This window comes from Telmatherina bonti (genome assembly GCF_933228915.1).
Source record: "Telmatherina bonti genome assembly, chromosome: 9".
In the NCBI taxonomy this organism is placed as follows: Eukaryota; Metazoa; Chordata; class Actinopteri; order Atheriniformes; family Telmatherinidae; genus Telmatherina; species Telmatherina bonti.
Genome location: NC_136627.1, coordinates 33,773,760 through 33,889,561, shown reverse-complemented (window position 1 = coordinate 33,889,561; position 115,802 = coordinate 33,773,760). Strand labels below are relative to the sequence as shown.

The window sequence follows — 115,802 nt, the reverse complement described above, 5'->3', positions numbered from 1 at the left end:
TTAATAAACTTTCATTTTCATGCTGGCTGTCACTCAGGATGGCAGCATCATCTGTTAACGCCTCTGTCAGAGAGTGATAAGCCTTGAAAACACACACACACACACACACACACACACACACACACACTGCCTGAACGACAATAAAATTTGAAAACATTTAGTCTTTAAAAAGGGCTCAGACGATACTAAAGTCTATTTTTATTTGAAGTTTTATTTGTTTCTGAAGACAATCATAGCTGCTGAACTTAGTTTCTCAAGGAGATTCATGATTTTATACGACAGTAAATCTCTTATTGGAGAGATTTAATCTATAAATTCCCCAGATTCCTGAGAGAATGATCCAGTCTAGTAAAACAATTGGTTCATTATCAGTTCCCCATGAAGTTATTCTGGTAAACGCTGACACACAGATGCCATTAAGGGGCTTTCTGTGTCGTATTTGAGCAAAAAATGTTTAAAGGCTGCGTATCATTTCAGTCTTCTCACATAAAGATGGAAAGTTCATTGTAAAAACAAATCTGGACTAAATTTTAGAAGTGGTAGGAGCTGCTAGTATCTGAAAGGTAATAAAGAAAGCACAATATTGTCTTGATATAAATGAATCAGACATGTTGGCAGGTACTTTGCCTTTTAGTGCTGTTCAGAAAACATCTCAGTTGTGACATTATGCATTCCCAAACTACGTGTCACGTGTCCCTTCTAGACTGATGCACATAGTTACTTCTGATGTTAGTTCAACAGATGTGTAGATGCCAGTAAAAAACAGATTATAATGGGATGGTTCAGCTGATCTGCTGCCAGTTTCTTCCTCCCAGGAGTCCCAAGCACCACTGTCTATCAGCCTTCAGCCTGCCTCTCTCTCTCTGGACGCCTGCCTACAGCAACCTGATACTGTACAAATATGTTTGCTCAGAAGTATTTTCTGTAAAACAAAGAAAAAAAGAAATAAAAGAATGAAGTAAAATGAAAAGAGAGAGAGAGAAAATGAGTATATTCACAGTGATGCTGGGAAAACTGCCCCTTGTCTTTGCTGTGTTTGACTTTTCGGAGTCTGTGTTGAAGTGTGATTGTTGTTGAAGCCACAAAACCGATCGGTCCAGATCTCCATACAAACATGTCAGGACAAGGAGGTTGCATGAAAGACATAGTCTCTATTACGGTACTGCTGTGCATGTCTTGAAGTCCCATCTCTCCACTTTACAATCACTGTAACATACTGGGGCAACACAAACTACCAACATGGGTAAAGGTGAATGAATGATTCAATAATGTATAAAATGATCAGAACCAACTGCAAATCATTGGCTCTGTACAGTCGTTTCTTTGAATTGATCAATACAGATTGTGATAATGAAATTTTGTGTGTACATGTCTTTTTGTAAAACATTTAAACAGGGTCTAAATGATCACAGGCATAGTATTTTATATGTTTTCCTGTTAGGGCCACAAAGAAGGGACCAGTTTGTTTTCACTTGGATTTTACTCAGACTGTTTCTACTCTAAAAAACATGATTGATTAAGACAGGACAAATGTCCTGGGCCCGCATTTGTTAGTTTCTTTTCTATGAAAAGCAAAGTGCAGTGTTTCTTCAGCAGTCTGAACCCTCTGAGATGATCTTTTGAGACATTCTTCAGTCTTTGGGAATAGTTCACCAGGTTTCTTGATAGACATTCCTAATGTCTTCAACAATGTTGTGTGCAGGACCAACACAAGATTATGAAAGCAGCCAATGTCTGAAGAAAGACCTTGACAGAGAAATATTGCCCGAATCGACTTTTGAAGACTGCCAAGCTGCTTGGTAGCCAAGTGAAAGGAAATGAGGGCGTGCACAACACTGTTGTCACATGACTACCTAGTCATACTAGCACAAAAGATAAAGACTTGATTCTAATAAGCAACTGAGAGCAGATGGAAGTAAAACCCACAGACTTGTGGTCTGAATTATATTATCAAACCACCAAGCTGGTTGATAGTTTCCCAAGTCCAGATTCAACTCTGTTTGGCTGTTAGTTTGTGTGAGGCCTTTCAGATTTCAGCTCATGACAGATATGAGCTGGTAAAGACAATAAATAAGTCAATGTTGATTATATAATTTCATGTAAATATTCCAGAGCAGTCAAATTATGCTTGGTTCATTTTTGCTTTAGTTTGTGACACTTGGTCATTTTAAATCTGACTTTTACTTTCCTGGAAGGAGACGTCGTTTCCAGAAGTTAAACCTATGTAATGTTTTCTTTTAGCTTTTATGTATTTATTTACTAATTTATTTGAACAGTTTGAAACATACAAATAGGCATAAATAATCAGGGGAAAAGTTCCTGATGAATTGCAATTGTTTTTGAAAGACTCAAGGCATTTCTTTTTCTGAGATCTGAACAGACTAATACAATTTTTCTAAATAATTTTAAAATGCCTCACAATTTGGGAAAATCTTAATAAAACATTTACTTGCATACATAAATGTTGCAATAACCAAAATATTATTACTGATGCCTCATGTTAATCTAACTTTGATATTATAAAATGCAGGCACTAAATTCTTTGAAGAGAAATAGTCGTAAATATTGTCCTAAAACTATTGAACAATACAGCAGCTGTAGAAATGATAATCCTGATTTTTCTTTTTATTTCTTTCATTTTATACATGCAATACTGTCCAACATAAACTTTAATCTTAAAAAAAAAAAATAGCACGAAGATAAATATAATCAATCATAAACATTTTAGGTAACAAAGGAGAAAATTGTCGTCCTACTTGTGATGAAATCCTTCTCTGAGAATGTTACTCTTTTTTTTTTTCAATTTTTATTACACAGTCGAACAAAAAATACAGAACATAAACTGATAAGTCAGGGGGACAAGAATGAAATGAAAATGATACAAAGAGAACATGGAGGCCATGAAAAATTCACATAAAATTGAGTGTCTTCACCTGTGCATACGCCCACTCACACACACATCAGACAAAGCATCAGCGAGAACTATATCAGTGAAATAGGAATTTATCCAAAATACCCGTAGTTTTTCAGGCCTTTGGATTTTCAAGATCTCCAATGATGGTGCTGTATTGAGAGTTCTTGTAAAAACATTTTAAAGCTCGGCTTGCTGTCAGCTCATTTCCTTTTATGAATGTGAAACTTTCCCAGGAGTTTAAAAAGTCAAGTCCTTCTCCACTTTTTTATCTTCAAACTAAAGAAAAATCTCCTTCTCTTTCAGATGTACAGAATGTTCTGTTTTCCTCCGAGTCTGCACATAAAACAGAACAATTTAGTGAACAAACAGTGATAAAAATAAATGATCAATAGTTTCTATATCCAGGCTGCAAAAGGTGCAAGAGTAATCCATCTCAAAATTAAATCTTCTTAAAGTGTTTTGCTGGATAAACTTTGTGTATTTTTTTGTAGGACAATGGTTCTCCACCTTTTTGCAACACAGTACTCCTTGTAAAACATTTTTTCAGCCAAGTACCCCCTAACCACTGCAAAGTATTTTTTGTTAAGAAAACACATAAAATACATCACTGTCATTCGTGTTTGGTTTATTAAACTTTTATTTGTGTTGTCAAGGCGACAGTGACTGACGGATATGATTTGGCTCATTACAGGTGGGGTTCAATTCAAGTCGGAATGTCGGATTTTAGGAGGAAAGAAATTGTGTAAATCTAAATGTAAATTCAGTTCATGAATGCACACTTAAATTTATTGAAATATATTAAATATTTATATAATATTATATTTATATCATTTATTTAAGGATGTTTTAAAGAAAACAAAAATCTGTTTTCAAAAAATTTCAAGTACCGCCTGGAATGCCTTGAAGTACCTCCAGGGGTACACGTACCCCCATTTGAGAAACAGTGTTGTAGGAAACCTCTTTAATTTTATTGTTAAGGGAAAAAAATCTGAGAATGTTAAAAAGCTTTTACAGTTGTGCTCATATTTATTCATACCCTTTCATTAGAGATGGAAAAAAAACAGCTGCCTGTGAAATAAGCTGAAATTGACTTGAAGTAATAATAAATAAAAAATGTATGAAAATCACTACATTGTTTTCTAATTCTAGTTCAATAGAATTTTTTTTTCAAAAGCAAACAAATAAGATCATTTATTACATATTACATCACTCATAAAGTAATATTTTGTTGAACAATCTTTTAATGTTTCCGCTACAGTCACGTGTTTTCTGTTCCTCTCAGTCAGACTTCTGCACCTGTTGACAGGTATTTTGTCCCACTGTTCAACAGAAAAGTGTTGTAATTTGTCCAGGACACATTTGTTTGTTTGTTTTTTTCTTTCTTCAACTCAATTAAATTAAAAAAAAAACAGTGTCTTATATCACTAAAATTTATTTTTGCAAATTTTTAGTTATTGTTCCTTTTGAAGTCATTTGAGTGACTGTTGTAAATTCAGCCTTTTCTTTAATGAAAGGGGATGAATACGTATGAGCACAACTGTATTCCTCATCGCCGACATGACGCCGGAAGCGGATGTACCACACGGACTCTTTCAACCGACGCACATTGGACTGTGCAAGACAAGGAACCGAACTGCGGATGTTATTGTATTTTAAGCTGTGTCCAGTTTAAGTGTTCAGTTTTTTGGGTCAGATGTGGACTTTTACGTGTCTGGGACAGCTGACTGAGTTATAAGTAAAAGAAAAAATGGAGGCGCGCTTCGGGAGTGAAGTGGCGTCTCTTGTAGAAGTCGCCATCCAGTCGACAGTTTCTGTTTTCAGGGATGTCTGGGTAAAAGAAGCGCCAAACTGGAAAGAGGAGAAGCTCGGAGAAATCCAAGACATAGAAAAGTGTCTGGTGGCTCAGATCCACAAAGTGTTCACAGAGATCTGCTCGGAGCTGTGTGAGGAGAACGAGGCTCTGCGGGCGAAGGTGGAGCAACTGGAGGATGTGCTGCAGAGGAAAGCCGGGCAGCTGGAGCAGGAGCTGGAGGCCAGGGTGGGTCAGCTGGGCAGAGACATGGAGCAGCTGGAGAAGGAGCTGAAGAACATCAGTGAAGGCGGCAGCAAGACGCAGGGAGGTCCAACACAAACCACAATGCAAGACGTCTCAATGCCAGGTAGGAGGGAGATGACTTACTGTAGTTTCTGAGGAGGATTCAATTCAATTCAACTTTATTTGTATAGCGCCAAATCACGGCAATGCCATCTCAAGACGCTTTACAGACAGGGAAAAAAAACATAATGAAAGCCAAATTATAATAGCCTATATAAGGAAACCAACAGATTGAGTTGAGTCCAACTCAATCTCCCATCCTGAGCAAGCACACTGGCGACAGTGGGAAGGAAAAAACTCCCTTTTAACAGGAAGGAAACCTCCGGCAGAACCCGGCTCAAGGACAGGCAGCCTCTTTGAGACTCTAGGAACCAGAGTACGCCTGCAGTCTGGGAACCAAGTACTCTGCTTTGGAATATAAGGAACTATGAGGTCTTTAATATATAGTGGTGCTTGGCTGTGGAGAGCTTTATATATAAGGAGAAGGATTTTAAATTCTATTCTAGATTCAATCAATCAATCGATAGATCAGAGGTCAGCTGTCATCTAGGTTGAGTCCCATTTCAGGTGTCAGTCTTTTTGAGTGTGTTGTAGTTGATATGAATAGTTGCTACAAATCTGAACACTGGATGTGATTAAAACTTTACTTTGAAATGAGGATGAGGTAGGGTTTATTAGATTAATTCTTTCCTGCAGGTTTTAGTGTGTCCCTGCTACAACTAGGGCTGGGTATCATTCAAAATTTTTCGATACTGGTACCGGTACTGATACCTTCACTTCAATACCGGTTCATCAACGATACTTTTTTCGATACTTAACAAAAATAAAATTACACATTATCAATAAATTCTGAGTTTTATTTTTCAGCTTTGGCTTTCTCACACTCAAAAATCAGTTTTCCAACATCAATTTAAATGCAAATTTTTTGTGCAAAAGAACAGTTGCAAACAAGTTACAAAGCAGCATCTGGTGCTCATTGCTGCAGACTAAACACCCTCAAATTTTAGTGAGGCTTTACTTAGCAATTCTTTTTCAGGAAAATTAACATGTCTGCTTTCTCAGGTAGGAGACATGCACGCTCCAGGCTGATGGTGTCCCCAGCAGTAGAGAATGTACGCTCTGAGGGTGTGGATGATGCTTCCACACAAAGATACCTAGTTGCCAAGTTTGATAATATTGGCAAAGTATCCCTCACATTCCACCACCAGGTTACTGGATTCACTGAGGTTAGGGTGGATGGCAGATCCCTGTAATGCTGTATTTCTCTCTGAATTGTCTGTGCAGTGGTTAGAGTATCCTCTTGTCTCCTTTCAACTGCCATGTCCTCGTCAGCAAATAGCTCCTCAAGGGCAGAGAGCTTTGGCTTCTTCTGGAAACAAAAAAAAAAAAGGAAAAAAAAAAGAGAAGCAAAAGACAATCAGCCTTGGTGTCAGTCAATTTCCTTAAAATAATAAATGGGGGAATTATATATATAACATTATGTATATATATATATATATATATATATATATATATATATATATATATATATATATATATATATATATATATATATATATATATATACATATACATACACATACATACACACATTCATGCTATATTACCACTGTTGCTACTGCAGCTGTACAGTCTTCATCAGAGGAGTCATCATTAACATGGTCACCAGCAATGGTGTCTTCAAGGTTCTGTTTCAAGTTCTGGGCCTGGACCCTGGTCTTTACACCCTCATTCTGTATTCAATAGATTATATGAGTCATATACACTGATATACTACAATGGAAGAGGAAAGGAATACGACCAACAACAATAAACACCTGTTGTGAGGTTCTGCTCATGAGCTCCTCCTCCAATCTGGTCCACACTCCATCGGCCACTTTAGACTTGAATCTCGGGTCTAAGGCTGTGCCCTCCTCTAAGAACTGCTTGATGCTCTCATCCTGCACAGCAAAAACATGCTATAGTAGTTATGTCTGTTTGAGTATATTTAATGAAAACAACAGAGAAATCAGAATTTTGTTACACACTTGGTATCGTTTTGAGAGGTCTTCCCAGATCTTCTCCTTTATGGACTGTGTAAAGGAAGAGTCCTCATCAGTGACTGTAAAGTGCTGCTGGAGCTTCCCCAAGATGGGTAGAATCTGGCCCAGAGTTGGACTCCTTTCAGCAGAGATGCAGATGGTTGACGTATAGAGGACCTTCATAACTTTGACAAACTGTTCTGCTTTTCTGTAATCGTCATCAGAAAGTCTCTCCAGTCTGAAAAAAGTACACATTGTTTTTTGTAGCTACAGCCTTTTGAGCACTTTAGCTTACATTGAAAATGGAATAAGGTAATATCAATGTACTTCCTTATCTACAATACCTGTCCTTCTCCATTGGTTTTTTTAAACGATGGTCCATGGAAGCTGCCTGGATAGCAGGGAACTGCTCCAGAAATCGCTCCACCATCAGAAACAAGCTGTTCCACCTGTTCTTCACATCCAGAATGACAGCATGTTGTGGAAGACCTAGAGAGAGCATGTGTTTGGTTGTCAAATAGGTTGTCTTTGTGTAGTAGTAGTAGTAGTTCAATAACTGATTTAGCCATGGAATTTTGCTCCAACTTTAGTCTGTTTCCATTTCCAGACTTACCGAGAAGATGCTGCTTCTCTTTTAGGACAGGTTTAGCCAAGCTACACCTCTTTAACCACACCACCATAGCTCTGATCCTTCCTGCCCACCTGGAGACTGCTGGTATAGTGTACAACTTTTGAGCAGCAATGTTTAGAGTATGAGCAAAGCAGCCAATTTTTCGAATGCTCATTTTTTTTACTGCTACATCCATATTAGCTGCATTGTCTACAGTAATGGCAACAACTTTTTCCTTGATATTAAATTCATCAAGAATATCCCCTATTTCCTCAGCTATTACAGCCCCTGTCTGTGATGTGTAGACTGCCCTGGTATGCAGGATTTTCTCCTTCATGGCACCCTCTCTCACGTAGTGGACTGAAACAGTCAGGTAGTGGTCCTGTGCCACACTGGTCCAGCCATCTGCAGTCACAGCTACATCCCTGACGTCTTGCAATTCTGTCTTGACATTTCCCTTCTCTACTGCATACCATGCAGGTATGAGTGTATTTGACAGAGTGTCTCTGCTGGGGGACTGATATCTGGGGTTTAGGGCCCTTATCATCTCCCTAAATTGAAATTGGAACACAAAACATCAATGATCGTATGGTTGTATTATTATTACTGCTTACTATAAAAGTAAAAAAAAAAAAAAAACAAAAAAAAAAACCATTATCTAAGCTGTAGCTGAGAGATAACTAATCAACAATAGCTTTTGAGGCTTACTTACCTCCACCATGGAGCCTCCACTGTGGAAAAAGGCAGCAAACCTTTAACAATAAAGTTTGTAACTGCCCTGTGGCACTCATCTTGTTTTTCTTTGGACAGTTTTCCTTTTTCAGCCAGTGTGAAAGGATTCAAATTGGCTGGCCTTGTCTTCCTCCCACCATGGTGAACTGGATCAGCAGTTTCTGTGAGGAGAAAATAAACAACACACCTAAAATAAGATGTACTCTTCAACCAATCGACCGACCTAACAGATAACCTCTTATAAAGATGCTAATATCAGTCACTGTCGTTCATTTGTTAGCTTTCTAGCTCAATAGCCATAAAATAAAGCTACACAACAATATATCCAGAACGTGATAAAGTAACATTTTAGTCATCTCGGTGCATCTTTTTAGTTGCAGTAACGTTAACGTAAGTAAACAAACATAACGTTGGCCCAATTTTGCTAAACGTTAACTTACCTGTTGAAATCCCAGACACAGCGCCGTCGTCGGTCCGCTCGGGTAAAACGGGGTCCGGTGGTGCAAGTTTTGGAGGCCCCCCAGTCTCTTCAACGTCCTCAGGCGGACTTGAATGATGTGAGGACGATGCATGCGGTCCACTCTTCTTGCAGTCAAACACGGAGCAACTTTCTGCCCTTAAATTGATTCCATGCACATTCAAATGCTTCATCAAATTCGTCGTGTTACCAGCCTTAGCAACTATTTGTTTTTGGCAAATATTGCACCGCGCACTGTTGGCATCAATCTTGCTAAAATGGAGCCACACTTTTGACCTGGGAGGCATTTTTTCCCTGCTTTGATAACACGCGCTGTAGTTAGCAACACAAATACACGTGAACCTTGTTGTGGGCGTAACCACACGGTATTGTCTCTATGTGCCCGAACCACATGTGGCATTACAGCCAATCATCGGCAGCATTGTCAGCTCTCGTTCCTGTTATTAACCCTTAAAGGCACCGAAACTTGGCACCGACAGACACATCATATTTTGATACTGTTTAGTATCGAAGTTTTTCGGTCGGTGTAATAAAAGAACCAAAGTTCGGTACCCAGCCCTAGCTACAACACATTTGATTCAAATGCAAAGGTTCTCCAACAACATGTTTTCATCTGCTGCACTTGCCTGTTAATGAGCTGTTGAATTGGATCAGATGTGTTGCAGCAGGGAAACACTACAACCTGCAGAATGGTAGCCCATGAGGACTGGTGTTGGAGACCCCTGCTCTATGCCACTTAGTAAGATTACTGTAAAGTTTGGCTGCATTGAGACAAAGAAGAGGGATGCATCAGCACTTTTGTGTTGTACTTATGTGTGACAAGCATATTCTGTAATTCATCTAAAGGAAATGAGGTTGTGTGCCATCACTTGTTTGTTTTTGCATTCAGTTTCCACCAATCAGGCAAATGCAAAGTCGGACAAGAAGAGCTCCACCCAAAACCCTCCTCTAGTATCAGCAGAAAACACAGAGGTCATCCCTAATTCTCCAGCTCTCTGTGCGACCGTCTCTACACCTACAGCAGCCCAGACGATGCCTGTTAGCACAGTTCCTTCTGCTTCCATAGACACGTTGGTGGGTGACAGTCAAGTTGTCACCATATCCCCCACATCCTCATCAAGGGTCTCTGAAACAGCAGCACTCATCATCGAACCAGCAGCCTCCCCTGGGTCCACGCCTCAAGATGCCCCCAGTCCAGATTTGATCACTGCCGTTGTTCTTGACTTGGCAGAAGAAGAGGTTTGCTGCCTCCACTTTTCAGATTGATGGTTTTCTGAGCAGCAGCAATAGTGTGTTGAAAGTTTTGAATTATGTAATGCAAATGTTGCTTTATAGGATTTAAAGTGAAATGATTTATTTTACAGGCATTAAAGAAATCCTTGGTAGGGAGACCCTCAAAGAAAAAAAAGCAAGCAATGGGTGCAACTGATGAAACTGAGAAAGGTAAAGTTGCAGCTGCCACAACAGGAACCATTATGCAAATATAAAGTGCTAATCTGTACATTGTGTTTTCATTTCCAGTTTCTCCCAGTGATGGCTCCGAAGATAAACAAATTAAAGTGGACGAAGGGCAGGGGAGGTGTCTAAGAAAGAAAGACTCACAGATCGGGAAGCGGTTCTTTTGTGAGCACTGTGACATTGGCTTCCACTGGAAAGGTGACCTGAAGAAACACTTGCAGATCCACAAAAAGCCTTTTCCTTGTGAGCATTGTGGAAGAAGTTTCCTTGAAAAGAAGTCTCTTGAAAATCATCTTTTGCGCCATGAGTCAGCTAAAGCCCCGCTCCCGTTCCCTTGTAGCCACTGCAAGAGATCCTACAGAAAAGAGCAGTCACTTCAGAATCACCTCAAATGTCACCAGCGGTCGAAACCTCCAAAGCCGTTTGCTTGTGATCAGTGCGGGAAAACATTCAGAATCAAGCAGTCTCTAGAAAACCACCTCCTGCGCCATGAGAAATGGAAGCAAATGTTCAAGTGTCAGCTTTGTGAGAAGACCTGCAAGACCTCGGTCCAGCTGAGGTGTCACATGGCCGTTCACTCAGAAGAACGGCCGTTCAGCTGTGCCACCTGTGGGAAGGAGTTTAAGAGCAAAGACACCCTTCGCTTCCACCAGAAGGTTCACACCACTGCCAGAAAATACAAATGTACGATGTGTGAGGAGTCTTTCAAGTATGCGCACTCCCTGACAGTGCACAAGAGGAAGCACACGGGTGACAGTCCGTTTGTATGCGATGTGTGCAACAGGTCTTACAGAACTGGCACTTCTCTGAAAAGACACAGGGTGATCCACACGGGCGAGAAGCCTTTCACATGTCACATATGTGGAGCAAGGTTCAATCTGAACAACAACCTAAAGAGGCATCTCCGTATTCATACAGGAGAGAAGCCGTTCACCTGCAAAGACTGTGGCAAGACCTTCTCAGACAACAACAAGCTTAAATCTCACATGCTCATCCACGGAGCCAGAAAGCCGTTCATGTGTGATCTGTGTGGGAAGACCTTCCTCTTCAACTGCAGGCTGCAGATACATCAGAAGTACGTGCATGCTGACAAGAATCAGGAATTAGACGGTACCCTAAGTTTTTTCCAGACCAGGCGACAAAACAAGTCCCTGGTGAAGCCATTCAGCTGCAAAATATGTCTGAAGGGTTTCAGCGCCGCGAGCTCCCTCAAGCTCCACGAAAGAGGCCACAGTGAGCACAAAGAGTTCAACTGTAGCATATGCGGGAAGGCTTTCCACAACAAATACTCTTTCAGCTATCATCAGCGTAGCCACTCAGGGGAAAAGCCATTTGTTTGTGATGTTTGTGGGAAGAGGTTTTTCCACACTGCTAGTCTGAAGCAACATGAGCGTATTCACACTGGTGAAAAACCGTACAAGTGCGATCAGTGTGGCAAAGCATTCAGGACAGATGGAAACTTCTACAGACACATGCGGATCCACTCCGGAGAGAAACCGTTTGAATGTGTGTACTGTCAAAAGAAGTTTCACCAGTCAAATCAGCTCAAATCCCACCTGCAGATCCACACAGGGCAGAAGCTGTACTCGTGTCAACAGTGTGGCCGTGGCTTTTCCGATTCAAGGCAGCTCAAGAAACACAGCTGTGACGGGTCATAAGTGACATTATACGTTGATGTGTTGTCCACTGTAATACATTCATCAACACTTTGGAGTCTCCATTTAATAAGAGGCATTACTTACATTTGGTTCAGTGTTTTTTGTGCTTAAAATACAATTTAAGAAAATGTGACACAAAAATTAAAAAAGGGTTTTCAGTAGATGGTAGTTTCCTCACTTTCTGTACCAGATTATTGACTGGAAGTCAATGTGTCAGATTTGATAACAGCTGTTGTGGTCATAAATGTAAACCATAAACTTTTGTCTTTAATAGTTTGGTAGGAAAGGGATATTTGTCAGATGTTATGTTGATTTAACATTTCATAGCTCTTAAACATGTCATTACTCATGATATGCAAGGGGTGGCTCTGGAGTCATCACTAAGAGGAAACTTGGCCAGTTTCACTCTGAATGAGTTAGCAGCTTTGTCTGTGGCATTTGTTTTTCCCTTATTTTCTTTTCAGAACATTAAAAACAGTGGAACAGCACTGTGTACTTCAATAAGAATTTGTGGCTATTGACAATAATTGAAATTATTCTAGTGAATTCAGAACAGCTGGGTTACATCTAATGGTATTTGAAGTTGCTGTAGGATGTAGAAGTTGTTTCATAGCGCTGAAACTTTTTTCTTTGCTTTTAGTTTGTTTCATAATGATTTAATGCTGAAGTTTAGTTTTGGGTTTTAATGGCTTTTATGTTTAAAAATTAATAATCTAAGAAAATGTAAAAATTTATGTATTTTTCCAAACAGAATTTGAAGCTGTAAAATGACAGTCCTGTATAAATATGGCAGTTAATATATTTTTCCTTCTTGTTTCGCCATTAAAGACAAGAATTAAAGAAAAACGCTTTTGTGTTTTATTTTTAAAATCTTTGACCTGGTTTCTTTCACTTCCGGTGAAGATGACGCATGCGCTGTTGCTACTTCGTTTTAATTTAATGTTTGGATAAAAACTTACAATGTCAGAAAGTGTGTTTTATTTGGAAACTATGTCCATCATAGAGACGCTCATAAAGACCACCCTGGATGTTTTCGGATGTTTTAGTGGAGAAGGAGATAAAAATGAGCCAAATGTTAAATGTAAGGTGAGTTAGCGACGCTGCTAATGCTAACAGGAGAACTGTGGGAACCAGTAGCTGGGAGAAACTGATGCTACTTGGAGAACTGGAGGCAGGACGTCAACATCAACACACATGACGGACTGTCAGGGATAAAAGTTGATTTTCAATAACAGAAAAATGTTAATAAAACTGAATGAGAGCTGCTAAGTGTAACTTTTGTGTGTATGGAGGGTAAACTCGTTCATTTGTGTTAAACTAAATCCTGTAAATATAATTTATATTTAATGCTACTTTATTTGTTTTTATTAACACAAATTACAGTGGTTTTAAAATCAAACCTTAATTTTTATTTTCTCCCAAGAATACAATGTTCCTTTTCAGCATTAATAATTTATAATGAACTTGATTATGTTTAAGAGTCTGAAATGCCAGTTTTCTTTTATCATGGCATTTAATTGAACAGCTTAATGAGATTTAAAGAACCTTTCAGGTTATAAACTGAACATATTTTTATATATTGTTGAGTTTAAGCATTCACTGGAAATGCTAAATTCAGGTGTGAAATTTAAGCAATCTTCAGACTGATGTCTACAGCGGTCCATCTTTTAATAGTAAAGTATTGATATTGACTATTTAAAGCCATTTTCTGTCTTTTATATTGATTTCCACTTTGTTCATGGGATCATATCCAATCTATTTATACTAAATAGCAATACTTGTCATTTCCGTCATTTTTGTATCATCTGCTCCCCTGCTTTCATATTTTTTAATCAAATAAAGGTTTTTTGTTGTTGTTGTTGTTTTATACAGAGAGGTTATTATGTATCTTCAGTATCATTCGTTTTATTTATTGACCTTTGTATTCATGTATGGCAGAAGAAATGTTTCATTTCAGTTCTATTTAGATGATTATTGGACTTTTATTTATTTCTTTATTTTTGTCAGTGACAGATACCCACTAATAACCCTTTTCTACTTCATATTAACATTTGCAGGCAGATTTCGACAACATGGTGGAAATGTTGGCGCAGGAGGCAACCAGGAAGATCGGCAGTGTTTTCTCTCAGCTGTCCTCGCTGCTGCTCGCTGAAAAGTCCAACCTGAAGGTCCGAGTGGGACAGCTGGAGGGTGAGCTGAAGACAGTGACTGAAAGTTATGAAAATGCCAGAACGTGGAGGGAAAACGTTCTTAATGGCTGTCCAGTGCTGTTCGAGCAGAGCGGACTGGTGTTCACTCTGAAACCATTTGGGAAGTTGATGAGAAAGACGGATAATCCCTCACAGGAAGTCCCTGAACCGTCATCCACTGCTGCTGTCCAGGTGGAGGGTGCACATCATGCAGGTAAATAAAAAGAAAAAAACCTGCCTTATCGTGTCTGGGGTCAAAGGACACGCTATTCACAACCAGTCTCGATGAAACCGCTTCTTAAAATCATCTGCTGAGTATGTGCACACATGCAATGAATCATTTTTGTCTCTTTTGTTCTACAATATCTGCAATAACTGAAGTATACCAATAAAATTTACAATGCACGCAATACTAATAAAAATATACTATATAAACTCAGGATGCACTGATCCACTTTATGGGAGTTCTGATCAGATACCAATATGTGAAATGTGAAGATCTGCCGATACCAGATGTGTTTATGTGAACATTATTGTAACTATGGTTATTACTGCTGTTATAACTGTGTAAGATTTCATCAGGTTGTAATAAATGACCCATCCTTTCTGAAGTTACCTCACCAATACAAATATTATAACGATACAGATCTAACAATTTCTACCAGTTTTATTTGGATTTGTCACATTATACCTAAATACAACTATAAATGTGTGGTTTTGAAACAAAGATCTGGCTTTTAGTGGAACAAAAAATAGTCACATTTTAACATTCAAGGCATTTATTTCTTTTAAAACACGTCTGAAGCATGTCATCACACACATCTGCGCTGACTGGACTAGTGTAGTATCAGGTACACTTTTATTAATACCAATGATATCTGTATCAGTGATTTTAATATAAATACAAATATAAATGGCCTGTGGGTTGTATTTGGTCAGTGAAGTGCAATAAAAAAGGAAAAATAAGTTAGCATAATGCATTTTCATTATTAAACAAGAAATGCTGGATACTACATAACATGTAACTGTATGAATATATTTTATTTACAGCAGAAAAAAGTACAAACTATGAGAATTAATACAATGCCAACGAGGAAAAACATTAACGAGGATCTTAGAGAAGCAACTGCTGGAAGGATTACACCACAGTATGATTACTGATAATAATAAAAATAATAAAAGGTTTCATCTACAATGATTATTTACAAGGAAAAAAATGCATAAAAGAAAAAAGAAAAAAAAAAGAGTGGACGTCAACAAGCTGCAAACCTCCGTGAAGTGAAGCGCCAATATTCCTCCACAACCATGTGACAGAATGAAACGTCATACAGATTTTATTTACTGCTGCTGCGGCTTCTCTAAGCTGAACCGAAGTTTTTTAGAGACTTTTAGTTTGTCTGCGATGAATTAGAACGTTGTGTCTGAGGCTGTTTTCACTTCATTACCCCCACCAAGGAGGTCGTGTTTTTACCGCCGTTTATCTGTTTGTGTTCAAGATAAGTTAAAAAGTTCTGGACGGATTATCATGAAATTTTCAGGAGTTGATGGAAATGTGAAAAGGAAGAAGTGCTTTAACTTTGGTGGTGATCCAGATCACCGTTTGGACAATATGGGGAGAACTGAGGCCCTTGCGAAGGTTTGCGCTTTCCGAGTGCTTTTCTAGCTGTTAGAACTTACTGAGGACCAGATTCTCTTTTAAATGTCATGATACACCAAACCTAAATTTAAACAAGGTTTGCTTTACTTTTCATGTGACTTTTTAACACTATAAAGAGATGCTTTTGGAGTTTCATGTATGTTTTTCCATTAATGGTATTTCTTTGTATTTCTTCCTGCTGGTTTTTCTTCCAGACGGTGCAGAGATGATGCAGGAGGTGATCTTATCACTATCAGCTGGACAAGGTAAGACTTCAAATGGTACATTTGTGTTTATACCCAGTAGATTTTATTGGTTTGATATTGTTTTTTTTAACCATGAAAGGTTTTAGTTGTACATTATAGTTGTGTTTCTTGAGATCACGTGTTCTTAATTTAACTTTTCTGCTCCTTTGTAGACACAGCGGAGGATTTTAGCACCACAACCACTGAAAAAGTAGAAATCTCTGACTGCCAAATCACACAGGAAGCAGGGTTCCAGCGTGAAGGGAAGGTGTTTGCATGTGAAGTCTGTAACAAGAGCTTTAAAAGGCAGTTTCACCTGATGAAGCACATGAACACTCACAAAGAACAGCAGCCTTTTGTCTGCAGTCAGTGCCCCAGAAAATTCAGGGATATAGCAGCTTTGGAGGACCATCTGCTGCGCCACGAAGAGAAGAAGTACGCCACTTTCAAATGTCCTCTCTGTGAGAAGGTGTTCAAAACAAAAATGTGCCTGAAGACTCATCAGCTTGTGCACACAGACACGAGGCCGTTCATCTGCTCCACCTGCGGGAAAGGCTTCAAAACCAAACACAGCCTGCAGGCTCACCAGGTCGTGCACACAGTCGAAAAGCCACACAAATGCTTGGAGTGTGGAGAGAGTTTCAGGTATGCCATCACCCTGCAGTGCCATTGGAGCGTTCACACCGGGGAGCATCCCTATAAATGCATGGTGTGTGGGAAAGCCTTTACAAGCAGGCGATCGCTCAGGACGCACCAGGCGGTGCACAGAGGCAAAGTGTTTACATGTGAAACGTGTGGAGCCGGCTTCACGCTCCAGCAGAACCTGAGGAGACACATTCGTATTCACACAGGTGAGAAGCCGTTCATCTGTAAAGTCTGTGGGAAGAGTTTCGTTCAGGACAACAAGCTGAAAGCGCACATGCTTCATCACGGAGCTACCAAGGCGTTCATGTGTGACCTGTGTGGGAAGACGTTTCTGTACAACTGCCAGCTGAAGAAACACCAGGAAGTAAGTCACAGAGAAAACCAAGAGCAGGTTGTTAGAAGGCGAAGTCAAGAGCCAAATAATCGCAGAGTTATCTATCGACGAGACAAAACAATCGTAAACATGACCCCGTTCAGTTGTAGGACCTGTCACAAGGCCTTCGACACTGTGGGTTCGCTCAAGAGACACGAGCTCATCCACTCAGGAAACATGCAACACAGCTGCGACAAATGTGGCAAGTCTTTTTTCTACAAAGCCACCTACGAATACCACCAGCGCATCCATTCGGGAGAAAGGCCTTTCGGTTGCGATGTGTGTGGGAAGACATTCATCATTCGCCAGGCTCTCAAGTCCCACAAACTGCAGCACTCTGGAGAGAAACCACATAGGTGTGAGCACTGCAGCAAAACCTTCAGGATCTACACAAACTACCTGAGACACCTCCGCATCCACACGGGGGAGAAGCCCTACGAGTGTGAGGTTTGTGGCATGCGGTTCCGGCAGCTTGGACACGTCAAGTTTCACATGCAGATCCACACAGGAGAGAGGCCATATTCATGTAGCACATGTGGACTTGGATTCTCGGACTCCAGGCTACTCAAGAGACATAACTGCAGTGAAAAATATGATAAAATGTCAGGGATCACACTTACAATGTCTAAAAATCATGACTCCACTTTACTGAAGTAACAGTCCCTCCACTAAGAGCAGGAAGTCACGAAAAGTGAAGGTTATGTTAAATGGCCTGCTGTAAATTACTGCAATCTCACCTGGAGATTGTAAAAACATTTTCCTTTGAATTTTTGTAACGTCTTTAAAACATGAAAAATAAAGTCTGAATAAATTAAAATGCTCCCCAATATTATGGCATTTAATTAGCATTATTAAATGAAAACAGGTCACTGTCATATACATATTACCATTTGCTTCAGTTTATTTACATATACCCCATTTATGTTATTAACAACAAACAAAGTTCATATATGTGCAGATTCTTGAAACCACTCATTTCTAAAGTTGATGTCTTAGAAAAGGAAAATAGGCGCATCCTTGGAAATATATGCTATTTCAAGTATTTTTCTTGTTTTACTCATAATTACAACACTAATGAAAACTCAATTTCTTTAGCAGTGTACATATATATATATACATATATGTACACACACACACACATATATATATATATATATGTAACAGAGTTAAAATGATTTAGGATAAAATCCTGCTAAATGGGGCAATGGCGCCACCTCTTGGTCTGTGGACGTGCCTGCGTTGCTGTTAAGTATGGCAAAGGATTGTGGGTAATCCTCACTGCAACGGAGGATTCACCACGAGGTAACAGCTATGTGGACAAACGTGTGAAATTATGTTTAAACACGGTAAAAGTAAAGTTGGTCTGGTTAGATTATTTACATGTTAGTAAACTTTGTAATATTTTTATAAGTTATTTTCTGTTTGATATGTTCTGTTACTGTTGTAGAACTGTGTAGCTTAGCCAGCTAACAGAAACATGTAACCATCTCTAGACAGAAACTACTGTGTCCACATTAGATGAAGATCATCACTGTTGCCTCTCATGTCCTCGCATGTCATAAATGCAGGTATGTTCTGAAATGCAGTATGTTGATGTGGTGGTCATCTTTGTTAAAATGTTGTACCTATTTTAATAAATCTTAGTGTTCTCTCTAAAGAAAAAAAACTTAAAAGGTAACAGTCTATTTCAGACAAGGTTTTACATAAGTATTTTATATATTCAGCTCTTAACCCTGTGATTTAAGCTGAAAATTATATTTTTATTTTTGTTTATTTGTAATAGCTTAATTGTAATCCACTATACGATCACAACAAAATTTGACATGTTTATCCAATTATTAAATATTGTAAAGGATTGTGGGTAATCCTCACTGCAACGGAGGATTCACCACGAGACAGAAACTACTGTGTCCACATTAGATGAAGATCATCACTGTTGCCTCTCATGTCCTCGCATGTCATAAATGCAGGTCCAGATGCTACCTACGTGCTGGAAATAAAGGACTGTTAATACCATCCAGAACAGCTTCGGGTGTTTGTCAGCGAGAGAAACACATCAACAGTTACATTGGTGCCGTGACCCGTTGATGACAGCGCTGGATCGGGTCGGTGTCATCTCGCCGCCGCATTGTTCTGGATCTGCGTCCTCTTCATGGACTGTCTGATCTTATTGGTTTTGCTTGGACTTTCAACAATACTGCCAGGTGACCACCTTTGAGACCTGAGACCTGTTGTAACTGTGGGAATTATGAGCTTTAGACGGTTTGATGATTCCAACATGACTCCTCTGTACCTTGGTCGGGGTAGAGGTTTACACAGCACACCTGTCCCATTCTCCCTCAGTGGCCATCAGGTGGGGAGTGGGAGGGCTCTCAGTGGGGAAGCTATGCAAGCTCCCCTGGATTCAGGGATCGGAGGGCCAACTCATGACCCTGTGGGTGACTTAGATCTCCCATGTGACACAAACACTGAAATTCCAGATGCATCACATGATGTAAGACTGGCTGACCAGATGAGCAATATTGTGCAGCAGATAGGGCAACAACTAGCTGATAGTATTATGTCCCACCTAAATGCATCTTGTCCTGACACTAATGTATTCCCAAGTCCTAATGTGACTAAAGGAAAACCAGACTCTTCACCCAGCTACGCAGTGGATCTCTCCCAGCTGCACCTGGTCACTCATAGGCAAGTCAAAGAGCCACCTGTGTTTAGAGGGGAACATTCTGACACGCTGTCTCTTGATGAATGGGAGGAATTGATGACAGATTATATCAAGAAAAGTGGAGTTGAACTGGAACACCAGTCTGAGGAAATTCTCATACACCTGAGGGGGAGAGCAAAGGATGTTGTAAAATTTGGAATACGGAATGGTGGACTTAATGTTAAACAAAGTCCACAATCAATCTTTGGACTTTTACGTAAACATTTTAGTGCTAGCCATTGTTCCTCAGTCCCCTTAGCTGATTTCTACTCCACCTTGCCAAAAGAACGTGAAGATCCATATGAATACTGGCTCAGACTGAACAGGGCTGCTGATGTTGCTGCTCAGTGTCTTGAAGAACAGGGGAAGTGTTTTGACAACCCAAGTGTTGAAATCACGCGCATGTTTATACGTCACTGTCCCAGTAGAGATCTAGCCCTCACATTTAGGTCCAAAACAGCTGACAAATGGTCAGCTCGAGAAGTTCAGGAAGTTTTGGATGAGTACCAATATGAAAAAGGTTCAAAATCAGAGATGAATCGAGTCAGCATGAACAAGGCCAGTGTTGGCTCTTCCTTTCCTTTAGTCCCTGATAAGTGTGAACTGGGGCAGACGGTAGGTCAGGACTCCTCCACATTAGAGAAGCTGATAGGGATGCTAGAGAAGGTTCTACTTCAGAACACGGGACCTGCTCAAGCCAACAGAAAGCAGTCCACCAAGTATCGGCCACCAAAAACTGCAGGCCTGGACGTGATGCCATGCTCCCTGTGTGGGGCTGACTCACATTCGGCCCTCACACACTGCAAGGAGAACAAACTTTGCTTCCTGTGTTACTCTCCTGGCCACAGGAGACAAAACTGCCCGGGGGGTAGCCGCTTACCCACCAATAGTCAGCAGGGAAACTGACTGATCTGCGTGTAGGGGAGGACAACGCAGATCATTCTAGTGAACCTCCCACCCTTGATCTGACGGATACTGTTGATTTAGAGGCGGTCTTTCACAATTGCAAGGACATTGTGCCACCTGACAGGACATTGATTGTTCAAAGACTCCAAAAGTTGCCTAAGACTGACAGCTTGTTCTACACTGACGTGACCATTGAAGGTGGACACATTCTCAGGGCTCTTGTGGACAGTGGTTCAATGGCATGTACCATAAGTGAAACAGCTGATGCACAGGTGTCTTTATGCAATCCCACTATTGAAAAGAAATCAGCTGAGGGTTTTGTGATTGTTGGTTGTGGTGGCCACCTTGTTACACCTTCTGCCATGTATGACTTAACTGTGTTGGTTTACGGCTTTAAGGTTATTGTTCCTGTCTTAGTGGTACCTGGCCAAACTGATGAGATGATTCTGGGCAGCAATGTCATAAACTGGTTAATTTCACAGACAAAGGCTTCTTTTAGTGGGGAGTCCAGTAAGCCTGAACTTAACCATGTTAACAGTGACGACCTGTCTCCAGTAATGTCCCTGCTGTGTGCTTCAGATAAGAGAGGAGTTAATGCAGAAACTACCAAAATTGGCACAGCTAAGCTCAAGAGATGTGTCACGCTGCAACCCTTGACTGAACATTTAGTATGGGCTAAATTGCCTGCCCCTGTTATGACTGCGGTGGGAAGTACAGTTGTGGTGGAACCCACACAGTCAAGAGCAAGACCTGGACAGATTCTGGTTGGGAGAGTTGTTACTTCATTATGGGGAGATGGCTGTGTTCCAGTTAAGATAGTGAATCCCAATAGTAAGCCACTTACCATCAGGAAGAATGCAAAGATCGCTGATGTGTCCCCCTGCCTTTCTGTCCAGGACTTACCTGAATATGTTCATGTGAAATCCAATATGCAGCACGTCCAGACCTCTTCATCTACTGTGAGAACGGAGGAGGAGATGTCGAGCATCCTGACCAGCATGGGTCTGGAGGAATTGGACCTCACAGCTTGCGAAGTGTCACTGGAGTGCAAAGAAAGATTGCTGCATCTGATTGAACAGTATGAATCCATATTTTCCAGACATAAAATGGACTGTGGTGAGGCTAAAGATTTTGTGCACAGAATCCGCTTGATAGATGACAGGCCCTTCAGACTGCCATTCCGGCGAGTCCCGCCATGTCACTATGACAAGCTCAGAACTGCCCTGAATGAAATGGAGGAATTGGGAATCATTCGCAAGTCTCAAAGTGAGTATTCCTCTCCCCTTGTCCTTGTCGTTAAGCCGAATGGTGACCTTCGGATCTGCAATGACTTCAGATGGTTGAATGCTAGGACAGTGAAAGACGCACATCCCTTGCCTCACCAAACTGATGCCCTTGCTGCGCTTGGCGGGAATGTGTTCTTCTCCACCATGGATCTTACATCTGGGTTTTATAATGTTCGACTCCATGAAGATGATCGGAAATACACAGCATTCTCCTCCCCATTTGGTCTCCACGAATACAACAGGATGCCTCAAGGTCTGACAAACAGTCCTGCAACTTTCATGCGGATGATGACATCCATCTTTGGTGATGAAAACTACACAAGCCTGCTGTGTTATTTGGATGACCTGATGGTCTTTGCCCCTTCTGAGGACGTAGCCCTTGAGAGACTTCAGATGGTTTTTTCACGCCTGGCTGCAAATAATCTTAAACTCTCACCTAAGAAATGCCACTTTCTGCGCCGATCTGTGAAGTTCTTGGGGCACATCATTTGTGAGGATGGCGTGCAGACAGACCCTAGTAAAGTGGCGGCTATACGGAATGTGCAAGAGACCGACTTGATGGAGTCTGATGGAGTAACACCATCTGCCAAGAAAATCAGGTCTTTCTTAGGCATGGTCCTGTATTACCATCATTTTATTGAGCGATGTTCTGTTAAAGCTAAGCCACTGTTTGATCTTGTGGCTGAGCCTGCTACACTGCGGAAGAGAGGGAAAGGCCACAGATCAAAGATCAGGAGAGGTCATGTGAAATTGTCCTCCACTGACTGGACGAGTGAGTGTATGGAAGCGTTCAGGATTCTAAAGGATGAACTTGTGAACAGCGTCACATTGGCCCACCCAGATTTTAATTCACCTTTTATCCTAGCAGTTGATGCTTCCTTTGATGGTCTTGGTGCTGTTCTCTCCCAGTTACCTCCAGATGGAAAAATTGCGAGACCAGTGGCGTATGCCAGCAAAACATTGTCTCATTCCCAGCTGAATTATCCTGCACACCGTTTGGAGTTTCTTGCTCTTAAATGGGCGGTCTGTGACAAGTTTAACCACTGGCTAAAAGGACACCATTTTACAGTCTGGACGGACAACAATCCACTGACATACATCCTAACCAAACCCAGGTTGGATGCATGTGAACAACGATGGGTTTCGAGACTTGCGGCATATAGTTTTGATCTGAAATACGTCCCTGGCACGAAGAATGTTGTTGCTGATGCATTGAGCAGAGAACCATTCGTACGGTCATGCATAAGTAGCCGTCTCATGTCTGAACCTTATGTGTCATTACTGCACCAAGTGAATGGTGTCATTGACAAAACTGTGCATGACACATTTAAGTGCACCACAAACTGTCAGTTAGTGACTGATGATGCTGAGGAGTTGGCTGTTGCTCCCCTAACCCCTGAGCAGCCATTTCTATCTTCACAAGACATCTCAGCCGTGTTGGAGGCACACAGTTCTGGGGGTGTTGGTCGGGTGAGTGGCATAGATCCAGTCATTCCTCAGTTCTCTGGTGAGGACCACCCTGACCCTTTATCAGTCAGTGAGCTTGCTAACCTCCAAGAACAGGATGCTGTTTTGAACAGAGCTCTGGTCTACATTCGGCGTCACAGAAAACCTACTAGACGTGAGAGCGCTAGTGAGCCTCGTGCAGTGATGAAGTTGCTCAGACACTGGCCTAAGCTCACACTCAGCGATGGTGTGTTATATAGGACAAAGAAGGACAAAAACAGGAACATGAAACTTCATCAGTTTGTTGTTCCTGATTCCTTGAAGACTAAGGTCCTTTGTGGTCTTCATGATGCAGCTGGTCATCAGGGGCAGGCTCGTACACTGTCTCTCGCCAGGCAGAGATTCTTTTGGACTGGAATGGAACGGGACATCACTAACCATGTTAAAAACTGCCTTCGCTGTGTGGTTGGAAAGACTCCCGAGCCTAATGGTCGGGCTCCTCTTGAAAGCATCTGCACCTCTGAGCCAATGGAGTTGGTCTGTATTGACTTTTGGACGGCAGAGCAGACTGATAAGAGGTGTGTTGATGTTTTAGTAGTCACAAACCACTTTACCAAGATGGCACATGCCTTCCCCTGCAAAAATCAGTCAGCAAAGCAGGTTGCTCGGCGCCTATGGAATGACTTCTTTTGTGTGTATGGATTTCCCAAACGTATCCATTCTGACCAGGAAGCCAACTTTGAGAGTCAACTCATTAGAGAGCTACTGGAACTGGCTGGTGTCCAAAAATCCCACACTACTCCGTACCACCCAATGGGGAATGGGATTGCCGAACGATTTAATAGGACTCTTGGGAACATGATAAGAGCGCTGCCTCCCAGCTCCAAAGCCAAATGGCCTCAGATGCTCCAACTGCTAACATTTTGTTACAACTGCACAGAGCATGAGACAACAGGGTTTGCCCCATTTTTCCTCATGTTTGGCAGAATACCACGCCTGCCCGTCGATGTAGTCTTCCAGCATGTTCTCAGCAGCAATGCTGTTGTTAATCACAATGACTTTGTGTCGCAGCTGAGACGTGACTTGTCCGAGGCTTCTCGCATTGCCTGTGAGAACAGCCGGACAGAACAGGCACGTCAGGCGCAGAACTACAACCGCAAAGCAAAGGGGTCACCACTTGTTGTTGGTAGCAGAGTTCTAGTCGCAAATCGTGGGGAAAAAGGGAAGAGGAAGGTTGCAGACAGGTGGGACTCCACGGTTTATGAAGTCGTGTCTATTAAGCATGGAATCAATGTGTATCGCATCAAAGATCCAGTGACATTGAAGGAAAAAGTCATTCACAGAAACCTCCTCCCTGTGAGTTTTCTCCCTGCAGCAGGAGTCTGCGACTTGGAGTCAAGTTGTTCATCACTTGATGGAGATGGACAGTGTGAACCAGACATTTCTGTCGATGTCCAAGACAGCGAGACAAAGACAGGTGACTGGCTGGCACGACTGGATGAGGTAGTTGACAAGGACTCTGAAGCCGGCCTAGTTGAATACTCTCCTAGTGCAGCACTGGATTTCCCTCCTCCAGGAAGTGTGGTGCATTATGACTCTGAGGAGGATGGACGCCCGAGTACCCCTGGTCTTCCAGTCTTGCCTTCCCCCGAACTCTCCCTTGACTGCCGTGTGTCACAGGATGCTCAGTGCCCCTCCTCCACAGACAAAGCTATTGATGTCACTTTACCCAGCCTTGCCATTAGCACTAGCTTGGACACACTTGCTCAGACTGATGTTGTTTGTGTACAGCCTCCTCCTGTGTGTACAAGGTTTGGGAGACCTGTGAAACCCCCAGACTCATATGCGAAATGAATGATCAAAAACTGGATCCTGAGTCAGTGGCTGACTCCCTGTTTTCTTTTGTGGGGAAAATATTTTCTGCTTAAAACATTAACTGTGTTGAAATTTTTTTTTTAATCACGACTGTTAAGAGTCGTATTCTGGCTTTGCCTGCGGGTCCATGATTTATGAATGGGAGGTGTATAGGGCATCTTCTGAGTCTGAGTTAGTGAGAGCATTGGCCACGCTCTTTCTAGTCTTATTCCAATAGGAAGGTTTCTTAACTGACTTAATCCGGGTTACGCCATGCATTCCTTGATTTTGTCTTTTGGTGTTCTATTGTTCTTGTTCAATTACCCCAGTGGAGCAGGATTTTAGAGGGGTGTATGTAACAGAGTTAAAATGATTTAGGATAAAATCCTGCTAAATGGGGCAATGGCGCCACCTCTTGGTCTGTGGACGTGCCTGCGTTGCTGTTAAGTATGGCAAAGGATTGTGGGTAATCCTCACTGCAACGGAGGATTCACCACGAGGTAACAGCTATGTGGACAAACGTGTGAAATTATGTTTAAACACGGTAAAAGTAAAGTTGGTCTGGTTAGATTATTTACATGTTAGTAAACTTTGTAATATTTTTATAAGTTATTTTCTGTTTGATATGTTCTGTTACTGTTGTAGAACTATGTAGCTTAGCCAGCTAACAGAAACATGTAACCATCTCTAGACAGAAACTACTGTGTCCACATTAGATGAAGATCATCACTGTTGCCTCTCATGTCCTCGCATGTCATAAATGCAGGTATGTTCTGAAATGCAGTATGTTGATGTGGTGGTCATCTTTGTTAAAATGTTGTACCTATTTTAATAAATCTTAGTGTTCTCTCTAAAGAAAAAAAACTTAAAAGGTAACAGTCTATTTCAGACAAGGTTTTACATAAGTATTTTATATATTCAGCTCTTAACCCTGTGATTTAAGCTGAAAATTATATTTTTATTTTTGTTTATTTGTAATAGCTTAATTGTAATCCACTATACGATCACAACAAAATTTGACATGTTTATCCAATTATTAAATATTGTAAAGGATTGTGGGTAATCCTCACTGCAACGGAGGATTCACCACGAGACAGAAACTACTGTGTCCACATTAGATGAAGATCATCACTGTTGCCTCTCATGTCCTCGCATGTCATAAATGCAGGTCCAGATGCTACCTACGTGCTGGAAATAAAGGACTGTTAATACCATCCAGAACAGCTTCGGGTGTTTGTCAGCGAGAGAAACACATCAACAGTTACACACACACATATATATATATATATATATATATATATATATATATATATATATATATATATATGTTTTTTTTTTTCTTTTTTCCAACTTTGTATTTTTATGTTGTGCCCACACTTGATTGATGTAGTTCCTCAATGTGACCACAAGAGGGCAGAAAACGTGCCGAGATGGCCCAGATTGTGGACTTGTCACGAATCACCATAAAGGAAAAAAAATCTAGAACGTAATATGCATTTGTGTAAAATTGTTATTTTTAGTCATACAATTGTTTTGATGTCATCAATATTTCTCGTATTTTATAGTTTGCTTATGTGTTGGTTGTGTTAATTTTTGTAACTGTAGTTTGAAAGGGCCTGGCGGAAAAAACCTGATATTTTAGCTAACTTAACAGTTCTTATTAGTGTAGTTTCTCATTGTGTCCACAAGGGGCAGCACAAAACCGCACTTTCACTAGCCCTTAAACTTCCACATAATATTAAAACAAAAAAAAAAGAAAAGAAAAGACATTTAATCATTTCTGATAACTCTTATATATGTATCAACTCTATTTATACTGTTCATAATTCTCGCCTTATAGTATTAGCAATAGTAACAACAAAAACAACTGGACATCAAGATAAATGAAAAACTATAATGGTGGTTCCGCTATAAAAAAAAAAAAATAAATAATTTTGTTGTCATCCATATTTTTCACCACACATTTAGACTTTTTTGCTTGCTTTTCTGTTTGAGAAAAATGTAACTTTATTAAACTGTACTTTGAAAAAGCTTAGCTAACTGGTCGCTAACTTTATCATTGTCCTTGTTGCAGTTTTTGACTGTAACCACAAGAGGGCAGTAAACAACCATAAATTTATTATTACATTGACGTCTAGTGATTTAAACAATAAGAATCGCAAACTTATTTAAGGCTAAAATCGTGTTCTGATGACGTTTATAATTATTCCCATTACTTATCCTAACGTTGTTTGTATTATTCGCATATATCTATGTTGATCATACTTTTAGTTGCGCTTTGCTCTTCGTCCGTTTGTTTGTAACTTTACTTTGAAAGGGCCTTGCGGATGTTAGCTAACTTCCCGCCACTGTTGCTGTAGTTCCTCATATGACCACAAGGTGGCAGCAGACAATCGTGATTTCAAGTTTCATTGTCGTTCAAGCGAGTTTCTTTTAGTTTGCCTGTTTCTTTTTTTAAAGAAAAAAGTTTTCTGTCATTTTTTTAAAGTCTGATTACTCCTGATATTTTCTTATTATTTGAAGTTCTTGTGGCAATACCCGCCAACAGTGTTAACAATTATTACAGTATAAAAGACCAATGATAAAGACAGATGCAGTACCTTGGTAGTGCTTCCGTTTTTTATTTTCGAAATAAAACAACTCGTTTTGAGTATCCCAAATTCAGGACATAAATGGATGTGTAATGCCTCTCTGATTGTCTATTTGTGCTGTAACAATATCATTAGTGAATAAAGTAATAAGTCATTGAGAACATATGTTGTTAAAAACATTAGTAACTTAATAAGATGACCTTTGCGTGATTAGGGTTCTCTTATTTTGAAGAACATGAACTGGAAGAATATCGCGCTGCTTTTTTGTTTTTTTTAATGTACAATTTTGTAAATCGAAGCGAAATTATTCTGTTGAATTAGAGTCCGAAAAAAGGAATAACCCACACCTACATAATAACTAGCATCATGTCGGATGTGCAGACGCAAGTTTGCACCATTTTGGACACGATGGTCAATCTGACTGTTTCAGAAATGAGCAAAGTTATTGGTGTTTCTGATTCATGTCCAGAAGTTTCTCCAGGTGCTACAGAAGACACATCTGGATCCTGGGAGGATAAGGTAGGCCCTATTAATCTGTTGTTTGACTCGTATATATCTATATTAATCACGCTTTTAGTTGCTTCTGGCGTCCTCTCAGCCGCTGATGCCGTCTCCTCTCGTGGCGTCCCGACAACCAGCTAATCATAGAAATAAACTAACAGGCTGGTTCACTTCACGTTTACTTGGAAGCGCCTTTGGAAGGTGATGCTGAATCGTACCATTTCTTTGAGCTAAATAAATTTCAAGTGGTCCAGAAGATTAAAGGGGGAGTATATTCCAGAAAAATCCAACTTTGGTCGCCATTTTGAGACGTTTCTGAGGCTTGGGCCTATCTATCTGCTGTATGTCTACAAAGGTGTCTGCTTCCACCTGAACCAGGATCAATAACCACCTGATAGTAGATAGATGTTCATATTAAACAATAACACGATATATTTGGTCAAAATAGTTTCTTTAAAGTATGTTTCAAGATTTTTATTCATTTCAGGAGAACCGTTTTATTTCTTGCTGAAATCTGAAGTAAAATGCAGATAAATTAAAGCAATGTTAAAGTTTACAAGTTGTTTAAAGTCTTACCCTGATGGCCAAAAGAAATAAGACAGCCTCAGTTTGTTGTTTATTCTTCCATTTAGTCCCAGTAAAGTCCAGGATCTGAAACTGCAGCACATCAGTCTCGTCTCCAATAACTGATGGGAAAATCATATGTAGTATTTTTACATTTACTGAATACTTGTTCTGTTTGCTCATTGCACAGACAGCAGCGCTTTGATGCTGAAAGTTTAACATTCATTTGAGTTAGTTTTACCTCTTTTGCATCTTTTCACATGAACAGGTCATATTCCCTACCAGAACCTGGTTATCACTATTTCTCCTCATTTAACTAGTTGCATAACTAGTTGATGCCATGCTTAACAACTGTATCGGTCAATAAAAAACTTACAAATATTTCATTTGTGATCACAGAAAAAGAAAAAGTTATTTTTCGGTGAGATAAAGCGGGACAAGCAGCTGTGTCAGACAGACTTAATGTCATATTTAAACTTCTTCTGCCACGTTAATGGACAGATACGCTGCTTTAATCCAGCTTCTTCTACATATTGAAGAAGAATATTTATTAAGAATATTTAAGAATAAGAATATTAGAATATCAGAATAAGAATTAGAATAAAAATATGTATTTATCTACAGGTAAATAAAACACGTCTGTTCAGACTTTTTTCCTTCATGATTTTATTTACAATATTTACTAAGTTGTTGGGTATTTTCCACATCTGAGCCAAATGAACAACAGAAAACTGGTCCCTGAATATACTTGTATATTGGACTGCAGTCAGCCATCACTAACATCTGGATTGTTCCCTTCAGGTGATCCAGTTCCAGGTATTCATGGTGACTCTTGCTCAAGAAGCTGCAGAGAAGATCTGCCAGCTGTTCCATGAAAGTTCCTCTGGGTTGCAGCTAGAAGTACGCAACTAACATCAACATCTTCTCCAGAGGCTTGAAGCAAATCCTCTTAGTTTGATTCCTATCTAAAAGCTTTGTGTTTGTCCTGAAGGTGTCCCATGGCGTGGCTGAGATGGAGACCCTGAGGAGCAGACTGGAAGGGGTGGAGATGGAGCTCAAGCTGGTGCTGGAAGGCAGCGGAGGCCATGAGGGAGCAGAGGAGGTGATAGAGGAGAGCAGAGCAGAAGAAGAAGCCATCCAGTGCAGCCAGCAGTCAGGAAGGAAGAGTCGCAGAGGTGAGGAGCTGCTCATCCTCTCACCATCAAACATTACAAATTACTTTTGATTTATTTATCACTACTAAAATATATCCGGTTTATGTTATCTTTTGCTAAACAAACACTAAGCAAAGAGAATTCACAGATATCTTTACAAGTTTTCCTCGTTTAAGACGTTAAATCTTGCTTATTTGATCATTGTTCTCTTTCTTGTCTTTCTGTGTCTGGTATACTAGATGAAGAACAAACTGATACCTGCAAACATTTATTCATTTATTTTTTTCTCTTTATTTTTATCAGTGGTGTCTACTGGTGTGAAGAGGTCTCCGATAATTTATCTGTGGAAAGGCAGAACTTATGAGGTAAAGACTTAGATTGTCTCTTGTTTATGTCTGTTCTCCTCTCTGCACACCTTTTCTCTAAGTCAGGTTGATTTAGGCGTCACAAGTCTGCTCAGACTAAAGTGCACAGAACTGGTTTGCAGAGATGTCGTCTCCATCAGCGAGGGCTGGTGAAGCTGTGCCATGAGTTCTGACTCACGTGGCTCTTGGAGCTGATAGAAGAAAGACTGCACAGCTTATTTTTACAGCGATATGTAGTTTGTACCGCTCCGCCTCATCCTCCTGCCCAATGAAGGGATGTTCTACATCCCAGGGGGAATGGATAAACCCAGCTCTGCACCAGTATGAATACACTAACCTGCGATTGCTGACAAAGTTAAGAAGGTATCAGATTAAACCCGTCTGCATCTTTTTGTTCCTCGCAGGAAAACAACCAAGTAGTTCTGGTAAAAGCTGAGGGGTTGGAGGGCTTCGCTGACCAGGCATCCTCTGACCCTGGTCAGTACAGAGAGGAGCCCACTCAGGATGACGATAATGACCCAGACTACCAGGTTGGTTTCCATATTCATTTAATTATTGTGACGATGTGAATAACTGAGTATTTCTACATGTTCAGATCTCAGATGATTCTAAGTAGACCGCCGGTTTTCACTCAGACTTTCAGGCTGACATGCTTCTGTTAATGTGCACATATTGTTTGATGAAAGATTAGATCATTTAGTGCAAGATTCAAACTCAAACAGCTGCCTGCCATGGCTCCTGGAATCAAACCAAACTTTATTTGTTAAAGAACATTTCATACAACCAGCAACACAAAGAGTTTTTCATAAAACAATTTCTGTATATTAAGATGAATCAAGGCTTCACACACCAAAGTATATCACATAGCAGCTTAATAACACACATAATAATCTCCTTCACACAGATGCATCTGTGTGTTAATGTGTGTGTGAAGGCCAGTCTGCCATGTGATGAGTTAAACATGCAAATAAAGGTTTTTGTCACGTGTGCAAACATCATCTATCATGACTGAAAACAAGACAGATTTAGAAAAAAAAGCATTAATGGTACAATTCTTCTTCCAGTTGGAACCAGAAGAGCCAGATGATGGTGACCCAGTTTACACCAGCAGATCTAAACGTGTCTTAAAACCCAAACCGCATCTCGTTCGAGCCAAGAAGGAGAAGTCAAGTCGAAAAGATCATCTGAGCTGCAAACACTGCAGGAAAACCTTCACCAACCTGCTGCAGCTCAAAGCGCACCAGGCCGTGCACGGGGCAAACGCAGAGAAACCCTTTCAGTGCTCCCAGTGCGGCCGAGGCTTTTCCTTCCAGCGAAGCCTCAATGCTCACCTGCTGCTTCACACAGGCAGGTGTCCCTGTTCATTCTCTATAACTTGTGAATAAAACTGGCAGTGAGGTGGGAGGAGTCTGAACGTGTAACGTGTGCAAACCAGTTCTGCATTTCCAAGAAAAACTCCAGTTTTAAGAAGCTGTGCTTTCAGGTTTTAGGTTGAAACAAGTCCTCTTTGTTTTCATGTGCAGGTGAAAGACCGCACATGTGTGATGTCTGTGGAAAGGGTTTCACCCTGAAACAGCTCCTAAGGAACCACCAGCGTCTCCACGGCGATGTGCGTCCTTTTTGCTGTGAACAGTGCGGGAAGAGTTTTTACCGAGCGCACGGCCTGAAAATGCACCAGAAGGTCCACACAGGCGAGCGGGCCTATTCCTGCCAGTACTGCAACAAAAGCTTCACCATACGAGGTAACCTGCAGCGCCACATGCGCATACACACAGGGGAAAAGCCGTTCAGGTGCGAGACTTGCGGTAAGAGCTTCAACCAGGCGGATACGCTGAAAGGTCACCAGCGGATCCACACCGGCGAGCGGCCCTTCAGCTGCGAGACCTGCGGCAAGGGCTTCATCCAGAAAAGTGTCTTGAAGATGCACCAGAAGAAATCTCACTTGGATGAAAAGGCGCTGGCGTGCATTGCGTGTGAAACCAACATCGCTTGTGTCGACTCGCTACGCAAACACCTCCAGACGCATGCTGCCACTATCCCGAGCACATGCGTGCAATGCGGCCGTCAGCTCTGCTCCATCACAGAGCTGCGCTCGCACCAGCAGGAGCACACGATGGACCGACCGCACAGCTGCAGCATCTGCGGGAAGAGTTTCAAGTCGTCCGGCTACCTGAAGATTCACCTGAAGACGCACAGCGGGGAGAAGCCGTTCGCCTGCGACATCTGCGGGCGCATGTTCACGCAGCACTGCAGCCTGAAGGCACATCAGGTGGTTTTACAATCAAATTGGATTTAATCATCCCCAAAAAAGAATAAAAATAATCTGAAAATAGGAAGCAGAAGTAATTTTATAGCAGCATGAAATGAACTTCTTTTCTTCCTGTCTTCCGAAGGTGATCCACACCGGCGAGAAACCGTTTAGCTGCGACACATGTGGGAAAAGTTTTAACAACACGGGCAACCTGACCAGACACCAGCGGATCCACACGGGCGAGAAGCCCTTCACCTGCGGCACGTGTGGACGCAGCTTCAACCAGAGCAACAGCCTCAAGGCCCACATGCAGATCCACACCGGGGAGAAGCAGTTCATGTGCGACAGGTGCGGGAAGAGTTTCTCCTACCTGAGGAACCTGAAAGACCACAAATGTTTCTACATCTGAAGATAATCTGAAACGTTCTGTCTTCCCTGGTAGCAGAACAGGAGTAGCCTGAACGCTTGTTCACTTGTTCAGGATCAGCTGGAGGCTCGATTGACCCTCTCTGTGTTGCCGACTGTGTCAGACCTGAAGAGCAGATTCTTCATTTTGAAAATGACTCAACAATTTGGCAAAAGGATTTTAATCTTTACAAGGTTACTTATTTGCTGCAAGATGGAGAGTTTCAGCAGCAGTGTCCTGCATGTTAAAGTCTGTCTTCAGTTTATGCTGTTAAACATAAAGCTGTTTCCATTCATGAGCAATAAATGGTCTGAGAGGAACCAGGTGTACATTTGTTTGTGCCACAGAGCTGGAGGATCTCTTTCTAGATGTGTTTTTATAGAGGTAGTACTACAAGGTGTCTGGGTGTAGTACACAGTTGAGTGAAAATGTCTCCACTGCCCCGATTTTATAGGATAATAATTCATGAAGTGTGTGAGGACTTTCCTCATGACTCGACACTCTTTCTGAGACTTTCTGCATTGCCAGTGGTTTAATGAAAGGTCCCAAATTTTATTTTAAAAAAGTATCCGAGCAAGAATGAGTTTCCTCCGCAGGGTGGCCGGGCTCTCCCTTAGAGATAGGGTGAGGAGCTCGGTCATCCGGGAGGAGATCAGAGTAGAGCCGCTGCTCCTCGGCATCGAGAGGAGCCAGTTGAGATGGCTAGGGCATCTGGTCAGGATGCCTCCTGGACCTCCCTGGTGAGGTGTTCCAGGCACGTCCCTCTGGGAGGAGACCCCAGGGAAGACCCAGGACACACTGGAGGGATTATATTTCTCAGCTGGCCTGGGAACGCCCCTCTCTGGTTTGGCTTCTTGTGTGATCCAAGACTTTTTTTCTTACCTCCGCCAAGTAGGTTTTGTTTTTACTGTCGTTCAACTGTTTGTGTTCAAAATCTTTTGATGTTTGTTAACTAAAATTTTATGGACGGATTTTATTGAAATTTTCAGGAGTTGTTGGAAATGTGGGAAAAGAAGAACTGGTTTAATTTTGATTCAGATCCCCGTTTGGATCCAGGAGCTTTTTAAAGGCCATGGTGGGGGTTTGCGTTCTCCGAGTGTTCATCTACTTCGCAGCTTTTTCCACCAACGATTTTCTCTTTCTCGGCCGTTTAGCAGGAGGAGGCAAATAAACCGAGCCGGGTCGGGAAATCCTTCCTGCATTTTCTCAGCCATGTTTGCCTTCAGAGTTTCTTCTTCACTACTTTGTATTTTCATCCTAACACGGTGTTTATATACAGGATGTGGCTATCAGGTATGCAGGAGGGGGAGGAGGGGAGCCGGGAGAAGAAGCTGCGAAATATAAGAAATGAACATCGGCCCGAACATTTTGATTGGTCAGAGTTTTTATAGATTTACTGTAAACTGAGGGGTCTAACTGTGTTTCTTATTGTTCATGATTAAAGAATGTACAGACTACTATCAGGATGAGGAACCACCTCACCCAGAGTAAATATACAATGTCTCTGAACAAGATTACCTACCCCAGCTTTAAGCATCGTTTAGTTCAGCTTCTAGATCTCTGGGATTACCTTAGAAGAGACAACCCATCTCTGACAGCGGGCTCCAGGTGGGAGCAGAGGGTGAGAAACTTTGGTTTTCTTTATTGTGAACCCACCAGAGAAGAGGTTTGCTTCATAAAGTCAGTTGCCATGGTAACAGACTCAAGGCAAGTAAGACTAACCTCTCTTCCTGCAACAGAAAAGCCAGAGTAGCCTTTAACGTAATGTTTCAACATAACCTGCTTTCTGTAACAGGCTCCAGAAAATTTCCTAAAACCTTCAGAGCTGAAACTCGTGTGTGTAAACAGCTGAAACATTTAAAAGCACGACTAACTTTTATTTCACGTTGCCTTTTTGACAATGATAACCATCAAGGTCTACCTTCAGATAAAGATGACTGATGAATCTGATGACAGAACAACAGACTTTCTAAAAAACATTTGAACTTCTCTTGTGAGGAATAGATTCTCATCCTTCTGAGAATCAAGACAATACACTTAAAATGTTCGTGTTTGTTTCTTTTATTGTCTGATATAATGCAAACAAAGCAGAATAAAGAGCTTCACGCTATCAAATGTTGTGACACATACTTTTAAAAGTTCACAAACACTTTCACATCATTTCTGCACACATGATAAACTTTCACAGCCTTAAAAAAAAACTTTTTCAAACATGTGAAGGCTTTACATGAGTTCTCACTCAGAAATGCACTAAATTGTTCTTAAATTTGCAAAAAAAAATTTGCTTGCATGTTTTCAAATGAGCTGAGAATGAATCTTTAAAATGAAGTGCAAGCTCAAAAGCAAAGAAAGCGCAAGTAAAAAGGTTTAAGGGAAGACAACCCCTTCAAAGGAAGTCACTGTGTGCTAACAGCTGGGACAATATGTTCAGAAAGAGCATTTTTAGAGGAAATGAAGACAAACAACCTGCTGCACCTGTAATGCAGTAATCTAGTAAGAACTGGGGCGACCGGGATGACTGATGCAGTGATGCGCTTTCAGTCTGGGCTGAGTTTTTACAGACAGACTTTGATGATGAGGATGTGAAGCAGGTTGGCTGATCTGCTAGTTTATTTCTGTGCCTCGTAACCCAGTTACAGATGTAGTCCATATTCACGCAGCTGCAATCCCAGAGATTATCTGACAGATAAACGCTGGTACAGTTTCCCAGCGGCTCCAAAGTCACGCTTTCCAGCATTCTGAGCTGGTTGGACTTCAGGCTCAGTTTCCGGAGATCTGTAAGTCCTTGAAAGACACCTGGCTCCAGGTCAGTCAGCTTGTTTTCATCCAGATTTAGTTCTCTTAGTTTTGACAGCTGAGAAAAGAGCTGATGGGGAAAAGTGCCCAGGCTGTTGTTCTGCAGCAGAAGTCTGCGGAGGTTTTGGAGGGGATGAAAGGTGTCGGGAGGGATTTTCTGAAGGTGATTGGAGCTCAACCTGAGTTCTTTAAGGTGGCTCAACCCTACAAAGCTGGAAACGGAGAGTTCAGACAGATTATTGTGGTCCAGATCCAGTGTTGAAAGTTTTCTGAGATTCATGAAGAGGTTCGAAGGAAGTGTAACTATATGGTTCCCATCCAGTTTCAGTTCTTTCAATTCGTTCAGGTCTCTGAACTGGTCTGGATGTAGAGAAGAGAGGTGGTTACTGGAGAGTCCCACTGACTGTACTCTCACTAAATCATGGAAGACCGAGGGATTTAGGGACTTGATGCGGTTGCTGCTGAGATCAATCTCTTTGAGGGCGTCTAACGTGTGGAAAATTCCCTTTGGGGGGCGTTCCAGAGCATTTCGCTCCAAGCCCAGCTTCTGTAGTGACTTGAGCTTGCTAAAAGCCGTATGATGAAGCTGCCGGATGTGGTTGTGCGACAGCTGTAATTCTCTTAGCTTGTGCAAGGCATCAAACGACCCGGCTGGTACATCAGAGATGTGATTGCTGTCCAGCTGCAGCTCCTGCAGATTGGTCAAGTTACTGAAAACATCTGCTGGAAGCAACGTCAGCCTGTTCCTGTACAAATCTAGAAGCCTGAGGCTGATCAGACCCTTGAAGACATTGGAGGGAAGCAAGGTTAAGACGTTTTGACTGAGATCCAGGTCAGTCATCCTGGACAGACCCCTCAGAGACCCCTCTGACAGGGTGCTCAGGTTGTTGCTGCTCAGGTTGAGTTGGAGCAACAGGCCCAGTGAGGAGAAGGAATCCTCTAGAAGGCTGATGAGTTTGTTCATGGCTAAATTCAGAAGCTCAAGCTTTTTTAAATCACTTAGAGCCTCTACTGGAACTTCCTCCAACTGGTTACCACTAAGGTCAAGGTGTTTGAGGCCTGATGCTCCTCTGAAACCAGCCTTTCCCACGTTTCTGATTCTGTTGTTGGAGAGATTAAGTTTCTGTAACACAGCAGAGCTCCTGAAAACACCGGCGTCTATCTGGGTTATACAGTTGAAGCTGAGATAGAGTTCAGTGAGGTTGGGGGCTCCCTGCAGGACTCCTGCCTGTAGAGTTTCAATCTGGTTATACGTCAGAAACAGCGTCTTCAGGTTGGCCAGTTCATGAAGGAACCCGACTGGTAGATGTTTGATCTGGTTCTTACTCAGATCCAACAAGCTGAGAGCTGGGCAGTTCAGGAACTGACCAGGATGTAAATTCCTCAGTTTGTTGTCACGCAGGAGGAGCTTCGAGAGCTTCATCATTTTGGGCCAAACTGGCGAAAAGAAGGCACTCAGCTGGTTCTGTGTAAGGTCCAAGACCTGCAGTGTGTACAAGTAGAGTAGACATGTTTAATCCCTACAGCCCAATCTGCATTAACTAGTATATATATAAATAGTTAAATTCATTTGTGTGTCGCCCTGTTTCACAGTATAATGCTGCATCCAGATAGCAGCAGCTTCTAACCAGACTGTATGTTTTTTATAACCACCACACAGAAAGCGGTTTCCAGTCTGCTGTTTCCTACCTGCAGCATATTCAGCCCATTCTCAGGTACTTCCTGTATCTTATTGTCTGAGATGTAGAGCTTCTCCGTGGTCGCTGGCAGCTCGGGGATCTGCTGCAGTCCTTTTCCTTGACATGTAACAGTGGTCAGGTTGTGGTGACACTCACAGACAGGCGGACAGAGGTCACACGGCAACACCAAGAGGCTCAGAGAGGCCAGCGTTAGAGCTGCCTGCATGGTCGGCTGCAGCAGAACGTGTAAGAATGAAAGATTCACACAATATTAAACCCTTCCTCCCAAAATGTTTTATAGATAGTGAGATGATTGTTAATTTACATTACAAATAATTACAGTTTCACTGATGTGTGGTCCGACTTTTCCCTCATGTTAAACATCACAGCTAAAACTGACTGTGAAATCCTCTGATAATTGTTTTACATTTGACATTTTTAAGGATAATTGATTACAATTTGTTATTATATTAGTTATTATCTATGCACTATAAATTACAATTTAAGCAGCTTTATGATTAAAGCTTTGCTGCATTTAAATGAGCTCAACAGGTTGGAATAAAACAGTAAGTTAAACTTACCTGGAATTAGACGTCGACGCTCAATGTGGTTCTGTAAGACTGAGAAGAAACGTGCTGCAGACTGCCTTCATGCTGTGGAAACTGCTTGTGGTTAGAAATTATTCAGCTTCTAGATTACCATTGTGGCTGTAAACAGAGCAGCTTCTGTCACACAGACAGGATTTAAGAAATCCCCCTTCACTGCAACATCAGACATCTTCCTAAAGACGAAATGTCTGATTAGTTTGTGTTTGTAGCAACACATTAGCTCCTTATTTACAGGAAATCTAGGAGCTTAGGTGTGCAAATTTTTGCATGGAGATTTTTTTCAGCTTAAAATTACTTTCTGACTTTGAGATAAAATGAATTAACCATTAAAAAGTTGTGAATCTCAATTTAGCAAAGGCTCTGCTGCAGATTAGCTCATGACAAGAACTGAGCAACATCTTCTGTAAATTAAACCTCAGAGGTGTTTACCTCAGACTTTCCATCTGTAAACCTGTTTTAAAGAAAAGTCTGCATTTGGAAAACAACATTACATTGATTTATGTCAGTCATACAGCCTTAAAGCGAGGCTGCTGCCTGCGTGCATCATAATGTTTCTTCCTCGGCTGAAACAGCTGCTAACTTTATTTATGTTACATCAAAGTTCAAAAGGTGATTTAATAACATGAAAATGTTGTCTTGTCTGACTTATCAAAGTCCTGTGACGATTAGATGACTGATGTTTGGCTTTAAATCTGCAGGAATGTAAAACACTGCAGCGGATGTTTCTGTAGGTTTGTCTCCCATCTGCATCGTGTTGCTTCTGCATTACTGTCAGCTCATCACCAGCAGATGGTGCTTTTCTATCACATTTCATCTTCATTTCTATCTTCTTTCCTTTTATAGGGAGAAACTCATGGTCCCTGTAAACAAAACAAGCTCATATTCTAATAATTTATTTCAATATGCAGCTTTTTGAGGTGAATTTCTTCCTTTCTTTCTGCATTTGACTCTACAAGAAAAAACTCACAAACATGTTGATTACATGGGGTGATGGAAGAAATTATAAAGGTTTTTTTTTTATTTTTTTTTTATTTTACTTTTTGTTGTCTTACATTTTCAATTGTTTAACACATTTTACTCAAAACTTGCCATTTTTATTTTATTTTATTTTATTTTATTTTATTTTATTTTATTTTATTTTATTTTATTTTATTTTATTTTATTTTATTTTATTTTATTTTATTTGTGAGTCCATCTTTTTAAATCTCCATGAATGACATCAGCGTTCAGGCTGCACGGCTGGCTCATCAGACAGGGGTCTGTGCAGTAGGTCAGGCTGGCTCTAATCCCTTCCAGATTACAGTTCAGGGCACCGTTGGAGGAAGTGTGGGGGATTGGCAGAAGCAGTCGTCATTACAACCAGTGGAAGAGGAGATGAAGAGTATCTATGTTGTAGATATTTTTATACAGCTTCTGGAAACTCTTGAATCTTTTGTTTTTTTTTATAATTTTATTTCTTTTCTTATTTCTTTCCAAAGTAATATTGAGTTCTTATTGGTAAAAATTTCTGCAAATGTGCTTTAATAAAGGAAAATATGAATCGAAGGAAATATTTTCCTAAAGGGTGAATTTAAAAACATTTCTTGAACAGGAATTACAAAATAAAGCCGTGGCAGAACATGATGGAAACTATTTGTTCAGAGAGAGGATGTAACATGATTCCTGCCATTCACAAATAATAAATTCTAATTAAAAATGTTGCTTTTACCTCTTTTTTTATAAAGCTGGTTTGAATTAGAATAAAATAAAAGTGTAGAATTAAAACTGGGTTTATGATGGCAGTGACAGACGTTTCGGTCACTATACTGTTGATACTGCTGTTCCTTGCAGTGAGCAGTGTGAAGGATCTGTTCCTGGTTCGGGTTGAGTTGGGTTTAGTAAGGATGCTGTCAGGACTGCAGTTGTGGTGGTTAAAATCAATAACCAGATAACATGTAATCAAAATAAAAATCCTGACAACAATTTATGAGACTGTTGATGTGTTGATTCTTTCTGGGTGAACGTGGTTGTGTTTGGATTGATTCCTGCTGACATGCCGGGAGCTGCACAAATCACACACACACACACACACACACACACACACACACACGTAGAGAACATTAGAGACAGGTTCTCCTATTACCACTCTTCTTTTCCATAGGCCATTAGGTATATTGATAATTCCACATCCACTATTTTTTTTGCTCTAATTGCTTTAGACACAGCTGACCAGGCGGTGATGCTAATGATGCTGATGTAATCTTTGTTCACCGTGTTAAGTACAGGCTATGCAGTCTGTGGAAATATGGACTGCTGTGCAGGGTGACGTTGACAGCATCGATCCTCTCGCTCTGCCAGCAGCGGAACTCTGCTCTGCTGGCAGATGCTTTTCTCTGCTGGATGACAGCGAACCTGCCCCGGTGTTGCTGACTGCCAGTCCCTCAGTTAGCAGGGGATCAGACCACTGAGGGTCCCACTCATCACCAGGAAGTAAGACTGGAAGGGAAGGATGAGGCCCTGGGTTCGCTCCAACAGGTCCAGATCAGTCCAGGTAAAACTTATGTTTACTTTGTTATTTTTTCAAAGTAAAAGTTCACAGAACTTTAAAAACATCAAAAATTTGCTTGAATTTACAAACTTCACCATTTTTTATTTAGATTTGGTTTATAAGGAGATAAAGCATGATCCTAAGTTTAGTAGATGAAAGCATCATTTCCTGAATCACAGTTCATCATTGCATAAAGGTAAATATATACTGTATATTATTATATTCAGCTTCTGAAGTCTGGAAAGAGTTGACTCAGCTTGCTCATACCTCTACTTCCAAATCATTATTTATACTCTGGAAATACATGAATTCAAACACAGATACACAACTCGGATTTCACTTTTGAAAAAACCTAACACTAGATATGAAATACAGAGAAATAAATATGTGTCTAAACATTCAGAAGACTTCAGAGCAAAGAAGCAGAAGTTGGGATCAATAACCTCAATGAAGGTCAGCCAGGCTGATGAGCGTTCCAGCTCTTTTCTGCTGTCGGGATTGGTGCACATGAAAGGAGTCAGCTCATACGCTGCAGTGTTTGGTTTTAGATGTTCTGCTTTATGAATTTTTCAGAGCTGTAGGCACCATTGTGCCCATTACTGCGTCTTCATAGACATCCAGTTCACTACAGTGTGATGTTCAAATTTAGATTTATTTTTTGCCATTCGTACTTGCTTTTTACTTGTGCTTGGATTTTTGTTGTCTTAGTCAGAAACAATATATACAGCTAATAAAAACACAATATAAAGATGTCCTTTACTGTGATCCAAAGTCACCATATAAGATTAAAAATGCCTTTTAAACTGGTAAAACATCAACTTGATGTGGGAACAACCAATTATCAGCTGGATGGATTGTGTTATAAGCACAATGAAGTTGTGAGTTCTCATTTTACTTCACTGTACATCTTCATAACATTTAAACTGAAAATCATTAAAACAAAGGGGAAAAAAAGACAATCTTTAGGGTCCCTTGTAATCTTACAAATTAGGTCCAGAAAGCTTGTTTTGTTGAAAAAATGCAGATTGAAGCTCATCCTCTGCCAGTTGGGCTGTAAAAGAATTAATAAACTGAAGCAAGGCTGCTAAGACATGCAGAAGGCTTGAAGTACCCCTCACTTCTTTTTATTTTCCTTCCAAGTAGTCAGATTTATTCTGTCTTTTAAAGTTGTCTTGAACCATAGTTATCCAGCAGTTTTTCTATCTGACTGAAATAAATGGTCATAGTTATTATGTTAAACCACTTAATAAATAATTAATCAAACATAAAAGGCAACTAACTCTACAACAGATGAACAGGAACTGAAAGTGAAGTCCACGATAGGAAAAAATCATCCAAGACCCGACTCAGGATCTGCGAGATGCATCTCGATCTGCAGTTGATCCATCTGTCGTTGACCAAAGCCTGAGCAGAAAACGTCTCTATGGAAGAGATGCTGTCAAGAAGCATTCTTAAGGAAGGGAATCAGTAAGAAAAAGCTGAGGTATGCAACATGATCGAAGAACTGAGCTGGTAATCAGATCCCATGGAAGGATGAATCCTCCCTAGACCCAGATCTCAACATTCCTGAAGCAACGCGGTATCACCTTCATGGAGAATTAAACAAAAGGCAGCTAACATACGAAGAGCTCTGAAAAGGTCCTCAAGTCTTCTTTAGAACTATTTGAGACCAATTGAGACAGAAAGCTTGACCAAATTGAAACTGTTCAAACTTTATTTTCCATGTAATACATAAATAAATGAGGGGTGTCTTCAGACTTTTGTACAGTACAAAATGTTGCTTGGTGTTGGAATTTGAACCTTTTCATCACAGATTACAGGCATGTAACACACTCCTGCTTTTAGTGTGCCATTGTTTTAAAATCACACACAGTATTTAGCTCTTAAACTGTTACTTTAAGTGTTTTTAGCTGTGATCACGAGCAAATAGCTGAAGAGCAGGCAGTGCATCTTTCATTAAGACACCTCCTCAAACCTGTAACATGAATGTTTATCTCACGTAGCGGTGTGTATCTGTGTGAAAAGAGTAATTGTGTTTTTAAGGACATGAGAAAAGGGTTTGTTCACAATAGTATGTTCTGACACTTTTGGAAAGCTTCTATTTAACATGATACATTGCTATTTAAGTAGTAAACTGGTGTGGGTTGATGACCAAGGCATACAAGTAATTTTTTAAATTTTCATCAATAAAAATAATAAAAGAAAATATATAATTATAAAAACCTGAACATGCTGAATTTAGGAAATATATTGTATTATCTTATCTATTTGTGGCAACTAAAAGTGGACAACAGTTACATGTTACATTACCATTTATATGAGCTTTCTCATTCTTTCAAATGAAATGACCAAAGCTTTGAAGAGAGTAATGAAAGACATCCAAAATTTTCATCCAAAATTTCCTATAATCAGTTTGCGCTTGTGATTGTGAAGGTTACTGCGTATAATTTGCATAATTTTGATCCTAATCAAACCATTCAGTGACTATTCGTGTCCTATGGATGGAGATTTTTTTTGTCCAGCATTTAGGCAAACAGAATGACTATCTGGATGCTGTGTTCTGCTGAGCAAATTTACTTTGCCAAGAGGAGCTTTATAGATACAGTGATCCCCTTGATATTCTGGATTCTGATTTTATTTTTCTATTTATTTTGCATAATTGTTGGTTTTACAGCGTTTGTATAGTACTGCTGGACCAGACTGGAGAGGATAGAAAAAGGGTAGAAAGAGAACTGAAAAAGAAGAAAAAACATAGAAAACACCTCATAGAGAGAGAGCGCATATACATATACATATACATATACATATACAAGCCAAGCACAGATTCATAGTCCTCCAGTGGGAGGACAAAGTCAACAACTGTCAGGAGCACCAGAAACTAACAAGTTAAATATAAATCAGAAACACAGAAAGAAAACTACCTGCTGTTAGAAAATAAACCTGCAGGACGATTCAGCGACTTTGTCACATGCAGAATATACAGAGTGAAACGTACTCAGAGACGAGTAATCGTGTCAATGTGATCCCGCCCACACAAAGTCAAGAGGCAGGCCAGGAGGACCCCGAGACCCAGGCAACCAGCAGCCATACCCAAGCACAGACCCCAACCGACCCCTACCGGAGCCAACCATAGTGTGTTATTAAAGTTTTTTTTTTTTTTTATCACATCCTGATACTAACTAAAACTATGTATTATTTTGAGGTGACCTTGCAGTCTAAGAGGGCAATAAGTCCAAACTGTGCCTGAATAATCCTCGTACCCCTGAGCAGAACCATCAGATCCCTTCAGTCGTTAAAGCAGTAAGGTTTTTCCCCTTGCCATGTTTTCTGTAAATGAGTATTAGATCTGGTAGCTGTGCAGGTGATGGATTTGACACATATCCACATAACCTTTGCAATATTTTTCAGGGAAATAATTTGTAGTCATGTCTACTTACAACCACCAGGAGGCGAGCATTTCTTATTTGAGGACTTGGAAAGAAAGAACTTCTTTTCTAGGACAAAAATTTCGACTGTTAAAAGGTGAAATTAAACCATTTTTTTGTTAATCTATGCGATAGACTGTAAACAGTTTTCCATTCGTTGATGTAAATGTGACTTCTATTACGAGCCCTAGTCAGTGCACTGAGATGACTGATTTTGTGTGGAGTACCTGAAGGCAGCAAAGGCGAACGGAGCGGCGCGTGTGCGCATGTGCGTGTTCTCTGGCTGTTCTCACGTCCCTCCCTCTTTTCTTGTCACTGTTCCTACTGAGGTGGAAGGGAGGTACATACCGTTTCTGTCGTCTAAATTATTATAATTTTTTTTAGAAAGCTAATGACATGAAGATGAGAACTCATTGGAGGTTTGATGCGGGTCATTTCACGGCGGAACTGCCGGCTACTAAAGCCGGGAAGAGGAGCTGAGAGCGGGCTGGAGTGAGGGAAAAGAACCGGAGTCTGACTGGGAGGGAGGTTGCACATCCACCGCTTTCTTCATTGATTTATTTCCCAAGTCTGTATCTCGGCTGTCAGAACTGCTGCCTCAGTTTGTTTCTGCTCCTATTTCAGTGACTGTTCCTTCGTGGGAGCCATCGTTTGGACCTCTATCATCCGAAAAGGTCCCATTAGCTAACAGGGAAACTCGCCTTTCTTCTGAACTCGACCAGCAGTGGTCGCAGGGACAGAGCCCACCGTGTTTCCATCTCAAGCTTTTACCATTTACACCAATATTCATGCTTTTTGGCTTTTTTCAGTTGAGGATGACACAGCTTTTTGTTCCCCGGTGATCGCCGGGATTTTTTCTTTTTCTCCTGCTCCATCCAGTGTCAACCCAAATGATACGGTAGTGTTGTGGAGGGATTGGGGGGGGGAAGTGAAAAGATAAGTGGGGGGTTCAGTCTGGGGTGTTATTCTTGTGTCCTCAGAAGAGACAGGCTTGGATCGAGGAAAACAGACAGACATGAGGTGGTTTTAGCGAACCAGGTTTGTTTTTACGCATCAATCTAAACTGGATCACCGTGTCGGTGATCTGTGCTGCTTTCACGGGCTGTAACAATGGGGATTGTGTGAGAAGGGAAGCAGTTTTTACCTTCACACACAGAGAGAGCCTGGAGGGGCTGACAGCCAGGTTTAACTGAGTTTGTTTTTGTTTTTAATCAACCGAACACAAACCTATTTTATTTCCTGGACGGCGACTTTCTCTCGGGGACGAACATGTCTTTACGCGCAGCGCTGCCTGGGAACGAGCGGAACCCGGACCATGTAAGTAAATTATCACACACAAACAGCTCTGTTTGTCACCTTTAGCTGCAAGTTAAGGTTACCATTAGCGTTTTCCTTAAGAAACTGATGATAATAACACCCTCAGCCATCAGGCCTTGAGATTAGGCTGCCATGTGCACACAACAGCTGCAATCAAGCAAGGCGACACAGACACACTAATCTCCTCCAGCTCATTTGGGACTGCTTGCAATTGAAAAGACTGGAGAGGAGAGGATGGAGGGTGAAATGGGAGGTTTTGGAGAGAGATGATTGGGTGTTGAAACCCGTTTTACAATGATAGTTCTTAAAAGCTAAATGCACCATGTTGATCAGTGACTTTCTCCCCTAAAGATAAAAAAAAGTCTCCTATACTCTCTCACCTTCAATCCATCAGTGTCTTCGCTGTGCATGTTTTTCTTCCCCCAGCTGATCAATAATTAATGTTTCTGATGGAAGGCCACCCAGCCCTCTCCACACCCAAACCACTGTGCACCCATACCTCACCTCCATCCCTCCTTCATCACCGTGTTTTCAGCATATTCTGTACTGTCTGATTTGTTCTTGTTCCTATCTAATGAACCTGTAACAGACAGCTCAGCGACCGGCAGCACAATATCACAAAATCTGCTGTGTCAGGCTAGCCAGGTTTCCCCTGCTGCTGTTTTAATGTGGCAGCATCTAGGCTTTAGGTACACTGGACTTTGCATTGAACAGCTACTTGACAATATCTGCTTGATAGAATATAAACATCTGTATAATCACATCTGCACATACTGACATCAGAAGTGCAGCTGTAGAAAGTCCCCCACCTTTATTCAAGGGCACCTAGCCTGCGCCAACCAAAGCATCCTAAAATATCCTTCAGTCCACTTGGATTTGAAGCTCTAACAAAGAACTCCTTCCGTTTGAATCACCAGCCAGCAGCTAACAAAATACACAAGACTTCCCTCCTATTTGTAAAAGTTATTTTAAGGGTATGTCATCACCTCTGTCGTTGCATGTCTCCTGTTTAGATGCTGTGAACATTTCCCAGAGAACCGGTCCTTTAGTAACTGGTTTCCTTTGGGTTTGCAATGTTCTGTTATTGCAACAATGGTTATAAACTTATTTGGTGGACAAGATATGACCTCAGAGGCAGATCTGAATGAAACTTAGTTTATATTGAAGGTTTAATGTAAAATTGTGAATATCATCCACGTGAAAAAGATGGCAGTAGAATGACCCACACCCCTGCTTCCAACTTGCATTTTGCAACGTTGTTCTGCAGTCCACTCTTTGGATTTTTATAGTTAGGTGTTTATTGACAGCACCTTTTTACTGGGAACCAGTAGTACTTTCAGGGGAAACAGAATCTGGAAAGTATTTTTATATTTATATGTACTTATTGAACATTTTTTGTTAGGCCACACCCAGGTGTATAGCCAACAAAATGAACTAAATTTAGCTTAAAGTCTACTGTATTGTATTAAAGCACCTCTTGGTGTGTTTCCATCACACCTATAATTGTGCAAAACCTAAATATTGCAATAAAAAAAAAACGCTAATGGAAACACCCACATTGTGAAAAAAGTCTCAAATATCTTTAAAAAAGTTTTACCCTCTCATGAGGTGGTTTTTCAGTCGTTTCGATAGAGAAATATATCACAAAACTGTAAAGTAAACACTTTTTTCGCATTTACGTATCCTCGGATGTGACGGGGGGGGGGGGGTGTCATGACCAGTTCATTTCCAGTAAAGATGGCGCGGTGTGGAACAAGCAGCAGTGAATTTTTTTAAGAAAAGAGCTAAAAAAAAAACCCAACAAAAACAGAAAGAAAATGAGTGAAAAGCAAATTTTCTGCAGGAAGTAGAAAACCCCTAATTAATTCTAATAACGTGGCAACCTTAGATACGCTGCAATTTTAGCGAAATCTCATCCCCATAATGAGATTTTACAAGAACTGCGGCTTAATCTCTAAACACCGTTCAATGGAAACACCCCCAAATTGCAATCATTGTTTGTCAAAACTAAGAAATATCACTTTTACTTTGCTAAAAAAAAAAAAAAAAAGCAGCCTCTGTTATAAGAATAATAAATTTCCTAATTTGGCAGTTTCTGCTTGTTTCTGAACATAATAATATATTAAAAAAAAGTAATAATTTTAGAGAGATTCCAGATGAAAACAAGAACCATTCTTGGAGTATCTCCCACATTTGATAACTATAAGAACAACAAATAATTTGTACTGATTCAGAATACTTAATGGAAGGTATTTTTTTTAAGGTATTTGATACTATTTAATCTTTATTGTAGTTTTTCTAATGATTGAGAGCAGATAGTCATTTTTCTGATTGTGAACGTCATTATTTGGGAAACTAAAAGGATATTAGCAACTTTCACTTCAGCAAAGCAGCAAGTTTTCTTCCTTAGCAAAAAAATGTTGTGAAGTCAAAGCTGTAATTTATCTGTAAGCTGCACAGTAAAGCAGGCGATTTCCTCAGTCAAGCACAAGCCACTCATGTCCGTAACTTCACCATGGCAACAGAGGGGGTCCTCCGTATCCCCATCTTTCCATTATTTCCACTGTTCCTCCCACCCCCACCCTGTCTCACCCATGTTTATCCATTGTAACAAACATTTGCAGCTGGCTGCTGCTTTCAGTTATTAAGCCATCTCATACGTTCATTTAGCTTCAGAGTTATTGACGATATGACATTGAAAAAGTTTGTGCTAATTTTAGTACCTTAAGATATATAGATATACTGATAAATGTAAAAATACACTTTAGAAAAACCTTTATTCACATGTTAATCAAAGTTAATCTTAGTTTTGGTTCATTTTATTGCAGAATATTAAAAATATAGGTCACACAAAAGCAATCAAATGATCATGCATTTTGCTTCTGTACATAGTTATGTTTACATGTTGGTGCATATTTCTAATTCCACACAGGACATGAATGTATTTCTTAGCTGCTCTGTTTCATAAGCTTCTGTGTCACTGAGACCATATCAAGTACAGTGTTGCACAACTCGGCCTGTGAAACGCATCTTCCTGTTGCTTTGTCATGTTCTGAGATAATTATCACCACATTAAGTTATTATTCAGTCACAGCTCTCATGATATGACAGCCAGTATGTTCACAGCCAGGTCCACAATTTACATGTTTGTACTCTTTGTTCCTTCCTTCGCACCCATTCTATTGTTCAATCCTGCATGCCACAGATTATCCTTTTAAAACTTTTTGTACTTTAAAAGTAAAGCTTTTTCGTTTTATTCACTGTTTGATTTAAGATCTAGAAATTGTTCTAATTTTATCCTGTTGTCCAAGTGTTTCTGTTTTTAAATCAGAAGATCCCTAGCAGTTAAATGCATCAAATATGAACGTCATCATCGTTATCACAAGTGACCCAGTTTTAGAGACTATATGTTCATGTTTTACACAAAATGGGAGGATTACATGTTTTCTTTAGTAGTTGGGAAACTGTTGCATCTGTCCAGTTAGAAAATTGGGATATTGATATTATATTTCTGGACTGCTGTTTGTAGCTCGTTCTAGTATTTAGTCTACATAATTTGGCACAAGAAACATTACTTCTTCTCTTTTGGGCTTCCTGTTTTTTCCCATTTCATGTTTTCATCTATTGATTTCTTGTGAAGTGAGGTAATAAATCAACTTGTGCTTTGCTTCAGGGGGGTTATGTCTGTATCTGCGCTCATCTCTCTCTAGCTTCCAAACATAGATGGCTTTATCCAACCTGCTAAACCTGCATCTGTACTAAGACTGCTGTTATTTGCATTTTAAATTTTCCTTTTGGTTTGTTTGTCTTTCTTTTAATTCACCCTGGCAAATATTATAAACACGTGTGCTGTATATATGCTGATTTAAAAAAAAGTTCTAGCTTCTGATGTAAACAACTTTTACATGAATACATTACGTTTAGGAGCTTTGAACTAATTTTTCTCTGAGGAATCAGTTAACCCCACTTGTGTGATAAACAGGTATGCATGTACATCTGTGCTTTCTGTTGTTGAGCTGTGGGATTGGACAAACTATTTTGCTTGGGGCTAGTCATGAGGTTTTGGTGTGTGTGAGAGAGAAAAGGAAGTCCTATAGCAAGTGTGGGTGAGAGCTTGTGCTCACATGTACAGCTGTGTGTTCTTACAGAAAGGCCAACATGTCTGTCTTTCTGTCTGCAACTGCAGGGCAGAGCAGAGCTTTTGTATATCCTGGACAACCGAGAGATTCATGAAGTTGTTGTCCTGACATGCTTCCCAAAAGCTGGCACGAGGTCCCATGCCCTTGCTGGCATTTGTTTCACCCATAAAACCAGCAAATACGGGTATAAACAACTCCAGGCTTTAATCATCTGGCCTGTTGAGGCCAGCTGAACCTTCCATGATGTGTATAAAATCAGACAGGCTGCAATTAGATAACCTATATTTGTCACAACAGCGTGCTGATGCACACTGGTCTGTACTCGTCACCACCATAACCAAGTGAAATGTGTGTTAAGTGTGCAGCAGTAGCTGAAAGGTCAGAGAAGTGGGGCACTTAACAGGGAAATGTCTGGTTTAGTTCTCTGAAGAGTTCCCATCGGTTTGACCAAATCAATTCACAGCCCATGAGCAAGGCATTGGCTCTCCAGTCAAACTGCTTAGTTGCTTATTGCGGTAGACTGTTGTGGCTCTGATCTGACTCAGCTGGAAAGTATGAAAGTGTGGATGCAGAGCTAGGCAACGTTGAGAAGAAAGCTTAAAAGCTTACCAGGCCTTCCTGTACATGAGCTGCTCATGAGCATGTCAATGGCAAGTTTTTAAGGAACACTTCAGGGTTTACTTTCCCCTCTTTGATTAGCATTGTTTGTTTAAGTACCACCGTGTTACCTTCTGCTGTTCTGAGTCACATTTTGTTAATGGCCTTTTCCATTACTTAATGTGTCACTTTGGCGTCTTTTCTGTGTAGATGAGTTAGAGAAACTGCTGATGGTGCTCTTTTTCTTCTTATGTGCAGACTTGGCAGTTCTGAGACATGCTAAGCGCACTGGACGATACTGTGAGGTTACTTACATTCAGTTTTCTTCTACACTGTGCTTTAGAAAAATCAGACAACTGTATTTATTAAAGTGTTCCTTTTTTAGCACCATTTAGTCTCTACAGAAGCACATATGATTTAAGTTCAACTCCAGGGCCGTCAACAGCTAGTAAAAACGTGGGATTGTCGACAGCAGGGATCGTTAGTCCTGGTCCTCGAGGTCCGGTGTCCTGCAGGCTTTCCAAGTGTTCCCACTGCAACACATCTCATTCAAAGCAATGGAGGCATGTGCAGAGCTTGTCTGAGTCAGTCAGGTGTATTCCAGTAGGTATACTTGGAAAACCGTCAGGACACCTGTCCTCGAGGACCAGGATTGAGGATGGTCTACAGCATAATAAGATTCTTAGCTGTGAAATTTGCCATAAATTTCCAAATCATTTTAACCTTGATGTCCTTTTTTATTTTCTCTGTTCTTAAAACCAAAAGCAGCTTTTAAAAGAGGTATTTTAGAAGCATGTGCATGTAGTTACTTCATGCAAAATAGATGCAAGATGTTTTACAGCTGTAACGGCTTTATTATTCAGTTATGCCTGGAGATTTACTACTTAAGGATCTTAAACTTGAGGTTTTGAAATCTTTCTTATGTCCTGTCAGAGCATCCATGCAGAGTTTTGAAAGTTCACATTGTAGTGCATCTGTAAGTCTAATGATCTTCATGAAATTAAACATTTAAAAAAAACTGGAATAAAATAAAGCCTTGTAAATGGCTTTTTTTCTATTTTTTATTTCCAGATAGCTAAACATAAAAATGATGGTGAAGAAAAGCAAGGAGGTATAAGTTCTAGGATAAATAGGTGGTAAATCAGATGATTGGTGCACCAGATTAATAAAACTCCAGTTGAAGCTGTCATGGTTCTTTGTCAACGCAAACTGTTTTCCTGCCTGTCGTCATGTAATTCTAGCTAAGAGGTTCGTCAACGACTGCTGAACAGGTGGCAGTTTTTGGGAGATCAGGCTACCATGTGAGAAAGACACCATTTATAGAGATTCTGTTGTTCACTGGCAAACACACGAGTCACCTGCAGACAAACGTATTGTCAGATACGCACAATTACAAAAATGAACCAGCAGACAAACATAAAAGACACTCAGAGGCTCCTGGTCAGAGCAAACAGTTGGTCTGTTGTATTTGGTGTATAATGGGCTGCCCCTTGTATCAAGCACTCAGGTGTCAACTTACCCAACTCAGAGCTGCTCCTCAGGCTTGAACTGCTGCTCTTTAACCGTTACAGGTACAATATCTGCTTCTTGTTGCCATAAGTGGATTTTTATCTACGTGAATATATTGTCAGAACCTGACCTGTGGCTGTTTGAAGCTCATCTCTGTCTATGGACACACTGTTTGGGGCTTCATTGAATAACGTTTTTTTTAAAACAAAAGTTTCACATCTTTATATTTTATGTAGCAAAGTATTGTATGTGTTTAGTAAAATATGTACAGGAAATGTTGCAACTCTTCATCCATTTCCTGGTGCAGATGGAAAGTCCTGTCTGGGTTTGGTAGCTTAAATAGCTGTGCTGTTGTCATGACTTGTCATATTTTTGACTTAGACAGTAAAGAAATACATAATCAAACTGGTCAACAAGCTTTAACATTTTCAGTTTCAAAATACTCTTTATTTATTTGGTTTCAAACCCTCATTTTAAACTACAGTATCTTACAAAGAAGTCTATTGTTTCAACCACTTAGTCTGAGGATCTGCGCTAATCCTCTGTGGACAACCAACAATTATACACTGGCTCGCCAAAAAAGCAGCCGCCACCTGCATTTAACTAAACGAATAGGTACAAACCTCCTATTGCATGGGCAATATATGTCAGCCAGCAGCAACTTATTTGACCTTAACTGGTGCATTGAGCAGTTTCTCATTTCTTAAACCACCATGTGGAAAAACACATCCTGTGGTTTGGAAAATATGTTAGTCTGTTTAAGAATTATCAAATAATTGGCATACATCAAACAGAGAAAACATCTAAGAAGATTGCATAAACTACTAAACTTTGGGTTTTCAGCATTACTGAGAGGATAGTTTACAACAATCATCTTTCCTGAAGAAATGTGGTTGGAAAAACTTCTTGTAGGATAGTGATTAGTGATCACTTAAATGTTTGGTGAAATTAAATGGTTTAAAAAAAAAAAAACACCAGTAGAAATCAGGACTGTGTTTAATAGTAGAACTAAGGACATTTCCACATGAACAATATGAAGAAAACTCTATGGATTAAGACTGGGCATCTGTGTAACCATTAGAAAACCACTAATTAGTGAGGGTAACCAGAAAAAAAGCATGAAGATTGAACTCTGGAGCCATGGAAGAGGGTTGTGAGGTCTGATGAGTCCAGATCTACCCTGATACAGAGTGATGGATGCATCAGGATAAGAGCTGCCAACGGGATGAGCCTGTGGGGCAGTCTGGCATCTGGGGTTGCTGCAGTTGGTCAGCTCTAGGTTCTGTGACATATGTTCAAAGACTGAGGTCAGCAACCTGAATATACAGAATGAGCAGGTTATTCCATATTCCAAGATGACTGCCTGGATTCAGATTGTGCAAGAGTGGTTTAGGGAGCTGGACACTTGTCTTTGGCCACAACAGACCCTAAACCTGAAACCTAATGAGAATGTATGGGATATACTGGAGAAAGCTTTGCGTAGTGGTTGGACTCTTCCATTATCGACACAAGAAGAGCTTGGTGAAAAATGAGTGCAACACTGGGTGGTAATAAATCTTGGGATATTGCAGAAATTTATCGAAACAATGAGACGTTGAATGCTGCTGTAATCAAAGGTAAAGGCAGTACAAAGAATTATTAGACCTTTTCTTTTGGCCGTGACTGTAATTTTTTTTTGGCCAGGTACAGGTATTTCCTGTAGCAGATATAACCAAACAGATCTTAAAGTGAGGTCTGTATGCACCTTAGCTTTCCAGAAAATATGACATTACACAATGTTGCTCCCAGTTGCATCTTACTGAACAGTTTTTCTGACGTTATTATGTGAATATTGTACATAACAATGGATTTTTAAACAAGACTAAAGTTTGCTGTACAAGTGCAAACTAACTATTCATAGTTATGGATCAGACAGCTCAGATTGTGGTGAACAGGAACTGTAAGGTTTAATGAGGAAATTTCATGGACATAAATGTTTGAAGCTGAAAGTGGCTTTTGGCACAGAAAAATGAGTCTTGATTTAAAATGAAGACAGAAACTGATATTTAGCCAAAGGATGACTCAGCTCCTTAATCCACTGCTGTTAATCCAAACAGAATAAATCTGACCCTTACTCAGCCGAGTCGGATCATCACAGCCATGTGGTGAATGATACGCTGAGTAATGTGGCAGAACTCCAGCAGCGAGCAGAGCGCCAGCCTGCATGTTTCTGTGTTTGCTGCCGTGCAGTGTCCAGACGGAGGAATCCAGTTACATTTTGCATACTGGAGCCAGTTAATGCCAGACTGGATGAGGGAGGCTGCTTTTAACCCACGCTGTTGGGAAGTTATCCTTTTCTAATTTGTGCTGTCTGGCTCATGTTGGCAGCAAATCTTCGATATTACTCACCCTCTCAGTTCACAGAAGTATTGAAAACCCAGATGGTTTATCTTTTCTTGAATCCAGTCTGAGATATTTCAACATGACAGGCTAAGTTGAACTTAGTTTTGATTTTTCATTTGGAGGAAAGGGCAAACTTAAAAACTGAGCCAGTCCTGCATCTGGACAGAGATTCAGCAGGTCAGGGTAATTGATATTCTCTATATTTACTAAAGTCAAGCCAGTTTATGAACTAATTAATTATTAATAAGGGTATTTAACATGGTGAATGGAGAAAACCCCTTTTGATGCTGCTAATGTTTTATTTCAATAGAAGCAAGATTTCAGATCAATGGGCCCAAGAAGCTCATTTTAAAACTACAAATAAATGACAGAAATTTGCAAGTTTTGATTTTAGCTGCTTACGGTGTTGCAGTATTTGGCTAATAGGATAAAGTTATGCTTGAACTTCTAGTAAAAACAAAATTCTGCCTGCCCTGGGGACAAATATTGTACATACAGTACACTTAAGACGAGCTTTTCAGCCAAACTGGTCTGACTCGGATGAAGACTAATGGTTATTGCTTGGAATTCCAATGAGTGACCGAAGGCAAAGAATGTCAGCTGATGAGTCGCTTTAGTTTTTCCCAAATGTTCTCTCATAAAAAGTAGAAGTAGGTTTAGTAGATACAGGAAAAGACATTTTGCTGCTTTCATTTATATTGTTTAAGATTTGAAGTTGGAAACAAAACCTCTGAAAGGCCAACTCTTTTAAAATCTCATCTTAAAAAAAAAGATCTAGAAAAAAATCTAATCATAGTGAGATATTAAAAAAAAACAAAAAAAAAAACGAACATGACTTTCACGTATTCCTCATGATTTTCCTCAAGCACTCCCGGCCTCTTTCACTCCTGTTTTTTCTTTTTGTACAGCAGAATATACCAGAAATTTTTTTTATTTTTATTTTTATTATTATTATTATTATTATTATTATTATTATTATTATTATTATTATTAATAATAATAATAATAACTTGTACATAGTGTTGTTTATACTGCTGTCAGAGGTCTTTATTATGTTATATCTGAAGCATTGTATGATTTCATTTTTTCACTTTTATATTTTACTTTTAATATATTACCAGAAATCAACATAAGAGATAACCTGCAGCAGAATAATTGTGATCACATACAGTACACTTCAGACGAGCTTTTCAGCCAAACTGGTCTGACTCGGATGAAGACTAATGGTTATTGCTTGGAATTCCAATGAGTGACCGAAGGCAAAGAATGTCAGCTGATGAGTCGCTTTAGTTTTTCCCAAATGTTCTCTCATAAAAAGTAGAAGTAGGTTTAATAAATACAGGAAAAGACATTCAGCTTTTTTCTGATCAGTAGGGATTAAGACTAAAATTTCTATCACTTGTCTGACAGATAACGATATGTACACACAGTTAATTTGCAGAAAACATCAAGCATCTTGCAATTAATCTCTTCAGCGGATGGAGGAGGAGATATGTGTTTGACATGCTTCAAAGGATGTTCAAGAATCAGTTTGACTTCTGAATAATGTTATATTTCTTCAGAAATTCAGTTATATAATTTAATAGATTAGCCAAACCTCAAGTGTAATGATAATACCTGGATGATAAAAAGATTTTAAAGTTAAAATAACCTGCTGCACTAAACGTGAGATCACTCAGCCACCCGATGTTTAAACATCACTTATCTCAAACATGGCGCTGGTTATGGCGACAGCAGCAGCAGCAGAGTGTGTGGAGCTGAGTGGTTGTGGCGTCTAAGTTTTTATGGACTTTTTACGAACTTTTAGCCTCTGTAAACACGGTATAGGAGATCATCAACACAGTACAGCGCATACGCCAAGATGTTTCTACTTGGATATTGTGTTGTTCTTACCTTTCTGCTTCATCTGGCGTGGTCCACGTGTGTTGGAGAAGGAATCCAATACAGTCGGGATTTTCTTCTCTTATTACAGAACTCCAATGTGGGGTCACTTGATCCATCGGCAGTATTTCCAACGGAGATTGTCCGTGAGAAGCCAGTTTTGGGGAAGAATGCTGCATATAAACCCGTCCGCTGGAGGAAGAGGGGACGCCGAGGTGGAGTCCGTCAGAGGCTGAAGAGGGAAGGCCATCGCCGTATCCCCCTTCCCACCGTCATGCTGTCCAATATCCAGTCATTGCGAGGAAAAATCGACGAGCTCAGAGCTAATGTCCAGTTCCTCGAGGAATACAAAAGCTCTTGCCTTATTGCCCTTACGGAAACGTGGCTTAAGGCTCACGATGCCGACGATGAGTTGGAGCTTGCTGGGTTTGGAGCGCCGCTTAGATTAGACCGAGACCCCGGGGTGACCGGTAAGTCACTCGGAGGGGGCGTCTGTCTGTACGTCAATAAAAGTTGGTGCAAGACTATAGTGGTGCGGGAGTCGTTGTGCACTCCAGATGTTGAACTTTTATCCATCTCTTTGCGCCCATATTACCTGCCACGTGAGTTTCCCCAGCTGTTTGTGACTCTTGTTTACATCCACCCGAGGGCCGACGCTGACGTAGCCACTCGGACGATTTCAAACATTGTGCGGAGGTTCCAGAGGATCTCCCCTGAAGCGCCCAATCTTGTAATGGGTGATTTTAATCATTGTAACCCAGCAAAATCACTTTGTGGCTTTGAGCAATATGTAACTTGCCCTACACGACGCATGAAATGTCTTGACCTATGTTTCGGCTCGATTAAAGGGGCATATAGATCCCTCCGCCGAGCGCCACTTGGTACGTCCGATCATAACGTCATCTACTTGATGCCTTACTATAGGCCAATTCTTAAAAGGAGCAAACCTGAGTGCCGCCTTGTTCCTATATGGTCTGATGACTCCACCCAGTGTCTCCAGGAGTGCCTCAGCTGTACCGACTGGGACATTTTCAAAGATGCTTGTGAAGATTTAGATGAATTAACTGAAACTGTGTCTGACTACATAAGGTTTTGTGAGGATTTGACCATTCCCCACAAATATTGTTTCAATTTCCCAATAATAAGCAGTGGTTCTCTAAAGAAGTCAGAGATTCAATAATAGAGAGGAATAGGAGTTTTGATGCTGGGAACCTGATTTTGTACAATGAACTTAAGAAGCAGGTGAAAAGGAATATAAAGATTGCCAAAATTAATTATAAAAATAAAGTGCAAAGCCTGTTTACTTCAGGACATTCTCGCTCTGCTTGGGACGGTGTGAAAACCATGATGGGGAGGGGTTCTAATAAGAATCCTATCAGCACTGGAGTAAATAATGGATCTGACTTTAGCTTTGCTAACAAACTTAATTCATTTTACAATTGGTTTGATATTCATGATTTCAGTGATGAATTGACAGTTTTGAAGAACAGTGTAACTGAGCCAAAAAGCACTGTCCATGTCGATCGAGTTATGGTTGTAAAACTCTTTAAAGGAGTAAAGGAGAGGAAGAGCCCTGGCCCTGACGGTATTGGGGGACGGGTCCTAAAAAACTGTGCGGAGCAAGTGGCAGACATCTTTTGTTATATCTTTTCAAAATCTCTTGAGCTCTGTCAGATACCTGCCCTGTGGAAAAAATCCGTCATCGTTCCTGTTTCAAAAGTCAAGTCACCTAAAGAACTTAATGATTTCAGGCCCATCGCGCTTACATCTCTGGTCATGAAAGCCCTTGAAAAAGTAGTTCAGTCTGAATTGCTGAGTTGTGTCAATCCAATCCTTGACCCATTCCAATTTGCTTATCGGTCAGGTAGAGGAGTAGATGATGCAATCGCTACCCTCCTAAATTTGACACTCAGTCATCTCGAAGGTGCAAGGACGTTAGTGCGGCTGCTCTTCATTGACTTTTCCTCAGCCTTCAACTCAATTCAGCCACATCTACTGGCAGAGAGACTTAAATATATGAATGTGGATGGAACTTTGATTCTATGGCTAATTGACTTTCTAACATGCAGGACTCAGCAAGTTAGAGTCAACAGCATTCTGTCTGACTCTCTGGTTTCCTCCACTGGTGCACCCCAGGGTTGCATTTTGTATCCCTTGTTGTTTGTATTGTACACAAATATGTGCCAAAGCCTCCATGAGAACCGCCATGTCATTAAGTTTGCTGATGATTCTGTCATAGTTTCTCTGGTCTCTGGTGATGTTCTTGATCATGGCCCTGTCTTGACTGACTTTCTTGAGTGGTGTCAGTCTTCTTTCCTGCACATAAATGTGTCAAAGACAAAAGAATTGTTGATAGATTTTAGGAAATCCACTCCTGCCCTCCCTCCTGCCCTGATAAATGGACAGGTAGTTGAGGTGGTGCATCAGTACAAGTACTTGGGAACAGTACTGGACAGTAAATTAACATTCGACACCCAGGTTGATGCTGTCTGTAGTAAAGCTCACCAGAAAATGCACTTCCTTCGTAAATTGAGATTTTTTAACGTCGACAATGTTTTTATGAAAATGTTTTATTCCTGTTTTGTGGAGTCAACTCTTACCTTTGCTTTTCTTTGCTGGTTTGGCATGTTAAATCTTAAAAATCGAAACTGCTTACAAAGCATAGTTAAAGAGTGCAGTAAAATTACTGGCTGTCATTTAAGTGATTTGTGGGATCTTTACAAATGCAGGGCTGTATGCAAGGCAAAGAAAATCCTTGCAGATCCTGCCCATCCTCTGCACAGGCAGTTTCAGCCATTGCGCTCAGGCAGGAGATATTGCGTGCCTAAGTTTAAAACCAATAGAGTCAGAAACTCCTTCATCCCAAGAGCCATTGGATTTTTAAATGAATCATAGTTGTTAATTTGCTACTTTTGGCGTCGCTTCATGTGCTGTGATGTTCTCATCTTACCGTGTTTCCACTGTTATTTAACTTGCCTTTTACTATTTTATTATTTTTATTGTTTGTTGTTGTTGACTGATTGCACTTTTATGCTACTGGCTGCACACAAATTGCCCTACGGGGACCTAATAAAGTATTGAATTGAATCACTTACCCAGTTTACAGAAAGTAAGAAATGGCTCCCATAAGAACTCAGTTTAAGGTTTAAAGATTGTCATGTTCATGTGTAATTTACATGATTTCAAAATCCTTTATGATAGTACTTATCTTTAAAGTGGAACTATTATGTGCATTTCAGGCTAATTTATTTTTATTTCTGAGACCAGAAGGGCTGGGATTGATCGAGTTATTGTCACAAATGGCTTTATTTACTTCAGACCGACCCTCTCCGTAGGCTGTCAGATCAGCCTGTGGGCAAAACAAGTGGATTGAGACTCTTCCGCATTAAGCCCCGCCTCCCGCCACTGCACTACATCGGGAGCGCGCACTGCAACTGTTTTTGCCGTCATTGTAACATCTCATAAACAGAAGGATTAGGCTGATATGAACTCAATAAAAAAACAAAATACAATGTCAACACAGCATACAGCCCTACATGTTGGAACCTGAATCAGAGCCTGAAAACGAAGTGGAAAACAGCAACCCACAGCAACGAATGCAGCAGGATGTCTCTCTTTGGTAAACTCACCAGCCATCGTTGGAAATAACTTTATCCCACGTTTTCCACCCGCCTGATGTATTTGTACATGCCCTTGTTAACCAGTAGAAGGTAACCAATCACCGAACCTTATCCCCCGGGACGTCACAAGGATTTCCAAGTAGAAAAAACTCTCTAAAACGACGCGTTTTTCGTTGCCATAGAAACCGAACGGAGAGCGTGCTGGAACTCAAACTCAAACATGCGTTTAGGTGATAAAAAAACGGTGCCGTTCACATGTCTGATGAGGATTCAACACTAACACTGTAGAAAGCTCAGAAAACTCCAAATACCATAATAGCACCCCTTTAAACTATTTATCATCCAATTCCAGCTGTGTTCTAATATCCATAGTGGTCTAAACGGGACATCATCGAGATGATAAACTAAGTTCTGCAGTGAGCAGATCTTTTTTTTTTTCCATTTCATGAATGATGAAATATAAGGGACTTTTCATGTTAAGGATACTCATTGTCTATGTAGTTTCCTGAAAGTTTACTCAAGAATTGGACCCTTTTAAAAGAACAAATCAGTCACTTTAACAGCATGCAAACTGATATAACAACTACCATCTAATTGGCAGTTCTTTTCCCAAAGCATTTGTGCTTTGTGGCATAAATGTTAAGAACAAGTGGTGTTTCATCTGATCGAGCCACACCTCCGCAGTATCAGACACCTCGTCTGTCAGCTGCTGACAGGTTTTTCTGCCAACTCTCTCTTCCTCGTGGGGCCTGCCCGGAAATGCCCGCTGTGTTTCAGCACAACGTGTGACACATGGCGGTGACATCTTTCTTTCTTTTCAGCACAGGAAGTGACGCAAGTCAAGATCATGTGTCTTCCTTTTGCTCTTGTCACACACTGCTGATATGTTGTTGAGATTGAGAAGTTTACACAGTGTTCCTGAGCTTTATGAACATGTAGAGATTATGCCTGTCCCAATAAGTCAATTAATACAATAACAAAAAATGCTCGCAATAAGTTTGCTGGACGCAATAATTTTCATTTCATTTGTCTTTCTCGCTTATCTCGAGTGCTGCATTTATTTTAAGACATTAGCTAAACACGGCAATACAACAAGCTTCCATCTGCACTTAAAACACAACCATCAACTGCAGTTTTCCCAGCTGGGAAACAAAAGACCTTAACAAACAGGCCAGCTCCATCTTCCCAACAGTCCACGATCACTGCGGTGTTTCACTGACAGATTAAATACAAACAGGACAATGCAACATGTCATGCACTCAGACAGCGTAGTTGATAAAGCGATGCCGCCCTTTAATATTATTATAAAGGCGTCATTTCAAAATGTTGCAAACATTTCACAGCCAGTATGAATTGTCTGGATGAACATACGCGTTACAAATAGCAATTCCACAACTTTACAATGACATGAAAAACTAAATAATGAAGGCGATCAAAGACATTCAATTTCACCGTTCCACCTCTGGTCAAGTCCAAACATGTCCCCTTATATGAGCTCATCATACTTTATGTAACTGTTTTACATGGTGTTTAGAGACCATATATTCCAGATAACAACGTTGCCAAAACCCTAGAAAAAATCCTGATCTGTTTCAGCAGACTGGGGACTTGGTTAGCATAAACTAGTCTGCACATTGAGGTAAATGTTCATTAGAAATTTACAGCATGTTGATCTGTGAAAGGGTGTACTTGCACTATTATGGCATTATTTTTATTTTAGTTGAAAATGGTCTCAAATTGACAACAATAATCGCTTAGCTCAATATGATAATCTGTTGCAATAATTTCTGAGACAATTAATCACATGGAGAAATGTGTTACCCTGACAGGCCTACTAGAGATGTGCATTGCACCAATACAGAAGACGTTTCTGTCCGAAATGGTCTGGCAAACATGATGTTTTTTGCAGTTTGTTCAGACTTGATTTAGACTCATAATTGGTCCATATAAAAAGTAAGTCTGGCTATCTTTCATTTACCAACATAACTCAAAAAGTTATGAATGGATTTTGATTGAATTGAATAAGGAACAAATAATTACATTTTGGGAGTGATCCTGCTCACTGTCTGGATCCAGCAATATTTTAAGGATCCTTGATTTAAGAAAGGGATAATTATTATGTCATTGTAGCTTTAAACTCGACAGATAATGCCCAAAATGGAAAAAACTATAAGATTACATGGATTTGACATACACTAACAGCTAATCCAGATTAACACCATCAGAAAAAATGCGAATTTCTTCAATAACTCAGACTTTTTTAGCCATTTACTCCATGTTGTGTGTTTCCAGGCTCAATGAATCCAAACATGATGTGGCATCTCATTGTGGAAACAGACATTGATATCAGCTTGCATAAGATACATAAGAGTGTTGGCATGAGGTTGGTAACTGAGTGGGCTGTTTTGGGTTTTTCTCAGGTGAGTGACCACATGGTTTGGAGGAGGTTTGGGCTCTCTGAGTGTTTATATTTTAAACTTTTTTTTTTTATTTTCAACCCTTTGCCTATTAAAATAATTTACACAACAGATTGACCTTTAATTTAGCTTTGACTTCTTTGTTGGCATGAGAAATCTTATCCGTGACCTTCGCAGTCTACGTAATTCATCACACTGACCAGTTGACGGTTGACAAGCTTTTCTTTAACTATTTTCTTTTCTTTTTCAGTCTGTTTGTAAGGACAATTCAGAAAGCGGTGTGTTATCATAGAGAAACTACATGCACGCGCTCACAGGTCAGATAAATGTTATTGTTCAGTCACATGTCTTTTTGAGTTATCTCTTTGTGATGTGTTATGTTGTGGAGACTTGGTGTCTGCTGCTGTGTATGATAGAGGTGCTTTGCGTGTGAGGGCCAGTGTTACAACACTAAAGCCACCATCCTCAGCAACAGCAGAGGAAGAGGAACTAGCGTTGTACTGTGGGTCAGCATATGTGTGAATATGTTAGCAAAGTTTGAAAATGGCTAAAGGTTACACCATTTCTCTTGACGGGGACCAGCGTCACTCATCCGGTCTTTACTCAGTTCCTTCACACCAACACACGCATGCAGGCCGAGGTCCAGGACACCTCCCTCAGGGTGTGGTTCATTGTTTGGAAACACGTTTGTGTTCGTCATGTTTTGTGTCTTTATATTGTATCATCTGCCTTTTGTCCAGGCTTCTTCAGATCAATTTAAAACCAAAAGCACAGAAAATTACATGCGTTTCACTTTGGCAGCAGTCATCCGTCGCTTGCAGAGACTCCAACATTAAAAACAGACAATATTTTTTAACATGCAAAAAAATCCTTCTTCAATAATTCAAGTGAAATAAAATGTTTAGATTTAGAAAGGTTAAAGAACAGGAGGGAAACTGCATTGTAAACCATACGATCCAAATAATGGGGGCATTTTTTCCATTTTCCTGAAATGGTTAAGTGAACATCACACTGTTTTTATGAAGTCATACATCTGAATTATAAAAGATTGTTTTCCTTGTATTCAGTGAAATTAAGCATGCGCACTTTCATGAGTTTCCATTCATATGCATTTTTATTCAGCTCTGCGCCCACACAGACGAGCACAGACTGAAGATAACTACTTTACTGTAGAAAAGCTATGGCAAACAGGCGCAGGCATCAGTCAGGCATGTCAGGCCAACAGCTGGATTGATTTTAAAGTTTAGAGAAACAGAACAAAGTCCGCCTGTCAGTTTTTAATGTTGTTAAAGACAAGTGGGAGATTCTTGCTTTGGATCTTCTATCAGACTCTTTAACAATAGCATGTTGTTTAGATGACGTCGTGCTGTACTTCCACAGCCACACAAGGATTTTTGGAAACAAATAGCAATACTGACTTTGTTAACTTAATGATAGGAACCTGCTTTTGCCTGGATAGTCCAGAGGACTCAGTTTGAATTCTGAACATTTTTGGACCTTTTGTTTGGTTTGCTTTTAAACTGAGTTTTACTGAAGCAGACCAAACAACCCTGATCATGGCACACAGTTGCAACAGTTGCTTGCTAAGAGGCGCTATTCCTCGAAAAGGCTACTGATGAAGAAGAAAGAAGAAGAAAACCAAGCTCATTTATTAACCAGGACAAAAAATAGCTTGTTCACTGCAAGTTTACAATGGAGCAAGATTAAAAAATGTTAAGTGTTGGGGTTTCTGTTTTTATTTTGGTGTTTAAACAATAATATGGTTTTCACCAGAATCTGTTCAGCATGAGCAGCAGGAGAGGCAGAAAGATATTATACACGTTAAACTAATGCTACGTCGCTTCCTGTCTTCAGTTCACTGTATGGTCCATTTGCTTTCACACTGCAAGCGAACTGCACCAGAGTTCCCTTACAGTGAACCAAAACCTCCAGTTTTCCAGCAGTTTGCTGCTATTGGTCTGCACCAGTCCGAACACGTCGCACTGCTTCCATGGAATCGGACCAGCATTTGCTGAAGAAGACCAAACGGTGCCCTCAGTTGTTTTTGTAAGGATTTACCCTGAATTTATTTGTACTTGATCTGTTTTATGATACAACCAACAACAAGAAATCGCTCTCCAAAACAAACTACTGAAATATAACACAATGTTGAGTAGGGCTGTGACGATATGCATTTGTCCAGATTCAGTTCCATTCTGATTTACTGGGTGCAGATTTGACTCAAATTGATATTCTCACGAATCTTCAATTATTGCTGGTTTTTGTAGACTAAATACAAAAAAAAAAATTTGCAAGTTGTTTTCTTAATTTCAATGAAGAAAAAAACAACACAGTAGCCAGATCATCATTCTGTTACTATAATGTCCAAAAAGACAAATAAAAAGATCAATCAAAACAATAAGAATTACAATGATTTTATAATGAATTATTTGCATTTATTTAAAAAAAAAATTTTAACAAAAAAATTTGATTTTAAAAAGTTGTGAATCAAAAAATCCAGATTTGCAATTTTGTTAAACATTTGATTTCCCACCCCTACAGTAGAGGCACATGCCTATTAGAGAGAAAGTTAAAATAGAAAGCTTTTAACACAAATTTGATTTCAGAATAATACTGTTAGGGTAACATATGGATTTAGCCAATCCTTCCAGTAGCTCTTTGGTTTCACCAGCAGCAGAAAGAGTGACGATGGAGAGAATCATCACATAACCTGGGTTTTCTGTTTGCAACGATGAGGCGTTAGTCATTGGCTGAATGTGCAAACCACATTGTAACAGCCACCCCCACATCACCCAAACACCTCACCATCCATCTTCTGCACCAAATGTGACATTACATCTATAATAATGGGAGGAGGGGCTTTCACCCCACAACTCCCTATCCAAATACCTCTGCTGCCTCAGTCTGCTAGCGTTAGTGAGCCCATCACATTTAGCTCAACCACACACACATGCACCTCATTTTTAATGAAACTGCATTGTAAATAGGAGGAACGGGTGGACTGAAACCCCTGAAAGGAGTATTGGTGGGGGAGTGATGCTGTTAGTGTGATGAAGGGAAAACTGGAACTCAAATTTATGAGTTTGCTGAAAATGAAGATACCACTGAGAGACAAAAGAGAGGGTGTGTCCAAGCACGATGAAGGAGAATAGAGGGGAGGAAGGAAAATTGATTTGTCTGGGGGATGGGATGAGGCAAGGGAGAGAGAAGGGGGTGAATAAATGGGGGAAGGGTGAGGAGGTGAAAATGAAGATGGTTGAATAATTTAGAAAAGGTTTACATATGCAAAGTGTCTTTAGTTCTAGTATTGTCTTATAGTAGTCTTTTAATAAATACCATATAGTTTCATTTTGGAAAAAAAATTAAAACCCACAGTTCTAATCTATTCTATTCTATTCTATTCTATTCTATTCTATTCTATTCTATTCTATTCTATTCTACAGTTATTTAGCAGACGCTTTTACTCAAAGCGACTTACATCTGAGAGTGAGAACAACACAAGTAAGAAGTTAAACAAAGGACATTGTAGATGAGCGCTAGTCAGACTGCGGCCAGTGCTGTACAATAAATGTAAAAGAGGAAAAAAATAACTGAATGAATTAACTAGAATTACAATGCAGATGGAGATTAAAACTATTGACTATTCAAAAAAAAAATTTTTTTATTTGTTTTTTAGATATTTTAAAATCTGCAGTTAGTAGCTTTATATTGTTTTGGTTCGACATATTTTTATTTCAGTTTGTTGTGCTTTGTTTTTATACCAAAGAACCTAAATTCATTGTAAGTCACCCTGTGTTATCTAATTAACTTACAGCAGTGAAAAATGAGCAAATTTTACACTGATTTTAGGCTGTTTACTGTCATAGTCTGTCATTTTGAACCAATAAAAGAAGTCATACGTCATGTAACACTGAAATGTGTGACATATACTTTAAAAAATGAACATGATGTCATGTAATTTGTATGGAAGTTATAAATATCTCCTCCAGTTTTACACAATGAAGATTCCGATTTCTCTACAACCTGCTGTCTCTGGCTCTCTGTCCTATTTTTCCCTATGCTCGTGTTTAGTATTAAGAAGGAGATGAGGAAATGTGAAAGGAAAAGTACAGGAAAGAAGGAATGATTCAGTTCTTCCGAGTCCCAGAGTTTACTGTGAAAATAGCCAAGGCTCACAAGGAGCTGACAGCTTATCAGACTTTGTCCTAGTCATTGCATTAAGGGATGGCAGGATGAGAAAACGCAGGAACAGGTGGATAAATGAGGATGAGGAAAGACTCTTATCTGATAGAACAGGGGTGTCAGAATCCAGTCCTGGAGGGCCGGAATCCGGCAGGTTTTTGTTGTTTCCCTCCACCAACACAGCTGATTCAAATCAATGGATCCAGCAGCTTCTTGTCAACCTGTTTGAATGTCGGTCAGGTGTCTGTTGGAGCACAGAGACAACAAAAACCTGCAGGATACCGGCCCTCCAGGACTGCAGTTTGACACCCCTGATAGAAGAAAGTTTCTCTCTCAGTGGGATGGTGCGATCATCATGATTTTGATCTTAATATTGTACATTTCTGGTCATTTGGATTATGAGTTTATTTTCTTTTCAGTTGAAGTGACTGGACAAACTTTATTGATTTCACTAATCTTTGTTTCTAGTTTATGGTGTTTCCACATGTCCTTTATATGTTTTAGAATTTGGTTCAATGCCTGCCCAGTTTTATTTATTCTTTACAGGTAGTTGGAGCACAAACAACTTAAATTAACAAAAGCTGTAGCAATGTGAATATTTTTTTTTACCAGATAAAACATCTACAGCTGTGAAGTTCTCAGATGCATCCCAAAGATAAAGTCCACCACTGGAAATAACTAAAATAGCAGCATTTGTTCTGAAGTCTGAATCTCTTTATGACAAATAATACCACTGTTTAATCAGTCAGGAACATCTTAAAAAACACAGAATGACACTAATGTGTAATTCCTCGTGGCTGAAAAAGTGAGTTATTGCTGTTGGTAAACAACTGCTAATAACAGAAGATGAACTGTTAACACTACTATGATGTATTTGTTTTCATGATTATCAGGCCTGAAGACAGGAACTGAACAATGTCTGCTAGGCACTGATGCTTCCTGTTCTCTTATTTCCTCATTTCATGTCATCCCCAGTATAGATGAACAGTTCAAGATGCTGCGTTTCTGTTGGACATTCCTGTTTTTCTGCTGAGAGAAAGCAGAAGGAGAGATCAGACTTTTGTATTTGTGCTGAAAAAAATCCAACTGTGTCTCTGTGTTTGTGTGTGTATGTATGTATGTATGTATGAGAGAGAGAGAGAGAGAGAGAGAGAGAAAGAGAAAGAGAAAGAGAGAAAATATATTGTATGATGTGCACGCAGTCCTAGGAACCACTAAGATGCTGCGTAGGACTCTCAAGCTCCCAGGACTCTGGTAGAGAACCTGAGCTTGGGAGATTAACAGCCAGCTGCCCTACCCTGGGGAGATGGGAGGGGTGGGTGAGGCAGGACTGTTTTTGTGCTTTTACATATATATAATGTAAAAATAAATTGTGTGTGTATATGTATGTCCTTTTGGTGTTTATGATTTCACAGATTTGTCACCATCATCTTGCTGTTTTGATCTCCTGATCTTACCACTGAGTTCAGAAAGAGCTTTGATTTGTTTGCTTTGAGAGTTCATGCTCGACTCCAGGTTGTGTTAGGTTGAAATCAAAGGTTTGTTGTGGGTATCGGCAGTTAAGGTCGACGTCATCTTGCCACATGTGGCTGAATGCTGGTGGCTTGTGAGGAATGCGAATCATGAGGTGTCAGCGTAGTTAGTTGCAGGCGGCCTGGTTACTCTTGCTTTTAGCTTTAGGTGTCTGGTACCAGGCTGCAAACACATGACCACAGAACCAGACTCATGATCACAAGGTCTTCATCAGTTGCTCTGTTAAGAAGTGGATATGTACCCCTCCATAAATCTTTCATCTTAATATTCAATCTATTATTATCTATCTTTTTTTTGCTTTACCAGGTGAAATGATCAATATCTAGAGAAACTTTCTTGTATATTTAGATGAAAATTTACATATTTTCACACAAATAAACAAAGGTATCCTACATTTGATGAGTTTTTAGTACATTTCCAATAAATCAGTTGAAGTTCAGTGTGGAAGAACAAGTTGTGTCTAAGTGGGTTATCTGTCTTTCCTCAGCATACCTCCCTGTCGGCCAGCCGCTCAGAGAAGGGTACAGGATGGTCCAGCCGGTCACTCGGTGCCCGATGTCGAAACTCCATCGCCTTGTGTTCTGATGAGCATCCACACATCGGCAACTACAGGCTGCTCAAAACCATCGGCAAAGGCAACTTTGCCAAAGTCAAACTGGCACGACACATTTTAACTGGCAGAGAGGTAAGCAAAAACAAAAGGGAAGGTGGGTGGGTGGGAGCCAAAAAAGCTGCCTTTTAAAGGTGTTGCAAGATACAGTGAAAGTTCTGATAAAAAATATGTTCACGAGTTGTATCACGCCATTGGTAAACGTTGAGGTTGAGAAGCCAAAACACAAAAGAACCCTGCAGCGGAGTCAAGGCCTTGAACCCTTTGAAGAGAGGCAGTCGTGTTTGTCCTTCTAGGGTGTTTATGTCTGTGTGTTTTAATACACTGCAGCCTTTCTTCTCATAAAACTCCTGACCTACATCAGAAGAGCTGATATCTCCAGGCTCAAGAAACTTTGTGCGGCCTGATCATGTGAAAGCTGCTGTGTTCAGCCCATATAAAGCAGAATACAGTCATATATCTGTGGTTTTACAGCAGTAGCTTGACACAGTTTTTGTCCGAGTTACCACGTTGTTGAGCCTCTTATGAAGCCTTCTTAGTTTTTTTAGTAGATAGCAGCTTATATGTCATACTGTAAAAACAGTGAGTCTTGAACTTTGTCCTCATTACAGTCTTTATTTTATTTATTTGTTTGTTTTTACACAAATAGTGTGTTTTTTATTCTTTCTGTTATTTTGATTGGTGGAAAACTTATTTGCCTTACAGTGTATGGATATAAATTTATTTGATAATGCAAATTTAGACTGTTCTTAAAACAAAAATGAATTGGCAACACTTTTGAGATATTTGTAATTTGATTTGTGCTTTAAAGTAGAAACAAAGTAAGAAAACATACTAGCTACGTTTTGTATTAGGAACTGAAATATTGACTTGTTGTTCTGACTTTTTGTCACTTTTCTGTCTTTTCTTCCCAGGTTGCAATAAAAATCATTGACAAAACACAACTTAACCCAACAAGCCTACAGAAGGTGAGTGATACTTTGTTACTGTGCATGAACACTCATCCTATATGCATTAAATTCATAGTGCATATACGTTATATGAGTTATACAAGATTTTCCTCTTGTCATCGAAGCATCATCAGAATTTAGCTTTTCTCTGTCATATTGTGGTTTTGTCTGCGTAATGTTTACAGCTTAATAATCTCACCTCAAATTCTTTATCCATGGCCCTTTGACTTTCCAAGTGGGTTCAATAGGATTTGTGTTGAACCAGGAGCAGTCAATGAACACAGCTGTGTGTTGTCATGTTGTTTTTCCTTAAGTCATGATTCTCAGCTGAACTTTGACCTTTTGGTTGCTCCATGGAGCCATCATTGGATAGGAACTGAAAAAAGGTTCTGCATGATTTCAGGGAGAATTTATTAAATTGTGAAGCAGCTGGGCAGTGAAAACACCTGTTTTCAGCTGCGGCGCTGTGATGAAAAGCTTGTTTTTCATGTTTCCTGGGTGATTTAACTCTTGCAAACTGTGTATAGAATGCGGTCTTACATCCAGTTCATGAAGCTGCTTTAGCAATGAGTTCTTCTTTTCGCCAGGATAATTTAGCCGTCATTTGTTCAGGCAGTCCGCTGGAACTAACTAGGTAAAAGCTCAGAGTAATCTGTCAGTGTATGCTTGTCTAGTGACATAAAGGGTCATGATTCAACTGCATGTGTTGCATTCATGGCTCTAAAAAGCATAAGCCCTTGCTTTTCTGACTTTAGCCTATGATTGTGTGTGTTTTTGTGTGATTGTTGTGTTTAATTTAGAGTAATTTCTGGCAGTTAAAATGGTTGCTTTTTTCCAACTTTGACCACAAATGTTCATCTCTGTAGATTATACAATCTTAAATGCTTAAGATGGATGACCCTGTGACTGTACATTTTTATGTTTTGGCTTAGCCTCTCTGATGACAGCAGTGCAGTATTTGTTGTCTAGTGTCTCACTCTCAATGTGAAACACTGAAGGTTGAACAAGTGATCCAGTGAAATCTTCAGAAGTAAACCTGGATGGAAACTGTCGGTCATATGGGTAGCACAATATCACCAGCTAAAGATCATATTTAGATTTAAAGTGATTTTTAGATTTATTATTAAATTATTATTATTATTATTATTAGATATTTTATTTATTTTTTTGTTCAGAAAATAAGCAGATCACATTTTCTTTTTAGGGTGATATCTACACTTTTGAGTGTGCTGCATGGTGTGTATGAGCTTTAGACATGCATTTTCCCACACTTTTTCTCTCAGACTTGTGATCTTTGCAGCTGGATCATTTTAACCTTGTGTGTAGTTTGTTTGATATCCTCTCAGTTACAAGAGTAACTCTCACACTATGCACAAGCGGGTCTTTGTTCAGTGACAGTCATCGAGAGCAAACTCTGGCCTTCGCTGATTATGAACGTACTTTATCTTCAACTTCACAGCAAAAACACACTGACCCCCTCTGGATCAATACTGCATCACAGATGTGCACAGTGAGCTTATTGATCGATTCTGAGCTGGTTAGGTAACAAGTCCAGGCCAGGTTATGACTCCACTGATGGCACAGAATTTGGATATTGATGATGTCTGGCTCAGTATGATCGTTAGTCCACCTGACCTAGATACTTTATCAAACCGTATCTAGGGTAGACACGCTTTTTCTATTTTTTTTAACTTGAAACTGAAATACAGATGACAATGTGTTGTTTTGTTTTTTTTATTCAGCTGTTTAAATCAAGTTCTCCAAAATCTCACTGTATCCTAAAGTGATCTATCAACACAGCCTTTTTCCAACCTATTTTATTCCCTTCGTCATATCCTGATGAGAATCAGCATGAAATCCTGACTATTATTATCAGTATTAGTATTAGTATTAGCATTAGTATTAGTATTAGTGTTATTACAATACTGACTCAACAGCCAAGTTATTGAGAGGATGCAAAAGGAGGAATATATTCAGAAAATTCTCACACGATTAATCACAGTTAAGTCTTAGAAAATAAATCACAACTAAAAGCCTGAAAAATTCTTAAAAGGGTTTGTCTTTACTAAGCTTCTAACATCTTACTTAGTGAAAACAAAGGATTTAAAGCGATCATTGAACCTTATGAACCATTGCAAATCCCACAACCCCTGAGCTGTTATTGTGGGTAAAAGAAAGGACAAATACAACAGGATCAGTTTTTCATGCGGACAGAAAATAAGATGCTGTATTATTGTAACTTTCAGTATTTTCTTTTGTATATTTTATTTTAATTTAAGAGATAGGTGGTTTGACTGACACTTTATGTGGGCTGTGGCACCTGTACTGGTGCAATCTAGTAAATTTATTTATTTATTTTTTTTATTAATAGATTTATTTTTCATTACACAAAGCCCAACAGAAACAGTAACAGAGCTGCTGGGCAGCTGCTTTTGGGAACAATGGGGTTTTTCTCAGAACATCATTCTGTCCCAGAGGTAACCTGTCCACCTCATTTCACTCTGAAAGTCCCATTGTGAGTCTTTAAGATAAAGTGTGTATTAATATGTGTGTTTTCTCCAGCCTGGTCATGGTATAGTGCAGCATAGCACAGCTGTGTCAGGGCTGGGGCTGCCAGCGATGCCCTGTCAGCATGATTGTGTTAGTGTAGGATCGTATGCATCCTGCCAGGTGACAGTCTTTCACTGTGTCTTTGTCTGGCAGTTACACTCCGCTCTCTCATCGTTTTTCCTGCCGTCATTTTATCTACATGCAAAGGCTTGAAATCAGTTAGACATAGGTTTTTATTACATTTAATTCCATTTATTTAATCTGTGAATTTTAATTATATTATAGTTTAGTTTCTCAAACATATTAGACAATTCTAAAGGTTGAATTTCATAAATGTATTATCTTTAAGGAGTAGTATGCAACATTGTTTTTTATTTTTTCTGAATGAAGCAAATGTTAAGCTGCTATAAAGTCAAGTAATTGTTTAAAAAAAACAAAACGTTTTTTTTTTTTTTTATCATTTGCTGACAAAAGCTGAAAATATTCACTTTACATGTGATACTGTATAAAACCTGGAAAGCAGTAAATAATCAAGCTTTCGGCTTAGTAAATGTTGGACTGTTTTGTTAATTATAAAAACTGAATCAACAAATTCAGTCACATTTCAGATTCTTGTTATGGCCTGAAATTCTAATAAATTACCTGAACTGTATTTTGTTACATGTTAGGCTTCATATTTTTCATTTCTGGTCCATGTTAGGAGATTTACTCGTGGTTTTTTAGTCAAATATTTTTCCAAAATTAACATGTTCTGTCTTTCATGGGACATTGATTTATTTGCTTCAGTGGTCCCAGTGGAAATAAACATAATTTGCATTTTAATTTTTGACATTAATATTCAAAGTCTGTTGTATTCAGAGCTCATCTGAATCACGGCAGCTGCTGGAAAGCCTCCAATTCTCTGTGTGGAAACTTTTTGCTTCATTTCTATTCTCAGTGTTTCTTCACACTGCTGTGGCTTAGCTTATATTTTGTCAACCTGTTCTCCCTTCATTCATCTACTCTTATTTTGTATACTTTCTTCTCTATTTTCCTCTCTTTGCCTGCTCTATATTTTTTTGTACTGTCCCACTGTGTCCTACTTCTCTCACCTTTCTCTCCAGACACTGTGTTTCTGTAGTTGCTCTAGTGTAATCACAGCTGTACTTTTTACTGTCTGTAGCACCACATACTGCAAAAACCTTACCACATATTACAAAGACCTTACCACTTATTGCAAAAAGCTTACCACACACACTGTGGGATTAAGCAATTACCCATTTTGAAGGTGATGGCTTTTAATGCCAAATTGCCTTTGTCTGTGGCGATGCACAATTGTCAGTTTGATGGGATTCTTATGATCATTAGTCAGTACCCCAATTTTAAAACCTTGTAATGGCCACAACTATCTGATATGCTATGATAAAATGAAATATTCTTACTAGTCTATTGTTGCTTTCTGGATGTATGCTTTATTTTAAGGCTCATCTGTGTCATGTTGCTGCCTGTTTGAATGTTCAGGCTTTTTAGGAGCAAGTCAACCGTCAGGAACTTCTGGAGCTTTTGTGAAATCCTGTCTTTATGGTCTTCTATCTGTACATATTGATGTATTTTCTGGGGTTTTTTTTTTTTGTTTTTTGTTTTTTTAAAGCCAATTCAGCAAGTTGTCTGATCGCTTAGTGAGTGATCATTCTAACTGGCTGCTCAGCATGACTGGAAAATCCATGTTTCCAATCACTTAGTGCAGCTCTACTTCTTTTACTTCTCTTATGTTCTGCAAATAGAGGCCATCTTTTATCAATACTAGTTCTGTTTCAAAGTTCTCAGCAATATTGTTGAACATTACACAAACTTCTACAGAGAGCTAACAACAGTGAGTGTGATATTGGACAACTCTGCTTTGTTTATGTTTTATCTGATTGTTTAGTTTTCCTTGTTGATTGTAAACAGATTGCACCCCCAGAGACAATTATATTGGATCTTTAAAAAAAAAAAAAATCTAAAAAAGGGTGCCACAATTTGTGGGATTTATTTTCAGATCTACTGGCTGTATATCTAATTTTTTCTAATTCCATACAAAGCATAATATCTTTTACCCATTGTGCATGTGAAGGGGTGCAGAGAATTGGTTTTCCTAGGTTGTTAATAACTAATAATTTTAAATAAATAGTTGTTTATAACTCAGTTATTTTAAATAAATAATCATCAGCAAGATGATTGAGTCTTCATGCTTGCACTGTGCACTGTGAAATAAATAATATCACTTCAGGCTCACTAAACAGGTATACTTAATGATGAAAGCATTTATTACAAGCCCCCTGTGCAACCCTCGGTTTAATGCTCATGTTAGGGTATCACTCCAGGAACAGGATGCAGCCTTCAGGTTAGGGTATAAGCAGACCTACTCAGTAGCAAGGAGTTCTCCACATTACACAACCCCCGCAGTGCATGGAAAGGCATCAAGGCACTGATGGATTAGAAAACTAGCATTCTACTGCCAGATGATGCTGTTGGATGCAATGAACCAGTTTGTGCCCACTCTGAAACGTTGTGAGAGGAGACGGCTTCACTCCTTCCTCCTGATGATGGACTAATAATGGTCCACCACTAACATCATGTGTGGATAATTAGGCTGCTGGCCTTGATAGAGGGTCTAGTCCGGTTCTGGCACCATTTGCTTGTAGACAATGCATTCTCTGCTTCCCAGAGAATGCATTGTCTCCCTCTGACACACCGGTAGATGTCAGATATCTACACAAGTATCTTATTTAATGGCTATAGTTTCATTTGCATGACTAACTCTCAGCTGCTCGTCTCCAAACGGCGCACGTGGGTCTGAACTTCTCCCGCTGTGCATGGATTTTAAACCTTGCAGACAATCCACAGTGGGTCTGAGTGGAGGTAAAGTAAAATCTCTTCCCTCATGACTTGGACCTTTCAGGGATGTGTGCTGAGCCCAACACTCTTTAAATCATCCAGATATGACTGTGTTCCCTTCCACTGCTCGCACGCCACCATTAAATTTGTGGATGGGATGACTATAATGGACCTAATCTCTGAGGAGTACGATGCCGGCATACATGACTGAGGTTAAGCATCTGACTGTGAGATATGGAGAAGGCAACCTGATTCTAACACCACCAAAACCAAGACGATGGTCATCGACTTCTGCAGGACCACGATCCTTTCTCATACTTACATGAGGAGCTGTTAAAGTCGAAAATCTACAGTTTCCGGGAGTTAATCTCAAACCAGCTGTTATGGACAAAGACTCTACCTTCGAAGGAAACTCAAAACAGGCCAAACTGCTGCTTGGACTGGAGCACCAACGAGTCCCTTCATCGGGTGGTGAAGAGCACATTACTTGGTTCCTGTTCTTGTAACCATTTACAATAACAGCCGGATCGAGAAAGTACACATGATCAAGGACATCACACATCTTCATCATTACTTGATCGACCTGTTCTATGAAAAAGCTCAGGACAATCAAAATAAAGACTAATATACTAAGAAATAGCTTCTTTCCAAGTGCTGTGGCTGCCATTTCCCCAGTAACATGAAAGGATAGCTATACGGAAACCTTATTGTTGCCGTTCTGTTCCTATGTTTATATATATATATATATATTTATTTTTTTTTATTTTTTTTTTAATTTGCAATCTTCTTTAATGTTCCTGAAGACGCTGTAGTTCTACATGATTCATTCATTCAGATAGTGAGGAATTATCATTGGTATTTAACCAAATGGACATTCGGCTCTAGCTGATACTAAGAGACATTAATATAAATAAGTATTGTTTGAGAAAATCCACTTAGCGTCTTCAGTTAAGGCACACGTTGGCTACAGCATTTAGTGGAGTCTAAATATCTGTCAGTGGTGCCATTTTGCAAATTAACATGCTGCATGCCTCAACGGTTAACTCTCATTCACAGTTTGCCTTTGGGTGTTGATTGTCTTCAGACTGTGACATGCAAGTGGAAAGGTGTTTACAAGTAGAATTGGAATTTGTCATGTGGGAATATGAGTAGTAAGTAGTGGGAATAGAAAAGCATACCATACTAAAAAAATGTATTTTTCTATTTATGTCTTAAATCTCCACTGCCGCTAGGAGCATGATGTTTCTTCTTCTCCTACTGTATGTTGGATAATCTGCCAGACTGCAGGGTCTCCTGAAAAGCCTGGTGTTACCTTGAAAACTGGAGAATTTAATGGAAACCATCCAAAAGTCTGTATGTGTGTAAATGTGAGGTGCTTTAGGACAGAGTTTGGGCCACTGTTTAATACTGTGCAAAGTATGTTTTGTCCCTTGCCCAGGCCCCTTCATCCAGGAGCTGAATTCCAGACGGGCGAACAAAAGAGGCGGTCATGTAGGAATGAGGAGGGGTGGGGGTGGTTTGTGACACTGGCACACAACCAGAGACCCAAGTAAGACAAGATACAGAGCAGAACCAGACACAAGAGACTGTGTTTGTGTGTGTAGGCTGGCATGTATGAAAATGGGCAAGTAAAGTCAGTGCAACACACCCTCTTCTCAGCCGTTTTATGTCTGTGTAATGCCATTATCTGGATTGGTATTGTATGCATTATATTCTGCGTGGGTGTCTGTGCATAATAATATTGCGCCTGCTGTATGTATTGTTGTTACTGAGCAAGTCTGTAAGGGACAAGAGTGCAGACAGAGCAAAAGCAGAAGGCTTTCCCACAAGCTTTTCTTTGAAGCAACTGCTATACAACAACAGAGGGAAGATGCCTGCCCTGCTCTTTCTTCTTGCCTTTTGTTTCTCCCTCCCTCACCATGCTAGTTTTGTTTGTATTATAAAAGTAACTATTTCAATCAGACTGAGTTGGGATTCTTATGATGCGAGGTAATATGGAGCCATAATTAATCCTCATCTCCACATTAATATTTCAGCATCAGGGCTACTTCACCTCAGAAAAACTGTGGGGGGGTTTATATCCAAGGGATTGGGACTTTGCATATATTCGGTGGGTGCACCAGCTTCCTCTGAATACATGCCTGATGCTTTGAGATTAGACAATTCCTGATTTTTAAATTGGTTGAGCAGTAGATGAGTATGAATGTTTCTTTCTTTGCATGGGACCAGTCATTGCCTAATTTAAAAGTCAGTTAGAATTAACTCTATTATCACTTTACCATGATCACAGCATGGTGCTTTGACACATGAGCATTATTTGGCTTACCTGATTAAGGCTTAGCAGCTGTTAGTTTTGTTTGAGTTGATCTGTTGGAATTGTCTTTGTGCCTGCTTGAAGGGAACCATGGCAATGATTAAGCACAGTGAGGAGGACTGGACCCTAAATCATGTCCATTCAACACGAATGACGACTTTCTGTAAATATCCATTTGCAAACTGAAGATAAAAAAGCTAAAACACACTTATAAGCAGAAGAACTTTTCATAATGTTGCGTTGAGATTTCATTTGTTCATCTTGCTCTGACATTCTTTGTCTTTCACCCTCTTACCGTCTTTTCTGAATTTCCCTGATCATGTCATTGGCTGTGATGTATAGGAGGAAGTGCATTAAGCACTTTAATTCATTAGACTCTGAGCTGTGCAGAGGAGATGAAGAGGAGGCTATTTAAACATCAGTTAGAGAAGCATCATCATCATCGATACTTCATTTCTCCTTGTTGCCAGTGTGTTTTTGCGAGCATACTTAAAGGGTAAATGGAAAGGGAAGCATTGATTACTGGCCTGGATGAACAGCTCAGTGGCTAAAAGAGTGACAGGCCAGAACCATGATTCAAGCACACACAGCACTTCTTACATAAAATAAAGAGTGGAAAATAGAGCTGAAGAATCTAAGACAGGAAGAATAATTTAAAAAAAGCAACTTTAGTGCACTTTATAGGAAAACATCTCATGACCACAGCTGTGTGTCAGAACTGTGTGTGTGTGTTTCTGAATGTGTGCGTTTCTGAATGTGCAGCTCCTGCCATGTGTTTGGCGTTCCATGACTTCCCAGAACCCCCTGTGGGGCTGAATATCCAAGCCCAGAGATTAGTACCTGCGTGTGCATGGCAACTGTGACGTGAGGCTGTCCCTATGGGAGAGAAACAGGAGTCTAGTTGGATAAGAGTGAATATAAAAACAGCAGAAAGGCGCTGAAGATGATGCTTCAGATTCACAGATGGTCTTTTAAAATCTCTTTTTCCATTAGATGATCAGTTTTATGTTTTACATCTTCAAAAATGCACCTGAGGAGTGAAAATGAAAAATCTTAATATTTCCCCACAGCTCGAGCTGAGCAGTGATTTGACCAGCAACAATGACTCTGCTGTTTTCTTGCAAGTTGCAAAGTTTCTGACTTTGAACCTTTTCCTTCCAGCCAATTTCTGAGTAGGAAATTATTCGAAATTATTATTTTTATCTGTAAGTATTGAATATTTCAGTAAGCAGGTGTTGCAGATTGGATTTCTCACTTCATGGACCAAAGAGGCTTTACAAAAAGAATGAGAATGTGGGAGAGAGAGAGAGAAGGAAAAAAAAGGGAGAGAGAGACGTGATGGAGATGAGGCTTATTTAGGCACTAATTCCTTTTACATCTCAGATGAACAGCTGATGCACTTCATTACACACATTCCCAGTGGGTCTCTACTGTGTTTATGACAATGCAAAGTCTCATTTTAAAAGCACTGAAATAATACATTTGTAGACAGAGAATATTCTGGTTGTTGTTACATCCTCACACCAGACGTATTGAGCAGGACACAAAATCACTGCCTTTATGACTTCATTTTCCAAATATTAAAAGAAATCAAATTATGGTTGGGAAAATGAAGTTTATTTTTTATTGTGAGTCTGTTTTTATTGTTTTTAATTATTTATATAATGAAATCCACAGTTCATGCTGAATTATTTTGTACAGAAGAGCATCAACATTTTGTATCAGAAAACTTAAATTACAGAAGGCTTTTGTTTTTTGGGGTTTTTTTTGTGAATGCATATTGGTTTCAGCATTTACACCACTTGCATTAAACTGGTTATTTAAAAGTCATATTTTTTATTTAAAGATTAAAAATGTACAACCTACGGGAGAGTCAGTCTAAGTGTGTGTGGGAGCTTGTGTGTTTAATTGTAGTTTTTTTCTCTTGGTCCATCTGATACTGTGAATCTGTCTCTGATGTTGTGAGGAAAGACAAACACAGAGATGGGCATACAGACACTGCTTCATTTCAAAAGTCTCTTCATCATGAAAAAGCATATTCCTTTAACCTTACTGAAAAGAAAGCAAGACTTTACAGTATTTTACATTTCTCCAAGCTGTCTCTCCTCCGTAGGTTTGTTGTGTTCAGCCAGTTTGAGGTTTCAGAAAATACCATACATAATGGGCAATTAATTATCTTATTTTGGGACATTAGACAAAGGAACACAGAGAAAGCCAGTTTAAAAATTCTCAGATCTGAATCTCCTCATATTAGACTAACAAAAACACATTGTTATATCACTAACTTACAATTAAACCCAATGTTCATTGTAAAATACCTCTTAATCCGTTCCTTTCAACTGAAATGGATAACTAGATTGTCTCTTTTGCACTGTATTGATTAAGGGATTCCCTGTGCTTCCCACTGAGCCACTGTGCTTCAGGAATATCCAGATCCCATCATACAAATAGGGATATGTCACCAAAACAACATGAGAAGGTTTTATTACAGTAAAGTGAGACGTGTGTTTCACAGAGCAGCTGAGGCTCACTTATTAGAATGAAGCATCAATGCATTCTGAAGATTTTCTATGTTCGTTCCTTTCACAGACTCTCTGTTTTCTGCGCTTTTACTCTTGTCATGGGTGTGTGATTTATTCTTAAAAATCCAGTCATTGCATTACATCACAGACCAAAGGGAATCATTTTATGCTTTCATTTTCCCGCCTGCTTTGCGAGACGTCTTCTTGCCTTTCCCTCCCACGGCACCCTCTGCTCATATCATTGGGAATTGATTACCCTTTCTTGTAGCGCACACATTTGTTGTCCATGTACACTTTTCACCATGAAGTGACATTTCCCCTCCAGGGTCAGAATGTCTCACTCTGTCACTAATAACCAAATAAAAACAACAGATGATGGATGAATGCATTGATGTCTTCATTTTAACACTTCACAGAGGCCGTGTGCACGCTTCCTGTTTGAGACTTTTACATTTTTGTTGTAAAAGTCCATCTGGTGTTCTGTGACCAGCCGTCACCATGTTTCACTGTGAGCTCGGTCTGGTGGATTCTTTCTAATCTTTTAAATGGACTTTATAGACAAATGCATTACTTTAATTAGACAAAGAGAAGGGGGGGAAATCGGCAGGATGAGGCAGCAGTTTGGAGCTCAGTGATGGATGACTGAGGGAGGGAGGGGGGCAAAAAGACAAATGAAAAGCACAACCAGAGGAGGGGAGGACTCGTTGTTAGCATAGCATCAGCAGGACACTCCCTTGGGTGATCCCACGTCTGGAGGTGGTCTGTCAGAATGTGTGTTTGAAGATGGATGAAGGGAATTTGTACCAGATGTGAGCTGGATGAATTAACTGAGGAACAATTTATGTGGTGAATCATAAATAAGTCGAGCTGAAAATGTTGAGACTGTCCAAATAAATCAATTTTCAAATGGACACAAATGTAGCTTGAATTGTTTTGTTTTTTTTTGCTTAGTCATTTATTCCAACCTTAACTTTATAGTGGGACACATCTTGAGATTTTTGCTTAATTTAATGGACAATAAACAACTTAATTTTTTTTTTGTTGTCATATTTTATACTCTTAAATTTATTGATAAGTTACAAGAGTTACTCTTCACAGCACACCATGCACCAAGTAAAATGATGATGATTTAACCTTTTTTTTATGCATTAGTGAGTTTTTTTCCATCCTGTTTTGCATTCATTCTGATTTATCATCTTTTTTTCAGCTGTTTCGGGAGGTACGAATCATGAAAACCCTCAACCATCCAAACATAGGTGAGTTGATTTTGTTCATATAGAAAGGTGGGGTGGGTAAATGTTTCCATGCTAACCTCTGAGTTAACGCTGCTCTCTTTGTGTGCAACAGTTCAACTGTTTGAGGTGATTGAGACGGAGAAGACACTTTACCTGGTTATGGAGTATGCTAGCGGAGGTGAGTGATGCTGCCAGCTGTCTTTGTTGCCAAGCAGTGAATCGTGCTACTTAGATTTATTGCTTTTTGACTATTAAGCCCAATTATCTAATTAATGTTCATTCTAAATTGTTATTAGTGACTCAAAAAAGTCACAAACCACTTTGCCTGCATGTTTTCTGTCTTTTTGTGTGGTTTTGTTTTTTTTTTCCACTTGCTGGTAATGCACTGATCTATTTTTGCAGCAGCTTTATTTTTATTTTTTCTCTCCTCATGATGCCTTAATCTCCCTCTGCTGTTGTTTCTGGATGTTTTGTGATTCTGACTTCCATTAAGGAGGCAGCAGCTCACCAGCCGCTGTGCTGCTCAGTTCATCTCAGCCTGGTTTGCAGTCCAGGATTTCCAGGGTTAAATGTTTGACTGGAGCATGTGTACAGAAATGCATTTAAAATGCTGAGGACTCATGCTAATGTTTGATACCAGAGATGTCCTTTTGCTTTTGATACTTTCATTGCAGAAGATAGTAGAAAGAGGGTTTATAAATATGTTTTCATCTATGATTTCTGCATAAATACTTGCTCTTTTCAGCAGCATCTCCTTTTTTTCAGGCCAATTATGGCTACAATTAAATTTAGATTACTGAAGTCTCTCTAGAAAAATAATGCCTGAAATGAAGCAAAGTTGAAACTGTTGTGTATGGAAGAATAAACTTTATTTGTCTGCTGTAGAGATAGCAGGTGAAAGGAGTTGAAATTACTGTGAAATAAACAGGAATTCTGCCTGTTTGAGCAGTGTTTAGTGCAAGGAAAAATAGTAATTAGAAATGTGGATATGACTTCCATGCCTTTCTAAATTATAACATGTTTGTATGTTTTGTTTTTTTCCTAGGTGAAGTGTTTGACTACCTCGTGGCTCATGGCAGAATGAAGGAGAAGGAGGCCAGAGCCAAGTTCAGACAGGTCAGTAACACGTTGAGTCACCTGTAAGTCTGCTTGTCCTTCAACAGTTATTGGCTTCAGTGAGAGAATACTAAGCAACAAAGAGGACAGGTTAACTCCTCTTGGTTATCTTAAGGTAAAATATGACCATATTAGCATGATTTCTTGTCCATAGTTTACCGCTTTGCTTGTAACGTAGTTCCTAGATTAGATTCAGAAATGTATTAAGTTTTGTTGAGCTGCTATAAGTCAAATAAAAACAAATGATTAGATTAAAAGAAATTTTGTAATCAAATTTTTATCATAAGGAAATGAAAATGTCAATAAAGTTGGACAAATAAATGAGAGAAAAGAGCTTTGAGTTTAACTACTATTCATATGAGAACAATGCTTAATGTAATCATAATCTTTTGTTTTAAGTTGTTTTGTCTTCGACTCTCCTCAGATTGTCTCAGCGGTGCACTACTGTCATCAGAAGAACATTGTTCACAGAGACTTGAAGGTGAATCTTGTATTATAAAAACACGTGGAAGAAGCTGTACCACTTCCTGTGTAACCATATCAGAGCTATGTAAACTAATCACATGGTAGCTGCAGTTTTTTTTATTAATCTCCTTTTCAATAAAAGGAAAACACCCATCGAGTGCATCCTGTAGCTTCTCTTTTTCATGCTCCTGTGCTGTGGATGTTTTGCTCCACAGGCAGAGAACTTGCTATTGGACGCTGATTCCAACATCAAAATAGCAGACTTTGGCTTCAGTAATGAGTTCACTGAAGGCAGTAAACTGGACACGTTTTGCGGCTCACCACCCTACGCTGCCCCAGAGCTCTTCCAGGGGAAGAAGTATGACGGTCCAGAGGTGGACATCTGGAGCTTGGGTGTCATTTTGTACACACTGGTCAGCGGGTCCCTGCCCTTTGATGGACAAAACCTAAAGGTAGTTGACATAATAGCTGTGTATAACTCTGCATTATATCCATTCTATTATCACCTCAGATAAGCCAACAAAAATAAGCAAATATTTGTATTGTGTTGGCAATTGAAAGATTAATTGTTGTTTTTCTTCTTCTTCTTGTTCATTTGTTTAGACTTTTATTTTTAGTGCAAATAAAGGAAAAAATATGATTATTATTGTTTTCTCTTTTAAAATGACGTCTATGTAGTTTATATCTAATTGTGGGTGTATGTTATCAGGAGCTGCGGGAGCGTGTTTTAAGGGGGAAATACAGAGTGCCCTTCTACATGTCTACAGACTGTGAGGGGATCCTGCGTCGCTTCCTGGTCCTCAATCCTACCAAACGTTGCTCTCTAGAGGTAAGGAGAAGGCAAACAGGAAACTTTTGCCTTTATGTTTACCGTAGTAATCTTTGTGATTTTGCATAAAAAGGTGACAAAGACACCAAAAGAAGTAGATTAATCATTACATATAGTAACATAATTTACTGCCCATGTCTCAGATCAGGTCTGTTTCCTTCAGTTAAATCATGTTATTGTGAGTTACTGCTTATGTCTCTGCATTTCTGACATTTACTTCTTATCATCAGCAAATAATGAAAGATAAGTGGATAAACATCGGCTATGATGGCGACGAGCTGAAACCCCACATAGAGCCGGTGGGGGACTTGAACGATACCAGCCGAATTGGTGAGAACCGCCTTTCTTATGATTACCAAAATACAGACAGTCAACAGTGTGTTGTTGAAGGTGATTAAGTGTTACAGGCTGATAAAGATGAACTGTAAATATGTTCATGTCTGCAAAGGCTGCCCTTGTGGAGAAATGTTTCTGTCAGGATGACTCGGAAATGGTTGCATCATTGTCCTCCTCTATGTGAATGTCAAAGTTCTGTGAATGTGTACCATCAGAGAGAGGAGAGACGGACCTTTCCCAGTCGTGCACGCGTCCTGACTGTATATGCTGCTCTTAACAGCTGAAGATATTGAGGAGAATGTGTTTCTAACTTCAGTTGTCTTTATTTAGATGTGATGGTTGGGATGGGATTCAACAAAGAAGATATTAGAGATTCTCTGGTCAGTCAGAAGTACAATGAGATCACTGCCACATATCTGCTGCTGGGACGCAAGAATGAGGTGGGAACATAAACTTGTCTGCATGTTTATTTTTTTCTGTACTAAGTAAATAAATTGTGAAGATGAAAAGCCAAAACGTCCTAAAACGGAAACAGGTTTTTGCTGTCAGTCATGACTGCTCATGTTTGAATAGAATTAAATCTGTTCAAGGATATCGGCGCATGAACTAGCCTCAACTGCCCGTCACCACTGGTTTGTTGCTTTATCTACCCAGGAAACCAGCATATAACCATATCATTGTTGTGTCCATTCATATTGTAATGTGATCATTTCCATTTGTGTATTTTTCCCTCTCAGACGGAGGGCACTGAGACTCGCTCAGGCAGCAGTCTCAGTCTGGCTCGTGTCCGCTCCAGTGCCATTTCTAACGGAACAAGCAAACACTCAACGTCCTCTTCCTCCTCTGGTGCACCATCCTCCACCTCAGGCCATAAGGCGCAGCGCAGCGCCTCGACATACCACCGCCAGAGACGACACTCGGACTTCTGTAAGGCAGAACACTGACTAAAGATAAAGCAGAGTTTAGGTTGTTGCTTAATAGAATAAATGAGGGGAGATTTATTTGGAAATGTTTAAATTGTGAGCAAAATCTGTCTTTTGTGTTGCTGAGAACTTTGCGTATTCTTTCAGGTGGTCCTGCGGCTCCAGGGTCAGCGCACCCCAAACGGAGTCCTAGTGGTGTAGGTGAAGGAGCTGGTCTGAAAGAGGAGCGATTGTCAATACGAAAGCCAAGTACCACTACTGTAGGTTCCCGTAGCATCCCAACCCCCTCCAGTCCCATGGTTAGCTCTGCTCACAACCCAAATAAGGCCGAAATACCTGACCGGCGCAAGGAAGTCAACTCAACAACGGTAAGACCAAAAGCAAGAACTGTGGGTGGATCACAGTGTCTGATATAACCAATCTGTCTTATTTATTCCCTTATCTATACAACAGGTGCAGATGGCAGAGACCTAATAGCCTTTATAATCTCATTTATTCAGATTAACACACTGAGGTTACATTGACAAGGATAATATGGAGACCTGAAGCATCAGGTCTGCAGATTTATGGACTTAATATAAAAAAAACTTTTAAAACACTGAGAGGAGAAACTAACTATAGATTCAGCCTGTTGAGAGTACAAGTAAGAGACTTAGAGCATCTTATGTTAAGTGTTGAAGGAGAGCAGTCAGATTAACCTGAGATTAACTCTTTAATGATCTGCAAGACCGACAGAGGCAGAGGTCAGGCCAGGGTCATCTTTGTTCTCAGATCAGATGGAAAGAAAGTTTTCCCTGAGTTTGAGTTGAGCATGAACGCTCTCTTTACATTCGTTGGTAAATCTTGCTTTATTTATCTCATCAAAATGTATAAAAAAGAATTTAATTGTGATTTGAACTCTTAAATAAAGTTTATATCCGTTTATGTTTGATTCTTTCCCAGAATAACATTCCTGCTAGTGCCATGACTCGAAGGAACACATATGTGTGTACAGACCGATCTGCCACCGACAGACACTCCCTGCTACAAAACGGCAAAGAAAACAGGTGAGAATAACATAGTTTTGTCTGAGTCAATTTTCAATTTTTGCTCATCTTTTCTTACTAAGCATGTTGACAAAGTCTTTGTAAAAACAGGATAGTCAGTGAAATGATTTGAAATGAGTTGAAATAGTAGTTTATTAGCTAGATGGACCAGTTTTATTCTTGCACGACATGCTTGTTTACCTGCTCCTCTTTCTGCAAGGCTCCCACTGCTGTTGCAGCGCTTCTCTGTAAAATATATACAGACAGGTTGGGTTGATATCAACTCACAGGCATCCTCTGGCAGCGTGTTTTGGTTTCTGTGTTTTACACAAGCAGCACACTTCCAACTGCCTGGGAAACATAGAACCATAGCTGGTGTGTGTGTGTAGTAAGCAGCATCACACACAGGCCAGCCATTTGAAAGCATCGATTGTAGCTGTTAACACTTAATTCTTGTACACCACATATATTAGATCTAATGGTAACATGATGGTTACAATAATAACTATAGAAAATACAGAGATCAATATTCTCTTCCTTTCTGTGTGATAATACAATCATACATTTTGCTGATATCTTCAAATAAATGGATAAAATGGTCCATATTGTGGAAGTTAGAGAAAAGGGAGCCACCTAAAGAAAGAGTCGGACTGAAGTCTCAGAGAAGTCACCAGTAAGAAAAGATAAGGTGATGACACCATAACGTTACACACTCTGTGTTTGACTACAGAAACCTTCACATTGCAGCGTTAGGTTAGCGCAGAATAGCATAAGACATGCAGGTAAGATCACTTATACATTTATTCAGTATGAAATTCTGCTTTGTTGTTGTTGATTTTTTTGATGACTGGTTTGACTGGTAAAGCCAGTCTGGGTTAGCAGAGCACAGAGTTCTTGGCCCACAGAGAGGATAAAGGGCTTTAACTGCATGAGTGGGTTTATGCGTGTGTGTGTGCGTGTGTGTACACAGTGTGATCTCCAGTGTCAGATGGTTGTCTGCTTGTCAGTCTGAAAGGAAGGTAGACACCGTATCATCTCTGTTTCTGCTCCACGTTGTTTTTATCCTGGTGATGTGGTCACTTTCATTCTTCCTGGCCTGTTTTCTGCTCTGTCTCGCCATTATTTGTCATTCTGTCTCTCAGAGGCAGGACCAGAAGGTTTCTGTCTGTTGTCTGACCTCTGGTAAATATTTTTGAACAGATGGGTGGTTTGGGGGCAAGCCAGTAAGGACTCATGAAATGGATGAGGAATTGATATTTTTAATGTTATATTTTTAAAAAGGAAGAAAATGAATTAGATAAAAAACTAGAAAAGCTCTTGGAGAGCGCAAATCTCTGCCACAGTTGTAAAATATTTCTGGATCCAAACAGTGATCCGGATCACCACCAAAATTAAATCAGTTCTTTCTTTTCACATTTTCAACAAGTCCTGAAAATTTCATTAAAATCTATCCATAACTTTTGAGTTATATTGAAGACAACCAAACAGATAAACACCAGTAAAAACATAACCTCTTTGGCGGAGGTAAGAAAAAAAAAAAAGGAAAGTCACACTAAAAGCTGTTGACGCATCACCAGCGTGGTGTCGCCAGTAAATGCTGATCAGATATGATGGAGCAAAAACAGGTAGGTTATTTTCGCTTTATGACACCACGCCCCACACGGTGGATTCAGGTTTTATACTGAAGTAGTTTTTGTTGTACGCTGGAGAGATGCAGAGAAGGAAGTCTAACAATGTCAGTTTAAACAGGGAACTGAATGAGATGTGAAGGGATGGAAGCGACAGGTAAACAGGAGAGAGCAGTGAGACGAAGAGAGGATCATTCTAACATAACCCTCCAAATTCTCCACAGGCCATGTCGATGTGATGCCCTGCCAGAGTGCCTGATGGGATCAGCACACACACACACACACACGCAATGTTGCATTTAGTTAATAAAATGCACATGAAATTTTGTGTTTTATGGTGGTACATTTTTGCAAAAAGGACATAAAGCACAGTTTATTATTATATTACTGGAAAGACAGTTGTTTGGTCAAGGCATGAAGACGTAATGAACACATGATAAACATAAAGCAGATCTTGTTTCAGGTGTTGCTCCTTTTATACTAATCATTTCCACGTTTCTTTATTTTTCCTTTTGCACCTTCAGTCTCCTTCTGTCACACCTCCCCACGTCTCTCCTCTCCTCCCTCCATCGTTGGCAGGCTCCCCTGCGGTGAGCTGCAGCGGGCGGCCAGTTTGCATTGACGTTAAACAATTTTGCTCTGCAACGGCTGTTCTTCAACTTAACTCATCTAATGGTTCTGCCCCACTTGAACCCTGTGTGTGGGTGTTATCTAGAGCGTTATGAAAAGCAGCCCCAGGCCACCAGTCAGCCACAGTGTCGGGCTGTGGAGGTGTGTGCTGATGTGTGTGATAGTGGGACAAAGTGGAAAGTGTTGAGTTAAAGAAAGGAAATGGGATGTGAGGTAAGGGGACAATACAGAATAAAGATATGAGACGTGAGATCAGAGGTCAGTTTTTGATGAATAAGTGAATATTTTACATTAAAGTTGTTTGAGCACATCCCGATGAATGTGGTCTCTAATGTAAATAAATAAAAAACAGTTGCCTGCTATGACTTAGCAGAGAACCTGCAGAATGTTATTAGTTTATTATTATGTATTTTTTAGTATTCTTGTATGAAACTCAGACTGAATCCATGTTTAACCTCCAGAGTTGGTACTATTCTGCAGGTAAAGGTATGGACACACACCATTAGTAAGCATCACTGACCTGCAGTCAGTCTTTCTTTTGTGCTTTCTATGGTTAAACACATCATGGGTTCACAACATTTTTCTGGAGGACTGCTTTACATCCATTATACAAACAAGTTACCTGTATTTCTGCTCTTGTGCAGTTTGCACATTTGAGCTATTTTATAACTCGCCTGCGTGGAGTTTGGATGTTCTCCCCGTGTATGCCTGGTTCTCTCCAGGAGTGAATGTGAGAGTGAACGGTTGTTTGTCTCCCAGTGTTGGCCCTGTGATGGACTGGTGACCTGTCCAGTTTGTCCCCTGCCTCTCACCTTCATTGGACTCAGCTGTACAGTAAATGAATGAAGACATATTTACTTTACTCTTTAGATCATTTGGTTTTTTTGTAAAGTAATGCACCACAGATAAATTGCTCATTTAAATGATCTTAATTGCCGTTTCTTTTCTCCGCTTTCCTTTCCAGTACCTTATCCCACCGCCTCCCCCCTGCCTCCCCTTCAACCCACAGCATTGCCGGCGCATCTGGGATCTCCTCCTCATCCTCCACACCTTCGTCTCGTCTCTCCAGGGGATCTACGGTGAGGAGCACTTTCCACGGAGGGCAGATTAGAGACCGTCGTCCTCCCTCCCATGTCCCCCCAGCCTCCCCTACGCCATCCCATGATGCCAGCCCACTGCCTCACGCCAGGACTCGGGCCACGACCAACCTGCTGAGCAAGCTCACGTCCAAACTGACCCGCAGGTAAGCGGAGAAGCCAGAGAGAAAGATAGATTAGATGTAGCATGAGGATGTAGTTTATTTTTGTTTGAGGACAAAAGGTGAAACAGGAAGAAAAAGAAAGCTAGCTGCCTGGAACACAAGCCAAAAAGTCCGTAAATAACTCAACCTTTGTGGCTGATCCAGACATTTGCAAGCTTTATTAAGTGTTAGCTTATTGCTGTTTATGAGTTGTGTTTAGGTGTCAGCAGGTTGCCCGTACAGCCCTGTATAATGAGGTTTCTAGTGAACAGTGTAGTTTCTTTAAAAGAAAAGAAAAGTGTGTACATGAAGATCATTTAGCTAACCTTGCTGCCTTCATAGCTCTACCTTAACCAGTACTAACCTAACCTACCAGATCTCCTAATGATTAAAGCGTGTCCTTCTTAATGCCAGACCTTGGTCTAATAGTGATTGAACACCTTTGTGTTTAACTTGCTTGTATTTAAAGGTCATGTTGTCTTTTTATGTTTACTTTTTGGGGTTTTTTTGGATTTTTTACAAACCCACTGCTAACAGCAGTCATCAGATTTCTGCCAATTACTGGTTACTCCCCGCAGTTTGTCACCGACAGCTGCATCCGAAATTAAACAAATACAGCAGAGAAGATATGTAACTGGACTTTTCTTTTAAGAAATATATATGAAAGGTGTTCAAGTTTCCTTTTTTTTTATAAAGACCAACTAAAATCAGAGAAACTGCCAGACTGCTTTCATCTGCAGCAGATGCAAACATGGATATGTTTATAAAGTTTCTCTGGCTGACAGTACATGATGTTTCCAGAAGTTATGATGCTTACTGTTCACTTCCAGCAGTAGGGACAGTCTTCTCATGCACTACAATCACAAAACCTGCTTGATTCAGTCACTTCAGTTCAAAAGAACATTTTCCCAGTTAGATTGAAAACTCTGAACTTTTTTGTTTTTGTCGACTCTAAATCAAACCAGATCCTATTTGACCCAGGTCTGCTGCTCAGATGGACATGATGTATATCTTTGATGGTTTGTTCTTTTTGGCTGCTTACTGTTGCTTTATTTGTTTGATTCTTTAACATCTTTGGCTTTTTCTTGCCAGTCACCCTCAGATTCTGTCCTTTCTTTTTTTCCTGTACTACAATACATTCTGTTTAATTTGTTCTCTTCTATCTATGATCCTTTCGTCCACTCTTTGTTGTGTCTTCCTTTACTTGCTTTTTCTTTCATTCAATGTCTCTCTAATGCTAATTTTCCTTTTTCCATTCCTCTTCTCTTCACCTCCTTCTCTTCTTCCTCTTTGCTCCTAGGGTCACTCTTGACCCTTCTAAACGTCAGAGCTCAAACAAGTCCGTGTCGGGCTGCACCCTCCCACAGGGGACAAAAACAGTTAGTAAGTCTTCCTTTCCCATGTTATCTGGCTGCATCTGTCTGTCTGACTGTCTGCCTGCCTGCCAGTGCCCTGTCATCCCCTCTACCCTTCATTCGCTGTGTTGCAGGTTGGAGTTCAGCTACATAAGCCTTTATATGAGGCAAAGCTGCTCTGCAGGTTGGAGTTTAATCAGAACTTTTATTAAATTCAACCTGGAGGGTTTTGGCTCCAATACAAGGACATCTATACGTATGAGCCAAATTAAACAGAAGGACCTCTTTCTACTGCTTTGCAAATACACATTTGAACCTTTTTTTTTTTTTACATTAGATCAGCATACACTGACCAATTTTAGCAGCATTGGATTGTGATTGTTAAATTATGTCTTTTAAAATAAATTTGCTGTTTTGATATATGTTTTTTCTTTTGTTTATTATATTTCAGGTAGTTTCTACTGTAGGTAAACTAACTCGATACAAGTGTCTACTTTCTGTTATTGAAGAGAATTCATTACTTATATGTTACAGAGGTCTTGAAAAAAGTTTCCTAAAAATAATCAATTAAAGCTATTTGAAAAAGATATTTAAATATCAGAATCATGATTACTTTTGTGTACTCCAGCTGCATAGTGTATGGGTATATGAACTAGGTTAGCTGTTCATGAGACTTATACTCCAGAGCGACTTATACATGGAAAAATATACATAATTTCACCGACAGCAACAAGAGGGTACTCTAGACTTCCGCACAGATATCCTCTACTGCTTAACTATGAAAAATTTAAACAGTAAACAAACAAAATCCTATTCTGCAGACTACAAGCTCTAAGTAGTTAAATTTGCAGCTAAAAACAGAAATCGAGCAGCAAAGAGAAAGTTTGGAGTAAGTGAGAAACTTGTTAGGGAGTGGCGTAAAGCGGAGGCTACTCTTACCGTGATGAAGAAAACATTAAATAAAAGCTAATATCAGGCACAAAGCTAGACAGCTAGAGGAACAAGTTCGCCAGTTGGTGCTTGAACAACATGCTGCGGGGAGAAGCTTGTTAACAATGCCTGTTACGGCGTCTCCACGCAGAGTTATTCAGAAGTGACTCAGGACGAAGAATTCAACATATTTAGCAATGTGGAGTGAAATTGCGTGTTATTAATTACAGTAAAGCTACACTTGTTTTGTTCTTTAGGCTATAGTTACATATAACTGTTTATCTAAACACTGGACATTTTTTCTGTTCATGTTTCTGTTTTCATGTAGCTAACCTTCGTAGTGTTAGTATATCTTACACCTATTCAGTCTGTTCTCTATTCTTTTAATGTAATAACTTGCCTTCCAAGATGACCTAATGTCGGTTTTATGTCAAGTAGTTTGTAAAATTAATTACCTGCCAAATATGCGACTTATACTCGGATGCAGTGGGGTTTTTTCCCCCTACCTAATTATGTATTTTTGGCCTAGTGCGACTCCAGAGCGACTTATAGTCCTAAAAATATGGTATTTATTTTTTATTATATTATCTGTGCGTATTTATTTGGTTAAATGATTACTTTTCATCCTGCTGGGATATATTGGAAATATTCTCCAGTGGTTAATACTAACAGGCCATATTGTTCTTATTATCTTTAATCTAGAAAGCAAGTTGTAACTGCTGAGATGTAAAATGTTCTCTATTTAACTTGGTGAATCTTACATCTGTTCAAAACTTTATATATTTCATTTTTTCCTTTTACGTTCTGCTGGAAGCTCATCCCACTTAAGTTACATTTTGTTTGCACATCTGGACCTTTTACTTTCTACAGTACCCAACACTGATGGACAGGAGTCTTGTTAGGAGTTTCCCTGCTGCAACACATCTGACTCCAATCAATGGCTCATTAGCAGACTAGTGCAGAGTTTAATGTCAAGCTCTGCACCAGTCTGTTAATTAAGCCAGAACTGTGTCAGGTGTGTTGCAGCAGGGAAACTCCTAACATCTGCAGCCCTCAAGGACAGTGTTGCCCACCCCTGGATTGGGGTAAAATAAATGATAGATTTAAAGCTTTGTTTTCTAATAATAGTACTGTAGAGCAGCTTCAGCTCCAAGCTGTAATTTGTTATCCTGAAACTCTGATCAGCAGCTGTTTGGCTGAGCGTCTGTCTGGACGGCTTTCATCTGCCAGCTCAGCTTTATGCTGTAGGACTCGCTAAAGGTTGTTGGTGATGCACAACAACTACCAACAAAGCGCACAGCAGCATTGGTTTCTGGGGAGGAAAAAAAGTCATTTATTGTTTGATTTGTTTTTTCAGTTTTAAAATTAAGTTTGACATTTGACCACATAAGAAGCTTTGTGTGTTTTTGTGAGTTTGCAAGCTCATTGCAGCTCATCTGGACTTGTTTTGAGTCATGTAATCAACAACATATGTGTCAGATGCTGTTAACAACTCAGCAGCCACACAGCAGGGCTGAGGATTTTTTCAGAGGAAGCAGAGAAACTGGAACAGACAGGAAGAAGGAGGAGCTGTCTTTTTATGGCTTTTTCTACAAGACATAGGTGGGGGGTAAAGGGCGAGGAGTACTGATGAAGCACGATCATTGTCTGAGAAAAAAGCAGCTTCATCACAGCTTAAAACAATATTTAACAAAGTATATTTCACTGGTCGATCAGTTTTCATTTTCAGGAAATCATTTCTCATCAGCAACAATCAGTTTTACAAACCTCCACATAAGCAGTTTGATAGAAAACGGTTTCCATCTGAAACAGTCTTCAGCACGTTCAGATGTCGGTGGGATGGGTCAGTTTTAAGAGAACAATAATCCAACTTAGTTAGATATATCTATATCTATCTATATGTAATATATTTATTTATTTAACCATAAAGTCACTTCTTTCTTTGGGCCTTGAACTCTATTGAATCATTGATTGTGTTCAAATAATTAGTGTGTCATTGTGTCGGAGTCCATTAATTGTTTAAGTTGTGAAAATACTTTTCATGTGTCCAAATACACAAAATATTCCACTCAGTGAAATTGCAATAGAAGTAGCAATGGCAGTATTTATGTAAAGTCAGTGTGCTTAGTTGTGTTTCATTTAAAAAAGCCTTCACCCGGTTTATACCCAACATCCATGTACGATGCTGTGATTCTACAGTTTCTGTAATTAACCAACGATATGTGAAAACAGGAAAGTTTCCAGTTTGGTTTTCTAAACAGAGTTCAGCCCCCAGGTCAGCATGCAGCTTGTTCCACGGTTACTGAGAGCGTTTGCAGCACATTTGGATTTAATACTGGGTTTGACTAGAAAGAGAAAGAGGTAAACAAGGACAGAGTTATAAATATGAGCTAAAAGCAGAATTTGGTGCAAACTAGTTCACAGATAGTTCGTTCTCTTGAGATTTTCATATCTGATCTGAAATTAGATTGTGCGCTTTATCACGTTACAGTTCAGTATATACTTCTTACTTATAAATAAAGCAAACAGGAGTTAAGGTGTACACTCTTACATCACCGTGTCCCCAGAATAAAATAAAACTGAGCACAGTGTAGATTTCCATGTGTATGCAAACAGATTGAGTTTTGCAGCCTTGAACCTGTGACATTTAAAGTACACAGCATATGTTGGAGCCCTCTTCAGGAGCAGATGCTTATAAGAAGTATTTCAGCTTGCAACAGTCATCCTGACTGACTGACTGACTGCCCCGGCATCACTGCTGCTTTAAATCAGGATTAGTTATGCAATCAGGATTTATCCCGCTCTTAAACAGGGATCTTACACAGCTCTCTGTCAACATACATGAAGATTGTGCTGCGACACTGCTGTTCTCTCTTTCCCAACCTTTCTCTTTTTTCTATTTCCTCTCCTTTCTCTCCATTTCTTTCTGTTCCCTCTTTTCATTCTGACACATTTAGGCACACATATACTATCTTGTTCACTCTCTTTCAAGGTTTTAGTGATAGTCAGTGACTTGGAGCAGAAGAGCCTGTCTGGTCTGTCACTCAGCGGCTCACATAACCCTTTTGTTTGAGTTTTCCTTTTTTATACTTCAGTGAAGTTTTTATGACCGCTCTCTTGCCTAGGGGCAACTCGGCATAAGCTGAGGAAGGAGGAGCAAAATTGTCAACTTTCTGGTATCACAGCTGTAGACTTATGACGGGAAGTTTCATAACATAGCTTCCAGATAATGATCAGCTAACTACTGATCAGAAATATGGTGTCAAGTCAATCATTTTCTAATTAATATTTGATATATTTAGTGCACAATTATCTATATAGCATTCACTCACTAATCCAAGGGGGGTTATTAGGCAGGTGATTATCTGAGAGGATTTTCATGGATCTTTAAGAGGTCTAATCACTGAGCCTTATAGTTTAATATTTTATTTAGATTTATTAAAACTTTTTCACTTCAACTGCTCAAATTGAGGCAGGGTCATTGAAAAAGAAAATGAAGTTATTTATTGATAAAACTTACTTTTTTCCAGCTCCATTTTTTAAAGAAGATGCCAAGTTGTTGTTAAGGCCTTAGCCAATCATAGGAGAGACGGGCAACAGCGGCCCCTGGTGGTCATTGATGAGAATTACAGTTAATTAAAAATGAACGAATGAAATAAAGTCTTAGAAATATATTAAACACCCAAATGTGAATGGAAGCAAGGAATTTTGCTGCGTATTACAATCTGTGTTAGATATGTTAGTGTAGGGTGTAGCGCCTCAGAAAAAGAGGGGCAAACAAACTGGTATATGCTGAATGCCAGGAGAGTTTGGGGAAAGAGCGCTCTCACACACGGATTCATCATTTACTTATATCTGTACGCCGTCTATATAAAGTCTTATATTTTTATATATTAGTAATAATTTCTGTCATTGAAACTTTGTGTTCAGTGTGTCACCAACATTTTTTCTTACCCCAGTTGGAAAAAGCAGCTACTAGTCGCAAAGACCATGTAAGATGTTATGAAATTAAACTTATCTCATAAGGTCTCTGTGCTTTTTCTTTTTTTTTTCCATGTTTTTTTTAATTAAATGCACAAATGTTTCTTGGCTTTTTTGCCGTCGTCTGTCATGTCCACCCATCACTGTAACGCACACACACACACACACACACACACACACACACACACACACACTGTGTTAGCTGTTGAATTGCTGCTGTTGTTTGTTATAGAGTCACTCCCTCAGCATTCGTTGATCCTTCTCACTTGTTTCATTGTTGACTTTGGGCATTTTGTCGTTTCACATCCATCCAGTGTTTCAGTGTAGTGAGTACAGGTTGGGGATGTTGGTATATTTTTCATTTTAAGATGAGTTGTCATGTTCTGTGTTGTGATGGAGGGGTTGGGAGTCATTGTAGGGGTGTGTGTGTGTGTGGGAATAGATGATTGATTGATTCCTAACAGAAACATTTGTCTTCTTCTTGAGGGTCACAGACGAACCTGAGAGAATCAGCAGATCTCCGGTCACAAGGTGAGTACTTACACCTGCAGCAACTAGCTGGATGGAGCACCTTTGTTCTGATTACATTTTAGTTTGTATTTCAACTTTTATTTCATAGTGCTTCACATGAGCAAAAAATAAAAATGAATTATGTAAAACGGCAGCAGTATGATGGTTTACAGAAGGATCATAAAAAAAGGAAAAATGAATGATACGTTCAAGTTATCCAATAAAAGAGGTGAAAAATTCTGCTTAAACAGTCTTCTCACTTTAATACCTTCTGCTAAATTATAGCATCTTCAATCATTTCTAAAAAGAAAATAAATCAGCATTAAAAAGGAAAATAGGGAAATGCAGAGGAGTCTGCAAAGAAATGCACAATGTCAAATATTCATTTTGGTCACTTTGGTAATTTTACAAATTTATTTTGGGAATATTCTTATTTTATCTTTTGTATAGTAAGACCACACTTTAATAGTGTTTTAATTTATTTAAAAATAAAAATAAAAAAAAAGCTATAAGTGGTCTTTTCTGATCTAATCAGGCAGATAATTCCTGGGTGAAACCTGGCCTGGTTTTCATGCATGTTGGAGTCACATATAAACCCTGCGAGAGGATTTGAGCTGGTGCCGTGTTCAATTATAAACTGAGAATTAAGCTTTTTCTTCTGACTTCCTTTAGAAGTCATCTTTCATTATGAACTACATTATGTAACAAGCATGAATACTGAATTGTATTAGTTAGATGTAAACATTTAAAATAATGGCAAATTACAGAATTTAAAATGATCTGCTAACATTATTATTATTATTATTATTATTATTATCATTATTATTATTATTATTAGACTACTGTTATTACCTTGCAAACAACAGTTAAAGCAGATCAGATATGTAAACATTTCTATTCTTATCAGGATATAAATGCAGTTTCTTAATATCAAAAGATTATATTTATATTAATTCTATTTTTACTCCTCGAGCCTGTTCACCTTTATGTCTATAACCCCAGCACAGCAGAGAAGAATTAATATGGAATACTTACATTTTTATTACGTGAAGCAAAAATATTGACGTTTGTGTAGTTGATGTTTATTTACTCTTCACATAAAGAACTGTCGGATACGATATAAAGAGACTGTAACTTCAGAATTTTTCAGGGAAAAAGTCATTTTGATTTTAACAAAATTCCACCATGATGAGGACATAACTGGTTTTTAATTATTGACCACTACCAGGCGTGTGTCTTGAAAAGCTTTGTAAGTTATAGAGCAGGTGTTGACATATTCCGCTCTTATCCTCCTTTGTGTTGTATCGTGGTTCGGAATCTTAGTTTATCAGTGTGTTACTAAAGGTTTCTTGCTCCCTCAGCCTCAGCTGCCCCTGTCCAGTCACAGGTTAAAAACAGCAGGTAAACCAGCAGCTGACATCAGCTAACAGACTGTGGTGTGACTGTAGATGCTGACTATGGCTCCTTGTGGTTAGATGATCCCTGCAAGTACAACCATCATGTTGTATAAAAAAAAACAAAAAACAACAACAATAATTTCCTTGTATCCACCTCCAGCTTCCACATCAGCAGGGTTGATGGTTAGAAGTTGGATGTTTGGTGGTAGTAGCTGTCATGTGTTCACGTAGAAAAACTGTGAAGTTTTATGTTCATTTGTAAAATCATAATCAGTAAAAGTGATATAATGTATTGAAAACATATTTTAGTTTGTCAAATCATTTTCTAAAAGATCATTTTGAGCATCAGTTTGATTTTCCTTTTGGCAAATCACACCAGTTGTATCATTGATGTGTTGCTTACCTGCTGAAGACACATTTACTGCTCCGCGACAAAGGCGGGGAATCAGTCGTATAATGTGTGATATTAATTGTTGTTTTTCTTCTCTCCCCTCTCCCTGACCACTAAACTACACATCCATCTCACCTGTAACTTCTTTGTTCCTCATTTTTTTCTTCCTCTCACCGTCCTTTTCTCCGATGTTTATTTTTCTGTCCTCACTTTTAAACCTCCCTCTCTTCCTCGACACTTTATTTTTAAACATCCCTTACTCCATTTCCATCACCTCCTTCCTCCCTTGCCTTTTAGTCGCCATCTATCTGGGCATCAGAAAGCGGCCGAGCCCCGGACCCCCCGATGCGGCTGGGATGTAAGGGTGAGGAGCCCCCGCGACCCGGCCGAGGTGGTGCTGGCACTGCGTGAAGCAGCGCAGGGCTGTGGCTGCCAGGTCCACCTGGCCGGGCCTTTCCTCCTGTCCTGCACCCATGGAGCAGCCGGCGCCCGTGTGGCCTTCGAGGCCGAGGTCTGCCAGCTGCCCAGTGGGCTTGGTCAGAGCAGCGGTGTGCGGTTCAAGCGCCTGTGGGGGGCACCGTTAGCCTTTAGAGACATTGCCACCAAAGTGTCCAAGGAGCTTGAGCTCTGAGGGCGACCGGAGGTGGGGCAGAGAGTTGACAGACCGGACAGGTTGAGGAATGAGAAGGAGTGATGATGAGGAGGAGTAGGAACCAAAGTCAGCCCCTCTTCCCTTCCACCCTGGGCTTCACCTCATGGGATGTGGCTAGCGATGCCTCACTTCCGCCAACAGACCCTCTGACCCTGATGCCACTGGTCACAGCTGGACAAGTGGATGCACAGATGTGGACAAGCTGATGTCGGCAGACTTACGATGACTCTTGACCTCGGAGCTGCCACTGACCTTTGATCGTTGCTTAGCACACGCCACCACCTCCATGGGGTCAGATTGTTTGTTTTCTTTTCTTTGTTCCACGAGTTCACATTGTTAGGATGAGGTTGCAGAGAATGAGAGTAAATGATCATTTTGTTTTTATTGACATTGTTATTTCTGTTGTATGTTTGTCATCATTCCTTTTTAAAGAGCTGCTATTTAAAGAGTTTTTTATTTTTTGTGTATTAAGTTTATTTCTTTCTTTAGTGCTTTTAAAATGGGCAGACATTGACAACTGTTGTCACTATCTGAAGCAGATGTCACATTAGACTAGACCTCCAGCCTCTAGAGGGAGACATGCAGAAATGCAGAGACTTGTGACGGATTGAATAGAGCATAAAGTAAAACATGTCGTGTTTCTGCTCAGTTGGGATTTGCATCCGTTTACACCCTTCTTGCTGAAATCTTTGCTTCTCTGCCTGCTATCCAAGTTGATTGCTGGCAGATGAGCCGTCTGAAGCCACAGGGTCCTCCTGATTGATTATTCTTCATAAGCTGATCATTTGATCGTGTCTTCTGCTTTTTACAAACACTTCCAGACAGTGTTTACCGTTTGCTGTCTTAAATAAGAAGTACTTTTATTCCTTGAAGCAAAACTTTTTTTTTTTTAGCTCGTAGCAGGCCTTGTATACTTTTTTAGTCGATTTTTGAGCCATTATTCAGTTGATGTAGACTAAGGAAAGCAGACTATTGACACCAGTATCAGTAAAACACCTGTACATGTTCTACTGTAGAACATTTCTGCCCACAGTAGATGTGAAAGTAGAATTACTGCAATGCTGATACTGGTCAGACATCATTTCTCCCACATTGTTAAAAAGCATCCAGCAGAACGTTCCAACTTTCTTTCCATCATCTGGTTTCTCTTTAGAGTCGAAGCACTGCTTTAAAAATAAAAGGTTGTTTTTATTTTTAGCCTTCTTTTAAAAACATTTCCCCTCACACACGACTCATACTGGTTCAGAATAGATTAAGTAGAAGGTGTTAATATGATTTGCAGTAGTACCTCTGCTAGCATTTTGTATTATATCACAGGTTGTCAGAACGCCATTGCTGTTGTTTTCTCTTAGTGTTGTGCAATACATCCATAAAGCCAAGATATCAAGACTTGAATAAGCATTGATTAACACCTAACAGGGCTCCTTATCTGGTTTTGTTTCATTTTTGATATTGCTGGTATGTTGAATTCAGCACTTTCTCATTGCTTTTTGTTGCCAGTATTTCCCTGTTCAACACTGGCTTTGTTTGTAATCTGTTTGTTAATGTGGTAAAATAATATTCATCCCAATGCCTTTTTTTCGGCTTTATTAACATACACCCATGATTGCTTCTTGACTTTGCAGAGGAAAGCAAGCTGAGATGGCTTCAAGTTTCCAGGTAGATGTGCCATTCAGTTTCAGGGATGCCACAATGTTGCATTCAGGAACTGATGGAAAAAGGGTTTTATATTTACAAATTACCAAATTCCAGAGATGTAAAATCTCATATGAAAGTTTTTTTTTTTTTGTGCGGTGTTGACATTTTTGTTCTTGACCTCAAAAAACTCCGGACATGCAAACTGTAGACTTTTACGATGTTGACCAATCAGACTGGAGTATTTCTCTGTTGACCTGTCGGACTCGGTTATCGCTGAAGAGGGTTACGACTGTTAACCATCAAGCCTGCAGCTGTGCAGTAATGAGGCAGAACTGTAAGATCGGATGTGAGATTTGGTTCCTTTTTTTTTCATAAAAGCACTTTGCTGCTCAGTGCAGAACAAACCAAGATTTCTACACACCAAATGCTACATGAGTCATCGTATCAGTGCACTGACAGACAACTCAAAAGCAAAATGTTGTGGTACTTGTATTCAAACGCTCTAAAGCCAAGCAATTGCAGCATCTTAAGCTAGATGTCGGTGATGTTTTTTCTGCAGGTTTTATCTGTTTCATGGGAGATTTCAGGTGCCCACCACTGTTTGAAAAAATGTGAAGCTGTGATTTAGGGCTAGTTATGCAATTTCTTTGTGTCCATCTGAGCCTCAGCCCCCCGAGGCTCCTCTCTAGAAATGGGCCAGACTTTAAGTCCACAGTTCTGTTGTGTAGTGTGTTTGAGGCTGTCACTGTTTATCAATAAAACCTAATGTATGGGCTGAAAATACCAGAAGAGATCGACCTGCAGTCCTGCATGTCTCCTAGGACATAATGTGTGACACAAAAATAAAGACTTTCAACCTCGTTCACACTCGGTCTTCTTTCACTCAGCTGTTTTGTGTTGTGGTTGCAAAAGCTTCTGCTGAGAAAACACGAACAAGGTGAAGCGTTGGTTACATGGGGCTTCGTTTAATAGACCATATTTTACAAGCAAATTTTTTTTTTTTTTTTTTTTTTTTTTTTGGTGTGTATACATAGCCGTGACCAGACTATGCACGGATTGATCCCAGGATGTTACAGAGATGGGAAGATGATTTATAATGGAAGGAAAAATAAGTTAAACAGAAGTAAGAAAGGAAGGAGCGAAAAGAAAAACGGAGTGTCTTTTGATGGAAAGAAGTAAGCCGAATGTAGCCACTTGGTCGAAACCAGTAAAATAACTTTACACCACGGCTACACGTTCGTTTTTTTTTATAAAATAAAAAAAGGCACAAAGCAAACGTAGACAGTCACTCAGTCATGGGTTTTCTGTCCAGTTTACTTCTGGGCGGGGATCATGCCATCAATGGACTCTCCCTTCTCGAGCTTCTTCTCCATCTCAACCATCAGCTTGACTCCATCAACCACCAGCTGCACCTGCTCCACCTCAGAGGAGCCCAGACGGTCAGCGTTGGAGATGTCGAACACACCACCCACAGAGGCTGTGTCCACACCACCTGGAAGGAAAGCAAGGAGAGAAGAATAAGGCGATGATGGAGACCTCATCCTCTCACATGATTTACATAGAAGACAGTAGAGGCGGAGCCTAATAACCTGGATCCTTACAGAACCCTGGAACATGGAAAATAAAACGTTCTGCAGGCTGAGGCTGGGATTTGGTATCTAATAATAACTTTCCTGTTAACACACTACTTGAATTTAACAGAACTCTGTGTGTTTTCAGTACCTGTGCCACGCTTCTGCAGACGCAGCCTGGTCAGGATCTCCTCGAACTTGGGGTGTGTGCTGAGCTTGGGCAGCTTGACGTGCACGCCACCACGCAGGCCGGTTCCCAGGTTGGAGGGGCAGGTCAGGATGTAACCCAGATGCTCGTTCCACATGAAGCCATGGTTGTGCTTCTTGAAGATCATCTCAATCTGACCAGATATGTAAACATTTACATAAATGATTTGTACTTGTCTGCAAAAGTATGGAGGTTTTTTTTTCATTGCTTACCTTCTGGAGGCCAGTGCAGAAGCGTCTGAAGACCTCCTTCATGTTGCCTCCCTTCTGCATGGAGATGACACGCAGGTGATCTTCCTCATTCACCCAGACCAGGAAGGTCTTGTTGTCGTTGTGCCTGGAAGACAAATTAAATCGTTCATTTTCATATGATGAGCACGCAACAGGAAGTTTCAGAACCCAGCCGCTCAGCTTCACCTTCTAAGTTCATTTATTCATATAAAAAAAGCACAATTTAATGGTGTGAATCATCTGACCCACGAAGCTCCTCAGCTGTGGATTTGGAGGTTGTAAAGGTGTGTGCAGCAGCTGGTGTGTTGAGGACATATTGCAGCAGATGTTTGGGAAGAGGAATAATTTAGATTTCTGTGTAAATGGCTGTGGAACAAAGAGCCAGATGGTGAGTTTTAAAGATTTCCCTTTGGAAAGACAAATGGCGGATTGTGACTCAAAGTCTGTTTATTTATTTTATTTTATGACATTTTATGTCATTTTATGTCATTTTATTTTATAACTTATAGTATTGTCCAAAGCAACATTTAACTGACATAAGGTTCAGTTTCTATGTGGACTGGGATTGGACCATTAAACTTCCAGTAAACAGAGGAATGCTCAAACACCTGACTCCCATCTGCTCATGCTCATCCTGTTCCTTTTAAATAACAGGGAAAGTCCTTAAATTAAATTCCAGTCTGTTTCCTACCAGATGCCTCTGCCGTCGGGCCAGTCGCGGGCCATACCAGCACAGGTCAGCAGGGGGGACACGGGCTTGTCAAACAGGAAGTGATCAGCAATCAGCTGATCCTGCTCGGCTTCAGTCATGCCATTCAGGGGGTAGTACTTTCCCTTGAACTCCCCTTCCAGGCTGGACAGGGCTGAAAGGAAATGATCAGGGGGAAGAGGTCATTTTCATCCTGTTTGTAGCAAACATTAGAAAGGATTAGTGTCAAACTCACCCTCAATGGACAGCTTCTCAATGCCTCTGCGCTCTCCACGGCTGTTGTGGGGGGGCAGGGTGAATCCCTTAATGCTGCGGCCAGTACGAACACGGCTGGACAGCACGTAGTTGGGGTCCAGATCATCACCACCCTGATGATAAACACATTATCATAATAATATTACTTTCATTTATTTACATCGTATCTATGGTCTAGCTGTCTTTTAAACTTTTTATCTAATAAATCTACAGGTGCAAATAAATATCTTGCCACTTCAGATCATTTTAGAAGAATTATTCAACTTTTTTTTTTTGTAAACTGAGCAGATTTGTCTTTAACACAGGTATAAAAGATTGTTCATCTTTTGTTTCTGTGTAATCTCTGCCTCCACCATCACACGTCTGGATAGTTCACCTTCAGGTTCTCGAAGTTCAGGTCGGTCTTGTGCTTGTCGGTGGGCTTGTATCCACCATGACGGTCAGAGATGACTGGGTCCAGCAGGTCCTTGAAGACCTCATAGGACTCCTCATCACCAGCCACGCAGCCCACAGTCATAATGAAGGGGTGACCTTTGAGACAGGAGGGGGAATAGATAGGTTTGTAGTACTGCTGCAGTATGTCTATGAAGGACTGCTTGTTGGCTTTCACACTGCAGGTTTAGAATCCATCAGAATTCCTGACATGAACTGATAATACGTTCGCTCTCTGCCTCTTCTTACCAGGGTTGTCAACACCAGTCTGCATCACATCATCCACGGTGAAGCCACTGGGAGTTGACTTGCCCCTCAGCTTGCCGTAGATCTCCTTGGTCAGCACCTGCAGAAGGTAAAACACGGAGAAGATGATTAGTCATGTGATGACACTCCAAAATGAATACATAAATATTTTAACTGACTCGTCTTAGTTTAAGTCGTTAAAATTACAATGCACACTTGCTAAAAAATGGTTCCATGGACAGGTGTTGGGACGTTGCCTACGTGGCTACGTCACAGCAGAGAGGTGGACTCATACCTTGGCCATGTGGTTGTTGTGCTGGGAGAGGTCGGGGAACTCCTCGTCCACAGAGAACTTCATCTTGTAGTCGTTGTGACAGTTCTTCGTCATGGTTGCGATTCTTTCTCTGCCTGAGAGGGGAGGAGAGGAGGTGTTGTTGTTCAGACATTTTGCTGCAAATACGACATATGAATAGAAACTACATGCAGTTTTCATTTCTTTTTATCCTTACTGTGTCAGTCAGAAAACTTTTAAAATTTGTTTATGAAATGTCATTCAGAGTTCGCGTGTTGCAAATGTAAGAAACAACTGAAAAAGTTCACAGTGCTGTAAATACCACATATCTGCTCTGGTGACTCTCCCAGTTTTTCAAGTGCCTTGTCAATAAGTCTTCTGGTAAAGAGGAGACACCTTCTCATTCTGTTTGTCTTCCTTTTTATTCCATTTTCTTTTCCCTTTCTAACATTCTCCCCAATCTGTGCTGCTTACATGACATCTGGCTGCTTTCCTGTGTCTCACCCCGACTGTCTCACCACCTGTCCTCCCCTCACAGTGAGGATTATAAATAGCACGACTGCACCCCTCCCACTTCTGCAGGGAGTCTCCGGCACTTTTTGATGAAGGATTTTCTCTCCAGCTTGTTTTAAGTTAACCTAATGGTTAAACTAACATCTGGTTGATCTAGTGACACCTCATTTGCTTTTATTTTCTGTCAGTAGACGGTTTAAGTTTAACATAAAGATACTTTATGTTTGAAGTAAATTAAGAAAGCATCTACACAAAAGAAAATTTGTGCTGATTTTTCTACAAAACGGCCACATCTATTGTTAAATTCTACAGTCCAGAAATCACTTAGAAAGTGATTTAGAAGTTACATTGAACAGGGCTACAGCTGCAGAGGGGAGGAATAAACTCTAAGCCAGTCTCTCTCCTCCAACCCTACCAGCAGAGGTTAGAGAGATCAGCTTGTGGAGGTGCAGTCGACTGCTGAAACCTGGTACACTTAAAGGTCAAAGCTTGCATGCCTCCCAGATGGCTATACAAGTGCCATGGCTAAATCAAGCGCTCCTAAACTATTCATACACACCTCATCCTGTTCTGCAGCCATCAGCAACAGCTGACAGACCACCACAACTGTTTGAGTGACACGACACCGCTTCACTAACTTTACATGTCAAAGTAAGTCATAAAAGAAAATGCTAGAAAAGAGACAGTGTGCAAAGATACAACAACCACAGAAGACATTTGTAGTGTCCGTGTGTGGAAAAGTTGTGTAAAGCTTCTGAGAAATCCAAAACAAAACTGCAAGAAGAGAATTCAGTTTCGTGGCTCATAGTTCACCCAAAGTAGTGAAATCTGGCGCTTTTCATGCTTCCCTTTTCAGGACAGTTTTCACCAGAGAAATGTTTGTCCATATTTAAAAGGAAAAAATCCTCATAATATTTCCCATGGATTTATTTAAAAAGACTAACTAAAGCGTTGTGTTGCTTTTTACCTGCTTGGTAGAAAAGAAAGGGGTAACAGATCCCGGGATCAGATCCTGTCCACCAAATAGAGGGGTAGCCCAGCTCTGTCAGGTGATGGACCGAAGCATTTATACCCAGTAGCGTGTTGCTATTGGCTGACTGATCCTGGGGTCCCCCCATCTGATTGGTTACAAGGGGTTTTCTGTCCCCGAATGAATTTCCAAAAGGCAAGAACGGACGTCATACAACTCTGGAGAAGAGAGGCGAGGGAACAGCTGCTGCGGCCTGCTCCAAGCCTTTACCTCCTGGCTGCTGGTTGACTGGAAGCAGCTTAAACATAAAGAAACACAATCACCATAAAACGCTGACATGTCAGATGCATGAAAAGCCATGATGGTCTTTTTGTGATATCAGATTTACATGTAGGCTGTGATAGAGATCTTAAGTTTGCTAAGAGGAGCAGTTGGTGTGAAATCTGGCTCAAGGGTACAAATGTAGAAGTCACATTATCATGCAAACGTTAGCTGTTGTTTGTTGTCAGAAATCAACGGGCTTTCATCTCGTCACATTGTGGAATAAGTGTGGTTATCTGTGTTTGAAAATTCAGTGTGTGTTAAATCTCTCCTCCATGTTTTGGAAGTCTCCTCTGAATCGATGAAGCTGAGTTACTGGACTTCAGTCTGTCATCAGACTGTCTTGGATTACATAATTGTGACCGTCAAGGGAACCGGTTAGATTTCATTTACTAACAAATTTAGCCAAGTGGTAGACAAGAATTTAGGATCCATGTTGGTGCGCCTTGTATGAAATGTCATGTCATGATGCATAGTGACAGCCTGTGCAAACTCAAAACATTTGGCAAGTCAGAGGAGGGAATGTATCTTATGTGTGAATTCTAACTGTTCAGACGATCTTCTCTCCAGAAGCTTGATGTTCATACAGTATATGTTCTGCATGATATAATTTAGGTTCATATTTTCCATCTTTCTAATGCAAAAGAGCAGCCAGGTCTGGGATTGGATGATTATAACCAGTCTGTCTCTAAAACCACCAGCCCAACTCTTGTGTCATTACCCTCACACCTGTAATCTGATAGACACCAGTAATCTGCCCACAGACAGATGATAAATCATCCACATCATGTGAGAGTGTGGACAGAGAGGGGGTGGAGCTGTGGCATACTGGGATGCAAACAGCAGTCCCACATGAAGCCGAAACTTCCTCTAAAGACAGCAGGGTTGAGACTTCAATCAAGTTCAGTCTGGAAATTATTCTGATAATCAATTAACTTTACATTTAAAACATTGTATAAAGGAATATTGTAATTCTATAAATAAAGTTGTTACACAGTGTAATCATTTAGCTCCTGTACCTTCTCACTTTAATCCACTTTATTAGTCTAAATAAATAAATAAATCAATGTAGTAGCCATAATTGTTTAATCTTGTACTATTTACTCTCATGAACTTTAACATTTAGCATGCTAGCTGATGCCTGGAGACTGTGAGACATCACCCTTGGTTTTTTGTGTGTACATATATATATATATATATATATATACATATATATATATGTATATATATATATATACATATATATATATATGTATATATATAGTTCTTCCTTGAGGCCTCGGTACTTCTCCAGTTTCTCATGCTCCTTTTTCCTGATATTCCCATCATTTGGGATGGATACATCGATCACTATGGCTTTCTTCTGCTGCTTCTCCATGATCACTATGTCTGGTTGGTCGGCCATCACCATTTTATCTGTCTGGATCTGGAAGTCCCAGAGGATCTTAGCCCTCTCATTCTCCACCACCTAGGAAGGTGTCCCCCACAGGGACTTGGGGGTCTCCAGTCCATGTTCTGCACAGATGTTCCTGTACACTATGCCGGTTACTTGGTTATGGCGTTCCATGTATTCTTTGCCTGCCAGTATCTTGCACCCTGCTGTGAGGTGCTGGATTGTTTCAGGGGCTCCTTTGCACAGTCAGTACCTGTTTGATGTGGTAGATCTGAGACTCGATGGCTCTGGTACTTAAGGCTTGCTCTTGTGCTGCCATGATTATTATGTATACATACATATACATATATACATATATATATATATATATATATATATATATATATATATATATATATATATATATATATATATATATATATATATATATATATATATATGTGTGTGTAAGTATATGTAGTTTCTCAAAAGAAAGTATTGTCTGACCTTGACTGAACATGCTGGGACGTCTATTAACAAGAAAATCTGCAGCTGTCTTGTATGTTTTAAACTCGTTAATAATCTTTTTCTCTATTAAATTTCTCTATTAAATGCCATTTACCCATTCTTTTTCCCGTTTAGGATGACAGGGAGAATGGAGCCTCACCCAGCATTTAGCAAGAGAGAGGCAGGATACACTCCAGTCCACCACAGTATAATGATGGACTCCGAATAGTTTGGAAATGTCCTTTTAGACTGTGCAGGAGTCATTGCTTCTGATCATGTATGATGCATTTCCTTCTTGGCATTATGTTAACATTCACCTGAATACATAGCAGCAAACTGACAAAACACGGATGATCATCATGATCATGCGGCTGCTTCTTATCCTCTTAATGCCTGCAGAAGCAGTAAGAGTTTAGTTTTGTTCACACTGCTTCAAAATCTAATAAGTCATATTGTTGTTAATCTGTGGTTGTATTCTCCTAAATTATCATTTAAGGACAAGATTATTTTCAGAATACAATAAATGAGAGGATTTTTTCTCTCAGATATGACTGTGTACTCTATGCTGATGACTTTTTACTTTATGTACCAAATTACAACTTTCTAGTATCCAAACCTAAACCAAACTTAATCAAAGTAAAATGGTAGATATCTTTAAATTGAAAAAAATGCAATCAATTTTAAATGGACTTTTTAGTTGTTTATTGTTGTTTATCACTTCGATTATAACACTGTCAAATCTTGTTGTACAGAAACTTTCAGATACATTTGCACTTCACATTTATGGGAGTGGATCAGTTGTATCTATTCTTCAGTTTGCAAATTAAAATGAGAAGATAGCATTGTGTTTAGGAGTGCACAGATTTAAATGAACACTCTAAATGAACACACAGGCTCCAGTTTCACAGCTGCGGCCTGACCATCCACAGACATGACTTTCCAAATTAGTCTCTCCACGTGTTGCTGCGTGAAGCTCAACCTTTGAGCATGCTCTCATGTGAATTAACCATTAGATATATGCAGATATACGCAGGTCTGCTGCATCTCATGTGGCAGAACCAGTTAATCAATGAACACAAGGTTTGTAACTCCTAATTCTAGCACATTACCAAAGCAGTGCATTGATTAATAACACTGACATGATGAAACAGTCCAAGAAGGTGTTTAAACTGTAATTCCAATATAAAAGTACTGTTTTACTGTTTTCTGCATCCTTTTAAACAATCACCATCAATAAAACTCAAAATGTGACTCTGACTGATGGGTCATATGTGCTGTGTGCGTCTTCTGCCCATTCAGAATCGTTAGTTCTGTAGCTCCTGTGCCACTATGGCGCAGGTCCAGTATCCCAGTTTAGACTGTCACTCTATCCCACAGCACCTACCCCCACACACACGCATATACTGCCCCCCTGACCACTCCAGGTCAAACAGAACCAGACCTCTGCAGCTGCTTCGTGGAAACAGGCGCTTAGGAACAGTTATGTAAACCAGGAACACTGTGTGAATCGGTCATGATTTTTTTGTGAATCTTTTCAGCAAAATTTGCAAAAAGTGAAAAGAGTTAAAGTTTATGGTGCTAACCAAATGCTGGCTATTTGACAGTGCATGTTTATTATAGAAATGCCAGCAGAGGATGGCATGTTCAGGCTGAAAAGACGTGAGACTGGAGAGTGAGCATAGTTTGGACATGTGCATGATGGCAGGCTGTAGATACCTGCAGAGTTCATGTCACTCCACTGCAATAACCTTGCACTTATAACCACGTCAAGCTGGACAAGCAGTTTTTTTTTTTTTTTAATTTTATTGCATTTATTTGGATGTATAATATATTACTAGCCAAACACTGGCCACTTTGGTCTGATCTGTCTGAAGGACATTGTTCCAGGAGTCTTGTGGTTTGTCCAGAAGTAACTTTACAAATCTCGGCCATACTGCCATGGTGTTTTGAGAGAGAAGTTTGCTTCTTTCTGCCTTCTCAGATTGATGGGCAGCAACAATTCCTTCTCTAAGATCACTGTTAATGTCTATCCAGAGCAGCAAACTGCCAAAACTTTTCCTTTTATAGAGGTGCTCACACTTGCTGATGAAAAATAAATCAAGTGCATTTGATTAGCAGAACCTGGCTGCTGCTTACCTTCTAAATTACTGTATGCAGCCTGATAGCAGTTGAGGACTACAAGCATTCACAGGTTCACACAAGTGCTGCCAGGAACGACTGGCAGACTTAGCCACAAGTGGCACCCACCAATACCAGCTTGTCTTTCAGCTTTCAGCTTTTACCCACATATTTTATCACTGGGTTCTGAAATTCAAAGATTTCAGAACTGAACGTAGTATTTAAAGCTCATGCTGAGAAAAATGGTTTCTATATCCCACACACTCTGTGACTTCTTATGCTTTATTATGTAAGACATCAAAGAAATACAGCTGCAGCGTGAGGATTCAGGATCCTCATTCCCTTTTTGGGTTCCTCAGATCTTACCAAGGCTAACAGTTTTAGACACAAAAGTCTTGACCCAGCGCATGAAAAAAAATCACGTTAGCAGTTGGAGGAGCCTACAAATAGACTCAGGCATTCGCAAGACAACTGTGTGGACATGTGCGGATACTAAGCTGCACATGGTTAAAATGTCTGGAATAGAGTGAGTAGGTTCAACTATAGAGTGATCTGATCTGGGCAATGGGATGAGGGGATTTGTGACTGGTTTGTATGTCAAATCAAATCAAATCAAACTTTATTTCTTGAGCACTTTTCATGCCACGGGCAACACAAAGTGCTTTACAAGATAAAACCAAGTCATGAGGATTAAAACAAACAGTGGATAACAAGACATTTAAAAACAATAAAGACACAAGCTCTTTCCACACACTCATACACACACAGGGACAAAGAGCAAACACGATATAGCGATGAATAAATACAGAGCAGTGATCAGGTTTACTTCATGGTTTCTGTAGGTCTCTGGGGTCTTCAGGAGAAGTTGTCTGGAACCAAAATCAAAATTCAATGACAGAAAAATGTAATATATCCTCTTTTAAAAGTTTCCATGGATATCTAATCACTTTAGTAAAATAACTGTTAAATTTTTATTTACCGAGAATAAAACATTTATACTAACTTGTCAAGGTTCGACATACATGGCAGCTGCCATTTTTGTGCTCACTGCAGTAAACAACTTTGCTTGTTTGTGTCTGTTTACCGTAAACTGAAGCTGAACTGTGTTCAAACAACATTTCATTTGGGTTACTTAACAGGATTTGGGTTAATTAATGTCTTAAAAGAACCATAGAAGAAGAGCACATGAAGAAAGCATGCAGTCACGGCTACATCTGAGAACAGTGGATCCACTCACATAAATACATGTTAATGCCAGGAAGAATTTTGGCCTCTGACAGCCACCATCCACTCACAACTGCACTTAGCATTTGAACACAGGTCTATGTCCATCTTTACTTCTAGACATACCGGTCAAGTTCTGGATTATAAAATAAGGGAAATTCTCTGGAAACCACCCAGAGGGTCGTGGTGGGAGTAGGAAAGGTGTCGATCAAAACAAGATACTTGACAGGTATTTTTCTAGATGTCAGTAATTCTTACACAATGTTCCTTTAAAGTCAGCCTGAAGATAAGATACAAAAACATGGGGGGGGGGGGGGATTATCCCATTTTGCTTTTGTTTTCAAAACAAATCAAACTTTATTTGTGTAGGACTTTTTTTTTTTTTATTATATAAAAAAGCACATCCTAGTGCATAAAAATAAAAATATAATTAAAAAAAAACAAAAACAAAACAGTTTTACACTTAAACACACACACACACACACACACACACACACACACACACACACACACACACACACACACACACACACACAACCCAGCCCTTGTCCTGACCATTGATGCCAAAGTAAAAACTACTAACTTCAGGATTCTATCTCTGTCTGTCCTTTTTATCTGATCTCATTTTGATCTCATCCTGTGTCGCTGTGTCGCTGAATTTGTCTCATTAAAATAATTTTTTAAGACTAAGACTGATCATGTCTTTTAAAAAGTTCTAATTATGAAGATGAAAATGCCACTTTTGCATATTAAAATAGATTTTCAGATCGTCTCCCTCACTAGATGTCATAAGAGCCTGGTGTATTCCCACCACCTTTATGTTGCAGCTATAAGCTGCCAGCTACATCCTGATCATGACTTGTTTCTATAAAGATTTTGATCCTGACAAAATACGAGCTTATGTCTGGAATTAGGACAAATTTCTGTGATATTTTTCAAGATCTACAGTAAATATTATCTGACTTTTCGAAACGCTACTTTACAGGGACACTATGTAATTTTTTACTTTGAAGGACAGGGAGGATTACCGGTAGTTTAAAGAGAAGTTAGCAAACTAAAACATGAAGAAGTGTCGACCATCCACCACCTCTGACACAGTGCTGTGGAAAGACACAGACTACTGGTAGATTTTTAGAAATCCTTGTTTTGTCTTCAGATGAAAGAAATGTTTTCATAAGAGTCATAAGTGATAAGATTCAGAGGATCTATGAGCAGTCTGTTCATAGCAGGTTTAGAAGATAGTGACTGGCTCGTCATAGATCCTCTGATACAATATGAGCCAACAGACCATACTGGGTCTCCCACCATTAACTGAATCTTTATAAAGACTCATTGCAGCTCACTTCAGTCCTACTTTTAAATGACACTGCCTGAGAACAAAGACAATTTGCAATGAGCTCATAGTGTTTTATGATTAATTCTAGTTTTAATTTTATTTGTATGTATTATGTATTTTGAGGTGTGTGTAATAAGTGTAGATGGTGTGTGCAGTAAGCATTGGGGATGGGACCATATGTGGAAAATGTGTATAAGACTAAGCACTATTCACTTCAAGAAGAAATACTTATTGTCATAATGTAAACTGTATTATTCTTCGTTGTTGTTGCATTGTGAAGGCATTAAAGGGGAAAACATCAAGTCCAAGCTAAATTTCCCAAAACAAGCATATCCTACCGTATTGTATCGTATCAAATCACATTGTGTTGTATCATGTCACATGGTATCCTATCACATTGCACCGTATTATATCGTATTGTAGCGCATCGCATCGTAGCACATCGCATCGTAGCACATTGCATCGTGGTGCATCGCATCGCATCGTAGCACATTGCATTGCATTGCATCGCATCGTAGCACATTGCATTGCATTGCATCGCATCGTAGCGCATTGCATCATAGTGCATCACATCGCATCGTAGCGCATCGCATTGTAGCACATCGCATTGTAGCGCATCGTATCGTAGCACATCGCATCGTAGCACATTGCATCATGGTGCATCGCATCGTAGCACATTGCATTGCATTGCATCGCATCGTAGCACATTGCATCATAGTGCATCACATCGCATCGTAGCGCATCGCATTGTAGCACATCGCATTGTAGCGCATCGTATTGTAGCACATCGCATCGTAGCACATTGCATCGTGGTGCATCGCATCGTAGCGCATTGCATTGCATTGCATCGCATCGTAGCGCATTGCATCGTAGTGCATCGCATCGCATCGTAGCGCATTGCATTGCATTGCATCGCATCGTAGTGCATCGCATCGCATCGTAGCGCATCGCATCGTAGCGCATCGCATCGTAGCGCATCGCATCGTAGCGCATCGCATCGTAGCACATCGCATCGTAGCACATCACATCGTAGCACATCGCATTGTAGCGCATTGCATCGTGGTGCATCGCATCGTAGCGCATTGCATTGCATTGCATTGCATCGCATCGTAGCGCATTGCATTGCATTGCATTGCATCACATCGTAGCGCATTGCATCATAGTGCATTGCATCGTAGCGCATCACATCGTAGCGCATCACATCGTAGCGCATCGCATCGTAGCGCATCGCATTGTAGCGCATCACATCGCATCGTGGCGCATCGCAGTGCAGCGCATCGCATCGTGGCGTTTCGCATCGTAGCGCATCGCATCGTGGCACATCGCATTGTGGCGCATCGTATTGTAGCGCATCACATCGCATCGTGGCGTTTCGCATCGTAGCGCATCGCATCGTGGCACATCGCATTGTGGCGCATCGTATTGTAGCGCATCACATCGCATCGTGGCGCATCGCAGTGCAGCGCATCGCAGTGCAGCGCATCGCATCGTGGCGTTTCGCATCGTGGCGTTTCGCATCGTGGCGTTTCGCATCGTGGCGCATCGCATTGTGGCGCATCGTATTGCACACCACATTACATTACATCTCTTGACATCAAATAGTAAATTTAATTTTTAAAAGTGAATTTTCTGCTGTATGCCTGCATCATCCTTCTGCACTGGTCTATTTATATTGAATGATGTAAGTAATTTGCATTATTCTGATGAGGTAGTTGTGAATTTCTGTCACATTAGTGTGTGTTCTGTGACGGCGGCGGAGGTGAGCTGACAATGAAACACGAGCTACTCGTGAGGGGGCTCTGAGGAGAGCTTGAGTGGTTGAGGGTGAACCATGAATTTCTATCTTTAGTGTCGCCTCGCCAGGTCCTCCAATGGCAGCGCTTCCTATTGAATTGCCTTGACTCAGCTGTCAGTCCATCACTCCCCTCCTCCATCTTTATGTCTCATTCATCCACCCTCTCTTCAGCAGACTGATGGATTATAGATTTCTTTAGTATCAAATAGGGCAGCTTAGAAGACGAGAGGATGACAGATAGGTAAGCAGTTAGAGTGTGACATGTACGTAGCAGTAAAGAGCATAACTGGGACCTACACAGTGATATATATAGTTTCATGCGCAGCTTCACATGTGTGTGATCTTTGTACCATGCCTTCACTACTGTCACATGAGGGAAAGTCCACCAGAGGTCTTTTAGTCTCAGTTGTTGTACAGCTGTAGGGATGACAACAGTGCCTCAGCAGTCCAGATCCTTGGCCCAGACTAATATGCATCAGCTCAACCACAGAAACATCATGTTCATGGTTTCCAGGAATTAGGAGGTTAAATCATGCTAATTTAGCTTTTTTTTTTTTTTTTCCTTTGGGGTTTTTATTTAGTTTAAAATAAATAAAATAACTCAACTTTCTCTCTCTCTCTTCAGCTCCAGTTGGTGCAGATTAGCATGATAAATGCATGATTCTATGCAAAGAATTTGGATGGAAGAAAATAATCTGAAATTTTCTGACTCCACAGATAAAGTAAAAAAAAACCAAAAAAAAACCAACCATATATATTTATATATATATATATATATATATATATATATATATATATATATATGTATATATATATATATATATATATATATATATATATATATATATATATATATATATATGTATATATATATATATATACATATATATATATATATATATGTATATATATATATATATATACATACATATATGTAAATGAAAGAAAAATATGATTAGTGTTAGAAAATGTGTGGTAATTCCTCTGCAAACCATTGTCATATTTTTGGTATTGTCCCAAAACAAATATCTTTTTACCTGCAGTGAGGTGCAGTTGGACCATCCAGCTCCACCTACATCCACATTGTTTAGCTTGTCTCACCGGTTCGGTTGGATGAGGGGGAACTGAGTGGTACACCAGTGGGCTTCAGCTAGATGTCCTCGTTTGGGCTGAGGTTCTGCTGCTTGAGTGTGACACCCTGTGGTTTTCTGAGGTCATGTTGAACCTTGAGAGGAACATTTTGAGCACAATGCAGACTGAACATGAAGCTCCTCAGAACCTGGGCTTTTCTTTAACCTTGAACTTTATATAAATCATGGCAGACGTGGCAGCCATGTTTAGAAACCAGACGCGTGGTTGTCATGTATGTGCAGCTCATTATTTTCTTTCATTCTATCAGTCATTCATTTCTAATTTTACATCAGTGGGAAGTTTGCCAAGACAGCTGTGGCATATGAACTCTCCCTGTGTGTGTGTGTCTTTGTTGCATAATTCAAATGTGTGTCTGAAGATTAACTCTGTATCCATGCAGTTTTCTCCATCATCTAACCCTTTTGTAGCAGAATCTCCTTTCCTTCATAGAGTCCTGCCCATGTTGTTGCATCTATGTTGATTTGTTTGTTGGGCATCAGTTGCAGTATTTTATTACAGTGTAAAGCCCACTGCTTTGCTAATCTCTGCATTGATCTAATTCTCTGAGTGTCTGTGTTTAATAGCTTCTCACTAAACCCACAGAGAAGAAAAATATACAGGAAACAGTTTTTACATTTCAGGATTTCCATCTGCTGCAAATCTGATACTTAGTGTTTGGCGTGTGAATTAAAAAAGGGAAGGTGTCGATGATGCACAGTTAATATGTTGTTATTTCTGGTTGTGACACTGTGGCGGTATGCAGTGTTGTTAATGCATCTTCCGATGGGGACGCTG

At 39.9% G+C, this 115,802-nt stretch overlaps 3 protein-coding genes across 7 annotated transcripts; 1 reads left to right on the top strand and 2 right to left on the bottom strand.

Moving 5' to 3' along the window:
- Positions 1 to 33,159: 33,159 nt before the first annotated feature.
- Positions 33,160 to 37,801, bottom strand: LOC306760274 (uncharacterized protein; the record flags this gene model as incomplete). The annotated part of the gene is made up of 4 exons (XM_079246074.1): positions 33,160 to 33,208; positions 34,805 to 34,812; positions 35,712 to 37,361; positions 37,568 to 37,801. Coding segments are annotated over 4 exons (1,941 nt in total), but the record flags the coding sequence as incomplete, so codon positions are not given.
- A 7,304-nt stretch (positions 37,802 to 45,105) lies between these two features.
- mark4b (MAP/microtubule affinity-regulating kinase 4b) lies at positions 45,106 to 101,025 on the top strand. Of its 4 annotated transcripts, none has more exons than XM_079246442.1 (18): positions 45,106 to 45,434; positions 68,182 to 68,379; positions 69,219 to 69,272; positions 80,704 to 80,752; positions 80,844 to 80,909; positions 81,777 to 81,847; positions 82,272 to 82,328; positions 82,528 to 82,764; positions 83,022 to 83,141; positions 83,372 to 83,471; positions 83,808 to 83,917; positions 84,215 to 84,404; positions 84,548 to 84,768; positions 85,343 to 85,446; positions 88,648 to 88,926; positions 90,224 to 90,306; positions 95,684 to 95,720; positions 97,785 to 101,025. In XM_079246442.1, exons 1-18 carry the CDS (start codon positions 45,387 to 45,389, stop codon positions 98,116 to 98,118), a joined length of 2,358 nt encoding a protein of 785 aa, XP_079102568.1. In that variant the 5' UTR covers positions 45,106 to 45,386; the 3' UTR covers positions 98,119 to 101,025. The 4 variants fall into 4 exon arrangements, with proteins under 4 accessions (XP_079102568.1, XP_079102570.1, XP_079102569.1 ...); XM_079246444.1 differs by having other exon boundaries at positions 95,676 to 95,720; positions 97,785 to 97,970; XM_079246443.1 differs by lacking the exon at positions 90,224 to 90,306 and having other exon boundaries at positions 95,676 to 95,720.
- Positions 100,723 to 105,366, bottom strand: ckmb (creatine kinase, muscle b). 2 transcript variants are annotated; one of them, XM_079246447.1, is made up of 9 exons: positions 105,201 to 105,366; positions 103,724 to 103,836; positions 103,432 to 103,528; positions 103,127 to 103,281; positions 102,731 to 102,863; positions 102,478 to 102,649; positions 101,769 to 101,892; positions 101,500 to 101,689; positions 100,723 to 101,269 (listed from the first exon to the last, which is right to left on the bottom strand). In XM_079246447.1, the coding sequence occupies exons 1-9, from the start codon at positions 105,349 to 105,351 to the stop codon at positions 101,091 to 101,093; spliced, it is 1,314 nt and encodes a 437-aa protein (XP_079102573.1). In that variant the 5' UTR covers positions 105,352 to 105,366; the 3' UTR covers positions 100,723 to 101,090. The 2 variants fall into 2 exon arrangements, with proteins under 2 accessions (XP_079102573.1, XP_079102574.1); XM_079246448.1 differs by lacking the exon at positions 105,201 to 105,366 and adding an exon at positions 104,043 to 104,139.
- Positions 105,367 to 115,802: the final 10,436 nt, after the last annotated feature.

Bases quoted from the DNA above. Each gene is read 5' to 3' on its own strand.
- mark4b (XM_079246442.1), top strand. From the start codon at position 45,387: ATGTCTTTACGCGCAGCGCTGCCTGGGAACGAGCGGAACCCGGACCAT. The intron at 80,910-81,776 runs GTGAGTGATGCT...TTTTTTTCCTAG, and splicing joins TATGGAGTATGCTAGCGGAG to GTGAAGTGTTTGACTACCTC. The intron at 95,721-97,784 runs GTGAGTACTTAC...CTTGCCTTTTAG, and splicing joins AGCAGATCTCCGGTCACAAG to TCGCCATCTATCTGGGCATC.
- ckmb (XM_079246447.1), bottom strand. From the start codon at position 105,351: ATGGGGGGACCCCAGGATCAGTCAGCCAATAGCAACACGCTACTGGGT. The intron at 103,837-105,200 runs GTAAAAAGCAAC...CTCCCCTCTCAG, and splicing joins CTTTCTTTTCTACCAAGCAG to GCAGAGAAAGAATCGCAACC. The intron at 101,893-102,477 runs GTAGGAAACAGA...TTTGTCTTCCAG, and splicing joins CCCGACGGCAGAGGCATCTG to GCACAACGACAACAAGACCT.